The 136750-nt window shown below is 48.4% G+C and overlaps 4 protein-coding genes and 1 long non-coding RNA gene across 12 annotated transcripts; 2 read left to right on the plus strand and 3 right to left on the minus strand.

The window, feature by feature from the left end:
- Positions 1 to 4774: 4774 nt before the first annotated feature.
- NOVA2 (NOVA alternative splicing regulator 2) lies at positions 4775 to 39497 on the minus strand. The gene is made up of 4 exons (XM_016936249.4): positions 38743 to 39497; positions 26447 to 26590; positions 19100 to 19266; positions 4775 to 6210 (listed from the first exon to the last, which is right to left on the minus strand). Exons 1-4 carry the CDS (start codon positions 39017 to 39019, stop codon positions 5128 to 5130), a joined length of 1671 nt encoding a protein of 556 aa, XP_016791738.2. The 5' UTR covers positions 39020 to 39497; the 3' UTR covers positions 4775 to 5127.
- A 21402-nt stretch (positions 39498 to 60899) lies between these two features.
- Positions 60900 to 84075, plus strand: CCDC61 (coiled-coil domain containing 61). Of its 7 annotated transcripts, XM_016936256.4 has the most exons (15): positions 60900 to 60949; positions 61690 to 61846; positions 68457 to 68615; positions 68868 to 68950; positions 71994 to 72151; positions 73571 to 73732; positions 80485 to 80695; positions 80782 to 80864; positions 81486 to 81661; positions 81756 to 81831; positions 82132 to 82271; positions 82453 to 82531; positions 82709 to 82766; positions 83540 to 83612; positions 83752 to 84075. In XM_016936256.4, exons 3-15 carry the CDS (start codon positions 68468 to 68470, stop codon positions 83847 to 83849), a joined length of 1545 nt encoding a protein of 514 aa, XP_016791745.1. In that variant the 5' UTR covers positions 60900 to 60949; positions 61690 to 61846; positions 68457 to 68467; the 3' UTR covers positions 83850 to 84075. The 7 variants fall into 7 exon arrangements, with proteins under 7 accessions (XP_016791745.1, XP_016791740.1, XP_016791743.1 ...); XM_016936251.4 differs by lacking the exon at positions 61690 to 61846 and having other exon boundaries at positions 60907 to 60949; positions 68432 to 68615; XM_016936254.3 differs by lacking the exon at positions 61690 to 61846 and having other exon boundaries at positions 60911 to 60949.
- A 532-nt stretch (positions 84076 to 84607) lies between these two features.
- Positions 84608 to 88578, minus strand: PGLYRP1 (peptidoglycan recognition protein 1). Its single transcript, XM_003316477.4, has 3 exons — positions 88194 to 88578; positions 84985 to 85106; positions 84608 to 84878 (listed from the first exon to the last, which is right to left on the minus strand). Exons 1-3 carry the CDS (start codon positions 88478 to 88480, stop codon positions 84697 to 84699), a joined length of 591 nt encoding a protein of 196 aa, XP_003316525.2. The 5' UTR covers positions 88481 to 88578; the 3' UTR covers positions 84608 to 84696.
- Positions 88579 to 88856: 278 nt separating this feature from the next.
- Positions 88857 to 121009, plus strand: LOC134809115 (uncharacterized). 2 transcript variants are annotated; one of them, XR_010153899.1, is made up of 3 exons: positions 88857 to 93521; positions 93625 to 93736; positions 119198 to 121009. It is a non-coding gene; the product is annotated as an uncharacterized LOC134809115 (long non-coding RNA). The 2 variants fall into 2 exon arrangements; XR_010153900.1 differs by lacking the exon at positions 119198 to 121009 and adding an exon at positions 94826 to 95578.
- On the minus strand, positions 101955 to 105267 carry IGFL4 (IGF like family member 4). The gene is made up of 5 exons (XM_063801104.1): positions 105239 to 105267; positions 104956 to 105014; positions 104422 to 104652; positions 104061 to 104320; positions 101955 to 103840 (listed from the first exon to the last, which is right to left on the minus strand). The coding sequence occupies exons 1-5, from the start codon at positions 105265 to 105267 to the stop codon at positions 103796 to 103798; spliced, it is 624 nt and encodes a 207-aa protein (XP_063657174.1). The 3' UTR covers positions 101955 to 103795.
- Positions 121010 to 136750: the final 15741 nt, after the last annotated feature.

The following is a 136750-nucleotide window of genomic DNA, read 5'->3' on the forward strand; positions in this document are numbered from 1 at the left end:
TGAGGGAGGCCACGCCCCTGGACCCGCCTTTTAAAGGGACAAAGCCAAATAGCATAGATATTTATAGAGGATGTCAATCCCCAGGGTGGGGCAGACCCTAGGGGTGAGGGATGGGGGTGGGGCATGGGATGGGGTGCGGGTGGGGAGGCATGGGTGGTGGGAGGAGATGGAGGAAAGGTAGCAACTGCCCCTAGCCTCCCCCCTCCCCCCTGCCGGACACACAGTTTTCCGTGGGATGAACACAGAAAGGGTTAATCAAAAAGAGTTCGATGAGCGAGTCTGACGGTCGAGTGGGGCGGGCTGGAGCAATGAGGCCGCAGGTCCCGGTGGCCGGTGGTGATGGAGTCACTTAGAAGATGAGAGGTTGGTGGTTTTGGGGGGAGAGGTGGGGTAGGGAAAGGGGTGGGGTAGGGGGGGTTAGGCAGTCCCCCCCAGTTATCTCTGGGAGACAAGTGTCCTGGACTGGTTGAGAAGGGATTAAAAACCAGCAGCCTTCACCACCATGACCCCACAGATTCTCTTCCCATTTCCCTCCCTGCCACCCAGCAATCTCCAATGCAACTTGCAGGGGACACTAAGACGGACCATACACACCAGCAGCGGCGCCCGGAGACAAGCCCTCTCCAACCACGGCGTGGAGACAGCTGACCACAGTGCAAACGGATCGCGATAGCAGGGCTGGGTGTTGTCACCCCAGTAAACCAGTGTCCCTGGCTCGTCTGTGCCCCAGCTTGGGAATCGCGATCCCGTTCTCCCCATCGTGACATCCAGTCCAGGCTTTCAGGACAGCGAGCCCGGTTTCCAGGCAGGTGCTTGTCGAAGGCCTGGCTGGCTGTACCGACAGGCGGGCACTCAGTCAGCAGCCTGGACGCCCCAACTGCCATCCTCAACGCCACTCTTGTTAATACTTTTGCCACTGCACAGTCTATCACAGCCTCTAATCCCGGTCCTGAAACAGCAATCATCCGTTCAGGGGGACTCCTCTCATTTTCCAAACAATTGGCCACCAATCAAAACAAAGTAAGAAGGAGGATGTGGGATGGAGGAACAGGGAGGAGAAACAGAACGACGGGATATTGAAGGATTTGGTGGTCCAGAGGGGAGAGGAAATACACCTCGGAGATAAGCGGCACCCTGGTGTTCCAAGTAGAGGTCCCCAACCATCTATAGGTCGGCTTTTATCAACATCCACTTGGGATACCCATAATTCCCACCTACAAGTCCAGGGTAGGCGTTAGGGCAGATAGAAACGGCAAAATCATTGTCTTCTGATCACCACCCCTACTAATTATTGCAGTGAAGCCTCCTTGCCCATGTAGAGATGGCTGGGACAGGGCAGAAGAAGGTGGCTGGGCAGGTTGGCTCAGAGCCCCCTGAGATGGGGGATGAAGGAGGTTAATTTGGCACATCGAACCCCCTCTTCTCATAGGAGCTTTGAGGTCCTTCTCTTGAATCCAGTTGGTACCGCCCCTTGGGCTAGCAGAGGAGGAGTTGAGCTTGTCTCCTCCTCCCCAGTTTCCATAGATTTGCCAGGAAGTTGGCAAGTGGGATTCTCCTTGGCTGGTGGAATTTGGGGGTACCCAAAAGGATAGGGGTAAGTTGAAAAGGAGAGCTTTTTTCTGTCTTTTTTTTTTTCTTACAAAGATTCTAAGAAAAACTCAGGGTGGGAGGGCTGTGGAAGGGGGACCCAATTTAGCTCCCTGTCCACACTTTTTCAATGCCTCTTAGGGACCTCCTCAAAGAGAAATGGTCCCATTTCCTCCCCTCTATCCAAGGTCCTCTCCCCCCAGAGCGGCTCAGTTCCAAGGAAGTTTGGCACTTTTTTTTTTTTTTAAATGGGGAAATTGGGGAGAGAGAGTTGAGACATTTGAGGAGAGGAGGAAGACAGACAAAGACTAAGATAGAGACAGGACAGAAAACAATGGGAACCACACGGAGGAAAAAAAAAAAAGAAAGTCATAGGGAGCCAGACAAAGAAAGGGAGGAAGACACTTGGAGAAGGTATGGGAAGCTAGAGGGCAAATGAGAAGGAATGGGGAGATAATTCAATGCAGCAAACACTTATTAAGCACCTACTGGGTGCTGAAGAGAAGGGTGCAAGGAGGCCACTCAGAGACTCTGAGATCAGATTGGCTAATAGGGAGACGGGGAAAAAAAAAAAGAGGTGATGGGTTTTTCAATAATCCTCATCCCTGACCCCACATCTGTGTCCCCTCTGGACAAACTGCAGCACAAAAGATTGAGGTCAGATTGCAGAAGGGACTTTCAAGAGATGGCAAAGATGGTGGAGTGAGTTTCCCAGGGTAAAATGGGGAAAGGTGTGTGGCTCTCTGCTCACCAACATGGTGAGTGAACTAGCTCACTGAGCTAGCAAAGTATACCTTTCGGATCACCCTGGCTGGCTGGGTAGGGGGTCCCCAAGAAATATGAATAGGGAGGGGTTGTTACACAGACACCCCAAGCAAACACTTTTCAGGAGGCCCAGCCTCCGGAGATGTGTCTGTGTGAGAGGAGTCCTGGACCCGGCTGATTGGGACCCAGACTCCAGTGAATGGGTTTGTAGAAAGCGGCTGCCAAGCAGAGGATGCAAATGATATGCAAATGAGCTCATTCAGATCCCACCTCCCCAGTCCCAGACCTTACTTCACCTCTCCCTGGCTCCTTCCCTTCCTCATAGGGTCCTGGGGGGTTGTAGGGGATATTCCAGCTAGATACTGTAATACTCGCGTGCGGGTAGAGATACTGTGAAATACTGTAAGGTCTTTTGAGAGGTGGAGGGGAGCAATGGCCCACAGAGCCGCCCCCACCTCTAACCCCAAGAGCCCCCAACGGTAGTAGAAGATATGTACAAAGTTACATCAAGAATTGTTTTGGCACTCAGATCTCCATCTGGGTTCAGTCTGGAGATTAGGGGTGGGGCAACAACAATGGGAAGTGGGGGAGAGGGGAGGGGAAGTGGGGCCTGCCTCCCACCCTGGAGATGACAAGGGCATGGAAAAAGTCACCCCAGTGCCCAAGTTACAGCCTCCCATCGGGTGGAAGGGCCGGGGTGGGAAATTCAGTGCAAGGTACCTCGAAGGCTATTGCTTTCTAGGGATTTTCACATTTTGATTTGGGGGTGGCTCTCTAGCAAGGGAGAGGGATCTCCTAGGCTTTAGGGGCAGGAATTGTCTCTGTGGCTTTTTTTCCCTCCTTTTTTAGGAGAGAGACAAGGAGGCTGGATTTCCCCCAAAGTCATAGAGAAGAAAAGGGTCTGGAAGACCTAGGAGGCGGACAAATGGGGGAGAGGGTGGGCATGGGGCGCCCCTCCCCCCGAGATGCTGATGATGGAACCAGGGCACTGGGCGCCCTGCTTTGGGTTGGAGAAAGTGGAGGTGGTCTCCAAGGAAGAGAGGGAGATGGGTGGGGGTAGAGGGAGGTCTCAGCTATCCTAGTCTACATGGTTGTCAGGCCCTGAAATCTCAGTCTGCCAACAGGTCCTTAGAGCTGACCACAGCCACAGCACTCAGGGAGCCACTCCTAAACCAACTCTCAAGGCCGCCTGGCTTGTCAGACTCCATCAGAACATTCTAGTTCTCCAGAGCCCCTGGTGAGCACACCAAAACATTCTGATCCATCAGACATCACCAAAGTATGCCAGCTTGCTGGAAGCCACCAAACCAATCTAACCTATCAGACCACACGAAGCATTCTGGCCCAAGGGACCCTACTATGGCTCACTGAATTCTACACCTGGCCATACTGGCCTGACAGAGCCACCACACACTTGGCTCACCCGATTCAATGAAACAAAGCCACGCAGACACAGGCATGCACACAAAAGGCAGGGGTGGGAAGGGAGGTCTTTAACAGTAGTTTGCACTAGGTCCATCTCCCACCCCTCCCTCCAGGGCGAGTTCGCAGACTTGACGTGTTTGAATGGAGATGACCCTGACAATATTGGTTTTTTTTCCGTTAAGAGTCCTCCAGATTGGATTCAAGTCCCGTGCCTTATTCTCTTCCTAGGAAGACCCCCAGGCCAACACCCACCAAAGAAGGGTGTGGAGGGAGAAGGCAGGTCAGAGACTGGTCACTGTCCAATACAGGAAGTACATGCTTCAGCCTAATGACATCACAGGACGTGACCTCTAGGCACCACCGGAAGTACATCTTCCCATGATATCACCAAAGTGACCTTCAAGGAAGAACTCATTGAGACATCACAGGAAGTACCTGCTCTCTTATGTTCACAGGAAGTAACCTCTGAGGAACTGCTTCCTGTGACATCATAAGGGGTGCCCAGAAGCACCCCAGAAAGTACTCAGTGACATCACAACAGAGACCCTCATTGCCATTACTCTAAGCCATCAGAGATATCACACCAAGTTGATCCAGCCTCTTGCAAGTCTTGCCCACAGGACTGGCCCAATCCCAGAGCTGGCATCCTTCCCAGCAGCACTGTCCCTGCCCCCCCATACAACCTGACAACAAAAGAGTGAACATTCCCACCTAGGAGGGACAGCTCCAGTGGGAGGAGAGTAGCTGAGAAGATCTGGGAACTCTGGGGTCCTTGCTCCAAATGCCCCATTTCAGCTCAGACGCCTCTGCTACCTCTACTCCCATGGCTTCCCTCAGATCTAGAACTGAAAGCAGAGAGGTGGGGTGTTGTGTTTTGGGAAGGCCCCTCATTCTGGGTGACCCAGAGGCTCCCTCCCCTCCTCCCATATGGAAACAAAAACTTATAAAGGGGGAAAAAATCCTTACCAAAAAAAAGAAAAAAAAAAAAGGAGGGAAAGAAAGAGAAAATAACGCTTTGTTTTCTATTAAAATCAACAAAATGCAATATATACAGATATCACACAGACCTGGGCCCTGGGACAGGAAGGGTCAGGCCCAGCCAAGCACAGGGAGGGAGGAAGGAGGGGTCAGTTCCGGGCTGGGGAGGGGGCTTCTGAGCCCCCTTCCCAACCGTCACTCAATCCTGCCTATGACTACCAGAAGGGGAGGGTGCAGTCAGGCCTACCCCAGCCCCATCCCAAGAGGAGCAGGACTACACCAAGCTGAGGTCAGGAGTTGGGGGGGGGGAGGAGGAGAGGGAAGAGGAGGAGATGGGAGGAGAGAAAAGGGTGGGAGCACACACCACAGGCCTCATCCCACTTTCTGGGGGTTTGAGGCCCTCACTCCCTGCTCGTAGGTGACCCGCTGACTGATGAGGTATTGAGCGGCTTGCGTGGCCGCGGGGCTGCCCGTGATGGTGACCCGCCGGTTCCGCGTGCCTGGCAGGAACTCGCCCTTCTTGGAGATCTGGATGCGAGCGCCCGTCAGCTCCTGGTACTCCACCAACGTCTTGCCCCCCTTCCCCAGGATGGCTCCCACCAGGTTCTCAGGCACCGCAATCTCCACCAGCTCCTTGGCACTCTCAGCCGCCAGCTTCTCCGCTGTCAGGAAGCCCCCGGCCGCCCCGGCCGCGGCTGCAGCGGCCACCAGCGGGCCGCCCCCTCCGCCCGCCCCGCCGCCCGCCCCGGCCCCGAGGTAGCCGTTGGCGGCTGCGGCCAACGCAAAGGACCCCAGGGCTCCGGGAGGCGGGGGCGGCGGCGGGGCGGCCCCTCCGGCTGGCCCGGCCCCGGCCTCGCCCGCGTAGGATGCCAAGAGGTTGGCGGCGGCGGCGGCTGCTGGGTTGGCCCCGGCGGCCACGGCGGCCAGGACGCCGGAGGCTGCGGCCGAGTTGAGGCCCAGGCCCAGGGAGTTGGTGTTGTAGCCGTAACTGGCCAGCGTGTTAAGCGCCGTGCTGATGGCCAGCAGGTCGGTGCCTGAGAAGGCGGGCAGCGCGGCGGGAAAGGCCCCCACGCCAGCCAGCCCGGCGGGGCCCAGCAGGCCAGAGGCGGCGGCGGCCGACGCTGCGGCCGCGGCTGGCAGCACATCCGCGGGGCTGGCGTACGGAGAGCCGGTGGGGTTGGAGTTGGCCACGGGGCCTGCCACGTTGGCGTAGCTGATGTTGAGGCAGCTGCTGCTCTGGGGGTCTTCTTGTACCTTCTGCACGATGGCGCTCACGGCCTTGTGCACCTGCTCGGGCTCGCCGCTGACCGTCACCACGCGCTCCTGCAGGTTGATGCCCTCCGGCTTCTGGGACAGCTGCACCCATGCTCCTGACTGTTCCATCACGGCTTTCACCGTGGCGCCCCCCTTGCCGATGATCAGGCCCGCCGTGCTGTTGGGGACGATCAGCTTGGCCTGCGTGGGGAGCAAAAGGGAGGGTCTTTAATTTTATTTTTTTTTTAAATTAAATTAAATTAGGCTGGGCACGGTGGCTGTCGCCTGTAATCCCAGCACTTTGGGGGGCTAAGGCAGGCAGATTACTTGAGGTCAGGAGTTCCAGACTAGCCTGGCCAACATGGTGAAACTCCCTCTCTAGTAAAAATCCAAAAATTAGCCAGCTGTGTGTTGGCACATGCCTGTAATCCCAGCTACTCAGGAGGCTGAGGCAGGAGAATCGCTTGAACCCAGGAGGTGGAGGATGTAGTGAGCTGAGCTCGTGCCAAATTGCACTCCAGCCTGAGTGACAGAGGGAGACCCTGTCTCAAAATAAAATAAAATTATATATATATATATATATATATATATATATATATATATATATATAATTTTGTCTATCTATATTAGTAGAGATGGGGCCTTGCGATGTTGCCCAGGCTGGTCTTGAACTCTTGGCCTCAAGGGATCTCCTGCCTTAGCCTCCTAAAGTGTTGGAATTACAGATTTGAGCCACCAAACTGGCGAAGGGAGGGTCTTTACGGTGGCTGGAGACTGAGACGCCCCAGGTCATTCCCTACCCCTCCTCTCCAGCATCCAAAATCAGGCCCAGCATGGCCTTTTGATATGCACCAGTATGGTCCAACTGGTTGTTAAAAATATTGAAATATTTCAGGTCAGGTGCAATGGCTCAGGCCTGTAATCCCAGCACTTTGACAGGCTGAGGTGGGAGGATAACTTGAGCCCAGGAGTTTGAGACCAGCCTGGGCAACATAGCGAGATCTTCCCTCTAACATTAAATTTTTTTTTTAAAAAATTGAAATATATCCACAATGGTTGGTTAATGAATAGCCAGTATTTGAGGTCCCCTCAGTAGCCCCTCAACCACCCTGTCCCATGTACCTGGGACTCTTAGTACTTCCTCTGCGTCCAGCATCTAAAAGCTTAATGGCTGATCCAATGGGGCCCTCCAGGATCTCACTCCAAGCTTGCACGATGGCCCACCCATGCCTTCTAGTGTTACATACTCTGACTTCCAGCCCTGGAAGAGCCTTCATTAAGCCTTACTTTACAGATGAGCCTCTTGAGGCCCAAGAGGTGAAAGGACTTGTCCTAAGGTTCCCCAGTTAGTGACGGAGCTGAAATCTAGGCTCTTGGGTTCCTGGTCCATTGTGCTCCCCTAGACATGGTCTTCTCGTTGAACTCTCTGTTGTTATGGGCTGAAATTGTGTCCCCTTCAAATTCATATGTTGAAGGCGTAACTCCCAGTACTTTAGAATTTGACTATATTTGGAGAGAGGGTCTTTAAAGAGATAATTAAGGTAAAATGGGGTCATTAGGGCGGGCCCTAATTTACTGACTGGTGTCCTTATAAGCAGAGGAGATTAGGACACAGATGCACACAGAGGGAAGACTGTGTGAAGACACACGGAGAGGAAGGTCAAGGAGAGAGGCCTCAGAAGAAACCAACCCTGCTGACACCTTGATCTTGGACTTCTGGCCTCCAGAATCATGAGATATAAATACCCGTTGTTTAGACCACCCGGTCTCTGGCACTTTGTTATGGCAGCCCTAGCAGACTAATCTAGTTGTCCTGTCTGTAAAATGAAGATAACATGAAGGCTTTTGTCTGAGAAGGCAGACGTAAGTGGATGTCTTGGATGTCACACAATGGATCAGGAACCCAAGAATCTAGATTTCAATCTCCTTCTAACTCCTGGGACGGGAACTCCCCAGGATGAAGAAGTTGGTCATTTGAATATGGTGACCTCTCCTTTCTCAGTTGCAGAGCAGCCATCCTTCAACCACCCATTTGTCCAAGCATCTGCAAGTCTGATCAATCTTAATTCCTGTGGAGACATTTCAAAACCAGTCATCTCCTTTTGCACCTCCGAGAGCATTTCTACACGTAAATTCCTCCCTCTCAAAAATCCTTCCCATGTCCCCTTAAACCCTGGGGGTGTCTGAGAAATTTGTGGGGGTGGTGGTTTTGGTTGTTGCAAGGACTGGGAGAAGATGTGGACTGTCAGTGGGGAGGACCATAGGTGTCTGTACCCCACAATGGAGAGTCAGTCCCTCACAAGAAAGAGCTGTCCCAGGCCCTATATGTCTACTTTTTTTTTTTTTTTTTTGAGACGGAGTCTCACTGTGTCACCCAGGCTGGTACGCAGTGGTGCGATCTCGGCTGACTGCAATCTCCACCTCCTGGGTTCAAGGGATTCTGCCACCTCAGCCTCCCTAGTAGCTGGGATTACAGGCGCCCACCACCATGCCCAGCTAATTTTTTTGTATTTTTAGTAGAGACAGGGTTTCACCATGTTGGCCAGGCCAGTCTCGAACTTCTGGCCTCAAGTGATCCAGCCACCTCAGCCTCCCAAAGTGCTGGGATTATAGGTGTGAACCACTGCACCCAGCCACTATATGACTACTTTTGAATGTCCTGTTGGACATTCATGCTGATGAAGAGCCTGTTTTTAAATCTCTGAGCCCACGTCTGTGCACAGTGGCTCACACCTGTAATCCCAGCACCTCGGGAGGCCAAGGTGGGAGGATCACTTGAGCCCAGGAGTTGTAGACCTGCCTGGGTAACATGACATGACCCCATCTCTACAAAAAAAAAAAAAAAAAATTAAAAACATTAGCTGGCCTGGTGGCACATGCCTGTAGTCCCAGCTACTCAGGAGGCTGAGGTGGGAGGATCACTTGAGCCTGGGAGGTATAGGCTACAGTGAGCTGTAATTGTGCCACTGCACTTCAACCTGGGCAACACAGTGAAACTCTGACTCAAAAAAAAAAAAAAAAGTCTCTGAGCCCAGAACCCAACTGACACAGTGAGACCCTATCCCCCAAAAAATAAATAAATAAATAAAAATAACAAAATAAAAAAAAATCTCTGAGCTCAGAGCCCAACCCCATGACACATGTAAGTACCAAGTATTGTTTGCATGGTTTTAAGAGCTACTGAAATTTCCAGGAACGCAACTACCAGTAAATCAAGAGCAGATTGTGCTTTGTTTTGCTCTGCACTTCACTAAAAGTTTTCATCATTTTAGAAAACCTGGCATCAGTAGCAACAGCATTTGTATTATTTAAGTCTCCAGTATTATACTCTGGATCACTTTACATATGTAGTTGTCTCACTTAGCTATGCTTAGGTGTGAGCAGCTGCCTAATTCATTATTCCTTCTATTGTGGTCCTGACTATTTATTTACATATTAAAATTCACCTTGGCTGGGTGCAGTGACTCATACCTGTAATCCCGGCACTTTGGGAGGCTGAGGCAGGGTGAATCACTTGAGCCCAGGAGTTCAAGACCAGCCTGGGCATCATGATGAAACCCTGTCTCTAGTAAAAATACAAAAAATAGCCAGGTGTGGTGGCATCTGCCTGTGGTCCCAGCTACTTGGGAGGCTGAGGTGGGAGGGTCACTTGAGCCCAGGAGGTTGAGGCTGCAGTGAGCTGTGATTGTGCCACTGTACTCCAGCCTGGGCAACAGAGCAGACCCTGTTTCAAAAACAAAACAGAACAAAAAACAAAAACAACAACAAAGAAGCAAAAAATAAAATTCATCTTGTTTTATAACAAATCACCTTCCTTTTATTTCTTCTTTATTTAAAAAAGTCTCGTGGGATAAATAAAACATGGTATATCCATACAATGGAATATTACTTGGCAATAAGTTGAATGAACAAAGTACTGATACATGCTATAGCGTGGATGAATCTAGAAAAAATTATACTAAGTGAAAGAAGCCAGTTACAAAAGACCACAGCTGAGTTCATTTACATAAATGTCCAGAATATGCAGATCCACAGAGCCAAAAAGGTAGATTAGTGGTTGCCAGGGAATGGGAGGAAGGGGATTGGGGGTAACTGCCTACAGGTATAGGATTTCTTTTGGGTAATAGATACATTCTGGAATTAGAAAGTGTTGATGGTTGACCATATACTGTGTGATTCCTTTTACAGAAATGTCCAGAATAGGCAAATCTATAGACACAGAAAGTAGATTTGTGGTGGCTTGGGGATAGGGAGAGGGTGAGCTGAGGTGGGAGATCGAGGGGTCATAGCTAAGACGATCAAGATTTCTTTTGGAGGTCAGGCTCGGTGGCTTATGCCTGTAATCCAGCACTTTGGGAGGCAGAGGCCAGAGGACTGCTTGAGCCCAGGAATTAGAGATCAACCTGGGCAAGATGGTGAAACCTCATCTCTACAAAAAATAAAAATAAATTAGCTGGATGCAGTGGTGTGCACCTGTCGTCTCAGCCACTCAGGAGTCTAAGGGATCACTTGAGCCCAGGAGTTTGAGGCTGCAGTGAGCTATAACAGGTGCCACTACACTCCAGCCTGGGTGACAGTGCAAGACCCTGCCTCTAAAAAAAGAAAGAAAGAAAAAAAAGGATTTATTTTGAAGGCAGTGCAAATGTTTGAAAATGGATTGTGGCAATAGGTGTACAACTATGTGACTATAATAAAAGCCAATGAACTGTACACTTTATTTATCATGTATTTTATGTTTCTTTTTTTTTAAATAGGGTCTTGCTCTGATACCCAGGCTGGAGTGCAGTGGTGCGATCAGAGCTCACTGCAGCCTTGTACTTCTGGGCTCAAGTGATCCTCCTGCCTCGGCCTCCTAAAGTGCTGGGATTACAGGCATGAGCCCCCATACTGGGCCTAGAGCTGTGTACCTTAAAAGGGTGAGTTGTATGTGAATTATATCTCAATAAAGCTGTCAAAAAGTCTCACGAGTGTAGATATGTCTATATGTGTATATATGAATATGAATAGTATTTCAGAGAGTCAAGTGAACATGACAAAATATTTGTAGGAGAAAGGGGGTGTTGCTGTGACAGAGCTCCCCATGCTCTGTTCCCTGTTGGTCTCCCTGACTTTATTATTATTATTATTATTATTATTATTATTTTTGAGACACAGTCTTGCTCTGTCACCCAGGCTATGGTGCAGTGGCATCATCTCAGCTCACTGCAACCTCCACCTCCCAGGTTCAAGCGATTCTCAAGTGAGCCGAGATCATGCCACTGCCCTCCAGCCTGAATGACAGAGTGAGACTCCATCTAAAAAAAAAAAAAAAAAAAGGCCAGGCATGGTGGCTCATGCCTGTAATCCCAGCACTTTGGGACGCTGAGGTGGGCAGATCGCTTGAGCTCACAAGTTGTACAGTCTGGACAACATGGCAAAACCTCATTTCTACAAAAAGTACAAAAATTAACTGAGTGTGGTGGTGCATGCCTGTAGTCCCAGCTACTTGGGAGTCTGAGAAGGGAGGATGGCTTGATCCCAAGAGGTGGAGGTTGCAGTGAGCCAAAATGGCATCACTACACTCCAGTCTGGGTGATAGAGCCAGACCTTGTGAACAAGAAAAAGGAATCTTCATTTATTCTAGAGTAAAAGAGACTAATGAGGTGTAACAATCAAATGCAAAGCACGAATGTTGACTGAATCTCAGATTGAAAAATCCTCTATAGCTATAAAAGATATTTTAGGGCAATTTGAATATGGACTTTCCAATGAGACAATAGTATAGAATTAGCATTTTTGTTTGTTTGTTTTTGTTTTTAGGTGTGTTGACAGTAATACAATAATGTAGGAGATTGTCCTTGGAAGATACATGTTAAAGTACTTAGGAGTAAAGAGTCATGAGGTCAGCCAGGCACGGTGGCTCTCGCCTGTAATCCCAGCGCTTTGGGAGGCCAAGGTGGGAGGATCACGAGGTCAGGAGATCGAGACCATCCTGGCTAACATGGTGAAACCCAATTTGTACGAAAAATACAAAAATTAGCCAGGCGTGGTGGCGCACGCCTGTAGTTCCAGCTACTCGGGAGGCTGAGACAGGAGAATTGCTTGAACCTGGGAGGCGGAGGTTGCAGCGAGCTGAGATCATCGCACCACTGCACTCCAGCCTGGTGACTGAGCAAGACTCCGTCTCAAAAAAAAAAAAAAATCACGACAAAAATTGTGTGTGCGCACGCATGTACACACATGCATGCACATGTGTTCATGCATGCACAAATGTTAACAACTGGTGAATCTAAGTGCAGTGTATGGGGACTATTCCTTAAACATTTTCAAAATAAAAAGGAAAAAAATCTATGCCCTAACATTCCCTTTTCCTCTTCTCTGCTTTATTTTTCTTCATAGTATTTTTCACTCTCTAACATCCTCTATATTTTACTTATCTCCTTGTTTATTTTGTGTTTCTCTGTAAAAGCATTTCAAATCCATGAGGTTAGAGATTTTTGCCTGTATTATTACTGCTGGGTTCTCAGCGCCTAGAAAAGTGCCTGGAACACAGTAGATACTCAGCAAAGGGTGAGCGAATAAATAGACGGATGAAGACTGAAGGATGACACGCCCACAGGCCCAAGCAGGAAGGTGAATGGGTGGAGGCAGCAGGTGTATCTTACCTGGTGGGGGTGGGGAGTGGTAGAGTACTATGCAATTGGGCAGCCAAACTAAGCCTGATGGACATTTTCCAGATGAGTTGGAAATGCTGATTTGTAAAATGTGAAGCATCCTGGTTTTTTTTTTCTTTTTTTTGAGACGGAGTTTCGCTCTTTTGCCCAGGCTAGAGTGCAGTGGTGCAATCTCAGCTCACTGCAACCTCCGTTTTCCAGTTTCAAGCAATTCTCCTGCCTCAGCCTCCCAAGTAGCTGGGATTACAGGCACCCACCACCACGCCCGGCTAATTTTTGTATTTTTAGTAGAGATGGGGTTTTAACATGTTAGCCAGGCTCGTTCTGAACTCCTGACCTCGTGATCCGCCTGCCTCAGCCTCCCAAAGTACTGGGATTACAGGCCTGAGCCACCACACCTGGCCAGCATCCTAGTTTTTAAATGTTGGCAATCTCTTAAAAATGTCTAAGATTTGTGTAGTAGAAACAATGCAATGTACTAGCCAGGCTACCCATTTGCAGTCCGTGCATACAAATCCCTGAAAAGCTGCCTTGGACTCTGGAGTCACCTGCTTGGGTTTAAATCCTGGCTCCCTGTCTGATGCTGGGCAAGGGACCTAACCTCTTTGAGACTCAGTTTTCTCATCTGTAAAACAAGGATATTCAGACCTCCTCATAGGACTGTGATGAAGCTTAATTGAGCTTATGCATGTAATGGTGAGCTTGAAATCCAAGCATGACCACAAGTAGCTGGAACTGAGAGTGAGTGCCCTTCAGGTGACTCACAACTGCTACCATTGGCAGATTACACCTCAGTCCCTATGTTTCTGCTTGGCCCTGTGGGTGAAGTCATCACCTATTCATTCAAATAAGTGACATGTGCTGAGCACCTACTATGTGCCAAGCATAGGGCATCATGTATGTGTGCAATTAATATAAGCCATAGAAGCACTCAAGAAATGATTATTGTCAGCCAGGCGTGGGGGCTCATGCCTGTAATCCCAGCACTTTGGGAGGCCAAGGTGGGCGGATCACGGGGTCAGGAGATCAAGACCATTCTGGCTAACACGGTGAAACCCCGTCTCTACTAAAAATACAAAAAAATTAGCCAGGTGTGGTGGCAGGCGCCTGTAGTCCCAGCTACTCGGGAGGCTGAGGCAGGAGAATGGCGTGAACCCGGGAGGCGGAGCTTGCAGTGAGCCGAGATTGCGCCATTACACTCCAGCCTGGGCGACGGAGCGAGACTCTGTCTCAAAAAAAAAAAAAAAAAAAAAAAAAATAAGAAAAGAAAAAGAAAATGATTATTGTCATTGTTATCCCCATGGATGGAACTGGATTTAAATCCCACATCTGCGGTACAGCTATTATGGAAACCAGTCTGGCAGTTCTTCAAAAAGTTGAACATAGATTTATCATATGTCCCAACAATTCCACCCTAGGTATCTACCCGAGAGCTGGAAATATATATCTACAAAAAGACTTGTACATGAATGTTCAGAAGCATTATTCATCATAGCTAAAAAGGAGAAACAACCCAAATGTCTATCAACTGATGAACAGACAAGCAAAATGTGGTCTATGCATACAATGAAACATTATTTGTCTATAAAAAGGAGTAAAGTTTTGACACATGCTAAACTATAGATAAACCTCGAAAGTATTACATCAAGTGAAAAAAGCCAGACACAAAACACCATATATTATATGATTCTGTTTATATAAAAGATCCAGAATAGGCAAGTCCACAGAGACCAAAAGTAGATTAGTGGCTGGAAGAGGTTGAGATTGAGATCTGGGGGAATGGTGAGTGACTGCTCATGGGCACAAGGTTTCTTTCTGGCATGATGAAAATGTTCTGGAATTAGATGGTAACTGATGTACGACTCTGTGAACATACAACAAAATTACTAAACTGTACACTTCTAAACAGTAAAGCTTATAGTATGTGAATTATAGCTCAACAGAGCTGTTATTTCAAAAAAAAAAAACACCAGGAAAAACAAACAGCCTGACAAATCAAGAAGATGGAACAGCATGTTCACAACCACAACCAGGAGTGGTATTTAGTCTGTGATGCAGTATTTTAGAGCAGTGAAGGAAGGATAGATTGGCCAAGAAAAGGTTTGAGGACAAGGGGTTAATCATGTGGGAAAAATAAAGTTAGGTTTTAAGAAAATTTCTACCTCTTCCACCTCCTAGCTGGTGGCCTATGAAAGTCCCTTTACTTCTCAGAGCCTCTTTTTCCACATCTGTAAAATGGGCATACTATTCCCGATCCATACGATTTGTGCAAATATCCAGTGGGACACTGGCAGCCTGCTCTCTGGAGTCACTCAGTCAGCAGGGTTGCTGTTTCTACAACACAGCAAGGTCCAAATCGTAGGTTGTTTTTGTTATTATTATTTTTTTTTTTGAGACAAAGTCTTGCTCTGTCAGCCAGGCTGGAGTGCAGTGGTGCGATCTTGCCTCACTGCAACCTCTGCCTCTCAGGTTCAAGTGATTCTCCTGCCTCAGCCTCTGGGGTAGCTGGGATTACAGGTGCCTGCCACCACGTCCGGCTGATTTTTGTATTTTTAGTAGAGATGGGGTTTCACCATGTTGGCCAGGCTGGTCTTGAACTCCTGGCCTCAAGTAATCCGCCCACCTCGGCTTCCCAAGGTGCTGAGATTACAGGCATGAGCCACTACGTCCAGCCTCCTAGTTTATTCTTTAGTAACTGTGTGACCTTAGGCAAATGCCTTCACCTCTCTGTGCCTTACCTTTCTCATCTCCAGTATTAGCATAACCACACCTACCCTATATTATTACTGGAAACATTCTTTTTTTTTTTTTTTACAGTCTTGCTCTGTCACCCAGGTTGGAGTGCAGCGGCGCGATCTTGGCTCACTGCAGCCTCCGCCTCCCAGGTTCAAGCGATTCTTCTGCCTCAGCCTCCTGAATAGCTGAGACTACAGGTGTGCACCACCATGCCCGGCTAATTTTTTTGTATTTTTAGTAGAGACGGGGTTTTGCCATGTTGGCCACGCTGGTCTCGAACTCCTGACCTCAGGTGATCCACCCACCTCGGCCTTTCAAAGTGTTGGAATTACAGGCATGAGCCACTGCTCCCAGCCTGTTATGGGAAACATTCAATGACTAAAGTGATGCCCAGTGCCTGGCACATGGGAAGCGCTAAGCCAATGGCAGCTGCCTTTATGATAGACCCTGAATTGTAGAACCACAGCATCTTAGAAAGATCTGCAGATGCAGACTCATAGAATCTTGGAATCCCAGGACATTAGAACAGTAGAATCTTAGATAATACATGCTTAGAATCTTGGAATCACAGATCCATAGAACTGTTGAAGTTTTAGAGCCAGAAGGACCAGAGACCATCTGCCCCAGTGATTTGCAAGCCCATGGAAATTTGCAAATACTGCTACTACCACCACCAACAATAACAACAAAAGCAGCATCAACAGCTAACAGTTTAATAGAGTAACTTATCTAGGTTCCACCACAACCCTAAGATAGGTGTTATTATTACCCCATTTTCTAGATTGGGAAATGGAGGCACAAAGAAAGAACTTGCACAAGTTCTTTCACAGGTAATGAGCAGTAGAGTCAGGATCTGATCCCGGGCCAGAGTTTATGCTCAGATTCCTAAGCCTTACCAGAAATATTGATTCAGTGGTTCTGGACAGGACCCATGAATCTGCATTTTAAGCTACCCAGACAACTCAGATATCAGCTAGGGGTGAGAGCCACTGGTATAACCCAGAAGTGGCAATCTGGTGATCCTCAGGCCCCAGTCAGCCTACAGCCATATATGTTTTTTTGACCTTCATAGTGTTTTAAAAGCAGAGTTGGCCTGGCGCAATGGCTCACGCCTGTAATCCCAGCACTTTGGGAAGCTGAGGCAGGTGGATTGCTTGAGTCCAGGAGTTTGAGAACAGCCCGCAACATGGTGAAACCCTGTCTCTAGAAAAATACAAAAATTAGCCAGGGGCCGGGCGCAGTGTCTCATGCCTGTAATCCCAGCACTTTGGGAGGCCAAGGAAGGCAGATCACCTGAGGTCAGGAATTCGAGACTGGCCTGGCCAACATGGTGAAACCCCATCTCTACTAAAAATACAAAAAATTAGCCAGGCATGGTAACAGGTGCCTGTAATCCCAGCTACTTGGGAGGCCAAGGCAGGAGAATCACTTGAACCCGGAAGTTGTAGGTTGCAGTGAGCTGAGACCAGGCCATTGCACTCCATCCTGGGCAAGAAGAGCAAAACTCCGTTTCAAAAAAAAAAAAAACGTGGTCGTGTTCACCTGTAGTCCCAGCTATTCAGTGGGCTGAGACCAGGCGTGGTCGTGTTCACCTGTAGTCCCAGCTATTCAGTGGGCTGAGGTGGGAGGATCGCTTGAGCCTGGGATGTCGAGGCTCCAGTGAGCCTAGATCATACCACTGCACTCCAGCCTGGGTGACAGAGTGTGACTCTGCCTCAGACAAATATATATTAAATAATAATAATAATAAAGCATTTCAAAGTCAGTTGATCTAAAAAATTTATGGCTTCTTTTGAAAAATTTGGAAGATGTGGTAGCACTATGTTCATGTTCCCAAAGTGCAATAATTCGGTGGAGTTGAGTGGCAGCTTCTCCCTTTAAAGATGGCATACCCTCTCTAGAGAGCAACAACCCTCAAGGCTTTTATTACCTTTTTCAATACTTTAGTTATTTAATTTATAATCCCTGGTTTGGCCCAGCTGCTGCACTGTAATAAAAGAGAAACTGAGGTCTACAGAAGGAAAGGGGCTCTGAGTAACACTGCAAGTCCAAGGCAGAAAAGAAGTAGACCTGTTTCCTGACTCAAAAATCCCATAATAACAACAGAGAACATTTTTGGGGCTAACTTTCTATGCATTATACACATAAGCTGTGTGCTTTTCAAACATCAACGAACACTAACCATCACCCTTAAGGAGGCATCATAATGAATCTCATTTTACAGGTGAGAAAAATGAGGATTGGAGAAATCAAAGTCACTTGCTCAAGGTCACATAGGACGTTAAGTACTGTACGGAGGAGGATTCAACTAAACAACAGAGCCCAGAGCCTGAGTTTTCAGCTATGATCTCCCTCAGTCTTTGGAACACTTGAGTAATAAGGCAGGGAATAAATCCTGGTTCTATAACCTTTCGACTCCACTGTCTCAGAGCTCCTGTGGATTAGGGGGAGGCGGTAGAAGGCTCAGGCACAGATGGTGCTGACCCCATTTTCCTTGCAACATTCACAAACTCCTGATGAACCCTGAGTCCCTTGTGGCCACGACCAAGGCGGAGGGAAGAGGCAATGCCCTCGCCTCCCTGTAAACTGTGAATAACATGTGCGCTGCTGGTGGGAAGGGATTCGGGAGAAACCTGGCGGGGAGCGAGGAGCTTCAGCACCAAGGACAGCGTCCGCGCTACACGCCCCAAGCCCTGCTGTCTTTTTTGGGAGCGCTCCACCCTGCAGCTCTCCTCCAGGCTCCTCCGCCCACCATTTCCCCATGAGCTTAGGGGAACTCAGGCCTGTGCTCTGCCCCACCTCAGGGCAACGACAGGACCCAAGAATTCCAGATTTTACGGACTCCCTCTCTCCTGTCTTTGCCTCTAGGTAGACGTTAACGAGCCCTCGCAAGGGGCCCTCCCGTCAGCCCAGGGGTTCTCGCCGCATTGCACGGAGTACGCATGCATAGGGGAGTGGGGACGGGAGAGAAAACGGGAGCCAGCCCCACGTTTCCGTTCCCTTACGCACTTCCGGGTCCGGACAGCGCTGCCTGCAGCTTTGAGGGGAGCCCACCTGCCCCGTGAGCGCCGTCGTCATGGCAACCGGACAGGCCCGGGAAGCGATTGGCCACTCCCTGCCACGCCCCTACGCCACTGCTTCCCCGTAACTGAGACAACGGAGGGCCGCTGCCTTCCCCCTTCCATTCCTTCCTGGAGAGGGCTGTGTAGGAGAGGGACCCACCTCTTCTCTCGCTAATGAAACACCACCTCTACCCCCATACGTTAATTATGGAGGGAAGGAGGATGAGAGGCCATTTGTAAACTCTTCTGGATGTGGCTGAACTGTCACTGAGGTCACTTCCGGTGATAGCAGGAAGTGGGAGGCAGGTCGTTCAGAGAGACAATGGGATGAGGTGGAAGAGAGAAGAGGAACTAGAGAATCCTAGGAAGAAGGGATCGAACAATAGGGAATCGTGCCACATTCTCCCAGACCTTCACTCCCTCTCTGAATCAAGCCCACTCTAAATGTTCTGGAGTCCTTTCTATTCTATTACAGCTGACTCCCTAAAAATAATACTAACCACTACCATGTGGTCTTTGACTGATGAAATTTTTATCAGCTTTGTCCCATTGAACCTCACAGTAAGCAGTGATGTGGGAGGAATGTTTCTTTGTGAATGTCAACAGCTTTACAGCAACCCAGTCTCTGCCCCAGCTGACCTGCTTGGCTCTGTCGGGGTTCATCGTGGTTTGGGGTTGAAGGATGTTGACCACCTCAGGCTTGGTCATCGCTTGTGGGATTTCTCGGACCTTCTCGGCAATAAAGCTGTGCACAGCATTCAAGGCCTCTGCCGTGCCCTGTACTAGGCATACCCGCTCTGTGGTTCCTGTTGAGCAAGGGAGAGAGAGGGCACACTCATGAGACAGGAATGGGAACATTCCTGAGAGACAGGCCCCATTTAATGGAAGAGGCAAGCTGAGGTCCAGAGAGTGGACCTGACTGATCACACGGTGAGCCTGGGGGAGCGGGCATGGGCTGGCAGGCCATGATGGGCAGCTGGGAGAATGAGTGCCATCCTGTTTTATAATCTGCACTTCATCTCCCTCCCCTAAAACAACCTCTAGGGATGGAAGAATGATGCTTAAATGTTTTGCGATGCCCACAGCAGCCCTGGGCAGGGGAGACAGGGCTCAGCTGCCTCTTCTCAGTTCTTGCGGTTCCCCGGTTGCTTTGGCAACCATTCACTCACTCCGCCCCCCTCCCCTTCTGGAAGCAGAGAGCTCAGGCCTGCAACGGTTGCCACAGTAACTGGAACCCCCTTATCGGTCTGGCTGGCCGGGTCCTCAGCCCACCCCCAGGGGGACGAGGGACGAGGCCCTGTTGTCATGGCAACCCCTGAAAGCCTGCAGCGTTGGCCTCTGGGCTTTTTGGAGAGGATGGGGGAAGAGCTGGGGGATGGGGGAGGCAGAGGAGAGGCCTGAGTGCCTGTCTGAACCCACCAGATGGAGGGCTGAAGGGTGGGGGAGGGCAGGGGTGTGGACAGGGGAGAGCAGGGTGGGTCAAAGACTACTCATGGAGGAGTGGGGACCAAGGAACTGGGGAGGGAGGTGGGTGGGTGTCTTTCCTGGAGATTCTCCAGATACTGGCTGTGGCTCTGTCCTGGGCATCCTTCTCATTTCTGCATGAGAGTGTTAGGGAGTGGGGGCACAGGGGAGAGAGAAACTGGGGGGTATTGGGATATGTGTGTGAAAGAGATTCTGGGTGACACTGTGACCAGTGTGTGTGTCTGCGAGGCTGTTTGGTGAGTGGTGTGTGTGTGTGTGTGTGTGTGTGTGTGTGTACTTGAGCAGGACTAGCTAGATGATCCTAATCTGTGTTTGTAGAAGATAAAGTGCAGAGACTGCCTTATGAACAGACTATGTGACACAGTGATTCCGGTGAAGATGTTCGTGCGTGCCCTTGTGTGTTGGACAGACTTTGGTGTCGCTTTGATGAAGAAGGTTATGTAGACTCTTTGTGAGACAGAGCTGAGTGTATGTGAGAGTTTGAGAGAAAGAAACAAAAGAATCTCACAAAGTGGGATCGAGGCTGTACAATGAATATATACCACTTTGAGACTGGATGGCAGTGTATGTGTCTGCATTTGTGTGTGTATGTGTGTTTGTGAAAGTGAAAGAGAGACACACTTCTGCATGTTTCTGAGACTATTTGGATGACCAGTGTGTATATACACATATGTATAGGAGACAGGAAAGACCCTATGACTTGTGTGTGTGAACCTGAGAAGGAGAGAGAGACAGACAGGTAGACTCAGGTGTCAGATTGTAGGACTTTTTGGATGACTGGTGTGTTTGTGTATGTGTGTGTGTCTGAACATGTGAATTACAGTGAGACAAAGAAAACTTGACTGGTGTGAGAATGTGCGTGCCTGGGTGAGCCGGGATGTGTGTGATGTGTGGAGTGTGAGTGTGTCTCTCTCTCCTTGAAGGGGATTCTGCCCCTGAGAATGTAAAAGGTCTTGAGTGTGGCCGGGTGCGGTGGCTCACACTTGTAACCCCAGCATTTTGGGAGGCCGAGGTGGGCAGATCATGAGGTCAAGAGATCTAGACCATCCTGGGCAACATGGTGAAACCCTGTTTCTACCAAAAATACAAGAATTAGCTGGGCGTGGTGGCATGCACCTGTAGTCCCAGCTACATGGGAGGCTGAGGCAGGAGAATCGCTTGAACCTGGGAGGCGGAGGTTGCAGTGAGCCGAGATCATGCTACTGCACTCCAGCCTGGCGGCAGAGCGAGACTCCGTCTCAAAACAAAAAAAACAAAAAAAAAAAAGAAAAAAAACAAAAAGTGTCTTGAGTGTGCACCAGGCACCGTGTGGCTGTGTACCTGTGTGTCTGGGATACCTGGGGTGTGTGTCAGTGTCCAGCAAGCACTTCAGTGCAGCACGCTGGTGACACGACCCTGACTCCTCAATTGCCATTTCCCAGTCTGGCAGGCCAGCCTCGCCATGTGTCTGGGCGTCACTGTCTGTGGGTCACTTGTGTAGCTGACATCCCCCACCCGCTTTGGGCCATGTTCCTCACTCTTACTACCCCCCCCCCCCCGCTCCCCACCCCAGAACAATGGCTTGGTCTGAGCCAAGGGTGAGTCAGCCTGCAGTCTGCCTCCGTCTGGTGTAAATAGGAAAGGGTGTGGGTTGGGGTGGGAACTGGGGGGCGGGGTAGGGGGAGGTGGATGCCCCAGGAAGAGCTGGCCGAGGGTTTGCCTCTCTGTGAAGCTTCCTTCCAACTCAGGAAGTCTTTGACCTTCCATCCCCTTGTAGTTTTTACAAGGGGGCCCACAAGGGCTTTTGGGGAGGTTGGTTAAGCCCCACAAGAGTGTCTAATAATAGCTGACCCTTATACAACCCAAGCGTCAGGCACCATTCTAAGCACTTTTTTTTTTTTCTCTGAGACAAGAGTCTCATTCTGTCGCCCAGGCTGGAGTGCAGCGGTGCGATCTCAGATCACCGCAACCTCTGCCTCCCAGTTCAAGTGATTCTCATGCCTAAGCCTCCTGAGTAGCTGGGATTACAGGCGTGTGCCACCACGCCCGTCTAAGTTTTGCATTTTTTGTAGAGATGGGATTTCACCATGCTGGCCAGGCTGGCCTCAAGTGATCCACCCGCCTCGGTCTCCCAAAGTGCTGGGATTACAGATGTGAGCCGTCGCACCTGACCAAAGCACTTTATACATACGTGTTCACTTAATATATGAAGTAGGCAATATTATTATTGTCCCTGATTCCCTGCTAAGGACGCCGAGGCACAGACAGGGCTCAAGATTTGTTCAAGTTCTCTTAGATGGTAGTGGATGTTCAGAGATTTGAACCCAGGTGTCTGGCTTCAGAGTCTGTGCATTCTGCTAAATTTGGGGTGCATGGAGTGATCAGCTCTATGTGTGTATCTTGGAGGGAGGCATAAAATGATGACAGTTTTATTTTTGTATTTTTGATATTAAAAAGAATATGAATGTATTAAGTAGTCATTCAAGAGTATGCACGTTGATAGAGGTATGTTATAAAACTATAAAAATGTTTTTTGAAGTGTGTGCGGTGGGGCACAGTGGCTCATGCCTGTAATCCCATCACTTTAGGAGGCCAAGGTGGATGGAGGGCTTGAGCTCAGGAGTTCAGCCTGGGCAATATAGCAAGACCCCATCTCTACAAAAAAAATATACAGGCCAGGTGCAGTGGCTCACGCCTGTAATCCCAGCACTTTGGGAGGCCGAGGCGGGTGGATCACCTGAGGTCTGGAGTCCGAGACAAGACTGCTAACATGGTGAAACCCTGCCTCTACTAAAAATACAAAAAATTAGCTGGGCATGGTAATGGACGCCTGTGATCCCAGCTACTCGGGAGGCTGAGACAGGAGAATCGCTTGAACCTGGGAGGCGGAGGTTGCAGTGAGCCGAGATCGCGCCACTGCACTCCAGCCTGGGCAACAATAGCGAATCTCTGTCTAAAAAAAAAAAAAAGTAGCTGGGCCTGGTGGTGCACACCTGTAGTTCCAGTTAGGAGGCTGAGGTGGGAGAATCACCTGAGCCCAGGAGGTTGAGGTTGCAGCGAGCCACGATCGTGCCACTGCACTCTAGCCTGGATAACAGAGGAAGACCCTGCCTCAATATAAATAAATAAATACAAAATAAAAAGTGTGTGTGTGTCTGTGCTTTTCTTCAGCAGTTAGGGTATAAAGCTTCAAGCAGATGTTCAACATCAGACGGTGTTTTAGAATCCCTAGGATGGCCGGTCGCGGTGGCTCAAGCCTAGCACTTTGGGAGGCCGAGGCGGGTGGATCGCGAGGTCAGGAGATCAAGACCATCCTGGCCAATATGGCGAAACCCTGTCTCTACTAAAATACAAAAAAATAAAAATAAAAAAAATTAGTCGGGCATAGTGGCACATGCCTGTAGTCCCAGCTACTCGGGAGGCTGAGGCAGGGGACTCGCTTGGACCCAGGAGGCAGGGGTTGCAGTGAGCCGAGATCACGCCACTGCACTCCAGCCTGGTGACAGAGCAAGACTCCGTCTCAAAAAAAAAAAAAAAAAATAGAATCCCCAGGGTGGATCTGGGCTGACGCAAGGGAGTCTGTGTGGCCCTTGCGCAGGTGCTTGCCTTTTTCTGCATTTCAGTTGCTCCATGTATGACCTGGATGGATTGAATCTAGGGCTTTGGGATCCACCACAAAGGAGGGGAGGTTATTTGTGTGTTCTGCCCTTCTCTCGGAGTTAAGTGCCAGGTAGGTTTTTATTTCATGTAGTAGACACCCAAGTGCTGGGGGTGTGTGTGTGTGTGTGAGAGAGTGTGTGTGAGTGTGTGGGACCATGTGTGTGAGTGGGGTGTGTGTGAGTGTGAATGAGTGTGAGAGCACGTGTGACAATGTGTGTGTAAGCGTGTGTGCGAGTGGGATGTGTGTGAATGAGTGTGAGTGTGTGTAAGCATGTGTGACAATGTGAGTGTGGGTGAGCGTGTGTGTGGCTGTGTGTGACCATGTGTGACAGTGTGTGTAAGTGTGTGAGAGACTGTGTGTAAGCGTGTGTGTGGGTGTGAGTGTGTGAGTGTGAATGAGTGTGTGAGCATGACAGTGTGCGTGTCAGCGTGTGTGTGAGTGTGAGCCTGTGAGACTGTGTGTGAGTGTGCATGTGAGAGTGTGAGTGTGTGAGTGTGTGTGCATGCTAACCTACTAGGCCCAGAGTGCCCTTTCAGTTTCTCCACTGTCATTTCTCACATGTTCTGTCTGCTTTGGCTACATTGACCAAACTGCTCAGCAGCCTCCGAGTATGCCATTTTGTCTTCCTGGGCACACTTCCCTGCACTTTACCTCGCTCATCCTTCCCTACTGCTCTGGTCGTCTCTTCCAGGAAGCTCTTCCTGACCTCCCTGGGCTGGGTCCTTTGTGCCACTTGGGCTCCAACTACCAACCTCTGGACTTCCTGTCCCAGCCCTGACCACTCTGGGTCATCACTGGTGTGACGTCTGCTTCCCTGACTGGGATGTGAGAACCAAGGAAGCAAGGCTGGGACATTTCAGCCACTGCTATTGTCCCCATTTCTGTCCAGCACCGGGCTGGCATAGAGGAAGTGCTCAGAAAATGTGTGTTGAATGAATGAGTGAATGAATGAATGACAGGGTGTCACGCCAGGAGTGGAGGGAAGTGTTTTTTGTCTCCTGCAGTAGCTTTTCCATCTTCCTACATTCCTGTGGGATGTAGGACTAGGATGTAGGGGGCTGTGTCCTGCTTCTCTGAGTCAGCAGCCGGCTCATGCTGTATGATCTGGAAGTTGCACGCCAGGAGTGGGGATGGGGGCTGACCACATGTCCAGGGGCTGAGGAGAGACGCTGGCTCCTGTTGCTTGTCTGAATACTGTTTGACCTGGTAGGACCAATGTCTGTCCCGCCTTCTGGGTTTCCCAGCTGCCTGGCCTGTGGGGTGTGTCAATGGGCTGGGAGGGGACGACATGTCTCGTGGCACAGAATGTGATCCAGGAGCAAGGAACCAAGTGTCCTCGGAGGAACATTCCGAACAGAGGTCTTATCCATATCTTGTGGGCTACAGGGGAGTGGGGAAAACTGGGCCAGGGTGGAAGAGAAAAGGAGGAGGTGTGCCTGGTTCACTCGATTTTTCTCTAAACCTCTTGCCAAAGCTGCTTAGTGAGATGGGAGGCTGGGGGCGGGGTGGATGGTGGAGAGAGAGAGAGAGAGAAGAGGAGAGAAGAGAGAGAGAGCAGAGAGAGAATGAGAGAGAAAGAGGGAGGAGAGAGGGAAAGATAGGAGAGAGGAGAGACAGGGGGTGGGGAGAGAGAGAGAGACAGAGAGAGAGAGAGAAAGAGAGAGAGAGAGAAAGAGAGAGAGAGAGAGAGAGAGAAAATGAGCGCGTACTGACCCTGGGCTCCAGCTCTGGTGTTTGACCTAAAAAATCCAAGGGGATTAAGGATGAACTAGAACCAGCACTGGACCAAAGATGCAATTCAGGAGGCCTTCCCTGGAGTCCTAGATGTCGATGCTTGTCGGGCATTGGTCTTGGGAGGGAGATAGGGAGAGGTGAGAGACTTTGGAGGGAATAGAGAGAGTGGAGGGGCCTTGGAAAATGTATGGTTGGGGGAGAAGGATGGAGCAAGGGGAGAGGCAGAAAAGGGACTGGGTTTGGAGGAAGGGAAGAAAAAACCAGGAGGGAGCTGAGACTTAGGAAAAAAGAGACACAGGAAGGGAGAGACAGACAAGCAGAGGCAGAAAGAAATGTGTGACGCCTGCAGAGGAGGACCTCAGTGAGAGGGGGCTAGTAGATACTGGTTGAATGGATGATTGAACAGAGTTCAGAGAGAGAGAGGAGGAAAGGAAAAACGTGAGACTATGAGAGGTGGAGGGAAGGAAAGGATGGGGCGAGAGACAGGAAGACAAAAGGAGAAGGAAAGATGAGGGGAGGGACAGGGAAAGCAGAGGACAGATGAAGAGGACAAGAGATGGGGGGTATCCAAACAGAACCAGAGAGATGGACAGACAGGCAGACAGAGGGGCAAGAGACAGAGGGAGGCAGAGGGGAGCAAGAGACGAGAAGTCAGAAACAGAATGAGAGGGAGACACATAAAGAATGACACCGAGACAGAGAAAACCAGTGAGACTGGGCAAGAGGGGGTGACAGAATTCCAAAGGGGGGAGCAAGTGTGTGGAACATGGCTGGCTGGCCCCCAAGCCCGGAGGGACGCCCTGACACCTGCCTCCCTCCCTACCCTCGCTCCTCCAACTGACCAGAGGGGGCAGGTGTGTGGGAAAAGACACATCTGCCAGCGCATCATGCAAATGAGCTCATGAATATGCAGCAGGCCCATTGTCTTGCCCTGCCCCCACCCCCATCTGCTCGGCCAGGCCCCTCGGGCTGGGGGCAGCTCTCTCCCCTTAGGGGGAGGGGAGGCCCCCTCCCCACCACTGTCACTGTCCTTAGGGCAGACCTTCCCCCTCATCTAGGGCCCAGGTGGGAGGGAGAAAGGGAGGAAGGGTGGGGGGCCTAGGGCAGAGACCTGGGCCGGGGCTCACCGGGGTAGAAGTCTTTGGACTTGGAGAGCTTGATGGTGGCTCCGGTCTCCTTCTGCAGCTGCACGATGGTCTGCCCGCCCTTGCCAATGATGGAGCCCGCCGCGTAGCTGGGGATCAGCACCTTCAGGAAGTATTCGCCTTCCTCTGCGGGGGCACACAGGGTGGAGGGGAGTCAGCGGGGGAGGGGTCTTCACCTTTGGAGGGGGTGAGCAGAGGAAACCCCAGGGGTCACAGTAGCAGTATGGAGAATAATACAAATAATGATCTTCATTCACTCATTCATTCAACAAATAGTTATTGAGCACCTGCTACGTGCCTGGCACTGGTCTAGGGAAACAGCCAAGAAGAAAATAGACAAAGCTCCCCGATTTGTGGGCAAATGAGGCAAATAAGGCCGAAAGAGTTTTAGTGATTCAGCCAAGAGCTCGCACAGCTAGCTACATTCTTCTAGGTGGGGAAGACAGACAGTATATTTCATGTCAGATGGTGGGACTCCTGATGACACAAAAAAGGCAGGAAAACGGGGTCAGGGAGGGTGGGAGGCTGCAGTGTCAGAGAGGGAGGCCAGGGAAGCTCTTCCTAAGAATGTGGCATGCTTTATTCATCATCACACACTTTTGCAGCACCTGATAGGTGCTATACTGTTCTAAGTACTTTCCAAATACCAGTCCTTTGAATTTTCACACTTATCCTATGAAGGAACCCATCATACAGATGAGGAAACAAAGGTGAAGAAATCACCCAAGGACACTTGTAGGTGGCAGAGCTGAGATTTGGAGTCCATGCTCTGAACTATTATGATCATCAGGATATGGAGGAAGGAACGGAAACACATGGCTATGTGAAGGACGAGTGAGTGCAGAGGCCCTGGAGTGGGACTGTGCCTGTGCTCTTCCAGAGGGACTGAGGAGGCCCTGTGCCTGGGGCTGAATGAGAGAGGGGAAGAGTGGGAGGAGATGAGGACAGAGAGGGGTGCTGGTGGTGAGGGGTGATGGGGCTCGCAGGCCACAGTGAGGTCCTTAACTTTTACCCCAAGTGAGATGGAGCCATGGGAGGGATGTGGCCTGACTTAGGTTTTAGGAGGATTCCTCTGATGCCCATGAGGGGAGCAGACCGTGAGAAGCAACGGTGGGAGAGGTGGGGGCCCAGTGAGGTGGCGAGTGCAATGGTCCAGGCAGGAGGTGACGGCGGTCTGACAGGTGGAAGCGGTGAGCGGGGAGGCAGAGGAAGGCCGGACGCTGGGGATGCTCCGAACACTCACTTTTGATCAGGCGCTGTGCTGAGTGCTTTGTGAGCTTGATCTCGTCCGTTCCTCACAACCTCCCGGTGAGGCGGGTGGAATGAGCTCCATTTTTACACAAGAGGAAACTGAGGCACAGAGGGGCACAGAGAAGTGAAGGCACCAGCCCACGGTCATCACCAGCCCAAGGACACGAACACAGCTACTGGGCTCAGATTCAAATCCAATTCTGATTCAGTCTCCTCCCATCATTGCTTAACACCCTCCACTCCTGGGGGGACCAACACGATGAAGGACAGCCTCGAAGACCTAGATGCAGTGCCAGCGGCAGCTTGTGGAGTTTTGGCCATTCTTTGTTATAGGCCAATTTTTCTTTTCCTTTTCTTTCTTTCTTTTTCTTTTTTTGTTTTTCCTGAGATACGGCCTTGCTCTATTGCCCAGGCTGGAGGGCAGTGGTGCAGTCTCGGTTCACTGCAACCTCCACCTGCCGGGTGTAAGGGGTTCCCCTGCCTCAGACTTCCGAGTAGCTGGGACTACAGGCGCCCGCCACCACACGTGGCTAATTTTTGTATTTTTCGTAGAGACGGGGTTTCGCCATGTTGGTCAGGCTGGTCTCAAACTCCTGATTTCAAGTGATCCGCCCACCTCGGTCTCCCAAAGTGCTGGGATTACAGGCGTGAGCCACCGCACCTTGCTTATTATAAACCAGTTTTCTTGACCATGTGAAAAGCATTTTGTTAATGTAGTCCCAAGGCAAGTATCTAGCCTCCCCTGCCCGTTGCCCCTACGTGCCTCCAGGATGGAAATTCTGGACACTTCTCAGTATAAGAAGACCCTTTGCGGCCGGGCGTGGTAGCTCACGCCTGTAATCCCAGCACTGTGGGAGGCGGAGGCGGAGGCGGGCAGATCACGAGGTCAAGAGACGGATACCATTCCTGGCCAACATAGTGAAACCCCGTCTCTACTAAAAGTACAAAAATTCGCCGGGTGTGGTGGCGCGTGCCTGTAGTCCCAGCTACTCGGGAGGCTGAGGCAGGAGAATCGCTTGAACCCAGGAGGCAGAACTTGCAGTGAGCCGAGATCGTGCCACTGCACTCCACTCCAGCCTGGCGACCCTTTGTGACTTGGCCCCACCCACCTTTCCAGCTTCACTTCCTCATCTTCTTCCGTGGGCCTCAGGCTCAGTGCACATTTTGTTCCTTAAACGTGCCCTGCTCCTTCCCACCTTAGGGCTTTTGTGCATGCTCTTTGCCTGGCAGCTTCTCTTCCTCTCAGTCAGTTTTTTTTTTTTTCTTTTGAGACAGAGTCTCTCTCTGTCGCCCAGGCTGGAGTGCAGTGGCGCGATCTCGGCTCACTGCAGGCTCCGCCTCTCCGATTCACGCCATTCTCCTGCCTCAGCCTCCCGAGTAGCTGGGACTACAGGTGCCCACCACCACGCCCAGCTAATTTTTGTATTTTTAGTAGAGACGGGGTTTCACCATTTTGGCCAGGATGGTCTCGGTCTCCTGGCCTCGTGATCTGCCCTCCTCGGCCTCCCAAAGTGCTGGGATTACAAGCGTGAGCCACCGCGCCCGGCCCCCCTCAGTCAATATCTTTTGTCCTTTAGGTTCTCACTCAAATGTTGTTTCTTCTTGGAAGCTTTCCTTGAACCCCAAAGATAGGATGAATCCCCCTGTTTCATGCCTTCAGAGTAACTGATCACAGAGGTCCACTGTGGATCACATCCATAGAGCTCACCCATGTCCTAGGGACTTGAACAGTGTCCCCAAAACTTGAACAGCACATACTAGGTTTGCAATAAGCACTGGGAAAAGAAAGGGAGGAGTCAGGCCATCCTGCTTCCAAATTTTAAGGTCTTAAACCATCCCCCAATGGTTTTTCAACTTTTTCTTTTAAGCAAAGGAAGCCTATTTTCTTTTTTTCTTTTTCTTTCTTTCTTTCTTTCTTTCTTTCTTTCTTTCTTTCTTTCTTTCTTTCTTTTTTTTTTGAGACAATCTCGCTCTTGTCACCCAGGCTGCAGTGCAATGGCGCGATCTCGGCTCACTGCAACCTCCGCCTCCAGGGTTCAAGCGATTCTTCTGCCTCAGCCTGCGGAGTAGCTGGGATTACAGGTGCCCACAACCATGCCCGGCTAATTTGTGTGTGTGTGTGTGTGTGTGTGTGTGTGTATTTTTAGTAGAGATGGGGTTTCACCATGTTAGCCAGGCTAACATGTGCTGAGATTACAGGGGTGAGCCGCAGAGCCCAGCCAGGAAGCCTATTTTCAATGTCTCATGTAAAACCTCAACATATAGAACAGATAAAAGAGAAACTGCTCTAACACTCTCTGATCTCTCTCTCTCTCTCTCTCTCTTTCTCTTTCTCTGTTGCCCAGGCTGGAATACAGTGGTGCCATCACAGCTCACTGCTGCCTCGACCTCCTGGGCTCAAGTGATCCTCCTCCCTCAGCCTCCCAAGTAGCTGGGACTACAGGCACATGCCACCACTCCTAGGTAATTTTAATTTTTTTTGTAGAGATGGAGTTTTGCCATGTTGCTCAGGCTGGTCTCGAACTCCTGAGCTCAAGGGATCCAACTGCCTGGGCCTCCAAAAGTGTTGGGATTACAGGCGTGAGTCACCATGCCTGGCCTCTGCCTGGCCTCTTAAGATGAAAGTTCTGTGTTCCCTTATGTGTGTAAGATGGGGGTGTGGTAAGAGGGGCTAGATGTGGCTTTGCAGGCATGGGGAAGGGTCCAGAATTAAGGAGTTTCCTGACACCAAGGCAATCCTCTTAAACTTGCTTAATCAGACCATTAAGCCTATTAGGTAATTAACCCCTCTCCGGTGCCTTCCTACCAATCATCCTGACCCCTACTGAATTCATTCTCTTCCATGGACTCACGGATATGTCCTCTTCCCCACCCTCACCCTAAACTTGTCATAGATATGGGGTCCTTTATCTCCGGAAGGCTCAGAAAGATGGGGAGGGAATTCTCACTAATCCCTAGGACTCCATCCTCTCTCTGCTTCTTCAATTTCACTCCCCATCTTCTCTCCCAGCCAGAGCATCTTCCCTGCTTCCCTCTGAGGGTGGAAGGTATTCATCTTCTCTGAAGAAAACTGGGGTCACCCTCTTCCCCATCTTCTGCCCCCTCTCTCTTGTACTTCTTTAAACTGTCCCTGAGAATTTTTGTATGAAACAGCAGAAGCAACTCTAGACTAAGAGTGATGTTTGTGGTCAAGCGCAGTGGCTCACGCCTGTAATCCTAGTGTTTTGGGAGGCCAAGGCAGGTGGCTCACTTAAGGTCATGAGTTCGAGACCAGCCTGGCCAACATGGTGAAACTCCCGTCTCCACTAAAACTACAAAAATTAGTCAGGCCTAGTGGCACATTCCTGTACTCCCAGCTACTCGGGAGGCTGGGGCAGGAGAGTCGTTTGAACCCAGGAGGCAGAGGTTGCAGTGAGCCGAGATCGCGTCACTGCACTCCAGCCTGGGTGACAGAGTGAGACTGTGTCTCAAAAAAAAAAAAAAAAGTGCATTTTGCCACCGATGGGCTCTATGCCCTTGGGCAAGTCTCCTCACCTCTTTGGGCCTCAGCTTGCCTCATCTATACAATGGGAATCATGATAGTGCTACTTCATGGGGTTACTGTGATTAATGAAATGAGGAAATGTAAGGAAAGGTACTTCGGATGGTCCCAGGCACATAGAAGATTTGAGAAATGTTAGATATCATCATTATCAGTATTGCCTACACCATGAACACAAGTTCAGTGCTTATCACAGCATCAGACACAGAGCAAGCACCCTATACGTGGGGTTTGGGGGTTGGGTTGAGAGGTAGGAGAAGGAGGGGTGATCTTACTTTGTTGATCACCCATTTCCCTAGGGGGCTGTCCCAAACTTTTCCCTCCTTCTTGGAGGAGGAATGTCCTCTCACTGATACAAGCCAGACCTTGTCTCCATTCTCTGCACTCAGCCTCTCTCTAATTCCTGTCTTTCTCATGCCACCTTCTAGAATTTTGCCCCTTTTATGTCCTTCTGTACTGGAATTGTTCTTTCTTCTCTTTTTCTCTCCTTCTTCCTTCCCTTCCTCCAGCAAATCCTTCCTGAGCACCCATGACCTTCCAGTCCTTGGTTCAGGTGCTGGGGATGCAGCAGGGAACAGACAAGGTCCCTTTCCTTTAAATTCCTTTTAAATTTTAAATGCACTTATTTACTTATTTATTTATTGTATTTTTAGTAGAGAGGGGGTTTCACCATGTTGCCCAGGCTGGTCTTGAACTCCTGGGCTCAAGGGATCTGCTCACCTTAGCCTTCCAAAGTTCTGGGATTACAGGCATGAGCCACCGCGCCTGGCCTAAATGCATCCATTTAAAGAAGAAATTAGGCCGGGTGTGGTGGCTCACACCTGTAATTCTAGCACTTTGGGAGGCCAAAGCAGATGGATCGCCTGAGGTCAGAAGTTCAAGACCAGCCTGACCAACATGGTAAAACCCCGTCTCTACTAAATACAAAAAATTAGCCAGACGTGGAGGCACATGCCTGTAATCCCAGCTACTTGGGAGGCTGAAGCAGAAGAATTGCTTGAACCCAGGAGGCGGAGGTTGCAGTGAGCTGAGATCGTGCCACTGCACTCCAGCCTGGGCAACAAGAGCGAAACTCCGTCTCAAATAAAAAAAAATTAAGAAGAAATTTAAAAATCGTTGCTAACAATTGGAGCTTGAAGGGCTGGTTGTTTTTGTTCTCCCTAACATACATTAATATAAACATACAATGTTCAAAAATGAAAAAAAAGTTTGTCCATGGACCACCTTAAATCATCTTGTGGATGGCTTGATGGTCCCTGTATCAGACTAGTGCAAATCTGACGCCTGGAGCCCCCTCTTCAAGTGAGTCTCCTATGAACAGTGATTGGCTAAGACCTCCCACCTGTAGAGACTCAGCACTTGAATTCCCAGGAGTCCCCGTTGTGAGCATCAGTCTGTGCTGGTCCTTCCCAGAATTTTATGCACATCTTTTCTGTTTGGGGATGTTTCCCACCATGTGAGTCCTACCTCCCCAGAAAGAAACCAGGTCTCTACTGAACAGCCTTCCTCACAGCAAGGGCAGACACGTGACCTCAGCTGAACTCGGAGCCCTCAGCCATTACGCACGCCCACCCTGTTTGAACAACCAAGGCACTGCTTGTGAGAAAGTTCTCCCTTGTAGTGAGGCAGAATCTACATGCCAGAACTCCGCACCCACCCATTCCCATCCCACTCTTCACTCTTCCCTTGAGTCCAGGCAGCTCCCTCTACCCGATGTCAGAGTCTGAAGAACTGAAGATAGCAAGTTCAGGTCTCCTGACTAATTTCCTGCTGCAATTTCAAACATTTCCACCTTGGAAAGGTGCCGTCTTTCCCCTTCTAGTCACTGAGTCTCTGCTCTTGCTCCTTTTGTATCCACCCCCTCAGGGATGCTTCTGACGGCTTTCAAAAATCCCAGCACTTTGGGAGGCCGAGGTGGGCAGGTCACCTGAGGTTAGGAGTTTGAGACCAGCCTGGCCGACAAGGTGAAACCCTGTCTCTACTGAAAATACAAAAGTTAGCCGGGCATGGTTGTGGCACGCCTTTAATCTCAGCTACTTGGGAGGCTGAGGCAGGAGAATCACTTGAACCTGGGAGGCGGAGGTTGCAATGAGCCGAGATTGCGCCACTGCACTCCAGCCGGGGTCACACAGCAGGGCTCCATCTCAAAAAAGAAAAAAAAAATCAGCCAATACTCCCTTCCCCCTTCCATAAATAACAATTGCCTACCCAAGAGATTTGGGGTGTTGTAGTAAGAGTGGCCTATTTTAGTGTCAAAGAGTTCACCCTCTAAGGTGGCTTTGATCTTGGGGGTCATGAATGACAAAGGTAAAGCTGAAGGGGTGTGGGTTGTTGAGGTGTTGTTTTTGGTGTTAGTGTGTCCAGATGCAACATCAATGTTGGGTGTTGTCCTCATGGCACCTCATTGTTTTGTTTGGGGTCTGGGGAAGGGAGAGCTGGCATGTTCTATGAGGGTACGAGGAGGCTGGGGTTTGACATCGGTATTGCCATCGGGAGCCTGTGGGGATGCTGCTGGCAGAGAGGGTGTGGGGTGGGAGCAGTACTGCCGAGGAGGGGTGGGACTTCAGGCATGTGATGTGTTTCTGTGAATGGCGGTGTTGCCTATTTGGTGTGAAATGCAATACAACTAGAGTGTGCTTATGTAGGGATGAGATGCTGAAAGGTGTGATGCTGCCTTGAGTTGTGACGGTCTCTAAGTGAAAGAAAGGCAGATGGGCCACGGTTTTCTTGGAGTGAATCACCATTGGATGGTGGATGGTGAAAAGGGAAAATGACATACACTTACATAATAATAATGATGATGATGATGATGATAGCGACTGTTTACTGAGCACTTACCATCTACCAGCCTTACGCTATGTGCTTCACATAACGCAATCTCATCTAATGCACAAAACCCAGAGAGGTAGATCTTCCTGCCTCCATGTTTCAGACAAGCAGGCTGAGGCTCAGAGTAGTGAAATAACTCGCCTGAGGATTCCACACCAAGCACATGACGGTGGCAAGATATGAATCCTGAAAGAGCTCATTCTAGGAGGGGCTCTTAACCTGGTGATGTTGACTTCGTGATAAAGAATGTGGCCGGGCGTGCTGGCTCACGCCTGTAATCCCAGCACTTTAGGAGGCCTAGGTGGGTAGATCACCTGAGGTCAGGGGTTCGAGATCAGGCTGGTCAACATGATGAAACCCCATCTCTACTAAAAATACAGAAGTTAGCCAGGCGTGGTGGCACATGCCTGTAATCCCAGCTACTCGGGAGGCTGAGGTACGAGAATTGCTTGAACTCAGGAGGTGGAGGTTGCAGTGAGCTGAGATGGCACCACTGCACTCCAGCCTGGGCGATACAGCGAGACTCTGTCTCAGAAAAACAGAACAAAACAAAACAAAATAAACAACAACAACAAAAAACAAAGAATGAGGGATGTGGCTGGGAATGGTGGCTCACACCTGTAATCCCAGCACCTTGAGAGGATGAAGTGGGTGGATCACCTGAGATCAAGAATTTGAGACCAGCCTGGGCAACATAGCAAGACCCTGTCTCTACAAAAAAATTCAAAGAATTAGTCAGGCTTGGTGGTGCACACCTGTAGTTCCAGCTACTGGGGAAACTGAGATGGGAGCATCACCTGATCCTGAGAGGTCAAGGTTGCAGTGAGCCATGACTGCACCACTACACTCCAAGCCTGGGTGACAGAGTGAGACCCTGTCTCAGGAAAAAAAAAAAAAAAAAAGAGGGATGTTAGGAGCAAGATCTGGCTGGTGTAAGCTATGTTGAGGGTGTGAGATATGTATGTATGTCTGTATATGGGTTTTTATTTTGGGGTGGTTGACAGAGGTGGGAATATAGTCAGGAGTACAGGGGTCATTATTGTTGCAGCTTAAGAGTTACGATCTGTATCAAGGGGGCCACTGTTTGTTATTGTCCTGCCAGACTGGGGTCATTTATTTCTGCAAAGAGTCCCTGACTAGAGTTTCCGTCCAACCTCTTCACCCAAGTCTTCCTGCCCTTAGTGCCTTGTTTTCCTCCCAGCGGCATCTGCCAGCCACTCACAGTGCCCAGAAGCAAGTGTGAACTGCCACCATCTCCTCCACTTCTCCCATCTGCTCCCAGAAGCGGGCAGGAGGGGGGCAAGAATCTCATCTGTCCAGTAGGCCACTGCTTGCTGGGACACCCAGGAAAAGCCCTCTGAGCCTCAGTTTCCCCATCTAAAAATAGGGTCCATTCTAGTGTCTCCCCACACAATGGAGCCAGCCGCCTAAGTTCACATCATGGTTCTGCTGCTTATCAGCTGAGTGACGTTGGGCAAGTGACTTAACCTCTCTGTGCCTCAGTTTTTCATCTGTAACATGGGTTAACATGATAGAATTGTTGTAAGGATTAAGGAATTGATCCATGTCAAGCACTTCCCATGATAGTTCCTGGCATACTGCAGTATCGTAAGTCTAGCCATTATTATAACTGATTATTATTATTCCATCATAGCGTGTTGGGAGAATGATATGAAATTGCACGTAAGACATTAAACAATAATATAGGTAGCTATTGTTAGTATTATCCTTGTGTTTTTTGTTTTTGTTTTTTTTTGAGATGGCGTTTCGCTCTGTTGCCCAGGCTGGAGTGTGGTGGTGCGATCTCGGCTCACTAAAACCTCCACCTCCTGGATTCAAGCGATTCTCCTGCCTCAACCTCCTGAGTAGCTCAGACTATAGGCGCCCACCACCATGCCCCGATAATTTGTGTATTTTTAGTAGAGATGGGGTCTCACCATGTTGGCCAAGCTGTTCTTGAACTCCTGACCTCAAATGATCCACCCGCCTCAGCCTATCAAAGTGCTGGGATTACAGGCATGAGCTACTGTGCCCAGCCCCTTATGGTCATTTTTATGTGCCCACATGGCAGATGAGGACACTGAGGCTCAGAAAAGGGGATGGGTTGGCCCAGCATCCCCCAGCTATGAATGTATATTATTGAAAGAAGCCCTCAATTTTGGGATCAAAGTCCTGGACCCTTGCCCAGCCCTGCCCCTGAGTGTGTTCCTGTCAATGGAGGCCTGTCCCTCTGCATCTCCCAGCCTCAGTTTCCCCATGAGTAAACAGAAGCGGGGTGGGAGACAGTCTGGAGGAGATGGTCCCTAAAGGCTCATCCTAGTTTCCCCGCTGTGGAGGGAGGCAGGATAGCACAGAGGTTACGTCCAGGAGCTCCGGAACCAGGCAGCCTAGGGTTGGGTAAATTCTAGCTCCATCACTTAGAAACCGTGTGACCTTGGGCAAGCGGTTTCATTTTGCTGAGCCTCAGTTTTCCTCATCTGTAAAAAGATGCTCAAATCATGTCTCCCAGGGGTTGTACTGAGATATTAACCCATATCTCAGAGTAGTAGGTGCCAAGTAGGCAGATGTGACTGTCATTAGCAGCAGTGGCATCAGTGTTAAGTTGTGCTGAGAAGTGATCAGATTCTAAGCATCTCAGTCCCTGTAGAGAAAGGTGGGAACCCCCTACCCTCTGGAGGACGGTGGTGGAGGGCTAGACAGTCTGGCTGGGCTCAGGGACCTCCTGGGTCCCTGACCTCTCCAGGACTGGGAACAGCAGTGGGGCAGGAAGGAGGGAAGGAAGTCGGGGACATATTCATGTGTGTGCTGGGGGTGGGGGAGCAGGAAGAAGGACAGGAAACTCCCTCCCATCCCCTCCCCCAACTTCCCTTTCCTCCAATTTCTGCTGGACACCCTCACAGGCATCCAGGGGGTCCCTGATTCCTGTCCCACCTGGATGGAGGTGGGGGAGGGCTAGGATGGGAGGAAGAAAGTCGGCTTGTATTCATCTGTAGGGAGGAGGTAGGAGGCCCCCACCCCACCCACTGCCAGGCCTGGCGGAGAGGAAAGGGTGCACTCTGCCTGAAGCCATCCCTCTCCCATCCGGAGCAAAAGGCCAGAGGAAGTGGAGATTTTGGCAAGGTGACCGCGGGGAGGGGCTTGTCCGCTGCGGGGTCTCCCTCCTACCAGGGAGCTAGAGGACAGGGCTCTGAGGACCCCAAAAAACCCCACCTCTTCCCTGAGCCCCCCACGGCAGGGCATGCACCTAGAGTTCCCAGCTGGGCTTTTCTTCTCTGGTACACACACCTCCTTGGGTCACACACCCAGGGAGAGCCCCTCTCTTCCCTCACACTGCCTTCCGTGGTGTCAAACATTCGGCAATCTCCAATACACTCGGACACACACACAGCCTCCCTTGTCAAACACATGCAGAATCATCCCCATATCTCTGGTGTCACACACTCAGCCATTTCACACACACACCTCTCCTTGTTACACCCATACACACAGCTGGGTGTCATATGCACACGTGCCCTGTCACATGGGGACCCATCCTTCCTTCTCCTTTTTACACACCCTCGTGCGTTTCACCCACAAGCCCCAGCCTCTCCCTCGTCATACACCCACCTTCCCTGTTGCACACACCCCCTCTGATGTCACTGTTGCACACCTCCATGTGTCACACCCAGCCACAGCCTCTCTGGAGTCACACCCACACCCTTTTCTTGTCACATCCCCTCACCAGCTTCTCTGAGTCCCACCCCACCTCAGCCACGCCTGTGTCACACACACTGGACCCCTTTCCTCTGATCTACACGGCCTCTTCTGGCTGACACCCAGAGCCAGCCCATTCGGTGTCCCCCACACACCCCCTTGCATGTCACACACACCCTCTCATGTGTCACCCTCTGCCACAGCCCCCTTGGGGGTGACAAGCACACACCTTTCCTTGTCACACGTACCCACTGGAGGGTCTCAAACATGGAGCCCAGCCCCTGTCCCCTGTCTTTCTCATACACCCCCTCTATGCTGTCATATTCCTGATCCCTAATGTCACACATCCAGGCCGTAGAGGGCACACATACACACACACGCACACACATACACACCTGTCCTAGCCTCACATTCTCCCACCTAGCTTTACACACCCACCATTTCCTCCATTTCACCCCACACACCTACCCAGCCTGTCCCCACGCACGATCCGGCCAGGGCCACACAAGCCTCCATCTGGGACAACCCTTGTTCAGGACATCCCCAGGGAGGGAGGCTGGGAAGCTCCCGGTCCACAGGCCTCTACTCCTTCCCCTCCCCCAGCCAGGACACGCGAGCTCGGGGAACACCCCTGCTCCGAAAGGGTCACATCACACACCCCTCAAGGACACACAGACACCTGCCCTGAGGCTCCCACGCCCCCCATCTTCTGCGCCCCCCAAGGACACTTATCACCCCCTCCCCCCCACCCCTCTCCTCGCAGACAAAGCTCCCAGCCCCGGGCCTCAGCGAGAGGAGGAGGGGGTCCAGCCCCCTCCTCAACTCCCCGCTCTGTCCCCCCCTCGGGGAGGGGTGTCTCTCCCCTCCCCAGAGCCCTTGCACCTGCCACGGGAGGGGGGGAAAGGATGGAGAAAGGCGAGGCCCCCTGCCCGCTCCCCCGCCCCGAGCCGCAGCCCTTTCTCACCTCCCGTGTTGCTGCGCTTGGTGCAGACCACCTCGGGGGGCGTTTCGAGGGGCCTCTTGCGGGAATCCGGGGCCTCGGGCTCCATGGGGGGGGCCTGGGGCGGCGGCTGCTGCTGCTGCGGCGGCTGCGGCGGCGGCGGCGGCGGCTGCTGTGGCGGCGGCGACGGCTGCTGGGGAGGCTGGGGTTGCGGCGGCGGCGGCGGCGGGGGCGGCGGCGGCTGCGGGGCCGCGGAGGCCGTGAAGAGGCCGTGCACCGCGCCGGCGGCCATCATCCTCATGGTGGGGGGGGGGGCGGGGGGCGGGGGAGGGGGAGGGGAGGGGACGTGGGAGGGGGAGGGGGCCGGTGGAGGGGTGGGGGAGGGGGAGCCCCGGAGAGGGAAGGCGGGGGTAGGGGGAAGCCGGTTCTCGGGGGGCTGACAGAGCCTGGAGAGCGGCCGTGAGCAGGATGGCAGGGCCGAGGGGGGTCTCCGATAGGGCCGGGAAAGAACTGAGAGGTGGGGTCTCTCCTGGGACCACAGAAGCTGGGGACTGGACGCGCCACTGGGGGGACGGGACTCCCCGCTTCTTCTTGGCTCCCTGGGGCAAGAGGGCCGAGCCCCCCAGACCCTGCTCGGGGTGGGGGGCCGGAGGAGCGTGGCCGGAGTGGGAGGCGGAGGCGGCCGCTAGTGGGGGCCCGGGGGGCGGCGGGCGCGGGCGGCGGCGGCGACGGGGCTGGCGGTGGCTGCTGGCCCGAGCATCTTCTTCCCGGAGGCTCCCACAGCGCCTGGCCCCTCCCACCCAACGAGGTCACGCCCATGCCGGGTAGGGCCACGCCCTTCGGCGCCCCCATTGGTCCAGCCTTGAAGCCTGGACCACGTCCCTCTGGGTTGGCCACGCCCCTCCCGGCGGCAGAGAGCTGGACCCGACTCCCCCAGGCTGCTGGGAGGACCCCGGGCTCCTCCAAGCCGTCCCCACTCCTCACCTTGAATGAACGTTTATTGAGCACTTACTGTGTGCCAGGTCCGGTTCCAAGCAAGCACGTCACAGACGTTATCGCATTTACTCCCCAGAGCGACCAGCTCTGTGAGTTACACTTATTATCCCTATTTTACAGATGAGGAAACAGCCTTAGGAGCTTACTTTGACTTCACTTGGTCAAGACAAGAAATTTCGACTAGGCGCGGTGGTTCATGCCTGTCATCCCAGCACTTTGGGAGGCCGAGGCGGAAGAATCACTTGAGCCCAGGAGTTTGAGACGAGCTGGGCAACAATATTGTGAGACCCAATCTCTACAAAAAAAAATTTTTTTTTTAATTAGCCAGGCGTGGTAGCACATGCTTGTAGCCCCAGGTACTCTGGAGTCTGAGGTGGGAGGATCTCTTGAGCACAGGAGTTTGAGGCTGCAGTCAGCCATGATCAAGCAACTAGATTCGAGCCTGGGAGACAGAGCAAAACCTTGTCTCAAAAAAAAAAAAAAAAAAGAAAGAAAGAAAGAAAGAAAGAGAAAGAAATTTCACTTCACTCTTTTTCAATCCTTTCAGCTGGGAAATTCCCCTTCAAATCTTTCATCCATCCTTTGAAGAATCAACACCGTGATGCTGAAAGGGCTCAGAGGATTGAATTCACTGAGCTGGAGTTGCAGCCTGCAGCACCCGCCCTGGGGCACAACTGGCTCTCCATTCAAACAACAGTACTCAGGGCCTACCTACTAAGTGCCAGGCACTGTCCCTGATGCTGCGATACAATAGAGAACAAAACAGCCTTGGCCCTTGTACAGTATTACTACTCATGTCATTAAGAAAAATTTGTTTTCAGATGACAAAGTGGAGGCCTGGGAACATTGAGGGTGGCTGCTTCAAGGGCACACAGCTTGAGAGAGAGAAACCGGGATGAGAACGCAGGACAAGTCCAATTTCAGAGCCCAAAGTCATTGGAACTAGGGTGCCTTTCTTTGGAATGGATCATTGCTATTATTCTGTGTTCCTTGATGCAAGAATTTCCTTCTCCCTGGGTTCTTAACCTCCAGGGAATCTTTCCTTCCTGGGTTGGTCAGAGGCAAGATTAGGCTCAGAAGGGGTCTGGATGCAGGTAATTGTGGCCACTGTGTGATCTGCGGCAGGGGGATTGGCTCCAACCCGCCCCCTGCTCCTCCCTTGCCATGCTCTCAGGTCCCCAGGATGGGGGAGGGTAGCAGATGGCCTGGGGTGGATGGGGTGGCTACCCATCTGTCCCCTCCCCCCCATTGTCCCCAGAGCCAAGGGGGATGGGAGGGGGCTGTGGTCCACTGCAGTCTGGATCCTCCCCCTCCATCTTCCTGGAGGGAGCTGAGGAGCTGGTTGCCATGGAGATGGGGAAGAGGCAAGAGGGATATAGGGAGATACGGGGGTCAGGCTGAGTACCACACCTTAGACCCTTTGAGTCAAATAGCCTCACACCACACAGGTACATATCCCAACATCCATGAAATTAGCTGTGAAGTTTCCCCCTCTGTGTGACACACACAGAGTCACACTGGCCCTGCTGCAGGTGCACGGTCTCAACAGAGTCACACAGACACACTTATAGGGGATAGGCACACGTACACACACATACACACTCATCTGTAATGCACATTCAGTCATGCAGACGCAAAGCCACAACACAGGCTCTCATACACAAATAGACAGACACACATCTAATATGCAGGTATGTCCCAGGTACACACATTCAGAGCCACGACAGCTCCACACTTGGCCCCACACACTCGGAAAAGTTACAAATCCATGATCAAAGCCACAGGACATCCATGGCCTATGTTACATAAGACATATCAGCGACATGTGATGTATAGACTGACGAACAGACTCAGTCTTTCCTTGCACACAAATCGGGTAAACACACACATTTAGATACACGGCCCACATAGGCTAACGCACACAATAACTGGACTTCACGGGCCACTCAGTGACACGCACAACACACATGGAAAGCTGTCTGCCGCTCAGCCCCCACCCCCGAGGCATGCCTGCAGCCCCAACCCTGCGCTCCCCCCATCGAGCCCTCCCGTTTGGACACACACAACAGCACGGTCGGTCACGCACTCACACTCACACACAAACACAAACCTCCTGCTAGATATTTTTAAACCCAGGCTAGTTCTGCTGCCATGGCAACCGCCCCAAACCCATCACCATAGCAACCCAACGTCAGCTTTCCAAGCACCAAATCCTGGGGGACTGCAGGGCCCCAATCAGAGGCTGGCGGAGCGGGCTGCTGCACCCTTTGCCATCATCCATGCCACCCTTGTGCCCCCATCCCAGAGCTTTCAGGGGAGCAGTCACCCTAGTCTGGGCAGGGGCCAGAGTCAGGGACATCAGAGACCCCCACCAAGCTGGGGCAGGGGATCCCCGAACCTGCCTTTTCCTTCCATCCTGGCAGAGCTGTATGGAGGGGCGCGTTGGAGTGAAGTCAGCCTACAGAAGCCTGGGTTTGAGTTCTGGCCCTGCCATTTACATGCTGTGTGACTTGCGCATGCCCTTACCCTTTCTGAGTCTCTCATTCTTTAATTTGGAAAATGTTGCTGCTGCTGTTAATACCCCCTTTATTTTTATTTTATTTTTTATTTTTTAATTTTTTGGTATTTTTAGTAGAGACAAGGTTTCACCACATTGACCAGGTGGGTCTTGAACTCTTGACCTCAGGCGATCTGCCCGCCTCGACCTCCCAAAGTGTTAGGATTACAGGCGTGAGCCACCGTGTCTGGCCAATATCCCCTTTAAATGACTGTTATGATTTGGTGGTTAAAAGCCCAGACAGATCTACATCCAGATTCTGGCTTTCCCACTTCTTAGCCATGTGAACTCAGGCAAGGGCCTTCTCCTCTCTATGACAAGTCTCAGGGGTAAATAGTCCAACTACATAGGGCTGCTAGGAAGATTCCCTAGCAAAGGGGTATGGCAACTGTCCTAAGAACTTTGCATGTACTCTAACTTATCAGTCTTAAACATGGTCTTATGGGTGGATTACTATTCTTATACCCATCTTGCGGAAAAGGAAACTGAGATCCAGAGAGCTTGCCTGGTGTCACATAGCTACAAAGTTTAGAAGGATGGGATTTGGGCCGGGTGCAGTGCCTCACGTCTGTAATCCCAGCACTTTGGGAGGGCGAGATGGGAAGATCACTTGAGTCCAGGAGTTCAGGACCAGCCTGGACAACATGGTGAAACCCCATCTCTACTAAAAAATACAAAAATTAGCCACGGGTCGTTGTGCACACCTGTATTTCCAGCTACTTGGGAGGTTGAGGCACAGGAATCGCATGAACCCAGGAGGCAGAGGTTGCAGTGAGCTGAGATCGTGCCACTGCACTCCAGCCTAGGTGACAGAGAGAGACTCTGTCTCAAAAAAAAAAAAAAAAAAAAAAAAGAAGGAGAAGAATGAATGGGATGGGATTTGAGCCTGGGCAGTCAAAGACACATCTTTAGCCATTTCTCTCTCCTGCCTCTCAAAGAGGGCAGTTTGGAGAAGGGTGACAGAATGGTGCATCCTTGGAAAGGCTTTCTAGCTTTGTTTTCTGGGATGAAATGAAAGGCCTCAGTCTTCCAGCCTACAGAATGGAGGTTGAAATGATACTGCTGGCTGGAGTGTCAGGAGGATCGATAAGGCAGTTTGTACCTGTTGGGCTTTGAGGACAGGCTGGCACCCCTGAGTGCTCTTGTAGGTGTGGAGCAGATCAGGAGAGGCTGGGCGAGTGGGCAAATGGGCAAGGATTACCTGTGCAGGCTCAGGAGGGAAGCTCACTGGGGCTCAAGCCTCAGCTTTCCCAGCCTGGTGATCTTAGGCATGGGATGTCTCCAGCCTAAGCCTCAGTCTTACCATCTGTCAAATGGGAATCGTGACCATACTCGGGGTGTGACAAGGAGTCCATGAGCCAAAGCAGGCAAAACCACTTGGCATGGATCTCAACAAAGAGATAAATCTGAGCTGCTATTAATATCATCCGTCTACTCAGTGCACAGGATTTAGGAGAGGCAGGACTGCAAACTTTTTTTGCAGGGTTTTTGCAAACTTTGTTGACTCACAGTGAGAAACACACATCATGATGCAATGCATATATTAGGTTGGTGCAAAATTCATTGCGATTTTTATCATCAAAAGCAATGGCAAAAACCGCAGTTACGTTTGCACCAACCTAATACAACTGAAATGAAAGTTTCATGAAACCACGCTTCATCTCCACCTTAGTCTACATTATGTTGACACTATGTGCGTAGACTCTGATCTATTCTTTTTTTTTTTTTTTTGAGACGGAGTCTTGCTCAGTTACCCAGGCTGGAGTGCAATGGTGCAATCTTGGCTCACTGCAACCTCCACCTCCTGGGTTCAAGTGATCCTCCCACATCAGCCTCCCGAGTAGCTGGGATTACAAGGAGCCGCCATCATGCCCAGATAATTTTTGTAGAGATGGGGTTTCACCATGTTGGTCAGGCTGGTCTGGAACTCCTGACCTGAGGTGAGCCGTCTGCCTTAGCTTCCCAAAGTGCTGGGATTACAGGTGTGAGCCACTATGCCCGGCTGACTCTGATTTATTCTATGCTATTGAAAAAACTACTGGTTGATTTTACAGCCTGCTAAGCAGTTGTGACCGACAGTACAGAACACCCTGGTGTGGAGATTACAATGTGGAATCCTTGAGTCCCTGGAGGATTTTAAGCAGGGAAGTGACATGGGCATCATAGGGACGATGAAGGGGAGGGGGCTAGATGGGGGCTGGGATGAAGCCAGAATGGACTCTAAGAATGAGGGATCCTTTGCCTTTACCCCCTGGCAGAAGCAGGGGAGATGGAGATCGTTTGAGCTTGGGAATTCAAGGCTGCAGTGAGCTGTGAGATGGAGAGGTGTGGTCATATACCAACACCAGAAAGCAGCTATCTCAGTGCTTTGCATAAAAAGGTATAGTGGGGAGGAGCATGAACCCCAGACACTCATCTGCTTGGCAAATATTTACTGAGCACCTACTATGTGTTGGGCACTGTTCTAGGTGCTGGGAATACAGCAGTGAACAAAACAGATACAAATTCCTGACCTCATGAGCTCACGTTCCGGGGAGACAGATAATCAAGTAAAAAAGTAATACATAGAGTGTGACAGATGAGGGCAACTACCGTGGGGAAAATGCAGCAGTGGGGGAGGAAGAGGCATAGGGTATGGGGGCAGGGGGGATGGCTGCAATTTTATTTATTTATATATTTGTTTGTTTATTTATTTATTTATTTACTTACTTACTTACTTACTGATGGAGTCTCACTCTGTCGCCCAGGCTGGAGTGCGGGGGTGGGAACTCAGCTCACTGCAACCTCTGCCTCCCGGGTTCAAGCGATTCTCCTGCCTCAGCCTCCCAAGTAGCTGGGATTACAGGCCCGTGCCATCATGCCCGGTTAATTTTTGTATTTTCAGTAGAGATAGGGTTTCACCATGTTGGCCAGGCTGGTCATGAACTCCTGACCTTAAGTGATCCACCCACCTCGGCCTCCCAAAGTGCTGAAATTATAGGCATGAGCCACCACACCTGGCCTGCAATTTTAAATAGGGTCGACATAGAGAGAGAAGGCCTCGCTGAGGAGTGACATTTGAGCAGAGACCTGAAGAAGGTGAGGGAGTGGGCCGCATGGGTCTGTAGGGGGAGCAGCAGGTGCAAAGGCCCTGAAGCAGGAGCATGTCTAGTATGTTGGAGGAAGAGCAAGGAGCCTAGGGAAGCTGGACGACAGTAGGGGAGGGGAATAGTGGGAGGAATAAGGCTAAAGAGCCAGTCAGGGAGCCAACTGTGCAGGGGGCCTTGAGGACCACCATAAAGACTTCAATTTGTATGCCTGTAATCCCAACACGTTGGGAGGCCAAGGCAGAAGGATCGTTTGAGGCCAGGAGTTCGAGATTAGCCTGGGCAACATAGTGAGACTCTGTCTCTACAAGAAATTAAAATAAATTAGCCAGATGTGGTGGCATATACCCGTAGTTCCAGCTACTCTGGAAGCTGAGGATCGCTTGAGCCCAGGAGGTCAAGGCTGCAGTGAGCCAAGATCACGCCATTGCAACAGCCTTGGTGACACAGCGAGACACTGACTCTAAATCAATTTTTTGTTAAAAGACTTAGATTTGACTCTGATTTAAGTGGGAGCCATGGGGGGGTGGGGGGGTGGTTTTGAACAGAGGAAGAACTTGAGCAGACTTAAATTTTATCACACGATCCTTCTGGGTTGGATGCAGTGGCTCATGCCTGTAATCCCAACACTTTGGGAGGCCAGGGTGGGAGGGTTGCCTGAAGCCAGGAGGTTGAGGCTGCAGTGAGCTGAGATCGCACCACTGCACTCCAGTCTGGGTGAAAGAGTGAGACCCTGTCTCAAAAAAAAAAAAAAAAGTTGGGGAGGCCAGGCACGCTGGGTCATGCCTGTAATCCCAGCAGTTTGGGAGGCCGAAGCAGGCAGATCATCTGAGGTCAGGAGTTTGAGACCAGTCTGGCCAACATGGCAAAACCTCATCTCTACTAAAAATGTAAATATTAGCAAGGTGTGGTGGTGGGCGCCTGTAATCCCAGCTACTCGGGAAGCTGAGGCAGGAGAATCACTTGAACCCGGAAGGTGGAGGTTGCAGTGAGCCAAGATTGCGCCACTGCACTCCAGTCTGGGCGACAGAGTAAGATTCTGTCTCAAAAAAAAAAAAAAAAAAAAAAGACTTGGGGGAATCCTTCTGGCTGTGTATGAAGAACATGGCATCAGGGATGGGGCAGAAGTAAGGAGCCCAATAGGAGGTGACTTGGATCAACCTGGTGAGAGGTGCTGGTGGTTGGACCAGGATGTGAGACAGCAGTGCTGGTGGGGAGAGGTCTTGGAATCCCAGTTCTCCCCTGTGACTTTGGGCAAGTCATTTCAGAGTCTGTTCCCGATTTACAGATGAGGATGATAATAAAGCTCCCACCTCACAGGGCTCCTGCGTAGTCTTCATTTCACTGAGCGTGAATAGCCCCTGGCACAAGTGCCGCCTGCCATTGTCACTAATTTTATCCTCGAGGCTCCTGGATCAGGGCACTTCGGTACCCTGCCCAGTGGTGCACAGGTGGGCTTTGGGGAGGAGGACAAGGAGAAGAGATTTAATCTTGTGTGCTGATTGTGTGTTTATCTGATCCTGGGGATATCTGAGTCAGGGCTTTCTCTTCCTAACAGCCTCTCTGTAGTAGGGAGTATTGAAGTCCAGCGAGGGGTGTTAGCTTGCCCAGAAGCCCACAGTGAGTTGGGGGCTGAGCCAGGGCTAGAAATCTATCCCTGCCTCCTGTTTTCTCAGGCCTGTGTTCCCGGTCCTGGCTGCCACCTTGGTGATTTTGGCAACTGACTGAGTCCCCTCCCCCGCTCCAGCCTCAACATCTTCCTATGAGTCCCTGCTGCCTCTGGGAGAAATTCCAAACTCTCCCAGTTGCTCAGGCCAAAACCTTGCAGTTGCCCTTGACATCCCTTTCTTCCTCACACCCATATCCACTCCATCAGCAAACCCTTTCTGCTCTACCTTGAGTTCCAAATCTCACCCCATCTCCCTACCTCCAGCGGCACCACCGAATGGGGGTCCATTAGCTCCCACCTGGACTCTCCCAGGAGCCTCCTCCCTCAGACCCCACTTCCACACCGGCCCACCCTTTCCCACCAGCAACCAGAGTCATCTTTTTTTTTTTGGACCGAGTCTCGCTCTCTCGCCAAGGCCAGAGTGCTGTGGCTCAATCTCAGCTCACTGCAGCCTCCACCTCCTGGATTCAAGCTATTCTCCTGCCTCAGCCTCCCGAGAAGCTGGGATTACGGGCACGTGCCACCACACCTGGCTAATTTTTGTATGTTTAGTAGAGACGGGGTTTCACTATGTTGGCCAGGCTGGTCTCAAACTCCTGACCTCAAATGATCTACCCGCCTTGGCCTCCCAAAGTGCTGGGATTACAGGCGTGAGCCACCGTGCCCGGCCCAGAGTCATCCTTTTCAAAGGTGAGTCAGATCATGCACTGCGCTTTATCTAAAAGAAATAAAAATGGGGTTTCTGGCCAGGCACAGTGGCTCATGCCTGTAATCCCAGCACTTTGGGAGGCCAAGGCAGGAGGATTGTGTGAGGTCAGGAGTTCAAGACCAGCCTGGGCAACACAGTGAAAGCCCATCTCTAAAAAAAAAAATTCAGCCACGCACAGTATCTTCCACCTGTAGTCCCAGCTACTTGGCAGGCTGAGATGGGAGGATCATTTGAACCCAGGAATTCAAGGCTGCAGTGAGCCTTGATGGCACCACTCGCACTGCAGCCTGGGTGACAGAACAAGAGCCTGTCTCAAAAAAAAGTGTGCGTGTGGGTGATTTCTGTGAGAACCTTGAGGAACAATCTGTATTGCTCTATTTCTTGGCTTAGGTTGTGGAAGACGAAGGCACTTTCTGTGTGTCTCTTATGACTACAAATAGTATGAATGGGTTGGCTGTGGTGGCTCACGCCTGTAATCCCAGCACTTTGGGAGGCCAAGGCGGGTGGATCACAAGGTCAGGAGTTCGAGGCCAGCCTGGCCAACATGGTGAAACCGCGTTTCTACTAAAAAATACAAAAATTATCTGGGCATGGTGGCACGTGCCTGTAGTCCCAGCTACTCAGGAGAATGAGGCAGGAGAATCGCTTGAACCCAGGAGGTGGATGTTGCAGTGAGTCGAGATCGTGCCACTGCACTCCAGCCTAGGCGACAGAGCGAGACTCCATCTTAAAAAAGAAAAGAAAACAAAACAAACAAACAAACAAAAAAAAAACCCCAGTGGAACTGTGAGAGAGCTGGGCTTTGAACCCTGGCAGCCTGGCTACAGGGGCCGTTCTTTTAACTGCTTCACCAGCTGCCTCCCTTTCTCACGTGTCCCCCTCCCTCAGCTGCAACGCCTCCCCACCCGCAACGCCTCCCCACCCCATGGTCCTCTCCCTCCCTGGGGATCTCGATGCTTCCCTGATTTAGAACTGCAAGTGCGTAGACTTATGCTGATTCTATGCAATCATCTTCAGTTACATTTAATTTTAGTAATTTCTCCCCTTCATCTGTCCCCCCACAGGCACCCACTCTTATGTGCTTAATTTTTGGCCTTCCAATCTTTCTATTCTTTTATCAAGATCCCTGTGTATCCTTGCAGTTAGTTTTGCTGTATGTGGGTGTGTGTGGTGTTTTTTTTTTTTTTTTTTGAGATGGAGTCTCGCTCTGTCGCCCAGGCTGGAGTGCAGTGGCGCGATCTTGGCTCACTGCACGCTCCACCTCCTGGGTTCATGCCATCCTCCCGCCTCAGGCTCCCGAGTAGCTGGGACGACAGGCGCCCGCCACCATGCCCGGCTAATTTTTTGTATTTTTAGTAGAGATGGGGTTTCACCATTCACAGGATGGTCTCGATCTTCTGACCTCGTGATCCACCCTCCTCGGCCACCCAAAGTGCTGGGATTACAGGCGTGAGCCACCGTGCCCGGCGCTGTATGTGTGTTTTAAATTTGTAGAGTCGTTGTTAAGCTACAAACCTCATTCTCTTTCTTTCTTTGTTCTTTTTGAGAGCTCTCTGGGTGGCTATGCTTATTTCTAGCTGGAGATGAGTGCCAGAGTCTGCCCCAGTTCAAGTTCCATCCTCACTGCTTATTGGATGAATGACCTTGGGCAAGTTACTTAACCTCTCTGGGCTTCAGTTTCTCCATTTGTAAGATGAAAGTTGTTAAATAATGGTCACTTTCTCATAGGATTGTTGCAAGCTGGTTTTTTGTTTGTTTTTTAGAGATGGAATATTGCTCTGTCACCCAGATTGGAATGCAGTGGTGCCATCATAGCTCACTGCAGCTTCAAATTCTGGTACTTATTTGGTCTTGAAACCCACTGGGAAACAGTAGAACAGTGAGTTTTGCAAAGGCAGGAACAAGGAATTTAGTAGAGGGTAACTCCTTATGCTGGAAGGTCCTGGGCTCCAGCGATCCTCCTGGCTTGACTTGCTAAAGTGCAAGCTGATATCCTTTTTTTTTTTTTTTTTCTGAGATGGAGCCTTGCTCTGTCGCCCAGGCTGGAGTGCAGTGGCACGATCTCGGCTGACTGCAACCTCTGCTTCCTGGGTTCAAGCAATTATCCTGCCTCAGCCTTCCAAGGAGCTGCGATTACAGGCACGCGCCACCACGCCCCACTAATTTTTGTATTTTTAGTAGAGACGGGGGTTTCACCATGTTGGCCAGGCTGGTCTTGAACTCCTGACCTCGTGATCCACCCATCTCGGTCTCCCAAAGTGCTGGGATTACAGGCATCAGTCACCACTCCCAGCCCAAGCTGATATCTTAAAGCATTCAGCATTGGGCATTTACTGAGCAATACACTGATGTTAGTTTCTCCCTCTTTTACATTGCTGTGTAGTATTCCACTGTGTATTCCATATTCTACTTCTCCAACCCTAATGATGGACATCTACTTCTCTCCAACTCCTTGCTGCCTAAATTGCACTCCAATGGACATCCTCATACAAATCTCATTTAAGGGCCTGTTGGACAGTGTGATAATTGGGTCATCAGGCATCCTCACATTTAATTTCTTAAAGTATTGCTGGATTGTTCGCCAGAAGAGATGCACCTCTTTGGCCTCCTACTATCCATGGCAAATGATCCATTCTTGCATATATTCCTCCAGAACTTGATGTTCTTAGACTGTCTAATTTTTGCCAATCTGTTGGATGTCAGAGAATGAATGTATTGATTTGATACATTTTTTTTCCTTTTTTTTTTTTTTTTGAGACGGAGTCTCACTCTGTTGCCCAGGCTGGAGTGCAGTGGCGGGATCTTGGCTCACTGCAAACTCCGCCTCCCGGTTTCACGCCATTCTCCTGCCTCAGCCTCCCGAGTAGCTGGGACTACAGGCGCCCGCCACCGTGCCCGGCTAATTTTTTGTAGTTTTAGTAGAGATGGGGTTTCACCATGTTAGCCAGGATGATCTCGATCTCCTGACCTCATGATCCGCCCGCCTTGGCCTCCCAAAGTGCTGGGATTACAGGCATGAGCCACCGTGCCCAGCCCTTTCTTTTTTTTAAGATGGAGTCTCGCTGTGTCACCCTGGCTGTAGTGCAGTGGTGTGCTCTCAGCTCACTGCAATCTCTGCTTCCTGGGTTCATGTGATTCTCCTACCTCAGCCTCCCAGGTAGCTGGGATAACCACGCCTAGCTAATGTTTTTGTATTTTTAGTAGAGATGGGGCTTCACCAGGTTGGCCAGGCTGATCTCGATCTCCTGACCTCAAGTGATCCATGCGCCTCGGCCTCCTGAAGTGCCGGGATTACAGGCCTGAGCCACAGCGCCTGGCCTTGATACTTTCTTATGTAGATCAGCTTAGCTTCTTCAGGTTTCCTCGGTCTTCATCTCTACCCAGAGTTACCACAAACTAACGTGTGTGTGTATATAAGGCTTTCAATATGAACCATTCAATATTATATATGTACATTATATATATATACACACACACTATATATACACATACACACACACACACATATATATGTATATACACACACACATATATATATATATAATAGTTTGGAGACAGGGTCTCGCTCTGTTGCCGAGGCTGGAGTGCAGTGGTGCAATCTCAGCTCACGGCAGCCTCAACCTCCTTGGCTCAAGCAATCCTCTCAACTCAGCCTCCCGAGTAGCTGGGACCACAGGCATGGGCCACCACACTTGTCTAATTTTTGTATTTTTTGTAGAGTCGGGGTTTTGTCATGTTGCCCAGGCTGGTCTCAAACTCCTGAGCTCATGCAATGCACCTACCTTGGCCTCCCAAAGTGCTGGGATTATAGGCCTGAGCCACCATGCCTGGGCCAAACACTTTAATATTTTAATTGCTGTCACAGTAGAAAAGGAATCATAATAGTACATCCCTTCTAAACTATTATGACGATTCAGTGAATGATAATAGCCACTGTTTATTATGTGTTTACTACACGGCAGGTGCTGTGCTAAACTCTGTATACATTTACTCACTTATTTCCTCTAAAAGCTCTGGGAGGTCCCTGCTGCTGCTATCGCCCCCATTTTATAGATGAGAAAACTGACACATGAAGAAGTTGACTGCAAGAAGCAGAGCTAGAATTGAAACCCAGGCAGACAGGCTAACTGACCATCTCACTGCCTCTCAATGAGCCTATGCAGGAAAAACACACAGAGCTTCACAAATATTCTGTATCATCCCACCTGTGATACTCAGGCAGGGCAGTCCAGAAGGGCTTGGGGAATGTTTGCTGATTGCCTCTGCAAATTTCTTTTTTCGAGACGAGGTCTCGCTCTGTTGCCCAGGCTGGAGTGCAGTGGCACGCATAATCATAGCTCACTGCAGCCTCAACCTCCCCAGTTCAAAACATCCTCTTGCAGCAGCCTCCTGAGTAGCTGGGACTACAGGCACACACCACCACACCCAGCTAATTTTTTTTATTTTTAGTGAGATAGGGTCTCACTATGTTGCCCAGGCTGGTCTTGAACTCCTGGGCTCAAGCGATCTGACTGCCTCAGCCTCTCAAAGTGCTGGAATTACAGGCATGAACCACTGCACCTCCTCCACAAATTTCATAATGGGTTGAGCTATTGGGACATTTTCCGAGCGTAATAATAATTGCATGTTGCATTTGGGAGAAAAACATCATTTTAGAGTGTATAAAACCTGAAAGGGACCTCAGTGGGTTGTTGCCCCATCTGTAAAAGGTTCGGGTAAGACTCATGGTCCCTCTCCTTTCCAGAGCCCCTCTGTTTACCACATCAAAGCATTTATAACCATAACCATCACAGCCAGATTCTTTTATTTATTTATTTATTTATTTATTTATTTAGAGACAGCGTTTTGCTCTGTCGCCCAGGCTATAGTACAGTGGTGCAATCTTGGCTCGCTGCAACCTCTGCCTCCAGGGTTCCAGCGATGCTCCTGTTTCAGCCTCCCAAGTAGCTGGGACTACAGGTGTGCACCACCATGTCCATCCAATTTTTGTACTTTCAGTAGAGACAGGGTTTTGCAATATTGGCCAGGCTGGACTCAAACTCCTGACCTCAAGTGGTCCTCCCAAGGTGTTGGGATTAAAGGCATGAGCCACCACGCCTGGCCAACAGGAGGTTTTTATGAGAATCCCCAAGAGCAGCACTTCTGCAGGGTACACGGCTGTCACCCAGCTCTTTCCTACTCTGCACCTGCACCTGCTGAACGTGGCTGGAGAAAAACACATAATACAGTGGTGAGACTGAGCTCACCACAATTTCACGATTACTCACCTGGGGGCTTGGGACTGCCTGCCAACCTCAGTCCTGTCTATTCACTCTCTCACCCTCCTGGGAATCTATTTCCTCCCTGTGGTTCCCTCCTCCAACCTTACCAACCTCCTCTCCATCCTCACCCTCACCCTTGACCCTGTTCTTAGTTCCTGGAGAGAAGAGAAGCCATCAGGAAACTTCCTCAGATTTTCTTGTTTTTGTTTTGTTTTGTTTTTTGTTTTTTTTTTTTTAAATGGAGTCTTGCTCTATTGCCCAGGCTGGAGTGCAGTGGTACAATCTCGGCTTACTGCAACCTCTGCCTCCCGGCTTCAAGTGATTCTCCTGCCTTGGCCTCCTAAGTAGCTGGGACTACAAGTGCACGCCACCACATCCAGCTAATTCTTGTTTTTTTTTTTTTTTTTTTTAGTAGAGATGGGGTTTTACCATGTTGGCCAGGATGGTCTTGATCTCCTGACCTTTGATCCACCAACCTCGGCCTCCCAAAGTGCTGGGATTACAGGCATGAGCACCGCACCCGGCCCTTACGCAGGTTTTCAACACATCTACCCACCTACCTGTGACTATTGTTTTCCTCTCTCCTGTTAACTGCAGAAACACTCTCAGCCAAGGCCGACTTCTACATGTGTACACTTGGTCCCCTTCTCTCTCGCCTACTCAGGGACATCAGTCAAGCAAGCCTCTGCTTTCTCTCCTGCACCATCAATTCTCTGGTATCTCCTCGAGCATTCTCATTGGCATCAAAGCACATTCTAATACAAACCTGCTTTTTCTTTTCTTTCTTTCTTTCTTTCTTTTTTTCTTTGAGATGGAATCTTGTACTGTTGCCTGGGCTGGAATGCAGTGGCGCGATCTCAGCTTACTGAAACCTCCACCTCCTGGGTTCATGCGATTCTCCTGCCTCAGCCTCCCGAGTAGCTAGGATTACAGACACACACCGCCATGCCTGGCTAATTTTATTATTATTATTAGTAGTAGTAGTAGTAGTAGTATTTCTATTTGTATTTTTAGTAGAGACGGGGTTTCACTATGTTGGCCAGGCTGGTCTCGAACTCCTGACTTTGTGATCTGCCTGCCTCGGCCTCCCAAAGTGCTAGGATTACAGGCGCGAGCCACCACGCCAGGCCTCTGCTTTTTAAACTCCGTGTCTGGCTCTAGCTTCAATGTTCTGCTGCTCTTTATAATACAATCCTCAGAGACTGGGCATGGTGGCTCATGCCTGTAATTTCAGCACTTTGGGAAGCCAAGACAGGTACATCAATTGAGGCCAGGAGTTCAAGACCAGCCTGGCCAACATGGGCAAAACCCCGTCTCTACTAAAAATACAAAGATTAGCTGGGCGTGGTGGCCGGCACCTGTAATCCCAACTACTCAGGAGGCTGAGGCAGGAGGATTGCTTGAACCCGGGTGGTGGAGGTTGCAGTGAACCGAGATCGTGCCACTGCACTCCAGCCTGGGCAACCAAGTGAGACTGTCTCAAAAAATAACATAATAAAATAAAATAAAACAACACAATCCTCAGAGGTATTTGTACTCATCTTGTGTCTCTGATTCCTTTTCCTCCCAAATCTGTGACTTTGCCAAATCAGCTGTTTTTTTTTTTTTCTCAGGCTGGTCCTGAACTCCTGGGGCCAACTGATCCTCCTGCCTCAGCCTCGTGAGTAGCCGAGACTACAGGCATGTGCTACCATGTCTGGCTATTTTTAAAATGTTTTGTAGAGACAGAGTCTCCCTATGTTTCCCAGGCTGGTCTCGAACTCCTAGGCTCAAGTGATCCTCCCTCCTCAGCCTCCCAAATAGCTGGAATGGCAGGTGCAAGCCACTGTGCCCAGCTCCAAATCAGCTCTTGGTGATGTTACCAATGACCCCTATGTGGCTCAGTCCCGTCGTCCAGTGGCCTGTCCTCATATTACTTGAGCTCCCTCCTTGTTGACAGTCATGCCTTCCTCCTTGGTTTATTTTCTCCCTCAGCTTCCAGGACACTCCACTCTCAAGACTTCCCTTCTGGCCCAGTGGCTTCTCCTCTGCAGTGTTCCCCGTCCTTGGAGTCTTTAAACATTGGAGGGCTGTAGGGCTCAGTTCTTGATTCTCTTCTCCTTTCTCTCTTCACTCACTCTTTTGGTGATGGACTCCCACATCAATCAGTCTAGGTTGGATCTTATCCCTGAACTCAGACTCATATTCACCTGTCCTCTCAACATTTCCACTGGGAAGTCTACTGGGTACCTCAACACTTCCAAAACCAAATTTCTGATTCACATTCTCCTCCTGTCTCCCTATACCTGCAATTCACCTAATCTCAATACATGGAAACCTCATCTTGGCATCTTTTCAGATCAAAAACCTTAGAGTTGGCCGGGCGCAGTGGCTCACGCCTATAATTCCAGCACTTTGGGAGGCTGAGGCGGGTGGAACACCTATGGTCAGGAGTTCAAGACCAACCTGGCCAACATGGTGAAACCCTATTTCTACTAAAAATGCAAAAAATTAGCCAGGCGTGGTGGCGGGTACCTGTAATCCCAGCTACTCGGGAGGCAGAGGCAGGAGAATGGCTTGAACCCGGGAGGCGGAGGTTGCAGTGAGCCGAGGTCGCGCCACTGCACTCCAGGACCCTTGGAATCATTTTTGACTCCTCTCTTTCTCTTCCTCCCAACACTCAATCCATCAGCAGATTCTGTCAGCTCTACCTTCAGAATAGATTCTAACCACTTCTCACCACCTCCGCCGTCACCACCCTCATGGAAGCCACCATCACCTCTCATTCTAATGATTTTTTTAATCTGTTGCTTAAATTCTTTTTTTATTGAGGTGAAATTCACATTAACAGAAAATTAACCATTTTAAAGTGAGCAATTCAGTGGCATTTAGTACGTTCGTAATGTTGTGCAATCATCACCTCCAACTAGTTCCAAAACATTTCATCACCCCCAAAGGAGACCTCACACCCATTAAACAGCGATTACCCATTTGCTCCTTCTCCCAGCCCCTGGCACCACAACACTATTTTCTGTCTCTGTGGACTTGCCTCTTCTGGACACTTCATATAAATGGAATCATACGCTATGTGACCTTTTGTGTTTGTCTTCTTTCACTTAGCATCATGTTTTCAAGGTTTATTATCCATGTTGTAGCATCTATCAGCACTTCATTTCTTTTCTCTTTTTCTTTTGTTTTTGAGATGGAGTCTTGCTCTGTCGCCCAGGCTCGAGTGCAGTAGCGTGATATTGGCTTGCCGCAACCTCTGCCTCCCGGGTTCAAGCAATTCTCCTGCCTCAGCCTCCTGAGTAGCTGGGATTACAGGCATGCGCCTCCATGCCTGGCTAATTTTGTATTTTTAGTAGAGACTAATATGGTTTTGCCATGTTGGCCATGCTGGTCTCGAACGTCTGACCTCAGGTGATCTGCCTGCCCCGGCCTCCCAAAGTGCTGAGATTACAGGCATGCCACTGCACCTGGCCTTATCTGCTCATAGATTTATGGACATTTGGGTTGTTTCCACCTTTTAGCTATTGTGAATAATGCTGTTATGAACATCCATGTACAAGTATTTGAATACCAGTTTTTAATTCCCAGGTATACACCTAGGAGTGTAATTGCTGGGTCATGTGTTAATTCTGTTTAACTTTCTGAGAAACTGGCTGTTTTCCATGTCCAAATTATTTTAACAGCCTAAGTTTTTTAATTTAAATTTTTATTTTTAGAGATCGGTTCACACAGGCTGGAGTGCAGTGTCGAACTCCTGTCCTCAAACAATCCACCTGCCTCAACCTCCCGAGTAGCTAACAGCCTATTCTTAATGCAGCCACCATAATGATCATTGAAGACATGAGTAGGCCAGGCGGTGGGGCTCACCCCTGTAATCCTAGTACTTTGGGAGGCTGAGGCGGGTGGATTGCCTGAACTCAGGCGTTCCAGACCAGCCTGGGTAACATGGCGAAACCTCGTCTCTACTAACAATACAAAAGTTAGCCAGGTGTGGTGGTGCATGCCTGTAATCCTGCTACTCGGGGGGTTGAGGCAGGAGGATTGCTTGAAACAGGGAGGCTGAGGTTTCAGTAAGCCGAGATGGAGCCACTGCACTCCAGCCTGGGTGACAAAGTGAGACCCTGTCTCAAAAAAAAAAAAAAAGACATGAGTAAAATTATGTCCTCTCTGCCTAATACCTTCGATGGCTCCCACCTCACTCAGAGTAAAACAAAAGGCCTCACAAGGGCCGACAAGGCCTTATATAACCTGGTCTCAGGCATCCTCCCAGACATCATCTTCTATCACACCCCACACACTCAATATTGATGTCTTTGCTGTTTCTTAGAAACACCAGGCATGTTCCCACTACAGGGCCTTTGCACTCACTGTCTCATCTTCTTGCAATGGTCCACCTTGGTACCCTCAAGGCTGGCTTGGCCAGGAGCGGTGGCTCACGCCTGTAATCCCATCACTTTGGGAGCCCGAGGCGGGTGGATCACATGAGCTCAGGAGTTCGAGAGCAGCCTGGCCAACACGGTGAAACCCCGTCTCTACTGAAAATACAAAAATTAGCCAGGCATGGTGGCATGTGCCTGTAATCCCAGCTACTTGGGAGGCTGAGGCAGGAGAATTGCTTGAACCCAGGAGGTGGAGGTTGCAGTAAGCTGAGATCACGCCACTGCACCTCCAGTCTGGGCCACAGAGCGAGACTCCATCTCAAAAATAAATAAATAAATAAATAAAAATAAAAATAAATAAAAAAATAAATAGGCTGGGTGTGGTGGCTCACACCTGTAATTCTAGCACTTTGGGAGGCCGAGGTAGGTGGATCACTTGAGGTCAGGAGTTCAAGACCAGCCTGGCCAACATGGTGAAACCCCATCTCTACTAAAAATACAAAAAAATTAGCCAGGCCTGGTGGCGGGCACCTGTAATCCCAGCTACTCAGGAGGCTGAGGCAGGAGAATTGCTTGACTTTGGGAGGTGGAGGGTGCAGTGAGCCAGGCGCCACTGCACTCCAGCCTGGGCGACAGAGTGAGGCTCTCTCTCCAAAATAAATAAATGAATAAATAAATTCCTGGCTCAGTCACTTGCTTCAGGTCTCTGCTCTAAGTCAGCTTTTCTGAGACATCTTCCCGCCCCTCTAACCCCCAGTTCCATCCACTTCACTCTGCTTTATTTTCTCTGTAGCACTTATCACCCCGGACCTGGACATTTCTTTCTTTCTTTTTTTTTTTCTTTTTTTTGAGATGGAATCTCGCTCTGTGGCCCAGTCTGGAGTGTAGTGGCCCGATCTCAGCTCACTGCAACCTCTGCCTTCCGGGTTCAAGCGATTCTCCTGCCTCAGCCTCCCAAGCAGCTGGGATTATGGGCATGCACCGCCATGCCCAACTAAGTTTTGTAGTTTTAGTAGAGACAGAATTTTGCCATGTTGGCCAGGCTGGTCTTGAACTCCTGACCTCAGGTGATCCGCCTGCCTTGGCCTCCCAAAGTGCTGGGATTACAGGCGTGAGCCACCGCGCCCGGCCTATTTCTTTACTATATGTTATTATTTGCCTTCCTTTCACTAGGGTATGAGCTTTTCCTGTTTGTTACCAGATGTTTCTACCTCCAGCACCCAGAAAAGTGCCTGGAACATAGCAGGTGCTCAATAAATGGCCTGACAAGTGAGTGAAGAAATAAGTGAAGCAATGTATTGAACTCCACTTACAGATGAAGAAAGTGAAGTTCCCAGAAGAGGCATAACTTGTGGGAGGTCTCACAGCTGGTAAGGGAAAGCCTTCAGATTCTAATCCATGTTTCCTTTTTTTTTTAAATTGTTATTTATTTATTAATTATTTTCTTAGAGACAGAGTCTTGCTCTGTCACTCAAGCTGGAGTGCAGGCATTTATGGGATTTAGCTGAGGGGAAGGTGAAGTGAGAATACATTTAGATTGGGTTTACAGGGATATTTTTATGTGGTTCATAGATACTTCTCGGATACTTAAACCACCTAATTAGTTGTCATGGCGTAGAAATGGCTTCCCGGAATGCTTCTATTGTGTAAGTTACTAACTCACTAGATGCGAGGCCACAGCCTACTAAATGGCATGAATGTATCTTTTAGCGGCTCATTCCAGAAGCATCTGTGTAACAGAAATGTCAGGAATTGAAAGGAAGCCTGCGTGGTGGCTCACACCTGTAATCCCAGCATTTTGGGAGGCTGAGGTGGGAGGACTGCTTGAACTCAGGAGTTCGAGACCAGCCTGGGCAACATAGTGAAACCCCGTCTGTACTAAAAATAAATTAAAAAAAAAAATTAGCCAGATGTGATGGCGTGTGCCTGTAGTACCAGCTACCTGGGAGGGTAAGGCAGGAGGATCACTTCAGCTCAGGAGTTCAAGGCTGCAGTGAGCCATGAACATGCCACTGCACTCCAGCCCAGCGATGAAGCGAGACCCTGTCTCAGCAAACAAACAAACCAACAAACAAAAAATTGAAAGTATTGAGCCAGAAGTTAGTCTGTGGAAACATTTTCCAAAACAGTTAACATATGAATGAAACTTTATGAAAGTTTTTCTTTTTCTTTTCTTTTCTTTTTCTTTTTTTTTTTTTTGGAGATGGCATCTCACTCTGTTGCCCAGGCTGGCGTGCAGTGGCACGATCTTGGCTCACTGCAACCTCCGCCTCCCGAGTTCAAGTGATTCTCCTGCCTCAGCCTCCTGAGTAGCTGGGATTACAGGCGTCCGCTACTGCGCCCAGCTAATTTTTTATATTTTTAGTAGAGATAGGGTTTCACCAGGTTGTTCAGGCTGGTCTCGAACTCCTGACCTCGTGATTCACCTGCCTCGGCCTCCCAAAGTGCTGGGATTACAGGTGTGAGCCACCGCGCCTGGCCAGAAGTTTTTCTAGATTTCCAAAAGACTTCAATAACATCACCAATACTGATTTGTGAAGCTGAAACTTGTTCTAAATTATAATGAATTTTTAAAAAGTTCCATCAACCACGCTACAGGAAAGATAACTTACTTTTCTCTTTGTAGACAAGGATATTGTGAAACATGCAGCTGAAAAAGTAGGAAACATCACAGAGGTGTGTCAGGCAGAAAATTAATAAAAACATTACGTTATCCTTTGGGATTTTGCAATGTTTGTGGTATTTGGCTCTTTTAAATATGTAATTTGTTATTATTTCATATTCTAAGTAAACTTTCATGTCATACAGTGTTTTTTGTTTTCTTTAAACTTTATCTTCCTTTCTTAAAGAGGTCCCTCCTCCCCCATCCCCGCGCTCAATTCCTTTAGCTGGATCCTTCCAGTTCATGACTGATCGGTTTAAAATATGGGTCGTTCAAAAGCCGTGTGAACCCGGGCTGGTGGCTATACCTCTCTGAGACTGTTTTCTTAGTGGTAAAATGGAAATCATAATAACTTTGCAGGGCTGTTATAAAGTTTAAATAAGCCAAGTCCTGCAAAATGCTTAGTGCAGGTTTGGAATGCACCAAGCGATGACAAATTTCAACCTGTCTTTATGCTGAGACCACTCCCCAGTTTCCGGAGCCGCGGCCACTATCTCCCCATGCGCATGCACACCCGGCTCTCCCTTCCAGGCCCTCCCCACCACGTGGGCGCGGCCTACCCTCCCGCAGGGGGTAATAGGTGGAGTCAAGGGGCTACTTCCGGGATTCTTTCCCTTCCACTCTGGGGAACAACCTTTTTGTATGACTGGCAGCATTATTAGCCAGTAGTGATTAGAGAAGAGCCCGACGTTAGGTGCCTCCCCCAACCCATTTGGGACAGCCTCTTCCGAGTTAGCCAATTGGAAGTTTTGGAGGGCGGGTTCTCCTCTGGGGGAGGGACAGAGTGATGGGCGTCTCTTTTGGCTAATGGAAACTCGGCTGCTGGTAAGCTGTGACCAATCAGAAGCGAGAACGCCGGATCCTGGGGCGGGGCTGGAGCTTCGTCAGTTGAACCGCTCGCGAGGAGGGTTGCTAGTGGAGAAGGTGAGAGGCCGCGGGAGTGGCGGTTGCGCGGGCCGTGGTGGAGGTCTTAGGTGGAGGGGAAGGGGCTTCTCTCGGGGGAGAGTGGGCTGCGGTGGGCAGCTGACCTGGCCTTGTAGGAATCGGGAGGGAGGGTGCCCTTTAACAAGGGTAGGCGCTTGATTGAGGGGTTGTGAGGCTGAGCGCAGCATGTGAGTTGGGGGTGATCTGTATATCGCAGGAGGGTCTTCAATGGGGAAAGTTGTAAAGCAGGAGACAGCAGATGGTAAAATATAGAGATGTCCTTGGAATGCAGCGTGGCGATTTAGTAGGAGGTTTTAAGGCAGAGGGTTATTACAGCGCAGTATGCTTTACAAGCTTTGATTTGGGTGAAAGTCGTGGGAAGAAGCAATATTGAGGAAGGGAGGGAAGGAGACCTCCAGGGATGAGCATGTACTTTAAAGAGATGTGAAGCCCTATTATGCCTGTGGCGTTTGCTATGTGCTGTGCACCTGCCAAGTGTTTTAGGTGAATTAACTCTTAAACTTACTCTACTGATGGTTAAGAATGTGGGCTCTGGCGTCGGGTTGAATCCCGAATTTGAATCCTGGCTCTGCCACTGATCATTACTGTGGCTTTGGGCGAGTTGTTTAACCCTTCTGTGCCTCAGCTTCATCATCAGTAGAATGACATCATCTCTGTCTATACCATTGGCTAGCTTCACCCTCTTTATCTAATGAGAACTCCCACGTGTGTATTTCCAGCCTGGATCTCTGCCCTGAACTCCAGACTCATATCGTGGCCGACTCTTCTCTCTTTGGAAGTTCATCTGACATTCAGACATAAACTTGTCCCAAACCAATCTTGCGATTTCTTCCTTTCAACCTCCAAACCCAGTTGATGGGACATTCATCCTGCCAGGTACTAAGATCAAGAAGCTTGGAGTGTTCTTTTTTTTTTTTTTTTTTTGAGACAGAGTTTCGCTCTTGTAGCCCAGGCTGGGGTGCAATGGCGCGATCTCGGCTCACTGAAACCTCTGCTTCCCAGATTCAAGGGAATTACAGGCGCCCGCCACCACACCCAGCTAATTGTTTGTATTTTTAGTAGAGAAGGTGTTTCACTATGTTGGCCAGGTTGGTCTTGAACTCGTGACCTCAGGTGATCCACCCGCCTCAGCCTCCCAAAGTGTTGGGATTACAGGCGTGAGCCACCGTGCCCGGCTAGCTTGGAGTCTTCTTCACTTCTCCCTTTTGTCTTACTTATATATGGTCTAGCAGATCGCATTAGCTCTGTCTTCAAAACACATCCAGAATCCAACCACGCCTCACCAGCTCCTTTGCTACCACTCTGGCCTCAGTTTGTCTCCTGCTCTTACCTGGTTTGTTGCAGTGGGCTTCCAGGTGGGCTCTCTGCCTCTCACTGTTAGGGGGATACTAGTAGAACAGAAGTCAGGTCAGGTTGCTCCTCCTTTTAAACCCTCTCCTGGCTCCCACGTTACACTGCAAAAGTCTTCACCATATCCACGAGGCCCCAACCTATTGGGTTCCTCCTCCTCCCTCCCCTCAACTCCCATCACTTCTCTCAGTCCCCTGGCTCACTCTGCTGCAGCCACCCTGGCCTCCTCGCTGTCCTTTGAACATAGCGAACACATTGCCATCTCAGGGCCTTAGTACTCGCTGTCCCTGAACGCACTGCCACCTCAGGGCCTTTGTACTCGCTGTCCTGTCCTTCTGGATCAGGTCTTTTCAGGTGTCTGTGTGGCTTCTTCCACACCTCTTTCAGGTCTCCACTCAGATGTCAGTTTCACAACCAGGCACTTGCTAAAATACTACTCAAGCTAAAATAACTCCTGTCACTGTGTGGCCCCTCACTTGGCTTTATTTTTCTTCATAACACCACTACCTGATATAGATTATTATTATTTTTTTTTTTGAGATGGACTCTTGCGGGTCACCCAGGCTGGAGTGCAGTGGCGCAATCTCGGCTCACGGTAGCCTCCACCTCCTGAGTTCAAGTGATTCTCCTGCCTCAGCCTCCCAACTAGCTGGGATTACAGGTGTATGCCAGCATGCCCAGCTAATTTTTACATTTTTAGTAGAGACGGGGTTTTGCCGTGTTGGCCAGGGTGGTCTCAAACTCCTGACCTCAAGTGATCCACCCACCTCAGCCTCCCAAAGTGCTGGGATTACAGGCGTGAGCCACTGCGCTGGGCCTATTATTATTTTTTGAGATAGAGTCTCGCTCTGTCACCCAGGCTGGAGTGCAGTGGCATCATTTCTGCTCACTACAACCTACGCCTCCCAAGTTCAAGTGATTCTCCTGTTTCAGCCTCCCAAGTAGCTGGAACTACAGGCATATGCCACCACGCCTGGCTAATATTTGTAATTTTAGTAGAGATGGGGTTTCACCATCTTGGCCAGGCTGGTTTCGAACTCCTGACCTCAAGTGATCTGCCCACCTCAGCCTCCCAAAGTGCTGGGATTACAGGCGTGAGTCACTGTGCCCGGTCCTCACATCAATTATTGTTGGTTTATATCCACTGGGCTTCTTGGACCTCCCCACTAGAGTGTTTGACTCCATGTGAATATGGAACCCAGCACCTAGAAGAGCACATGGTGTTTAAAAAGTGTTGCTTCTCCTATACTGTCCTCACCACCCTTTGGGGTCTCCCTGTGGTATGGGGCAGGGTTGCTGAACTAGGAGGGTCATGTGTGGGGTGGTAGGGTCAGAGGTGGGGGAATAAACTGGGCAGATTGTGGCGCCCAAGGGCAGAAGGAACCTTTAGTGTCTGAAGGAACTTGGAGGAAATGCAGATTTCTGGGCCCACCCCCAGAGTTTCTGCTTGTGTATAGTTGGGACCCGACCTAGGAAGCTGCATTTTCATAAGCACTTGTGGTAAGGATTATGTTCCTTGGCCATCACTGTGAGAAACACTGTTAGGCTGGTTCAGAGTTTGCTGGGGCCACTGTGGTGATTGAGACAGCTCCTGACCCAGCCTGGGAGTCAGGGAGGGCTTCCTGCAGGAGAGGGGATTGGAGCTGAGACCTGGAGGATGACAGGGAATGAGCCAAGGGGAGAAAACCTTGGCTGTATCCCCAGTGTCTAGAACCCCATTCCCTGGCATCTCCCGTTAAATTCACAAGCAGTCCCTGAAGATACAAGATTGATTAAAATGGCTCTGCCCTCACGGGCTCCTGGTCTGTCAAATAATCAACAGATCACACAGATGGTAACAGGGAGTGCCAGCCACTGTTTGAAGCACCTTATATACATTAAATAATTTAGTTCAACAACAACCCTATAAGGTAGGAGCTCTTATTATCCCGCTTTACTGATGGGGGAAGGCCCAGAGAGGGCAAGTACTTTGCCCAAGGACACACCAAGGAGAAAGGCAGCTGGAATCTGAACCCAGAAGTACCCAGCCTGCAGCATGTGCCATGCTTAAGGTGTGAGGCCGCATTTGGGTTAGTTCTGGGAGGAAACAGGAGGTGGTCAGGGAAGGTCAGCTGGGTAAGGGGAAGGAAGACGAATGTTTCTGTCTTTCATGGTGGGATCCTAGACAAGCCTCAGTTTCATCCTCTGTATAATGGGGATGGTTATAATACCCACCAGAGAGCAGAATTTAGGGTGAGTCATTCATTGGGTTAATAAGTGCGCATGTTCCTTATCTAAGGCAAAAGTTTGCCTTTGAGAGACAGTGGGAGAGGGAGTCGATGCCCCAGGGGGAACTGGGGTGCCGCAGTGTGCACTGTAGAGATTTCATTGCTTGGTTTCCCAGAGGGCTTCTCTGTCTCTACAGTCTGTGGGGACAATGTGGAAGGCTTTGGTCTGTATTCTGGGGCAGTGAAGTGGGGGTTCTATCCAGCCTCAATTCACCCACGTGGTGGGGAGGTGAGGTCAGAATGGGGTCGGGAAGGGGGTCATCCAGGCCAGGCCACGCGTGTGAATGTGGGGCGGAGGGCTGCTGCAGGAGAGAGCCCAGCTAGGGTATGGCTGGGCTGGAATATGTGTTGGCGGTGGTGGGGAGCTGCAGAGTGTGGGGAAACAGCCATCAGGTGCGGGCTGCCAAGGGCAGTGATTTGCCCGTGTCTGGTATGGGAGGTAGTGATGTAGATTTGTCTTTGGTGAGCCCAGCGTGGAGAGTTTTCAGCTCCGGCCCCGGGGTAAGAGCTGTGAAATCTGTGAGCTATCTGGGGAGAGCCATTTGGAAGGTGGAGCCAGGGGTGGTGACGTAACGCTGGAAAGGAAAGGGGTCATCCTAGTGAATGATGAGAGGGAGAGAGCTGGGGGCTGAAACACTGGGTGTAAGTGTGCCAGCGCCATGATGTCATGAGGCCCGAGAACTGGGTCAGGTGTGTGGGCCAGGACGGGGCCTGGAGGGCAGCCGCACAGTGCTCGCAGGGATGGGGTGGTGACGTCATGGGTTGGTGAAGGCGGGGCCTCGAAGGCACCGCTGGGATGCGTGAGGTCAGGAAGGAGGCAGAGGCTGAGAAGAGGAACTGGGAGAGGCTCAGGACTGGAATGAAGTCAGCCACCAGGATGAGCCACTGGTCATTCCGAAGCAAGGATGGAGGATGCAGGTAGAGGGACAGGGTCAGCGGCGGGAGGGGAGAGGGGGCTCAGGGTCCGGGGAATCCTAGAAGTGGCGGTGGTGGTGGGGTCAGTGGGGAGGAGGGGTTGTTCAGAGAGGGCTCTCTAAAGGGAAGAGAGGTGGAAAATATGTGTGCGGGTGGAGTGGGGGTTGGGGGTGGGGTTACAAGCAATTTGGGAGGGAACAGAATCCAGGTGAAATATGGGAGTGATGGAATACAGGCTGAAAGTGGGATGTGTGGAGCAGAACCTTGAGCAAATATGCGGGAAGAATGCAGGTGGAAAAACGGGGTGCATTGAAGTTGAATATGCGGGAGCCCTAGGAGACCGTGGGTGGCTGGTGTAGGGAGGAGAGTGCGGCTGCCTCCCTGCCCCCAAATCTGGGAGAGCAGGATGGAATGAAGGGGCTTTGGACGGGAGAGAGGGGGCTGGTTTCCGGGGAATGTAGCATGAGGGTTGGGCTGGAATATGTGGAGTGGGAGGTTCTGCAGAGAGGAGGGGAAGGGGAGTCCAGAATTCCGTGGCCATCTGGGGGACAAGTGACGGGCAGCTGGGGTCAGGGAGGCCGTGTGGAGCTGGCACGGGTGTGGGATTTATTCCATCAGCAGTTACTGAGCACTTAGGACATGCCTAGAGGAGGGGAAGGGGCCGGGCAGCGGGTGAAGTTTGTGGAGGTGAGAGAGGTGTAAGTGTGCAAGGGGAATTGAGTTTAGGCAGAGTATTCGGTGGCTCAGTGTCTGGGATCAGGGCGGGGTGGGGGCTAAGGACAAGGCAATGGGATGCCGAAAGGGGCCGCTCTTCGCGGGGTGGGTATGGGTGGTTTCTGCCGAGCAGTGGGGAAAGGGGAGTTGGCGGCGGGGATGCGGTGTGGCGGGCCCCCTTCCTCTGTGCGGTCTCCTCCCGGGAGTTGGGGACCACGAGTGGGGGCGGTGATGCTGTGCGGCTCCTCAGGTGTTCAGTTCCGTGGGTGCCTCCTACGCCTTGGTAACCCCGACGGTGTCGCCGCTGATAGGTTCTGGGAGCCGGAGGGGGTGGGGTTGATGGGCGGGGTTTAGAACACCCAGTGGGGCGGGGCCAGTGCTGCCACGCACTGCATTGGGGTCAGGGGATGTGGGATATGCGGCAATTTGTTTGCAGCGAGATCGAGATTATTATTTTTTATTTATTTGTTTTTTCTGAGACAAAATCTTGCTCTGTTACCCAGGCTGGAGTGCAATGGCATGATCTTGGCTCACAGCAACCTCTGCCTCCCGGGTTCAAGCGATTCTCCTGTCTCAGCCTCCCGAGTAGCTGGGATTACAGGCACCTGCCACCACGCCCAGCTAATTTTTGTATTTTTAGTAGAGACGAGGTTTCACCATGTTGGCGAGGCCGGTCTCGAGCTGACCTCAAATGATCCACCCTCCTCGGCCTCCCAAAGTGCCGGGATTACAGGCCTGAGCCAACGCACACGGCCGAGATCGAGATTATTAACCTGGACTTATGAACCATCAGAGAATGAAAGCACAATTGCCAGAGTGTGAATTTTCCAGGGGAAGGGGGTCCCCGAATTCATCAGCCCTTCCAAAGCACTCTTCTCCCAAATGAAGTTAAGAGCTGTGATCTAGAGAGAGGTGTCTGTCAGGATGTCTAGGGCCTATGCCATTGCCCTTGGGCCTCTGAGAAAAGAGATCTGTGGATGGGCCTGGGGGGTGGTAATTTGGGAGCCCCTGAAATGAACTTGCAAAAGGTTGTGGGACTATTCATTTATCTGCAGAAGGCTCAGAAATTTCATTAGATTCTCAAAGGCTCAAGGACTCTAAAAAGGTTAAAAATCCCTTACCTGGAGTTTCAAGGATCATCTTTTTTGCCTCACAATATTGTATTTTCTGATACTAGATTTTATTTTATTTTTTGAGATGGAGTCTCCCCCTGTCGCCAGGCTGGAGTGCAGTGGCACCATCTCGGCTCACTGCAACCTCTGCCTCCTGGCTTCAAGTGATTCTCCTGCCTCAGCCTCCAGAGTAGCTGGGATTACAGGCACGGGGCACCACACCTGGCTAATTTTTTTGTATTTTTAGTAGAGATGGGGTTTCACCATTGTTGGCCAGGCTGGTCTGGGACTCCTGACCTCATGATCCACCTGCCTCGCCTCCCAAAGTGCTGGGATTACAGGCATGAGCCACCGCACCTGGCCTGCTCTGACCCCCTTTTAAAAGCTCGGCTCATCCTACTCCAATACCCCCGTCCCTCTTTCCAGCTTGACTTTTCTCCACAAATGTTTGCTGAATGAATGAATGAATAATAATAAATACATAATGAGTATAAGACTTAATAAATTAATACTAATATTAATCATGATTCTTTTTTTGGCCATCATGTATTTCTTTTCTTTCTTTTTTTTTTAACTGAGTCAGGGTCTCACTCTGTCACCCAGACTGGAGTGCAGTGGCAAGATCACAGCTCACTGCAAGCTCTGCCTCCAGCCTCCCGAGTAGCTGGGACCACAGGCATGCACCACCACACCTGGCAATTTTTTTGTATTTTTAGTAGAGGTGGGGTTTCACCACATTGCCCAGGCTGGTCTTGAACTCTTGAGCTCAAGCGATCCTCCTGCCTCAGCCTCCCAAAGTGCTGGGATAACAGTTGTCAGCCACCGCGCCCGGCTTGGCAATCATGAGTTTCTAGTATCCAGCACATATTGGACACAGCAGCCTCCAGGTCACAGTACCAAGTACTTTTATACATATTGCCCAATGTAATCCTCACAACAAGTCCACGAGGTTGGTGCCATTATTATACCCATTTTCCAGGTGAGGAAACTAAGGCACAGAGAGGTGAATTCGCTTTCCCAGGATGCCACAGCTGGTAAATGATGGAGCCAGGATATGAGGCCTGGCCTTCCAACTCATGAGCCTGGGCTCTGAGCTTCTCTAGGTTTCTCTCTCATCTCCTTCTCCAGCAACCTTGGCCATGGACCAGCCGGCTGGCCTGCAGGTGGACTACGTCTTCCGGGGTGTGGAGCATGCCGTGCGGGTGATGGTTTCTGGGCAGGTGCTGGAGCTGGAGGTGGAGGACCGGATGACGGCTGACCAGTGGCGGGGCGAGTTCGATGCTGGCTGTGAGTGTGCCTGCCTGGGGTGGGCTCACCTTTCCTCTCCTGGGATCAGCTTCTCCCAGAATATCAGGCCACCCTGAATCCTGCCCACCTGCCTCTTCTTTGTCACCAGAAACTCTCCAGTGTGGGGAGGGGTGTAGGTCTTGTTGCTCAAGCCAGAGACACTGGAGTCGGGTAGAATTGCAGAGCTTAGGTGCATTGCCCTGGGGCTGGGCAAGCGGTCAGACCTCAGGAGAGACTTTTCTCCCCACCCAGTCATTGAAGATTTGACTCACAAGACAGGGAACTTCAAACAGTTCAACATCTTCTGTCATATGCTGGAGTCAGCCCTCACTCAGGTAGGGCCCGGGTTGGCGGGTCGGGGTGGGAGGGGGGTTCTGTCTTCCAGGTGCCAGGGGGGTTGATGCCCATCTGATGTATGTAAGACCCTCTACCTTCTCTTTCATTGTGGGAAGAGGGCGATCATTTTCTTCTTTTGCCAAGTGTAAATGCTTCATTTTGAACTTAATGATAGTTATTCTCATGTAGAAAATTTAGGTCACAGAGAAATATAAAGAAGAAAGTAAAAATCACTCCAGCCCTAATACTCGCTTCTGTTAATATTTTGGTGAAAATCACTCCAGTCCTTTCTCCATGTCTCTGTTTGTTTCCAAATACGTGTGTGTGTGTGTGTGTGTGTATGTGTGTGTATGCATTTGCAGATCTGTAATAATATATAGTTTATATAATTTCCAAGGTATTCTGCAACCTGCTTTTTTTGGTTTGTTTGTTTATTTTTTTTTTGAGATGGAGTCTCGCTCTGTTGCCCAGGCTGGAGTGCAGTGGCGCCATCTCAGCTCACTGCAACCTCCGCCTCCCAGGTTCAAGTGATTCTCCTGCCTCAGCCTCCTGAGTAGCTGGGATTACAGGCGCATGCCACCATGCCCGGCTAATTTTTTGTATTTTTAGTAGAGACGGGGTTTCATCATGTTGACTAGGCTGGTGTGGAGCTCCGGACATCAGGTGATCCACCCGCCTCTGCCTCCCAGAGTGCTGGGATTACAGGCGTGAACCACTGCACCCAGCCTGCAACTTGCTTTTAAAGGATTCAGCAATATCTCATAAAAATGTAGTCACATCAGTGAATATAGCCATTCATTCATTTCATTTGCTGAGCATTGACAGTGTGTCAGTCATTGTGGGGGACACGGGGGATACAGCAGTGAACAACAGACAAAACCCCTGTCCTCATGAGGCTGACATTTTGGAGAGACAGACAAATGAAAAAATACATAATGTCAGGTATTTAAAAGTTTTTGTTTGTTTGTTTGAGATGGAATCTCACTCTGTCTCCCAGGCTGGAGTGCAGTGGCGTGATCTCAACTCACTGCAATCTCTGCCTCCTGGGTTCAAGCAATTCTCCTGCCTCAGCCTCCCGAGTAGCTGGGACTACAGGCGTGTGCCGCCACACCCGGCTAATTTTTGTATTTTTAGTAGAGATGGGGTTTCACTGTATTGGCCAGGCTGGTCTTGAATACCTGATCTCAAGTAATCCTCCTGCCTTGGCTTCCCAAAGTGTTGCAATTACAAGCGTGAGCCACCGTGCCCAGCCTAAAAGTAATAATCAGCGGGAAGAAGCAGGTTAGAACTTAGAGTGACAGGGATGGGTGGTATTTAGATATCTTTTTTTTTTTTTTTTTTTTTGAGACAAGAGTTTTGCTCGGTTGCCCAGGCTTAGTGGCACAGTCTCAGCTCACTGCAACCTCTGCGTCTCAGGTTCAAGTGATTCTCATGCCTCAGCCTCCCAAGTAGCTGGGACTACAGGCCTGCCCACCATGCCCAGCTAATTTTTGTATTTATTTATTTATTTTTTTTGAGACACTATCTGTGTAGCCCAGGCTGGAGTGCAGTGGCATGATATTGGCTCACTGCAACCTCTGCCTCCCGATTTCAAGCAATTCTCCTATTTCAGCCTCCTGAGTAGCTGGAATTACAGGCATGCGCCATCATGCCCGGCTAATTTTGTATTTTTAGTGGAGACGGGGTTTTGCCATCTTGGCCAGGCTGGTCTTGAATTCCTGGCCTCAAGTGATCCACCTGCCTCGGCCTCCCAAAGTGCTGGGATTACAGGTGTGAGCCACCGCGCCTGGCCTGGACAAGCGATAGTTTCTTAAAGGTTAGTTGCAATGTGGAATCTGCATCCTCATCAGTGAACTTTTTGTATTGTTACATTAAATTCCACTGACTTATCTTGCATTTTGTATGGATATTTTTTTACCTGTGGATGATCTTGTAACATCATGCATTGGTCATTTGGAAAATATTGGTTCACTAAGTTGTGCAGATTTTCCAAATGTTGACACATTTCCTTATATAATATCCAGAAGTCACATTTGTTAATATCCTCACCGATTTCCCCAGGAAAGTCTGTGAACACCGAGAAGCTATCAGACACCCAGTGGAAGATACAAGTTTTCCAAAATTCTAATTTCAAGTGCAAAGCTTGAATTTTGTTATTGGCAAGACATCCTGTTAGCTGTTTTTCTTGAAGTGACAGGCTCACTTTGTTCGTTTTTGAGAAAATGTCTGCCAGATAGCCCGAGTCTAAATAACCATAGTTTTGTCTGTCAGTCGTTTTTTTTTTTTCAAGTAAAAATAGTGTTCCATGAAAAGTGGCTAATTTAGCTCAAAACTCAGATACAGAAGTGCTTTTTCCCGAGACCATCGTCATACTTTGGCGTGCACAGAAGTACTTGATGTGTACTTCCCATTTTCTTGCTCAACATAATAAAGAGATGTGTGCTCTAGGGGCTGAATTCAATAAAATTAATAATTTTTACTGCTTCGTCAAGAACATTCCGATGTTTCATTTCCTGTGTTTTATGGTTGATTTGCTTATTTACTTGTTTGTTTATTTCTCTTCCCCAGCCCCCCACTGAGACTGGGGAGATACAATAACCTCCAGTACCATTCGGTGCCAGGGGCTTGATTTCTCCTAAGGCACCAGCAGTTTTTCCCACCATTGCTTTTGTACCATTCGCGCACATGTCAACACAGTGAAAAAGACAAATGACGTCTTTGTGTTATTATGAAAGTAGCTTTGACCTCAGTGGCGATCCCTGAAAGGGTCTCGGGGACCCCCCAGGGATCTGGAGACAGCACTCGGAGAGTCACAGGTCTAAGCTGTTCTCTCTGGTTGAGCACTTAGGTTCTTTCTGGTTTCTTCCTTCGATGAAGTCCTTGTGTCTGCCCTAGGACAGGGCCATGTTGATCGCCAGCCTTCGCGTAGGAAAGCCTAGCCCGCCTAGAGAACGGGAAGGGCTGTGGCCCAGGTGTGTGCTAGGTGCCCTCCGTGTGGCAGTGGCGGGTGCTGTGGCAGCTCCTCCTCTCCTCTCCTGACAGAGTAGTGAGTCAGTCACCCTGGACCTGCTGACCTACACAGACCTGGAGTCCCTGAGGAACCACAAGATGGGGGGCCGCCCAGGCTCCTTGGCCCCCAGGTCGGCCCAGCTCAACTCCAAGCGCTACCTGATCCTCATCTACTCCGTGGAGTTTGACAGGTGGGGAGAAGGGTCTGGCTCCAGGGCCAGGCTGGTGGGCGGGGTGGGAGAGGATGTGGGTAGGCCTTAGGAACCCCTGGCACCCAGGCAAGGTGACATTGGTTAAGCCTTGCCTTGGGAATCTTCCCTGTTGGGGTTTGTATCATTTAGTATTGTGTTTGGCTACAAGTAGCAGAATAACCATCACCAGTGCCCTAAACAAACAATACATCAAACAAATAATACGTCACGTAACAAGATGTCTAGGTAGGTGTCTGCCACCTGTTTAACAGTTCCACTAGGGACTCAAGCTCTTTCTTTTTTATTTTTTTCCCTTTACTGTCGTTAATGTGTTGGCTTTTTTTTTTTGAGATGGAGTCTCACTGTCTCATCCAGGCTGGAGTGCAGTGGTGTGATCTTGGCTCACCACAACCTCTCCCTCCCAGGTTCAAGCAATTCTTGTGCCTCAGCCTCCAGAGTAGCTGGGACTACAGGCACCCACGACCACGCCTGGCTAATTTTTGTATTTTTAGTAGAGACGGGGTTTTGTCATGTTGCCCAGGCTGGTCTTGAACTCCTGGCCTCAAGTGATCCTCCTGCCTCAGCCTCAAAAGTGCTGGGATTACAGGCATGAGCCACCACGCCCGGCTTGGCCTTTTGACTTCATCTTTATCTCTTCATGGCCACAAAATAGCTGCTGGATCCTCCAGACATTGCATCTATATCAAGGCAGGAAGAAGAGGGACAGGGCTGAGTTTGTTAATTGCCTTTGCTGTTTTTATCGGGGAAAAAAAAGTGTTCCCAGAAGACTCCCAACAGATTTCCTGTAATATGTGGCCAGAGGTGGTCACATGCAAGGGATGCTGGGAAAATGAATATCTGGCTTTCTAGCCTTTATAGGGGGAGGCAGCAAGAGAGTTGGGAATGGCAGTTGTGTAGCTAGGTGACCGTGTCTGTCCCATGTGTTAGTAGCCACTGGATTTCTTAGTGGGAAGTTACCAATCCTCTGTGAATAGCATCTCATGGGGCCGTTAATCACAATGGCTCACCTTTCCCCAGCCAAGCCAGGGTCACCCAGGCCAGGCCAACCAGAATCCCCCGCTGTGGCATCTGAATTAGGATTGTGTTTGGCTGCAAGTAACATGATACCAGCATTCCCTTCATCAGCAGTGTGTGACAAGGAAGTTCCCCCAGACTACACCAGGGCTGCCAATCCCAGTGGTCTCCAAATTGTTATATAAGAGGCTTTCACAGGTGGTGACTGGAACAAGGGGTCCGGGGACAGGGAGTGTGTGCTTGAGGGTGTGCTCATAAGCCTCTAGGACAGTGCAGTTTTTGGAATCGTGTGTTTTCGTACTCTGTGGCTCCCAGAGGCTGGTGTTTACCCTCAGGTGCATTCTTGGCCTCTGAGATGCCACAGTTTTAATCCTCCCTCCTCAGGATTCACTACCCGCTGCCCCTCCCGTACCAGGGCAAGCCAGACCCCGTGGTTCTGCAGGGCATCATCCGGTCACTGAAGGAGGAACTGGGCCGCCTGCAAGGGCTGGATGGCCAGAACACTCGGGACACCCGGGAGAATGAGATCTGGCACCTGCGGGAGCAGTGAGTCTTGGAGGGGTGGGCAGCTGGGGTGGGTGGGGGCCCTCCCATCATGCACTGCGGGGCCCATGCTCGGTCCTGTGGGGAGGATGACTGTCCTTCGCCCACCACGTATTTATTCTTTTTTTTTTGAGACAGAGTCTCACTCTGTTGCCCAGGCTGGAGTGTAGTGGCGCGATCTTGGCTCACTGCAGCTTCCTCCTCCCGGGTTCAAGCGATTCTCCTGTCTCAGCCTCCCAAGTACCTGGGATTACAGGCACGCGCCACCATGTCCGGCTAATTTTTGTATTTTTAGTAGAGAAGGGGTTTTGCCATGTTGGCCAGGCTGATCTCAAACTCCTGGCCTCAAGTGATCTGCCCGCGTTGGCCTCCCAAAGTGCTGGGATTACAGGCATGAGCCACTGCGCCCAGCCTCTGAGCCCCTCTTCTGTACCTTTGTGCTGGGTGGTGCTGGGGACATAGTGGTGACCAAGACTATCTTGGCACTGCCCTCCTGGGACTCTGAGTCCAGGGAGGGAAGCAGATGTGTTTGCAGACAGTGAAGGCTCTGGGTGGGGTACCTGACCCTGCCTGGTATGGGAGGGGTGTTCTTGGCAAAGGGAGAAGCATGTGCAAAGGTTGGGGGGAGGTCGAGCTCTATGTAGGTGAATCCACCTTCATGGGGTGCACCTTTTGTGCTAGCCCCTCCCTGCCACTCACGTAGTGCCCAGCCCTGGGGGAGATGGGTGCTAGGTATATAAGCGCCTGGGTATATCATTACAGATGGAGATGAGTGGGGCAGGAAAGGGAGCCTGTGCTGTGGGAGGCTGTCACAGGACTCCACTAGGGTGTGGGGTGGGTCAGGCCCAGGGGCTGGGGAAGTGTTGTAGGCAGAGGGAACAGCCTGGGCAAAGTCCTTGTGTTAGGTGGGAATGCGGTGAGAACAAGGGAATGAATGAAGTGAAAGAAGCAAAGGCCTTTGGCGTATATATTCATGCCTGCCTTGTGCTTGGTTCTGTTGGGGAGACGAATCTGGGGCTTGATCGCTACCGGGAAGAGGCCTGGCTCACTGGGGAGGACTAATAATATTTTTAGTAATAATATTACCAGTAACTAATGTTTATCGAACATTTAACTGTATGCCAGGGCTGCTCTGTGCTTTATGATTAAATTCATTTTATCCTCACAGCCACCCTACAAGGTAGGCACTGCTATTATCACCGTTTGACAGAGGCACAGAGAAGTTAGGGAACTTGGCGCAGGTCACACAGTGGGTAATATGGCTAGGCTGGACCTTAGATCCAGGCAGCCAGCGCCGAGCCTCTGTTGTTTCCCCAGCTGTTTGCACTGTTGGTGGCTGCAAGCCCAGGACAGAGCGCTAAGTGCTGACCCGGAGGACCCGTCCTTATGGGAGCTCACGGGGCTGGGGAACCCCGCCGGTCTTCGGAGGAGCTCGCCTGTGTACGGCTGGGCCGAGGAAGGCCGCAGTGGGGAGGCCAAAATTTATCCTCAGGATCTGCTCTCAGGCTGTGTGTGTGTGTGTGTGTGTGTGTGTGTGTGTGTGTGTGCGCGCGCGCGCGCGCGCGCTTGCTCTGTCTCAGGCTGTGTGTGTGTGTGTTTCTAGGTTTGTGTTTCTGGGTGCGTGTTTCCCAAGATGGCCACAAGGTGGCGCCCTCCACCCTTTGGAACCAACCACAGGAGCCTTGAGATCCCACCGCTGCTCAGTGGCTTCTTATCTTCCTCTTCCCAGCCAGGAATTAGGGAGTTTGGGAAGGTTCTGAGATTTATTCATTCATTGAGCCAACATTTATGGAGTTCATACTGTGCCAGGCACACTGCCTGACGCTAGTTAATGTTTATTATGCTAGACATGGTCTAAGCACTGTGGATAGATAGATTCTTACAGCCTAACAGGCGGGCATTCTTATTATCGTCCCTCTTCACAGATGAGAAAAGATGGCCTGAGGCTCAGAGATGTGAAGTGAAACTGCCCAGGGCCACCCAGCTTGTTAACAAGTGGAATAGAGTTGAATGCAGGGCACCCGGCCATGCAGCCTGGGGTCCTGTGCAGTGAACCAGACAGGTGGAGGCTCTGCCCCCAGAAAGGTGGGATCCACATGGGAAACGGACACTCCTCTACATGCCAGGTCTGCCGGGGTTGGTGCTAGGAAGCAAAGGTATAGAGGGCTGGGAGAGCGGAGAACGTCAGGGGCAGGTAGGCTTCCCGGATGAGTGGAGTCGTTCTTGCCAGGAGAAGAAGGAGAGAAGGTTCTGGGAGGTGAGAACTGCATCTGGCTGGAGCCTGTGGGAGAGGGAGGCAGGAGGAGAGGAGGGGAGAAGTCAGATGGGCAGGGGCTGAATAGAAAGGAAAGCTCTTTGTTAGAGAGTGTGGGGAACCACGGATTTTAAGAAGGATTTATTAGGAAAAATTCCAGCACCACAAAAGTAAACAGTAGTATAATTTGCACGTACTTGTCCCCCAGCTTCAACAGTTACCCACGTTTGCCCATCTTGTTTGATGTACTGCCACCCCCTGCCCTGTAGCAAATCCCAGTCTTCGTGTCTCCTCTGTAAAAGCATCAGTGTGTATCTTTAACATATAAGGATATAAGTGCTGCCATCACATCCAACAAAATTCACAAAAATTCCATGATGTCATCTGAAACCCACTGCGTATGCATTCACACTTACACTTCTCTGATCACCTCTCAAGTGTCTTTTTTGCAAGTGGTTTGAATTCGTCCTGTATCTAAATACGGCTGCACATTGCAGTTTGTCGAGGTCTTTCTTTTCTTTTTTTTTTTCAGTCTTGCTCTGTTGCCCAGGCTGGAGTGTGGTGGTACGATCTTGGCTCGCTGTGTCCTTGACCTCCTGGGCTCAAGCGATTCTCCCACCTCAGCTTCCTGAGTAGCTGGGACTACAGGCACATGCCATCATGCCCAGCTAATTTTCATATTTTTTTATAGAGACAGGGTTTGCCTGTGTTGCCCAGGCTGGTCTTGAACTTCTGAATTCAAGCCATCCACCTGCCTTGGCCCCCCAAAGTGCTGAGATTACAGGCACGAGCCACTGAGCTTGGCTGATGTATTTCTTAAATCTCTTTTAATTTATATCCCCCTCTCCACTTTTCATGCTACTTATTTGTGGAAGAAATCAGGTTATTTGTCCTGTAGAGTTTTGCAGTCTAGATTTTGCTGAATTTTTCCCTAGCAAGCATACTCAGATGGAAAAATGAAAAATAGATTTTGCTGATTATATCGCCATGGTGTGTTTAATGTCCTTCTCTGTCCCCTGTACTTGCAGTGAAGTGGTGGCTAACCCTATATAGGTTTAATCACATGTGGGGTAGGTTTTGGCAAGATGCCTCCTTTGGTGGTGTTGAGACTGATGATTTCAGCTGTTGAGAGCTGGCTCCCTCTTTTATAAAGTTCTCCTCGGCCTTTCAACCAATACAGTGGTTCACTCTGGATATGCACTCAAATTGCCCGGGAGTTTTGAAAAATCTCAGTGCCCTGGCTGCCCTGTACATTCACCATTTCTTTTTCTTTTTTTGAGACCGAGTCTCGCACTGTCACCCAGGCTGGAGTGCAATGGTGTGATCTCTGCTCACTGCAACCTCTGCCTCCTGGGTTCAAGCGATTCTCCTGCCTCAGCCTCCTGAGCAGCTGGGATTACAGGTGTGTGCCACCACACCCGGCTGATTTTTGCATTTTTAGTAGAGACGGGGTTTCACCGTGTTGGCCAGGCTGATCTCGAACTCTCGACCTGTCTCAAGTGATCCACCTGTCTCAGACTCCCAGAGTGTTGGAATTACAGGTGTAAGCCACCGTGCCTGGCCTATTTTTCTTTTTTTAAAAATTTTGTGAGCAGTGAGGAGTTCCAGGGCAGGCTGTGACTCCTCCAGACACACCACTTACACCTGAATCTCTGGGATGGGACCCGTCCCTCCTGCCCAAGAGTCCCACTGCTTCCACTACTTAACTTTCTTGTTGTGAAAAATAATATACTCCAAAGAGTATAAAATATAAATGTACGGTTTCACAAATTATCATAAAGCCAGCGTACATGTAACAACTACCCAGGTTAAGAAATTGAGGCCGGGCTCAGTGGCTCATGCCTGTAATCCCAGCACTTTGGGAGGCCGAGGCGGGTGGAACACCTGAGGTCAGGAGTTCAAGACCAGCCTGGCCAACATGATGAAACCCTGTCTCTACTAAAAATACAAAAATTTAGCTGGGCAGGGTGGCGCATGCCTGTAGCCCCAGCTACTCGGGAGGCTGAGACAGGAGAATCACTTGAACCCAGGAGGCGGAGGTTGCAGTGAGCCGAGATCACGCCACTGCACTCCAGCCTGGGTGACAGAGGGAGACTCTATGTGGAAAAAAAAAAAAGGAGAAAAAAATCAAAAGTAGTCATTTCCCCATAGCCTCCGTATGTCTTTTTCCGGGAGAGACCCTCCTGCCCCAACCATGCTCCCAAATGCACCAGATCTCACTCACTTGATTTGCTTATGGTTTTGCCAGCTGAACTATGCATCCCTAAACAATATAGTTTAGTTGTATCTCTTTTTGCACTTAATTTAATTTTTTTTTTTTTTAAGAGACAGAGTCTTGCCCTGTCACCCAGGCTAGAGTGCAGTAGTGCAGTCATGGCTCACTGTCAACTCAGACTCCTGGGTTCAAACAACCTTCCTGCCTCAGCCTTCCCAGTAGCTGGGACTACAGGCACATGGCACCATGCCAAGCTATTTTTTTTTTTTTTGAGACAAAGTCTTGTTCTGTCCCCCAAGCTGGAGTGCAGTGGTGCAATGTCAGCTCACTGCAATCTCTGCCTTCTGCCTCCTGGGCTCAAGCGATTCTCCTGCCTCAGCCTCCTGAGTAGCTGGGATTACAGGTGCCCCCCACCAGACCTGGCTAATTTTTTTTTTGAATTTTTAGTAGAGAGGGGGTTTCACCATATTGGCCAGGCTGGTCTTGAACTCATGACCTCAGGTGATCTGCCTGCCTTGGCCTCCCAAAGTGCTGGGATGACAGGCATGAGCCACTGTACCTGGCTGCAAGCTAATTTTTGTAGAGATGGGGATTTACCTTGTTGCCCAGGCATGTCTCAAACTCTTGGGCTCAAGGTATCTGTCCGCCTTGGCCTCCCAAAGTGCTGGGATTACAAGTGTGAGCCACCACACTTGACCTACTTATATGTCTTTTCTTGTGATGAAAATCGTAGTTTCTAGGGATAATAACATATTTATTTGCTTTATCTTAAACAATACCAGTGTAATTACTAATAATTGAATTTTGAATGAAGTTTAACATTTCCAGGGCCGGGTGCGGTGGCTCACACCTGTAATCCCAGCACATTGGGAGGCTGAGGCGGGCAGATCATGAGGTCAGGAGTTTGAGACCATCTTGGCCAACATGGTGAAACCCCGTCTCTACTAAACATACAAAAATTAGCCAGGGGTGGTGGTGGGCGCCTGTAATCCTAGCTACTTGGGGGCTGAGGCAGGAGAATCGCTTCAACCCGGGAGGCAGAGGTTGCAGTGAGCCAAGATCGTGCCACTGCACTCCAGCCTGGGTGACAGAGCAAGACTCCGTCTCAGAAAAAAAAAAAAAGATTTCTTTGTAGTTCTTTTTGGCCTTAGGCTATATCCCGCTTGCTCAAATGACGTGTTTTAGTCACCTCCTATAATTCTCCAATGTGCCACCAACTTTGATATAGAGTTAGGTCTGTTTGGGCCAGTTTCTTTTAAAATTTTTGTGATGGCATTTGTTAAAATTTAATTAATTAATTTGTATAAAATATTTTTATAGTTCCAAAACTGAAAAAGAGGGTACATTCAGAGAGGTCCAATTTCTTACATTTTTAAAAAAATTATTTTTACTTCTGGTTTTCTTATTTTTTTGAGATGTGATCCACCTGCCTCGGCCTCCCAAACTGCTGAGATTACAGGCATGAGCCACTTTGTCCAGCCAGAGAAGTCCAATTTCTGTTCATTTTCCCCTTCCCCATAAATAATCCTTTTTTTCCCCATAGATTTTGGTTTATTCTGTAATTTTGAAAATATAAACATATAATTTATAATTCTCATTTCTTTTATGAAAAGGGACATTCTGAACATACTGTCTGCACCGCACTGTGTCACAGCAGTCACTCGGTGACAGGACACAGAGATACTCTACTTTCCTCTTTATAGTTTTGTGGGACTCAATTGAGTAGATGTATTAGAAATTCAATTAGTTCTCTTTTAACATACATTTTGGTTATTTCCACTCTTTTGCTATTACAGATTGTGCTGCAATGAATAGCCTTGTGTATACATTTTCTCAAGGAAGGGTTTTGAGCATGGTAGTTACCTGATCAAATTTGTATTGTAGAGGATTTCGTGACTGGGAGACTGGCCTGGCGAGGTGGGAGGAGGAGGGAGGCAGTGCTAGGCTTTCAGGGTGTGTACAGATTGATGAAATCGTTTAGAATTGGAACTCACATGGCTGTGTTCCCACTCCTTCACCCGCACCAGGGGGAGGAGTGTGTGTGTGTGTCCTGTGCGTGGTGGGGTCATGTCCTCTTCGTGAGGTGGATGGGGGTGATGTGACCACATCCCTCCTCACACGTCGCAGGGGATATGATAGGACCCTGCCCCTCCCCATGGGGTCAGTTGAGACTGATGAGCCGTGTACCCCCTTCCGGGGAGGTGAAATGATGAGGCGTCCCACCCCCATGGAGTAGTGGGAATGGGGCCATGCCTCTCTCCAGCGCTCTCTCCCCGTCTTCCCCAGGGTGTCGCGCCTGGCGTCCGAGAAGCGGGAGCTGGAGGCGCAGCTGGGCCGATCGCGCGAGGAGGCGCTGGCCGGGCGCGCGGCGCGCCAGGAGGCCGAGGCGCTGCGCGGGCTGGTGCGCGGGCTGGAGCTGGAGCTGCGGCAGGAGCGCGGCCTCGGGCACAGGGTGGCCGGCCGTCGCGGCCAGGACTGCCGCCGTCTGGCCAAGGAGGTGAGCAGCGGGGGCCCGGGGCGGCCAGCGAGGCGCGGACCTCGGCCTCAGCCTGGACCTCCGCGCCCCTCTCCCCTACCCGGCAGCTCGAGGAGGCGAAGGCATCGGAGCGGAGCCTGCGCGCCCGGCTGAAGACGCTGACCAGCGAGCTGGCATTGTACAAGAGGGGGTGAGAGCGAGACCTGCCAGGCGCCTGGGCGGATGGGCGGGCCCTGAGGGTGTGGAGCCTGATGAGGCGGAGCCTAAGGGAGGCGGGGCGGGGCCAGGTAGGGTGGAGGGGGCGGGGCTGAAGGGGAGGCGGGGCTTAGCGGACCCCGTCTGGAGTCCAGACAGGATTTGGGTGCAGTGTTTAGGAGGTGGACCCGGGCTGTGCGGAGATGCGCAGGCTTGGGGCGGCGTTCAGGAGGGACTGGGAAAGGGATCGTGCCCTAGGGTCTCCTGGTGCGAAAGGGTGCGGCGCAGCAGGTGGGATCAGGGTGAGGTCCGCTGGCATTTATGGGGTGGGTGGTGGAAAATTGGAAAGTTTCCGGGGAGTTGTGGAAGACTCCGGAAAGGAGGGTCTGTTGAAGCGGGTGTGTTGAAAGGATGTAGGGGAATGACAGAGGGGTGTTTTAGGGGTTTGGGTGAGGTCTGGGGGGGAAGATATCGAGAGGGTCGTGGGCCCAGGAGTGCACGTCTAGGAGTTGATGGGGTAGGCCTGAGGGTTCGGAGAAGGTGCGGTCGGGGAGGAGTCTTGCGATTGAGTTTGTCGGGGCGGGCGGGAAGCTGACAGCTGCCCCTGTGGTCTCAGGAGGCGGACTCCGCCGGTGCAGCCGCCCCCGACGCGGGAGGACCGGGCCTCATCGTCCCGGGAGCGCTCCACGTCGCGAGGCCGCGGCGCCGCGCGCTCCTCATCCCGGGAGAGCGGCCGCGGGAGCCGGGGTCGGGGTCGGGGCCGCCCTGCGCGCCCCTCGCCCTCGCCCACAGGTCTGTGCCCCTGCCCTGCGGTAGGGAGGGGACGCACTGGCGCTGCCAAGGCCCGTCTCCGGACCTAGCCGCCTCCTCTCCCACGCCGTCCTAGGTGGTCGCGCGCTCCGCTTCGACCCCACGGCCTTTGTGAAAGCCAAGGAAAGGAAGCAGAGAGAGATCCAGATGAAGTCAGTGCCCCTTCCTCCCTCACCTGCCCCTGTCCCTGGCCCGTGCCCGCTCCCGGGCGCTCATCTCTCCACGCCACCATCAGTCTCCATCCCCTGCCACCTGCTCGCTTCTCGCCGGATACCCCGCCTGCTGTGCCTTCCGTCCGTCCTACCTCCTCGTCTGTGTTTCTGCATGCTTTCCGCTCGTAGGCCTGTCACCTCAGGCTTTCGCTGGCGTGGCTGTGACCTTTAGGGGCGCAGTGACCCCCTTGCCTGCAGGAGTTGGGCGTACAGACCGGCGTCTCCTTTCTTTTTCCCCAGGCAGCAGCAGCGGAACCGCTTAGGCAGTGGGGGAAGCGGGGACGGTCCGTCCGTCTCCTGGTCTCGCCAGACCCGGCCCCCTGCTGCCTTGACTGGCCGAGGGGACGCCCCTAACCGCTCCCGAAACCGCAGCTCCTCAGGTAACTGGCCTGGAGCTCGGGGCTGCCGGGCTAGGCGGGACTGGGCGGGGCTGGGCGGGCTGGGAGGCACGGGGCTGGGCGGGCTGGGAGGCACTGGGCAGGGCCGGCGGGCTGGGAGGGCCTGGGAAGCACTGGGCGGGGCCAGCGAGGGCCAGCGCTCACGCCCTCCGTCTCCCTCTAGTGGACAGTTTCCGCAGCCGCTGCTCGTCTGCCAGCTCCTGCAGCGATTTGGAGGATTTCTCTGAGTCGCTCTCCAGAGGGTAAAACTTGAACTTGGGAAAAGGATCACCTCCAAAGGGTTTCTGGGGAGACTAGAAACAGTCTTTTGCAGGGAAATTGGGTGATGGAGGCTGGGGGCCTTGAAACCACAAAGGTCGGGGAGGTGGGAAGTACCAGAGCCTCCCCACCACTGGTCCTTGGTTACTCCTTTTTCTCAGGGGTCACCGCCGCCGTGGGAAGCCTCCCAGCCCAACGCCCTGGAGTGGGTCCAATATGGTGAGTAGAAGGGGCAACATAAACCACTGGAACACAGCTGCCCCCATTTCCTGTGATTCCTTCCTGGGGATCAGGTGCAGAGGCGACTCTGAATGCCTTTGGCAATAGGGCTTTTTTAAGAGTGCGCCTCGCTCTTTCAGGCTGGGGTGCAGCGCGGCAATTGTAGCTCACGGCAGCTTTCAACTCCTGGACTCAAGAGACCCTCCCACCTCGGCCGATGGAGTAGCTGGGACTAGGCTTTTTTTGGGGGGCAGGGTGGGGTTGAGACAGGATAAGGGGGTGGTATTGTCTCTTTATGTTGCCCAGGCTGGTCTGGAACTCCCGGCCTCAAGCCATCCTCAGCCTCCTACAGCGCTGGAGTTACAGGCTGGGCCAGCGCACCTGGCCTGGGAACAGCACGTTTTGAGAGCATTAGATTGGAGAAGGAATAATGAGGGGCACGTGATGCTCTTTAGGGCTTTGGCTTCTGACTGTCAGGTCTTAAAACCTGTCTCCTCCTCTTCCCAGCTGTATGGTTCAAGGCAGTTCTTTAGCCTCTCTGTACCTTAGTTTTTGTTTATCAGTTAACCAGGGTTGGTAATGGCATCACCTCACATGTGAGGTGAGGGCTCTGTGAGGACATTAGGAGGTTATTTTGCATATAATGAATGGCCAGTAGGTGTCAGGCCTTATTTTTCCCCAAGGTCCTTATGCTCAGGATTTCCAGTGGGATTTAGGGGGACAGGAATAGAGGGACGGTGGGTGACCCCCTTTCCTACCTTCCCCATCACCAGAAGTCTGCCCCCGTGGAACGCAGCCACCATCAGAAATCTCTGGCCAACTCCGGGGGCTGGGTCCCCATCAAAGGTGAGCCTGGGACTCCACATCCCCTCTCCCAGCCCCCGGACCCGTTGGAATGGTAGTGGGGGCAGTGGTATATTGGGCCCAGGAACTCCCTGGGGCTTCAGGCCCCTCACAGCCCCCATACCCACACCTGCTCTCACAGAGTACAGCTCGGACCACCAGGTGGCTGACATGGCCGAAATAGACGCACGCCTGAAGGCCTTGCAGGAGTACATGAACCGACTGGACATGCGGTCATAACGTGGAGAAGGGGTACTGCCCCTCCATCCCCCACCCACTTGCTGGGTACGGTGTGGGGGGTGGGGCCAGGGTGGCCTCCAGCCCTCAGTCCCTGCCCTGGCCCCATCCCTCCTGCTGCCCCTGGGGTCTCAGGTGTGTGAGGCCCTGACCCTGCCCTCTCCCCAGGCAGTGCATGCTGGGAGGGAGGATGTGTGCATTTTGTAAATAAACGTATTTGCCCTGGGGACCCCTCAGCTTATGACTAAAGGGTGAGGGTGGAGTGGGGAGAAATGTGGAGGAAGAGAAATTGGGGGGTATAATTGGGACCTGTGTGTCTGTGCCTCGGAGGCAGATTGGGACTCAGGCCTAGGAAAAGCTTGTACACTCTCTAAACAGTGCAAGGGCAGACCTGGGAGGAGTAGTGAGCAGCCCGTCCCTAAAGGAGTCCAAGCAAAGTTTCTGCGCAGGATGCCTTTGGCTGTGTGGTGGGAAGGAGGTGTCTTGCAGCGTGGTTCACTGCCCAGGAGGACCCCCAGGACCCACTGTTGGTGACATCCAGGCCGCCTTGGTGCTGATTCCTGGGCTCTGACCTGAGACCTCTGGGTTCTGAGCTGTGATGTTGCTCTCGAGCTGGGATCTCCGGGGTCTTGGTTCAGGGCCGGGGCCTCTGGGTTCCAAGCACCAGTGAGGAGAGTGCTGGGAGGGGAAGGGGTGGGAGGGCTTTGGTCTTGTGGGAGGGAGAGAAGGAGGGGAGGTGTGTGGTGGGACCTGCTGAGGAACACATTTTGAGCTACATCTTTATTGGAGAAGGAGGCAGTGGGGTTTTTGGCCATGGGAGGAGAGGAATGGGGTGCGGATCAGCAGGGCCTCAGGGGGAGCGGTAGTGTGGCCAATTCTGGATGAGGTTGTAGAGCTCGTCGCCTGGAGAGAGTGTACGCTGCACATCCCGGTGTCCTTTGAGCACATAGTTGGACCTCAGGGCTCCCTGAGCCACACCGCAGGCCAGTAGACCCTGGGCTGCCCGGATGGCCTGGGGTGTGGGCACCCGATCTGGAGGAGGCAGAGGTAGGAGTCAGGCAGGGGCTTCCCCGAAGGGGAAGTGATAGTGTAGGGCCCCGTGTCAGCCCCCATCCCGACTGGCTGGACAGTCACTCACCCATGTAGTTGCCCATGAAGCTGATGCCAATGGACATGGGGTTCCATAAGTGACCTGAGTGGGCACCCGTGAAGTTCCAGCCACGGCCCTCGTATACAAGCCCGTCTTCTCCAATCAGGAAGCTGCATGGGGAGGTGGGGGGGCTTGATGAGTGAGGGAGGGTTTCCCGAGGAGGACTCCTCTTCCTTCCTCCACTCACCCTGCCTCCGTTACTGCCGTGGTGCACACAACTTCCCCAGCATCCTTCTCACCCATTAATTTCCCACGATAGTAACAATGACTGTGGTCATTTATTGGGCCCCTGCCATGTGCCAAGCACAGCTCTGCATACACCTTTTTCCATCCTCACAGCAACCCTGTGAGTCACTACCACCCCCGTTTTATATAGACAGAATCAGAGCGGTAGAATCACCTGCCTCGGGGTCACACAGCCTGTCTGGGGCACAGCTGGGGTTTTTAACCAGGCCTCCATGGTCCCCACCCATGTGATCTTGTGCCTTGCTCTCTCCTGCCTCACTAGAGGATTTGTGGAAGTCCTGTTTTACTGAATCCTTGCAGGACAGCCCTCTGAGGCAGAGACTTTTTTTTTTTTTTTTTTTTTTTTGAGACGGAGTTTCACTCTTGTTGCTCAGGCTGGAGTGCAGTGGCGTGATCTCAGCTCACCGCAACCTCTGCCTCCTGGGTTCAAGTGATTCTTGTGCCTCAGCCTCCTGAGTACCTGGGATTACAAGCATGTGCCATCACACCCGGCTAATTTTTGTATTATTAGTAGAGATGGGGTTTCACCATGTTGGCCAGGCTGGTCTCGAACTCCTGACCTCAGGTGATCTGCCCGCCTTTGGCCTCCCAAAGTGCTGGGATTACAGGCATGAGTCACCGTGCCCAGCCAAGGCAGGGACTCTTATCATCCTCATCTTAAGCAGAGAGAGCAGAGACTCAGAAAGCGACATAATTTGTACAAGCTACTCAGAGCCCCCTGCCTCTCAGAACTCTGCCCTTGCCCCAGCTTGCTTCCTGCTCTCGGGGTCCACTGGGGGACAGGATCAGAGACTCAAAGTTGGGGTCGTAACCAGATACCGACCCTGGAGCCCCAGCACCTGCCTCTTTGAGGTTTCCAAACCTGGCAGCAGATCCTTAAGGCTGATTCATTCAGCACATCTGATTGAGAGTGTCTGACTTGGCAAATGGGAATGAACTAGATCAGTGCCTTGGAGCTGCAGTATGTGCCAACTCAGCCCCCGCGCTCACAGTGTCATTAATGACGCACAGAATGTCGGAACTTCCGAATCTCGAGTCCCGAATCTGCTGCTTAGGAAGCCAGCTCCCAGAATCTGGCCCCAGTGATGCTGGCTGCTGGGACTGGCTGGTTATGGCCCTGCTGGTGATGCTGGCTGCTGGGACTGGCTGGTTATGGCCCTGCCATATTCCCGGAGCCTGGCATGATGGTGCTGGGGTCGGGGGTGGTTGGTTCTCCCTGGTCATTTGTTGCATGAATGCATCTCATTGAAACCTCAGCCACCGTCGCCAAGCGGGTACAGTCAGAAGCCCAGTTTACAGGTGAAGAAACGAGGCTCAGAGAGAGAAGGTGACGTGACATGGAAAGGGGATTCAGAACGTTAGAACCAGATTCAGAATCCTAAAAGCTGAGGGCCAGACAGTGGCTGCTTCTGTATGTGGTGATGTGGACCCGAGGCTCGGGCCTTCGTGACCTCATGGGAACACTTAGGATCAGAGCGCCTGAGTCTTGGAAACAAAACGTTGAAGTTGGAGTCTTTGATAAAATCTTGAACTGGAAGGGCTGGGAATACCTTTGGACACTTCTAGACTTCTCTGGGTGGGTTGTGTGTGTGTGTGTGTGTGTGTGTGTGTGTGTGTGAGACACAGCCTTAGGAGGTCCTGTGAACATGTGTCCCCTGGGTGGGGTCTATTGAAGTGGTCTCTGGGGACCTGCGTGTTCCTCCAATAAGCTCTGCAGGAGATTCTGATGCTTACCTGGGTCTGAGAGCCTGCAGGATTGAAAGTTCCCTCCCTGTGGAAACCGTCAGGCTGGACTGCAGCCCATTCTAAGGAGGAGGTAGCTGGTAGGCGTGGCCCCGGACCTGCTTCAGCCGGCACCCCTTACAGTCTGTTCTCCCCACGGCAGCCAGAGGGAGTCTCTTGTACCTACACTAGCCCTGGTCCCTGCTTTGCGGGGGGATGCCTCCCATGGCTCCCATCTCGGAGTAAAAGCTACAGTCCTCACTGTGGTCCACAAAGCCCTGCCTGGTCCGGCCCTTTCCTCATTTCATTCCGCTTGCGCGGCTGTGTTCAGCCACCCTGTCCTTCCCACGGGACCCGCCCACTCAACCCCGTTGGCTTTGCCCCCAGCACCCCCTGCCACCTGCAGGCCTCTGTCTGCTCCCCCATCCCACAGCCAAGGCAGCCACTCTCAGGGAGGCCTTCCCTTGCCCCACCCTTCCAAGGAGCCTGTGTGGGTCTGGTCCCAGCCTGAGGTCACCCTCCCTCACCTCTTTCCTTTTATCCATCGCCTCTATCACCGTCTGAATTCACCTGTGGCCTTGGCTTGTTTCTCCCTGCTGGTCTTTCAACCCCAGGAGGCTAGAGTGGCACCGTTCTCCATGCCACATCTGGCACACTGCCTGGCACATAGTAGGTGCCTAATGGTAATAGCCCGTGGCTTTGCGGGCCCCCGTGTGCCAGGCAGTTCCTAGGTGCTTTGCCTGTATTGGCTCATCTAAGGAGCAGATGGGCCGCGATTCCATTGACTTTGCCGAGGAGGAAGCTGAACCGGGAGGACCCGCCCCAGGCCTCAGCCAGCAATAAGATGAGCTGACCCTGGAACCCAGCTCCGCACTGAGTCAGCCTGGTTTTCCGCCTCCTAACAAAGGCACCAGGCATCAGGAAGGGGCGCCTTCATAAGGCGTCGCGGACACCTTGGTGTGTGTTAGGCAAAGCCTGCCCCTTCTTCCCGCGAGCGGGGCTTGGATTTCAGCCCATCCCCCCTTCTCACGCATCTTTGTGCTGTGAGCACCTGCCCCGGCCCACGTGGTGACCCGAGGAAGAAATGAGCTTGTGAGGTTCAGTAAGCTGCTCAGGGTGTCAGCCAGGTGGCCTCAGCACCGGGCCTAGAACTGGTCCCGCTGGCGGGCACTTGCACACCTTTGCCTCTGGGATCCGCAGTCCAGCCCGTGCCTCCCCGCCACACTCACTTGTAGCCCACGTCACACCAGCCCAGTGTCTTCATGTGGTAGTGCTGCACATTCCGGGCCTGCTGCTGGCACGAGGCGGGGGTGTTGCAGCTGCTGCCCGCCGTGTGCGATACCACCACATAGCGTAAGGGCAGGCTCAGGCGCTGGGCGCACTCTGATGCCAGGGCCTTCCACTCGTTCCGGGGCACTATGGGGCTGCAGCAGGCCGGGTCTTCTGTCTCCTGAGCCGCTCCGAGTCGAAGGAGGCCGAGGAGAGCCCAGGCAAGCAGCGCGCAGCGGCGGGACATAGTGGCAGGGCGGCAGGGGCCGGGAGACCGCTAGGAGCGCCCGGTGGAGGGGCCGCCTTTATCTGCTGGGGGATTCCGGGAGTGGCCCGGAAAGTCTTGCTTCACACCCTGCTGGGACTTCCTGCTGGCCCAGCAGACCCCAGACTCAGCTTCCTTCTCTGGCTGGGCCAGGGCGGGATGCACTGTGGTTGGGGTCTGGGTCACGCCCACGGCAATGACAGGCCCCCTCGCTCAGCAGGGAGGGACGCACAGGCCCCTGGGCGCTTCGCCCCGCCGTTTCTGGAAGACCCGGGGCCGGGATCCCGGTCCTGCTTGTCTCTCCTCTCAGTGGAACATTGAACAACTCAACAGGAACTTACATCGCAGAGGCCCGGGGCATTGGCACATCTTCTCCCCGCAAGGGCTGAGGTAAAAAAGCTACCCATTTTAAAAACACTTCCTTCCCCCAGGTCCAAGCCTGATGCCATTTACGCTTGCAGCAAACTCAAGAGGTGAGTATCTGGAAGTCCATTTCACAGTGGAGTAAACTGAGGTTGGGAGCAGGGAAGTCACGGGCTGAGACACCGGAGGCACTGGAGCCCCCCGTCTAGAGCCAGGCTGCCTGCGTGTGAATCCTGGATATGCAGTGTGTGAGAGCCTGCAAGTGGTTTTTAAAAATGTGTATTTAAAATTTTTTTTAAAATTTTCTATTTTATAAATAATATTTTCCTTTTTTTTTTTTTTTTGAGATGGAGTTTTGCTCTTGTCACCCAGGCTGGAGTGCAATGGTGCGATCTTGGGCCACTGCAACCTCCGCCTCCTGGCTTCAAGCGATTCTCCTGCCTCAGCCTCCTGAGTAGCTGGGATTACAAGTTCACACCACCATGCCCAGCTAATTTTTATATTTTTGGTAGAGATGGGGTTTTGCCATGTTGGCCTGGCTGGTGTCGAACTCCTGACCTCAGGTGAGCCACCTGCCAGTGTTCCAGAGTGCTGGGATTACTATAGGCATGAGCCACCGTGCCTGACCTGTGTGGTGTGTTTTCATCTTCTGTGTTCTGCATTCTCACATACATTGTACTCATGCTGTTACTGAATTGTGCACCAGGCATCTGTAGCACTTTTCAGAAATTATCATATACTCAACGACAAGCTTGCCAGATCCATGTTATTATTAACCCCTCTTACAGTTGACGGAACTGAGGCCCGGGGGGATGATCACATACAGGAGGTGGTGAAGCCAGGGTTTGGCTACAGGCTTTCTGCCTGCAGAGTTATAAACCGTATTCTCCTCCCTACAAACTTATATAAGGACATTAAAAAAAAAATCAAAACCATGTGCATCAATTTACCTTTTGTCACCTAATATTTCATGGGCATCTCGCCAGGGCAGTACATCTAATTCTAATTTATTCTTTGTAATAGTTGCACAATATGCTATAGTATCAGTTCAGCATTGTGGATCTTTTAGTTTTTGAAGGTGTTCCAGTATTTTCCCCACACTACGCAAAATATTTTCAGACATAGATCCCTATGCACTGGTGCATTTATAAGTAAATTATAAACACAGAGTTATTAGGTCAATGAGTATACATATTTAATTAATGTTACCAGATCATTTTCCCCAAAAAGCCATTAATAATTCATATTTTTCACCAGTAATGTTTTGGAGCCTCCTCACCCCGACCCCAGAAGTGGGTGTTATCACTTCTTTTTTTTTTTTTTTTTTTGAGTCAGAGTCTCGCTCTGTCACTCAGGCTGGAATGCAGTGGCACGATCTTGTCTCACTGTAAACCTCCACCTCCTGGGTTCAAGCCATTCTCCTGCCTCAGCCTCCCAGGTAGCTGGGATTACAGGCATGTGCCACCACACCCGGCTAATTTTTGTATTTGTAGTAGAGATGGGGTTTCGCCATGTTGGCCAAGCTGATCTCAAACTCCTGAGCTCAGGTGATCCACCCACCTCAGCCTCCCAAAGTGCTGGGATTACAGGCATGAGCCACCTTGCCTGGCCAGTGTTATCACTTCCTAAATTTATAAGTATAAAGTGACAGCTCCTTTGGCATTTTTATACCCACTCAGGAGACTGGGTATTTTTCTGTATTTGCTGTCTATATTTGGGCTTGCTCTTTTGTCAATTACCTATTCATATCCATTGCCCATTAAAAAAAATTGGGTTGTTTGCCTTTCTGTTATTATTTGCAAAATGAACAAAAGAATTCCATAATTGGGATTTTTGACTTCTTGGGTGTGTACATTTTGTGTATTTCAGTTTTTTTAGAAGCATTAAAGAATAATGTAATATAAAAAGTGTGTAAACACATTTTTTATAGAGTTGATAGACTTAATAGAGTAGTGAGCTTATGAATTTTCATGAAGTGAATCCACCTGTGTATCCAGTGCCTGGATTAAGAAGTAGAGCTACACTTAAAATTTTAATAGGAATTGGTAAATACAATACCAAAAAGATTTTAGTATTTATTTTTCCCACAATGTGATCAGTTTTTAAATGTTTTACTAATCCAAAGAACAAGATCTCATTATTGCTTTATTTGCATTTCCTTGAACATTAGAGAGGTGATTATCTTTTTACATATTTACGGCTATCAGCATCCATCTTCAAACTGTGTGTTCATCTCTTCTGATCATTTTCTTGTTGAGTTGTATATGGGGGATTTAACCCTATGTCTTATCAAATGTGCTATAAACCTTTTCCTGTAATCTGTTAAAAAATATCTAGGTTTTTCTTTTATGGTTTCTGTGTTTCCTGTCTTGCCTTAAGAGGGACTTTTCACACTAAGATTGTAAAACTTTTTCTATTTAAAAAAGATTATTTTGTGTTTTACTTTTAGATCTTTATCTCGGCTAAAATGTATACTTGCATGTGGTGTGAGGTAGGGGTCTGATCTTGTTTCCAGATGCCTAGCCGTTTGCCCAGGTTCTGTTTATTATATAGGTAGACCTGGTTTTAAATTTCCATTCTGCCCCTTATTAGCTACATGATCTTGGGAAATTGGATAGCAATTGACACAGTCGACCACTTCCTCCTTCTCAAAATACTTATTTCCCTTAGCTTTTGTGATGTAAGACTGCCTTGATTTTCCTTCTGCTTCTCTGGCTGGTCTTTTTTTTCTCTCTCTCTCTTTTTCAGAGTAATTCTTCCCTCCTGGACCCTCAAACCATATATTTTGTGCTGAGTGATCTTATCCACATAATGGCTTCAGCCACAGTCAAAATGCAGAGGATTCCTGTATTTCAATGTCTACTCTGGAGCTCTCAGTTGCGTTCTGGATCTGTGTATCCACCTGGCCACTTGACGCCTCCACTTGGATGTCCCACAGGCATCTCCAATGCAAAATGACTCATGACCTTCTCCTCCCCATCAGCACTCTCACAGGAGTTCCTGTCTAAGGAAATGGTATCACCATCTTCCCATTACAAAAGCCATACATTTGAGCACCATCCTTGACTAATTCCTGTTCCTTCCTCTGTTGTACCCAGTACCCAAAAGAATGCCCAGCACATGGTAGGTGCTCACTAAATAGCTACTTGATTGAATGGATATGCAACCCACCACCAAGGAATGCCACTGTGATGAATTAGAACTCTTCTATCTAATTCCATTCTCTGCACCCTGGTCCAGACACCACCTCCTTTCACCTGGATTTTGCCCTGCCTCTTCAGTGACCTCCCAGGATGCACTCTGGCCTCTGTGAAGCCAAAGCTCTGCTCAGATCTTTTCTAAAGTCACCCTCAAAAATGAGTCACATTTTTCAGTGGCATCTCGTGATTCCTATAATGAGGCCCAAGCTCCTCCCCATGGCCAACAGCATGGGCTGCCTACAGTATGGGCTGCCCCCATCCCAGCCTCACCTTGCTTACTCCCAAAAGCCTCTTTCTGACTCCTGCAGCCACTGTCTCCTTCTTGCTGCCCTTGAACATGCTTTGACTACCCTGTTCCCTTGGGGACTTCAGACACACCGGGTATAAGTTTTAAATAGAGGAACCTGGAACGAATTCAGGAACTTTGTACCTTAGCTTTAAGACAACAAAACACCAAGCCAGCCTTTTGTAAAAAGACAGGACTATTTACACATCACATTCCTTTTTTTAATTTTTATTTTCTTTTTTCCCTTTCTTTTGCCTGTTCTTTCGTTTGAGGCACAGATCCCTTAAAGACACTAAGAATATAAACATTAGCCAGCTGGAGTGAAGCCTTCCATTGTGAGAGTTTTATTTAGTCTGTATCTTTAAAAAAATGTATTTACTTATTTATTTTTTGAGACAGTTTCACTCTGTTGCCCAGGCTGGAGTGCAGTGGCACAATCTTGGCTCACTGCAACCTCCGCCTCTTGGGTTCAAGCAATTCTTTTGCCTCAGCTTCCCGAGTAGCTGGGATGACAGGTGCCCACCACCATGCTCAGTTAGTTTTTGTATTTTTTTTTTTTTTTTTTTAGTAGAGATGGGGGGGGGGGGTTTCACTATGTTGGCCAGGCTGGTCTCGAACTCCTGACCTCAGGTGATCTGCCTGCCTCGGCCTCCCAAAATGCTGGGATTACAGGTGTGAGCCATATTTACTTACTTATTTTTACATACAGGTGTGAGCCATATTTACTTATTTTTACATACAGGTGTGAGCCATATTATTTTTACATACAGGTGTGAGCCGTATTTACTTACTTATTTTTACATACAGGTGTGAGCCATATTTACTTATTTTTACATACAGGTGTGAGCCATATTTATTTTTACATACAGGTGTGAGCCATATTTACTTATTTTTACATACAATACAAACACTTTAAATAAAGTTGAAGATTATTTCCATGGACCAGGTGGTCAAGCCGAACACCCAGGATCCAGCTGTCAAGTTCAGGGTAGCCCCTGAGCTTCTCACTCTGACTCCAACAGGGTGAGCTTGCTATCCTTGTGGCACAGGGCCTTTTGCATTGTGGATGATGGAGCGGCTCGTATAGTCCCTAAGTTTTGTGCGTAGCTGTGTACCCTGTCCCTGTGAGCTGGTTCTGCCCGGCACCTCGGTGACCTCGAGGAAAGAAGCTGAGGTAAGACCTGGCCTGCCTGGCTCCTCGACTTCCTTCCTCAGCCCTCAAATTCTGGCTCCCACCTCACTCTCTAAATTTATTTTTATTTTAAATTTCATTTTAGAGACAGAGTCTTGCTTTGTCACCCAGGCTGGAGGACAGTGGCACCATCATAGCTCACTGCGGACTCGAATTCCTGGGCTCAAGGGATCCTCCTGCCTCGGCCTCCAAAAATGGTGAGATTATGGACATGAGACACTGCACTGGGCCTATTGTGTATCTTGTTGGCCTAAAATTGAAACATGCCTTGTGAGTGTTTACTGCAACTTCAGTGAGTGATTATTATGTTGCCTTTAATCCTGAGAGACTGTATTACTTGTGCACTTTTTTTTTGGATAGGGGGAAATTAGATTTATTCCCTATATGTTTTAGAAAATTGAAGTTTTAAATATCAGACTCACTAGCTGCCCTGATTTAATCTGTTACAATTAAGTCAGTTAAAAAACTCCTCCTTGGCCGGGCATGGTGGCTCACACCTGTAATCCCAGCACTTTGGAAGGCCGAGGTGGGCAAATCACTTGAGATCAGCCTGGCCAACATGATGAAACCCTGTCTCCACTAAAAATACAAAAATTAGCCAGGCATGGTGGCGGGCGCCTGTAATCCCAGCTACTTGGGAGGCTGAGGCAGGAGAATCGCTTGAGCCCGGGAGGCAGAGGTTGTAGTGAGCTGAGATTGCGCTACTGCACTCCAGCCTGGGCAACAGAGCCAGACCCTGTCTAAAACAAAACAAAACAACAACAACAACAAAACCCCCAGGACTTCCTGTACCCACATTCTAGTGGGGAAGACAGGAAGCAAATTAACAAACATCTAATAACTATTTTTAAAAGCCAGATATACGATATTTCACGTGGATGACCCGATTGGCCTGCTGCGGGTCAGGGAAACAGGCTCCCAGGTCGCATCCTCAGCTTGTTCTTGGCGCTGGAGAAAAGATGCTACGCGGTTCCCTCCTTCAGCCACCAGAGGGCGCGCCCTCCCCGTTTGTCCTCTTTCGCGCACTTTTTCTCCCGCACCTGTCAGTCACAGGGCAGCCCTTTAGCGGAACAGGGATCCTGTTCTGTGATTTTCCTGAGGGCCTGCCTCTCCCAGGGAGTAGCGGGCTCCTACGAACAGTAATAGCAACCATAATGTAGAGACCAAGAGCAGAGTTACTGAGTTTTATGCTGATGTCCAAAGTCATAGGGCATTTCATTTTTCTTCTTTTTTCCTTTCCTTTAAAAAAATGGGCTGGGCATGGTGGCTCACGCCTACAATCCCAGCTCTTTGGAAGGCCGAGGCGGGCGGATCACCCGAGGTCAGGAGTTCGAGACCAGCATGGCCAACATGATGAAACCCTGTCTCTACTAAAAGTACAAAAAATTAGCTGGCTGTGGTGGTGGGCGCCCGTAATCCCAGCTACTCGGGAGGCTGAGGCAGGAGAATCACTTGAACCCGGGAGTTGGAGGTTGCGATGAGCCGAGATTGAACCATTGCACTCCAGCCTGGGCAACAAGAGCAAAACTGTGCCTCAAAAAAAAAAAAAAAAAAAAAAAAAGTGATTGGGTCGTGAGAGTTCTGTTTTCATAAATGAATTAATACATTCATGAATTAATGAGTTAATAGGTGAATGGGTTATCATGGTAGTAGGACTGGTGGCTTTATAAGAAGAGGAAGAGAGACTTTAGCTAGCATCCTCAGCCCCCTCGCCATGGGATGCCCCATGCTGCATCAACACCCTGTAGAGTCCCCACTAGCCAGAAGGCTGTCATCAGAAGGACCCCACAGCTTCAGCCTCAGAACTGTAAGAAATAAATTTTGTTTCTTTATAAATTACCCAGTTTCAGGTATTCTGTTATAAGCAACAAAAAATGGACTAAGACAGGAATATTACTGGGTTAAGAAATAAAAGAAAAAAAGAACTACTATGGATACATGCAATAATCTGGATAAATCTCAAGGGCATTATGCTAAGTGAAAAAAAGTCAATCTCAAAAGATTTCATACTGTACAATTCCAATTATATAACTTTTTTTTTTTTAGACGGAGTCTTGCTGTGTCACCCAGGCTGGAGTGCAGTGGTACAATCTTGGCTCACTCTCACTGCAACCTCTGCCTCCCAGATTCAAGCAGTTCTCCTTTGCCTCAGCCTCCCAAGTAGCTGGGATTACAGGAGTGCACTACCACGCCTGGCTAATTTTTGTGTTTTTAGTAGAGATGGGGTTTCACCATGTTGGCCAACCTGGTCTTGAACTCCTGACCTCAGGTGATCCACCCGCCTTGGCCTCCCAAAGTGCTGTGATTACATGTATGAGCCACAGCGCCCAGCCTATATAACATTCTTACAATAAGAACACAACAGAGATGGAGAACAGATTGGTATTTGCAAAGGGACAGATACAGTGTGTTTGTGTATGTGCATGTATATGTGTGTGTGCCTGCCACTATAGTGGTAACACAAGGGGATTCCTTTGTGGGTCTCCATCTTGATTGTGGTGGTAGGTATACAAATATTTACATGGATCAGATTGCATAGAAACACACATGCACATGCGTGCACACACACACAGGAATGCATGTAAAACTGGTGAATACTGAATAAGGTCCTCTGTAATCTAGTTAACAGTAATGTACCCATGTCACTTTCCTGGTTTTGATATTATACTATGGTTATATAAGATGTTCCCACTGTGGGAATACTGGATGAATGTTACGTGGGACTGTATGTACCATGCAATTTCCTGTGAGTCTGTAAGAGTTCAACACAAAAAGTAATTACAAAAGAAGAAAAGAAAAGGCGCTGGTGATGACAAGGTTGTTGGCAAAAGGGCTTGTGCGGTGCCTGCATAAACTGGCCGTAAAAAATATGGGACAATAAGTTGTGGAAAGCCACAGGAGGCCTCTGATGAGGAAAGCCTTCTAATTGCCATCACGTTCCCATGGCCAGAGCGTGACCTGCTCTCTTATTTACAAGCGCTGTGCTCAAGGAGAAAGACACTCCTTTGAAGCATTGGAATGTGGCCAGATATGCCGGCTCCTAGTTACGCCCACTCCCCACAGCTGCTCTCCAGTGAGTTAAAGAATAAATCAGTAGTTAAGTTTATGCTGTTTCAGCACAAAGACAATTTACCTAAACCGCCATTGCTATAGATTAGGTGTATGACACACCGCCCCCCTTTCACCGTTTCACCCCTGAATGTCTGCTTCTCAGATCTAAGTGATTGTACTCAATAGTGTGGAGACCAGAGTTTGGCACCTTTTGCAGCCTCCAAAAGTGCAGTTGGCCCCCTGGCACCCCACCCTTTATGCACTCTTAACCTGTCTCTTCTCATTCCTTCATCGCCACCGGACTTTCGGTACCCTACGGGTGGTGTTGAGGCTGGTCCCCAACACAAGGTGACAGCAGCCATCCCACTCCATTAGCAACTGTGGTGATAAGCACTGGTTTAAAATGGGCTGAATTGAAAGCTGTTACTCTTGCCTTAGTCCAGGGATTGGCAAACTTTTTCTATAAGCCCCAGGTAGTAAATATTTTAGGCTTTATGGACCACATATAATCTCTGTTGCATATTCGTTTCTCTCTCTGTGTGTCTGTGTGTCTATGTGTGCTTTAAAATGTTTTATAAATGTAAAAACCATTATTAACTCATTGGCTGTTTAAAATAGGCCACGTATAGTGTGTGTGTGTGTGCGCACATAGGTGGGATTTGGTCTGTGGGTTATAGTTTACCAACCCCTGCTTTATACAATATTTCTAAAGGCTGGACATGTTACGTCTTCTGACTCTGGAGTTGTTGACAATGTCTTAGCCACCTGTTCTGCCACTTGGAAGACTATAGACCAGCAGACTAAAGATATCTCTTTATAAGGCTGTGAACTCTGGAAATTCAATCACAGCTGCTAATGGAAACTTCTAAGTCCATTAGCAGCTGTGATTCATTATTCATGTAGATGCTCATAGTAATGATGGCAGCAGTGGGCCGTCTGGAGCTGCCACTGCCATCACGTGGGCTGCAGTGGGGGGCAGGTGGCACAGTTGGGGCTGCACACTCCACTAGACGGTTGGAGCTGGGGACAAGTGGGAGCCCTGCCCCTTCCAAGTTGGTGGGGCAGGAGCTCCCCGGGTGCAGCTGCAGCCATCCAAGTCATGGCTATGGACCCAGGCCTTCCACTCCATGGAGCAGGCAGAAACCCCACCCTCCCAGATGCAGCTGCGGCTGCCCAAGTTGTGGCTTCCCTGTGCTCTTGGAGGTGCTGGGAGCAGGCAGGAGCCCCACCTTCCTGGGCACAGCTGTAGCTGCCCAAGTCATGGCTGCAGACCTGGGGCTCCCACTGCATGGAGGAGGCCAGAGCCCCACCCCCCCAGGCATAGCTGCAGCTGCCCAAGCCATGGCTGCAGACCCAGGCATCTCTGCACTCTTAGGGGCCTGGGAAGGCACTCCCTGCTCTCACAGGCTTAGAAGTGCCTCCTCCTGCTGCCTGGCTTCTCCCTGCTGTCAGCACCCACTGCAATCTTAGAGCAAAGTTGGGGCCGAGCCTAGGCACTGTCACAGCCTGGCTGGGTGTGCACATACCTGGGGCAGTGCTGACACACCAGCCCCCTGCCACAGCCCCCTCCAGACTTTGGGCACCGATGAGCATAGGAGGAAAGTTGAGGGGGTGCTGAGGGCAGCTTGGTACTGGCCTGCAGGTGCCCTTTGGCATAAGCAGCCTGGGCACCATGGATGGCAGCAGGAGGCAGACAGCCTCCTGGGCAGAAGGGGGCAGGTCCTGGTGAGGCCCCACCTTGAGGTCAGGGAGGGCCTGAAGGCTGGGGGCTGCGCTGCCAGTCCCGGGACCAGAGGATGAACCTGTGGTGCCTTTTTGGGGCCTATTCATGGCCATCTGTGGAGCAATCAGCATGCACTTCCTCCCCTCTGTGGCCCATAAAAGCCCCAGGCTCAACCAGCATAGGGCAGATGATGGGACAACCAGCTGCAGAGCAGAGCTATACTTTCTGCTGAGAGCTGGAGCAGACACTTGTTGGGATGATCTGCATGCAGAAAGGAGCTGCCTGCTGCAGGAGACTGAGCTGGTCTATTGCTCAGTAAAGCTCCTCTTCATCTTGCTCACCCTTCGCTTGTCTATGTACCTCATTCTTCCTGGTCGCAGGACAAGAACTTGGGACCCACTAAATGGCGGGGCTAAAAGAGCTGTAACACAAACAGGGCTGAAACATGCCCCTTGCTCACCACGCTGCAGGCAAAGAGAAGGAGACAAGAGCTGTGGCCCTTCAGGGAGCCCAGACTTGGGAGCTCCCTGAGCCAGGGCTATGACTCCCTCTTGGGGCCCTGCAGCTCCTGGTGTCTCCAAGCATCTGGATGCTACCACACTCCCCAGCTCCAGCCAGGGAAGCTGAAGTGAGGCACCGGGTCCGGCTGCAGCCTCGCAGAGAGCCGGCACCATGCTGGCACCGGGAGCTGCCCGCCCCGTGGCAGCAACTGGCACGTCTGACTGCGCAGTGGCTGGACCCCATGCTTGCTCACACACCCCTCGCAGTCTCCCTTGGAGGCATGGGATCAAGGCCAGTAGTATAAGCTGAGTGCAGCCTGCCAGGCCAAGTGGGCACAACGAGCCCAGAGGGTCCAAGCAAAACTCGGGCAAAGGTGCCACCAGCCATGGGTTTCTGGCCAGAAAAGCAGCACTCCAAAGATCCTGTAACAGTAAGGACCCATTCTCTGATGAGACTGACTGGAATCAAACTACTGATCAAATTTGTACAACCTTCACTGCTGTCATTGCCATCCGGATCCATCATTGTAACACGCTGACCTTATGGCCATGCGAGGAGAGCAACCCTAGCATCTGGGGAGAGAATGCCACATGCTCACGAGGCACGGGGAAGGAAGAACAGTGCTGTGTTCGCCCCCCAGATTCAGCACTGCAGCCCGAATCAAGCAACAGCTGCTGCTGGGTTTGCCACCCCCTACCTACATGCTATGAAAACAGAGAAACTCATGTTTTTCTTTTACTTTTCCTTTCTTTTTTTTTTTTTTTTTTTTTTTGAGATGGAGTCTCACTCTGTCATCCACACTGGAGTGCAATGGCGCAATCTCGGCTCACTGCAACCTCCACCTTCCAGATTTAAGCGATTCTCCTGTCTCAGCCAACAGACTAGCTGGGATTACAGGCGCCTGCCACCACACCCGGCTAATTTTTGTATTTTTAGTAGAGACGGGGTTTCACCATGTTGGTCAGGCTGGTCTGGAACTCCTGACCTTGTGATCCACCCGCCTCAGCCAAAGTGCTGGGATCACAGGTGTGAGACACTGTGCCCGGCTGAAATATGTTTTTCTGACATGGCTGGTCCTGAACCACTCTGTTCTGCCTTATACCATCAATAGCACCTTCCAAACATGGATCTTCCTCATATGTGCACAAACACATAGACTGATAGACATCTTGCTTTAATCGGACATAGAAATTTATGGCTGGGCACAGTGGCTCACACCTGTAATCCCAGCACTTTGGGAAGCTGATGTGGGTGGATCACTTGAGCCTGGGAGCTCAAGAACAGCCTGGGCAACATGGTAAAACCATGCATCTTCTTTACAAAAAATATATATATATATATATATAAATTAGTGGGGCATGGTAGTGCATGCCTGTAGTCCCAGCTACTTGGGAGGCTGAGGTGGGAGAATTGCTTGGGCCCAGGAGGTGTGTTGAGATGAGCCAGCATCGCATCACTGCATTCTAGCCTGGGTGATAGAGCAAGACCCTGTCTCCAAAAAAAAAAAAAAAAAAAAAAAAAGCTGGACATGTTGTATTTTAGGTTATGAGACTCTGGAAATAATTTAAATCTTGTTTTAGTTGGCTCTGTTTGACACCACTATAGCAGGGAAAGGAAGTTGAGGTGCTGTCTCCACTGCCAGGTCGGGGTAGAAGTCCGGGTTCTTGACAGCCTTCATTGATACCTGGTGGGGAGAGGGTGAAGAGTGCCTTGATACTGATGGGTTTTGAAATTCAGGTTCCCCTTGTCGTCCCCACTGATACTGTGACTCTATTCTTGGCACTCTCTAACCTTAACCTGGTGGGATAATTAGGATTCCTTACAGCCCACAAAGAGACTGAAAAAAACAAAGGTAGAATATCCAAGGATGCTGGGACAACTATAAAACCAGTAACAGGCTGGGCATGATGGCTCATGTCTGTAATCCCAGCATTTTGGGAGGCCGAGGAGGGTGGATCACTTGAGGTCAGGAGTTTGAGACAGGCCGGCCAACATGGTGAAAGCCCGTCTCTACTGAAAATACAAAAGTTAGCTGAGCGTGGTGGCACCTGCCTGCAGTTCCAGATACTCAGGAGGCTGAGGCAGGAGAATTGCTTGAACCTGGGAGGCAGAGGTTGCAGTGAGCCGAGATTGCACCACTGCACTCCAGCCTGGGCGACAGAGCAAGACTCCGTCTCAAAAAACAAAAACAAAAACAAACAAAACCTGTAACATACACTTAATGGTAATATTGATGACAGCAGTGGGCTGTCTGGTGTGACCGCTGCCATCACGCTGGCCACTGCAGGGAGGGTGCAGGAAGGAGGTGGACAGCACCTCCACAGCTGCAGTCTTGGGGGCCGGCACCATGGGATTGGGCTGGGTCGCCTGTAGCGGGGGAGCAGCGCAGTGGGAGAGCAGTGCCTTCAGGCACATCACAAAGCATTTTCACAGATAGCTTGTTTCTAGTTTTTATGGCGGGATAAAGGGGCCTGATGCAGATCTGGGGCCATGATTTGGGGGCCCGGGCTGGGAAGTGGGAGTGGTGCTCTCTTCAGGGTCCCAGCCACTGGCAAAGCCACTGTGCCGACCTTGCTGAGGGTGCTAGGTTCCTGGGGCTCAGGAGGAGGATCTGCACTGCGCCGCTGGGGTCTCCTCCCTGGTGTCCACCTGGGCATTGGAGTGATTGCCAAACCTGTCACTCCAAATGGCCTGGCCCAGGGCCCATGATCCACTCTGTCCCAGGCCACCCCTGAGTGCTGGGGTAATGAGGCAGCTTGTGGCAATGTCGCCCCTACCCCAGATGCCAGCCCAGGCCCAGCGAGGATCAGGAGTCCCCTCCCCAGGCTGTGAGGGGGCACAGCCAGGGCTACATGGTCCACAGGGCAGCCAGGAGCCCTGCCCAAGTTGTGGCTGCAGATCTGAGCCTCTCTGTGCTCTTGGGGGGCCAGGAGCAGGCAGGAGCCCTGCCTTCCCGGGTGCCGCTGCACCTGCCCAAAGCGTGGCTGCAGACCCAGGCCTCCTGCTCCATGGAGCAGGCAGGAGCCTCCTCCTGCCCCGGCAGCTGCAGCTGCCCAAATCAGCAGCTGCAGCCTCAGGCATTCCTGCACTCTTGGGAGCCTGAGAAGTGCCCCCCTGCCTTTGCAGGCTTGGAAGTGCCTGCTTCCGCTGCCTGGCTTCTCCCTGTTGTTGTCGCCTACCATAATCTTGGAGCAAAGCTAGGGCTGAGCCCAGGGGGCCATGAACAGCAGCAGGAGGCAAACAGATTCCTGGGTGGAAAAGGCCACGTCCCTGGTAAGGCCTCACCTTCAGGCCTGGGAGGGCCTCATGGCTGGGGGCTGGGCTGCTAGACTTACAGGCCAGGAGCCGGGACTTGTGGTTCCTTTTCTGGGTGCCCGTGGTCACCCATGGACCAATTGGTATGCACTTCCTCCCTTCTGAGGTCCATAAAAATGATGGGCTCAGCCAGAGGAGGGCAGAGGATGGAGAGATGACTGAATGACCAGCTGAGAAGAGGAGCCACCCTCTCTGCTGAGAGCTGGGAAGATGACAGGATGAACAGCTGCCGATAGGAGCTCTCCTCTCCAGGGCCTCCTCTCTGCTGAGGGCTGAACACTTGACAGGATGACCTGCCTACAGAGAGGAGCTACCCACTGTGGGTCTCTTCTGAGCTATTCTATCACTTAACAAAGCTCCTCTTTGTCTTGCTCACCCTCCGTTTGTCTGTGTACCTTTCTTCCTGGATGCAGGATAAGAACTCAGGCAAAAGTGCCAGCAGCCACAGAGGTTTCCAGCCAGAAAGAGCAACACCCCAAAGATTCCATAACAATACCAGAAGGAAAAAAAAAAAAGAAATGAATGGAAGAAATGTTTGAAACAATAATGACTGAGAATTTCCCCAAATTAATGTCAGACACCAAACCACAAATCCAGGAAGCTCAGAGAACACCAAGCAAGATAAATGCCAACAAAGCAAGACCTCATCTCCTGAAGGGTGCTCACTTTCTGGGAGACACAGATCCCCTCCTGGAAGAGGCCCATGACCACACGGCAGGAGTTCCTTTCCGAGACTGCCAAGCACCTGTAGCAGTGCAGACCCTGAGCTCTCTTCATGCACAGCAGGGCCACCAGCAGGACCAGGGCAAAGGTCTTCATGGCATAGGAACTGCTCATTCTTCCTCTCTTGCCAGTCATTTAGTTTCAATAAACTAAAATTTGTTCTTAGTTTTGTAGCTTAAAAAAAACTACAAATAAGCCAGTGCAATTTCCACAAACATGTTGTCTTGTACATTTTCTGATGCTATAACAGAAGTGGATTGGATAATTTAAAAAGAACAGAGATTTATTTCTTATGGTTCTGGAGGCTGGGAAGTCCAAGGTCCAGGGGTCCGCATCTGGCAAGGGTCTTCTTGCTGTGTCACCCCATGGCAGAATGCAGAAAGACAAGAGAGCCCAGGCACACGAGAGGGGAAAGGGGTCTGAACTCATCCTTTATAAGGATGTCACTCTGGTGATAAGGAACCCACTCCTGCAATAACAACATTAATCCATGTATGAGGGCAGAGGCCTCATGACATAATCACTTTTTAAGGGTCTCACCTCCCAACACTGTTGGATTGGAAATTAAGTTTCTACTACATGAACTTTTGGGGATACATTCAAACCATAGCACATGTGTTTTCTGCTTTCAGTTTATGGGAAGTTTAATAAGTAATATTTATAGTTAAAAACATCAAACAGTGAAATCCCGTTTCTACTAAAAATACAAAAATTAGCCAGGTGTGGTGATGCATGCCTGTAATCCCAGCTACTCAGGAGGCTGAGGCAGGAGAATTGCTTGAACCCGGAGGCAGAGGTTGCAGTGAGCTGAGATCACGCCACTGCACTCCAGCCTGGGGGACAGAGTGAAACTCTGTCACAACAACAACAACAAAATCAATGCAGTATAATTACCAAGTATTAGATTCTAGAGTGATCTGTGACTCTGCTACCCCAGAACAGTCTAGATGAGGTCAGATCTTGACACAGGGCTTTTTGCGTGGTATTCCTGCAGAAGGAGAGAAGCGGGAGAGGGGAATAAGAGGGAGGGTGGTAGCAGCAGCGGTGGGGAAGGAACAGAGACATGGAGAAAGACAGAGTTGCATGGTTACTGAGAGATGGGAAGGTATGGAACCCAGCAGAGACTGCACATCTGGGTGGGACATGGACAACCAAACTCCATTCCCTACTCCCCCCTCCCACAGCCTGGACTGGAATCAGATCCTTACCTGGGCACAGATCCTGGTGATAGGGGAGGACTTGCAATCTGGCTTCATGCCTGGGATCTTGAACCTCACAACTGTCTGGTTCTGAGAGCCCAAAGACTCCAGGCAGCAGTGCTGGAAGCAGGGCCAGAAGGTGCAGCTGGAGCCGCAGAGCCGGGTCTGGTTCAAGTCTAGGATGACACTGTCATCACAGCACTGCTCCAAGGGGTTGTAGGTCCACTCCCCGCACCTGGGCGCTGGCTGGCATAGCCACAGTCTAGGATCTGGAAGAGTCGGGGCTGGATGGGCTGCAAGGACCAGCCTAGGACCACCTCCCCACCAACCTTAATGCTGTTCTCTCCTCCCTCACTGCATCTGTTCTCACCTGTGACTCCTTCTGAGTTTGAACCTAGAAGTTCAAAAATGAAGATGGCAGCTGAGAAGCAGAAGGAGAGCGAGAATGATTCTGAGGTCACTGGGTCTTGACCACGGGGCACAGGATGATGTCTCTGAGCTTCTCTGGTTGCTGTTAACAGCTCAGAGTGGATTTTGGGACTGGCTGTGGGTGCAGGTCCTGGGGACTGGGCTTGGCAGGTGAGGAAAGGTAGGGAGGGCTCTGGGAAAAGTTAAGCTTCTGGAATTTGCAGTTCAGGAGACAGATTACAATGCAGTCACAGATGACATAGCAGTGATTATGAGGTGGGACACCAATAATTAAATAGGGAAGAGAGAATTAACTTTGAAGTTCAGAAATAATTAGGGATGTGATATCATTAGGGATTAGCTTAGCCTAGGGCTGGGGTCTCCTTACCAAAAATTCTGGGCACCATGGGTTAGGCTTCAGAGCAGCGGACGAGAGAGCAGCAGTGGAAATGGGTCAGTGACTTTACATAGGGGCTTATATAGGATATGAACTTACCGACATTTAGGGAGGTGTGCAGAAGGAGTGGTTTCTTGGGAAGAGTCAGGCAAAAAGAACTGCAGGGAACATAAAGAATTCATCAAAAGCTTAATGAGATGCTTCTGGACCTGTTCCAAGTGGTTGCTGCCTCCTCAGACCCTTCAGATCCTCAGGGTAAAGGCTACCCAGGAACCTATCTAAGCTTTGACTCTGCTGAGTGTCTTTCTTTGAACACCGCCCAAGGGAAAACCACTTGGAAGATATTCCTTAACTCTTGCTTATCTAAGATCAAATTACTCACCAAACACCGGCTGTCTCTAGGCTCCCCATATTCCTCCACCCTGAAGTTTCAAGGAGTCCCTCTACTCCCCGTCTCAGTTCACCTGCAGACCTGCACTGTCTATAATTTTTCAGAGTCACGTAGGAGAATTTGTGAGGTTGCAGCATAATCTAGAAGAACAGCAGGGGCTGCAAAACTGTGCCAGGGAGAACAACAACAACAAAAATAGGCGGTGGTAGGATGGATCTCTGGGATTCATAGAACAGACAGGAAAGCAGCACCTTTTTTTTTTTTTTTTTTTGGTTTGTGGAGTGCCTTGTCCAAGAAAATGCTCCTGTGTGTCTCACTGTGTGATGGGATTACATGTGGGGTATTATTAGAGCATGCCCCTCCATTTTCTACTGGTTTCTTCCATGTGTCACAGTGAGAAGGGTGGGAAGGTGAAAGAAGGATAAGGCACAGGTATTAGAGCTTTGTAAAAGTGCATTGTTAGTATAGAGTCTCTAGAGTCTCTTCCTCCTCCCTCCTCTCTCTCTCTCTCTTTTTTTTTTTTTTTTTTTTTTGAGACACCGTATCTCTCTGTCTCCCAGGCTGGAGGGCAGTGGTGCTATCTTGGCTCACTGTAACCTTTGCTCCCCAGGTTGAAGCCATCCTCCCACCTCAGCCTCTTGAGTAGCTGGGACCACAGGAAGGCACCTCCTGGCCTGGCTAGTTTTTTTGTATTTTTCATAGAGTCATGGTCCTACAATGTTCTGGTCTTGGAATCCTGAGCTCAAGCAATCCACCTGCCCCAGCCTCCCAAAGTGCTGGGATTACAACTGTGAACCATCGTTTCTGGCCTCTCCTCTCTTAACTGGATGTCCAATTCTTCGGTATTGATTTCATGCAGTAAACTAGCTCTCCTCGCCTATTTCTGCAGTTGGGTATTTGCATAGATATGTCTGTTTGTCTACTTATCAATATGCCTTCTCCTTTCCCACACATCCAAACAGAAATCCCACCTGTAAAGACACATTCTCTCACCTACACAGAACAGCTGCTGAGGAAACAGACCTATAAGAACTACATTCCTGTTTATCAAGTTAAGTAGTGTGAATACCGCATTATAACTCCGAGCCAGCAACCAAGAAATTTATGACCACTTGAAAGGGAAAGCTGCAATGAAGAGTACAAGTGACTAAGGAGGGAAATCCCAAAGCTGATTACTAGAATTGATCTCTGTATAATTGGACTATCTATGTAGAAAATCCCACAGAACCCACTGTCAAGCAAGAGGTGAGTCTGATAGATTCTGCTAGTGACAAAAACAAGCTCTTTTTAGATTCAGACATTTTATTACTTACACAGACAGGGAAAGAAAGAGCCACAGGTGCCAGCACCATGTCCCTTATACAGGATGACACTGAAACAAAAGGGCCAGATGACTGAACAAGAATAATAGGATGCCTGTTGCTGAGTAGAGAATCCAGCTTGTGGCTCCATGATATAGGGAGGTAGAAAGCCTCATCCCTCCCTAGAAGCCAGAGGCAGTGAGAAGCTGTGTCATGGCGGCCTCCCTTATCCATAGGGAAGTGAGTGACAAGTGATGCTGTAGCAGCTTCCCACAAGCCTCCCATGACCTCACGTTCTGGGAAGACCAGAGAGTGTTCTGCCATGACATACATCAGCTACAGTTAATTTCACCAACGTGGCCCACGTGGAGATGTTTGAGGTCACCGGGGCAGTAGGGCAGAGCCATTACCGTAAACCTACCCCAAAAGCTCCGGGAACTAATAAGTAAATTTAGATGGTTGTAGAATAAAAAGTCAACACACAAAAATCAATTGTATTTCTCGCTCCTGGAATAAGTGGAAACAAAAATTTAGAGGGGAACAATGCCATTTATAATGCCCCCCTACTCAAATTGAATACTTAGGTATACTGTAAATCTAGGAGAACATGTAGAGGATATATATGCTTAAAACTATAAACTAGTGATTAAAGTAATCAAGGAAAACCTAAATATAGAGTGGTATATCATGTCATAGTTTAGAATATGGGGCTTTTTAGCTAAGATGTCAATTCTCTCCAAATTGTCTACAGATATAACACAATTCCAATGAAAACCCAAGCAGGATTTGTCTCAGATAGAAGCAAAATAATTCTAGAATTTATCTGGAAAGGCAGTGGAAACAAGAATGGCCCAAACAATTTTGGTTGATGAAAAATGTTAGAGGACTCACACTACCCAATTTCACAATTACTCAAGCTACACTAATGAAGACAGTATACTATTGGCAAGTGGAGAGATGCATAGATCAATGGAGCAGAACAGATTTCAGAAATAAACCCAAACAAATATGGCAAATTGACTTTTGACAAAGATGCAAAAGCAATTCAATGTGGGAAAAGATAGTCATTTCAACAAATGGTGTGGGACAATGGGTATGCATATGAAAAAAAAATCTTCTACCAAAGCTTACACTTCCTACAAAATTTAACTCCAAAATGATCTAGATATAAAAAGTTAAACTATACATTTTCTAGAAGAAACATTAAAAAAAATCCTTATGACTTAGGGAAAAGATACAAAAAACATTGTCCATTTAAAAAATGGATAGATCAGGAGGGGGGCAAGATGGCTGACTAGAAGCAGCTGTGGTCCACCACACTCACAGAGAGGAATGAAAGGAGTATGTGAATTCAGCATCTTCAACTGAAATATACAGGTTGTCACTCTCAACCCATGGAGAACGAAGAAATGCAGGGTAGGGTGATGGTCCACCCAGGAGCAGTGTGGAGGTATGGGGACCCCTGCCCCCAGCCAAGTGAAGCAGTGAGTGATTGTGCAACCCTGCCTGGGAAACCATGCTTCTCCCATGGATATTTGCAACCTTAGGATCAAGAGATCCCCACATAAGCCCACGCCCAGGGATTTGGGTCCAATACACAGAGCTGTGTGGAGTCTTGGCAGAGCGGCCACAGGGGCACTCACAGAGACCCAGGAGTTTTACATACTCTGGCCCTGGGATCTGCAGCAAGGGAGGACATCCCTCCACACATATTTCTATGAAGGGGGCTGAATCCAGAGAACCAAGCAGTGTCATTCTGTGGACCCCACTTCCACAGCACCTCACAAGTTAAGACCCAGTGGCTTGGAATTCCAGCCAGCCAACAGCAACAGGCCGGAGTCTGCCTGGGTCAGGACCAAGTTCCTGGGGTGGGGGTGTCGTGGGGGCAGTCACCATCTCTGTGGTTCAGTAGACTCAGCCATTCTAGCCTGCTGGCTTTGGAGAATACAAATGGTCCAGATGAGGAAGGGTTCCCCACAACACAGCACATCTGCCTTGCCAGATTGTAGCTAGACTGCTTCTTTAAGTGGTTCCCTGATCCCATTCCTCCTGACTGGGTGAGACCTCCTAACAAGGGTCTCCAGCCACCTCCTACAGGGACGTTTGGGTCAACAACTGGTCAGAGGAAGGAGCAGGCTGCCATCTTTGCTGTTTTGCAGCCTTCACTGGTGACACCTTCAGGTACGGGAAAAACGGAGGCAACCAGGGTCTTGAACAAACCCCCAGCACACCACAGCAGCCCTGTGGAATAGTGGCCTGACTGTTAAAAGAAAAACAAACAGAAAACACCAACAACATCAGCAAAAAAGACCCCACAGAAACCTCATTCAAAGGTCAGCAACTTCAAAAATCAAAGGTAAACCCACACAGATGAGAAAGAATCAATGCAAAAATGCTGAAAACTCAAAAAGCCAGAGTGCTTCTTCTCCTCCAAATGACCACAGTACCTCTCCAGCAAGGGCACAGAACTGGGCTGAGACCAAGATGGCTGAATTAACAGAAGTAGTTTTAAGAAGGTGGGTAATAGGCCAGGCGCAGTGGCTCATACCTTTAATCCCAGCACTTTGGGAGGCCGAGGCAGGTGGATCACGAGGTCAGGAGTTAGAGACCAGCCTGACCAACATGGTGAAACCCCCTCTCTACTAAAAATACAAAAGTTAGCTGGGCATGGTGGCACATGCCTATAATCCCAGATACTGAGGAGGCTGAGGCAGGAGAATCGCTTGAACCCGGGAGGCAGAGGTTACAGTGAGCTGAGATCGCGCCACTGCACTCCAGCCTGGGTGACAAGAGTGAAACTCTGTCTCAAAAAAAAAAAAAAAAAAAAAGATGGGTAATAATGAACTTCACTGAGCTAAAGGAGGATGTTGTATCCCATTGCAAATAAGCTAAGAATCATGATAAATTATACAGGAGCTGACAGAATAGCCGGTTTAGAGAGGAACATAACTGACCCAATGGAACTGGAAAACACAAGAACTTCACAATGCAATCATAAGTATCGGTTACAGAATAGTTCAAGCAGAGGAAAGAATTTCAGAGCTTAAAGACCATCCTTCTGAAATTATACAGGCAGACAAGAATAGAGAAAAAAAAGAACAGAAAGAACTGAACAAAACCTCTGAGAAATATGTGATTATGTAAAGAGACAGAATCTATGACTGATTGGGGTACCTGAAAGAGACAGGGAAATTGGAACCAAGTTGGAAAACATACTCCAGGATATCATCCAGGAGAACTTCCCCAAACTTGCAAGACAGGCCAACATTCAAATTCAGTAAATACAGAGAACCCCAGTGAGATACTCCATAAGAAGATTTACCCCAAGACATATAATCAGCAGATTCTTCATTGTCGAAATGAAAGAAAAAATGTTAAGGGCAGCCAGAGAGAAAGGCCAGGTAACCTGCAAAGAAAAGCCCATCAGACTACCAGCGGACCTCTCAGTGGAAATCCTACAAGCCAGAAGAGATTGGGGGCCAATATTCAACATTCTTAAAAGAATCTCCAACCCAGAATTTCATCTCCAGCCAAACTAAGCTTCATAAGTGGAGAAATAAGGTCCTTTTCAGACAAGCAAATGCTGTGGGAATTCGTCACCGCCAAGCCTGCCTTGCAAGAGCTCCTGAAGGAAGCAATAAATATGGAAAGGGAAAACCTTTACCAGCCACTACAAAAACACACTGAAATACACAGACAAGTAACACTATGAAGCAACCAACAAAACAAGTCTGTAAAATAACCAGCTAGCATCATGATGACAGGAACAAATTCACACATAACAATACTAACCTTAAATGTAAGTGGGCTAAATTCCTGAATTAAAAGACACAGAATGGCAAGTTGGATAAAGAGCCAAGACCCATTGATATACTGTCTTTGAGAGACCCATCTCACATGTGGGACACACATAGGCTCAAAATAAAGGGATGGAGGAGAAATTTATCAAGGAAATGGAAAACAGAAAAAAGCATGGGTTGCAACCCTAGTTTCTGACCAAACAGACTTTAAACCAACAAAAATCCAGAAAGACAAAGAAGGGTGTTACATAATGGTAAAGGGATCAATTGGACAAGAAGAGCTAAGTATCCTAAATATATATGCATCCAATACAGGAGAACCCAGATTCATAAAGCAAGTTCTTACAGATCTACAAGAGACTTAAGACTCCCACACAACAATAGTGGAATACTTTAACACCCACTGTCAATATTAGATCATCGAGACAGAAAATTAACAAAGATATTCAGGACCTGAACTCAGCTCTGGATCAAGTGGACCTGATAGATATCTACAGAACTCTCTACCCCAAACAACAGAATATACATTCTTCTCATTGCCACATGGCACTCACTCTAAAATTGATCACAAAATCAGAAGTAAAACACTCCTCGCAAAAGCAAAAGAACTGAAGTCATAACACAGTCTCTCAGACCACAGCACAACAAATTAGAAATCAAGATTTAAAAATTCACTCAAAACACACAACTACATGGAAACTGAACAATCTGCTCCTGAATAACTCTTGGGTAAATAATGAAATCAAGGCAGAAAGCAAGAAATTCTTGAAACTAATGAGAACTAAGAGACAATGTACCAGATTCTCTGGGACACAGCTCAAGTGGTGTTAAGAGGGAAATTTATAGCAATAAATAACCCACATCAGAAAGCTAGAAAGATCTCAAGTTAACAACCTAACATCTCAACTAAAAGAACTAGAGAACCAAGAGCAAACCAACCCCAAAGCTAGCAGAAAACAAGAAATAACCAAGATAAGTTATTGGTTAACAGAAATAAGCAATAACTGAAGGAGATAGAAACACAAAAAGCCCTTCAAAAAATTAATGAATCCAGGAGCTGTTTTTTTGAAAAAATTTATAAAATAGATAGACTGCTAGCCAGACTAATGAAGAAGAAAAGAGAGAATAATCAAATAAACATAATCAGAAATGACAAGGGAGATATTACCACTGACCCCACAGAAATATAAACAAACATCACAGAATACTATAAACACCTTTATGCACATAAACTAGAAAATCTAGAAGAAATGGATACATCCCTAGACACATACACCCTCCCAAGACTGAACCAAGAAGAAACTGAATCCCTGAATAGACCAATTATGATTTCCGAAATTGGGGAGTAATAAATAGCCTACCAACCAAAAAAAGCCCAAAGTTGGAAGGATTCACAGCTGAATTCTACCAGAAGTACAAAGATCTGGTACAATTTCTACGGAAACTATTCCAAAAAATTGAAAGTGAGGGATTCCTCCCTAATTCATCCTATGAGCCCAGCATCATCCTGATACCAAAACCTGGCAGAGATACAACAAAATAAGAAAACTTCAGGCCAATATCCTTGATGAACATCAATGCGAAAAACCTCAGTAAAATACTGGCAAACCAAATCCAGCAGCACAGCAAAAAGCTTATCCACCATGACCACATTGGCTTCATCCCTGGGATGCAAGGTTGGTTCAACATACGCAAAGCAATAAATGTGATTCATCGTATAAACAGAACTAAAAACAAAACACACATGATTATCTCAATAGATGCAGAAAAGGCCTTTGATAAAATTTAAACATCCCTTTATGTTAAAAACTCTCAATAAACTAAGTATTGAAGGACCGTACCTCAAAATAATAGAAGCCATATATGACAAACTCACAGCCAATATCATACTGAATGGGTAAAAGCTTGAAGCATTCCCCTTGAAAACTGGCACAAGACAAAAATGCCCTCTCTCACCACTCCTATTCAACATAGTATTGGAAGTTCTGGCCAGGGCAATTAGGCTAGAGAAAGAAATAAAGCGTATTCAAATAGGAAGAGAGGAAGTCAAATTATCTTGTTTGCAGATACATAATCCTATATCTAGAAAAACCTCATCATCTCAGCCCAAAAGCTTCTTAAGGTGATAAGCAACTTCAGCAGTCTCAGGATACCAAATCAATGAGCAAAAATTGCTAGCATTCCTATACACCAACAACAGGCAAGCAGAGAGCCAAATCACGAATGAACTCTCATTCACAATTGCTACAAAAAGAATGAAATACCTAAGAATACAGCTAACAAGGAAAGTGAAGGACCTCTTCAAGGAGAACTACAAATCACTGCTCAAAAAAAATCAGATAGGACACAAATAAATGGAAAAACACTCTATGCTCATGGATATGAAGAATGAATACTGTGAAAATGGCCATACTGCTCAAAGTAACTTATAGATTCAATGCTATTCCCATTAAACTACTATCGACATTCTTCACATAATTAGAAAAAACTATTTTAAAATTCATATGGAACCAAAAAAGAGCCCAAATAGCCAAGACAATCCTAAGCAAAAAAGAACAAAGCCGGAGGCATCACATTACCTCACTTCAAACTATACTACAAGGCTACAGTAACCAAAACAGCATGGTACTGGTACAAGAACAGACACATAGGTTGATCAATGCCTCCTGGTCTCTGATGGCCATGGCTGGGAATCTCTCTGTACAAAAAGATGACAGATAGGAGGCAGGACTAACTTGCAGCTCCCACTTGGAGGGACAGAGAAGCATGTGGAGACCCACATCATGAAATTTTTCTCCAAGAACAACCACAGGAACATACCAGGAAAGCTGAGAGAATCCAGAGACCCTTTAAAGGAGGTGGATTGCTGCTGCAGATTATGTGGGACAATCAAGAAACTGTGAGTTTGCTTGCTTTCTCAGCTGGGAGGCTTGTAGCCTGGGGCAAGTTCTCAGTCCTGCTCACTGGCTGCCTGGAAATAAACTTGGTGCTGTTAGGGGGGCATAGTGGGAGTGAGACTGGCCTTTTGGGTTGTGGGCTGCATGGGAGCTGGGTGAGGTCTGTGATTGCTGGTTTTCCCTCACTTCCCTGGTGACCTATGTGATGCAGCAGAGATAGCCATAATTCCCCTGGGAACATAACTCCATTGTCCTGGGAACCACACCCCCATCCCCTATAGCAGCCACAGCAAGTCCCTGCCAAGGAGATTCTGAGCTCAGACATGCCTAATGCTGCCCCCACCTGATTTTCTCTATCGGCCCTGGGAGCAGAAGACAAAGGACACAGTCTCTTGGGAGCTCTATAGCCCTGCCCATCACCTGAGAAACCTGAATACTCATTCAAAGGTGACCCTAGGGCAAGTTTGTATCCTCCCCACACAACCACAGCTGACGCGCTCTTAAAAGCGCCACCTCCTGGCTGGAGGCCAACCAACACAAACCAGTGCACTTAACACACATACAGCCAAGGACCCTCACAGAGTCCACTTCACTCCCCTGCTACCTCCACCAGGGTAGGTGCTGGTATCCACGGTTGAGAGACCTAAAGACGGATCACATCATGGGACTCTTCGCAGACACTCCCCAGTACCAGCCTGGAGTCCTGTAGCTCCACTGAGTGGCTGGATCCAGAAGAGAAATAACAATCACTGCAGTTCAGCTCTCAGGAAGCCCCATCCCTAGGGGAAAGGGGAGAGGACCACATCAAGGAAGCACCCCTCTGGGACAAAATAATCTGAACATCAGCCCTTGAGCCTCAGATCTTCCCTCTGACATAGTCTGCCCAAATGAGAAAGGAACAGAAAAATAATTCTGGTAAATATGATAAAACAAGCTTCTTTAACACCCCCAAAAGATTACACTAGCTCACCAGCAATGGATCCAAACCAAGATGAAATCTCTGAATTGCCAGAAAAAGAATTCAGAAGATCGATTATGAAGCCAACCAAGGAGGCACCAGAGAAAGGTGAAGTCCAACTTAAAGAAATAAAAAAAGATACAGGATATGAATGGAAAAATCTCCAGTGAAATAGATATCATAAATAAAAAACAATCACAGCTTCTTGAAATCCAGGACAAACTTAGAGAAATGCAAAATGCACTGGAAAGTCTCAGCGATAGAATCAAACAAGTAGAAGAAAGAACCTCAGAGCTTGAAGACAAGGCTTTCAAATTAACCCAATCCAACAGAGACAAAGAAAAAAGAATTTTAAAAAATGAACAAAGTCTCCTAGAAGTTTGGGATTATATTAAACGTCCCAACCTAAGAATAGTTGGTGGTCCGGAGGAAGAAGAGAAATCTAAAAGTTTTGAAAACATATTTGAGGGAATAATTGAGAAAAAATTCCCTGGCCTTGCTAGAGATTTAGACGTTCAAATACAAGAAGCTCAACGGACACCTGGGAAACTCATCACAAAAAGATCATCACCTAGGCACATAGTCACCAGGTTATCTAAAGAAAAGATGAAGGAAAGAATCTTAAGTCCTGTGAGGCAAAAGCATCGGTAACCTATAAAGGAAAACCTGTCAGATTAATAGCAGATTTCTCAGCAGAAACCCTACAAATTAGAAGGGATTGAGGTCCTATCTTTAGTCTCCTTAAACAACACAATTATCAGCCAAGAATTTTTCATTCAGTGAAGCTAAGCCTCACAAATGAAGGAAAGATACAGTCTTTTTCAGGCAAACAAATGCTGAGAAAATTCACTACTACCAAGCCAGCACTACAAGAACTGCTAAAAGGAGGTCTAAATCTTGAAACAAATCCTCAAAATACACCAAAATAGAATCTCCTTAAAGCATAAAGCTTACAGGACCTATAAAACAATAACACAATGAGCTGGGCACAGCGGCTCACACCTGTAATCCCAGCACTTTGGGAGGCCAAGGCGGGTGGATCACCTGAGGTCAGGAGTTTGAGACCAGCTTGGCCAACGTGGTGAAACCCTGTCTCTACTAAAATACAAAAATCAGCTCGGCGTGGTGGCAGGCACCTGTAAATCCCAGCTACTCAGGAGGCTGAGACAGGAGAATCACTTGCACCCAGGAGGCAGAGGTTGCAGTGAGCCGAGATCGTGCTGCTGCACTCCAACCTGGGTGATGGAGTGAGACTTTGTCTCAAAAAACAAAACGAAACAAAACAAAACCAAAAAATAATAACAGATGATGAACATGTAGTATTGAGATGTGAGAATAGTACCTCACATCTCAATACTAATGTTAAATGTCAGTGGCCTAAATGCTCCGCTTAAAAGACACAGAATGGCAGAATGCATAAGAGCTCACCAACCAAGTGCGTGGCTGTCTTTAAGTGACTCACCTGACACACAAGGACTCACATAAACTTAAGGTAAATGGGTGGAAAAAGATATCCCATGCAAATGGACACCAAAAGGGAGCAGGAGTAGCTATTCTTATATTAGACAAAACAAACTTCAAAGCCACAGCAGTTAAAAAAGACAAAAAGGGATATTATATAATGATAAAAGAACTAGTCTAACAAAAAAATCACAGTTCTAAATATACATGCACCTAACACTGGAGCTCCCAAATTTATAAAACAATTAGTACTAGATGTAAATACTGAGATAGACAGCAACACAATAATAGTGCAGGACTTCAATAATCCATTGATAGCACTAGACAGGTCATCAAGGCAGAAAGTCAACAAAGAAACAATGGACTTAAGCTATACCCTAGAACAAATGGACTTAACAGATATTTACACAACATTCTATGCAACGACTGCAGGGTATACATTCTATTCAGCACAGGGAACGTTCAGAATTAGCTTAGACCATAAGATAGGCCACAAAACAGGTATACTAGATCTCAATAAATTTAAAAAAATCAAAATCATATCAAATACTCTCTCAGACCACAGTGGAATAAAATTGGAAATCAACTCCAAAAGGAACCTTCAAAACCATGCAAATACATGGAAATTAAATAACCTGCTCCTGAGTGATCATTGGGACAACAATTAAAGATAGAAATTAAAAAATTCTTTGACCTGAATGATAATTGTGACACAACCTGTCAAAACCTCTGGGATACAACAAAAGCAGTGTAGCATTAAATACCTACATCAAAAAAGTCTGAGCCTGGCCAACATGGTGAAACCCCATCTCTACTAAAAATACAAAAATTAGCTGGGTGTGGTGGCATGTGCCTGTAATCCCAGCTACTCGGGAGACTGAGGCAGGAGAATCACTTGAACCCAGGAGGCGGAGTTGCAGAGAGCCGAGATTGCGCCATTGCACTCCAGCCTGGGCGACAACAGTGAAACTCCGTCAAAAAAAAAAGTATATTAATCCCAACCTAAAAAGGCAGAAATATCAATTGCTTTGCAGACATGAAAACTATTAACACATACTTAAAATGTACATTACATGTTTTATTCCCTAGAATTCTACAGGTATTTATATGTTATCTCTTGTTTTTTTTTTTTTTTTGGAAATGCTTGCTACTCTGTATCAGCAAACATCCCAGGGCTCGAAGTAGTGGGAATTGAAAAGCTTTGGGAGAAATCGGACAAGAAAAAAAAAAAAAAAAAGCAGGAGGAACCCTCGGTGGAAAGTATGCATAGACAGTAAACATGCCAACGGAGGCCCATCTGTTTCTGTACGCTTTATGCAACATGTCTGTATAATTGGGGATAGGCAAGTTGTATAATTGGGGTTGGCTAATAATAACAATTATTTGAAGTGGGGAATATTAGTCACTTACACTGCAATATAGCCAGGGTATTTGTGTTACTTCACTTGGTTCTGATTTAAATGATCTGTTTTGTTTTGTTTTGTTTGAGACGTTGTCTCACTGTGTCACCCAGGCTGAAGTGCAGTGGCGTGATCTCAGCTCACTGCAACCTCCACCTCCCAGGTTCGAGTGATTCTCCTGCCTCATTCTCCTGAGTAGCTGGGATTACAGGCACTCACCACCACGCCTGGCTAACTTTTGTATTTTTAGTAGAGCCGGGGTTTTACCATGTTGGCCAGGGTGGTCTGGAACTCCTGGCCTCGAGTGATCCCATCTACCTCAGCCCCACAAAGTGCTGGGATTATATACCATATTTTCTTTATTCATTCGTCTGCTGTTGGACACCTAGGTTGATTCCATATCTTGGTTATTGTGAATAGTACTGCAATAAACATGGAGGTGCAGATGTCTCTTAGATATACTGATTTCCTTTTTTGTGTGTGATAAATGCCCAGTAGTAGGATTGCTGGATGATATAGTGGTTGTTTTTATAGTTTTTAAAGAACCTCCATACTGTTCTACATAGTGGTGGTATTAATTTACATTCTAATCAACAATGTATAAGAGTTCCCTTTTCTCTGCATCCTTGCCAGCATTATTTTTTATCTTTTTGATAATCGCTAACCTAACTCAGGTGAGATGATACCTCATTATGGTTTTAATTTGCATTTCCCTGATGATTAGTGATGTTGAGTAGTTTTTTCATATATCTGTTGCCCACTTTTATGTCTTCTTTTGAGAAATGTCTGTTCAGATCATTTGCCCATTTTAAAATCACTTTGTTTTTGCTATTGAGATGTTTGAGTTTCTTGTATATTCTGGATATTAATCCCTAGTCAGATGAATAGTTTTCAAATATTCTTCCATTCTATAAGTCATGTTTTCACTCTGTTGATTGTTTTCTTTGTTGTGCAGAGCTTTTTATTTTGATATAATCCCATTTATTTATTTTTGCTTTCATTGCCTGTGCTTTTGAGGTTTTATTCATAAGATATTTTCTCAGACCAATATACTGAAGCATTTTCCCTGTTTTCTACTATAAGTTTTGTAGTTTCAGGTTTTACATGTAAATCTTTGAATCATTTTGAGTTTATTTTTGTATAGGGTGATCCATGGGAGTCTAGTTTCATTGTTCTACATATGGATATTCAGTCTCCCCAGCAGTATGTATTAAAGAGACTGTCCTTTCCCCAATGAGTGTTCTTGGCACCTTTGTCAAAATCAGTTGGCTATAGATACTTGGATTAATTTTCAGGTTTTCTGTTCTGTTCCATTGATCTCTGTGTCTGTTTTTATGCCAGTGCCATGCTATTTTGGTTACGACAGCTTTGTAGTATATTTTGAGGTCTGGTAGTGTGATGCTTCCAGCTTTGTTGTTTTTACTCAAGATTGCTTTGGCTTTTTGAGGTCTTTTGTGGTGTACTTTCATATCTCTACTTTCTCAATAATACCTCAAAAGCCATTTTTTTCATATGATGCCCACACCAAAGAATAAAGACATAAATACCTCAAGGACCTAATACCTAAAAAATTGAGCCTCTGTAATCTCAAAGAGAAAGTAAGAACCTGAGGGTTCCAAGGGAAGATGAATGTGAGGAAAACAGTGAGTAGCCTAGAGATAAAGGAATAGAAGATCTATAGTCTTCAAAGTTGGAAGATAAAGGAAGATGGCCTTCTGTCTTCAAGAACAAAATTTGAAATGGAGGGAATCAGCCCTGGAGCTATTGCTGATGTGTTTGCCAAATCAATACATCCCCTTATCATCCTTCAGTATGGGTATTTATAGGGCCACCTGAAGAGAGACTATAGCCAACTTGGACATCTTTGGTGTCTTGGTGACTAAGGAGGGAAACCCAGTTTCTCTCAAAAGGGAAATGAAGAGAACTGCTGTATATGTCCCCTGTGAACCATGGGAGCAGTAAGTAAAAACTTGGTAAAGGTCATCAAATTAGTTCTGCCAGGCTCTCACCTGTGACTGTGAAGGCACCTCATGTAAAGTAACATGCCTTCCTTGGAATGGCATTTGATAACAGCAGATTTGTTCTCAGTAATATGTTTTCTTTTCATTTCATTTCTTTTCTGTTCTTTTCCAGATAGGGTCTCACTGTGTTGCCCAGGCCGGCCTCTAACTTCAGGAGTTCAACAGTTTCTCCTGCTTCAGCTTCCCGGGTAGCCAGGACAGGTGTGTGCCACCAGGCTAATCTTCAGTTACGTGTTTTCTTTGATCTATCATTGCATGTTTTGCTAGCCTCCCATGGCTGGATTGAATCTTGAATACCTCCCATGATCTTATCACACCCATCTTAACTAGAATATTTCCATTCAACATTGTGGCCACAAATTTTCCAATCTTTTGAAATGAGGTCAAAGCTCTTCATTTGAATTTGCTTATTAGTGTTTACCTATATTGAAAAAAACTACATCATTAATTGCATCCTTATAAGTGGAAAGAGAGCTTTAGAGATACTTGGAAAGATCAGAATGTAGAATCATAGATATTTACACTTTGTTCTCAGTATTTTACAGCTGAATGGTAAAAATTTAATTTGACAGCAAAAAGTTTTGTGAGAGCTCAGTTTAGTTTTTTTTTTTTTTTTGACGAAGTCTTACTCATTCTGTTGCCCAGGCTGGAGTGCAGTGGCATGATCTTGGCTCACTGCAGGCTACACCTGCTGGGTTTAAGTGATTCTCCCGCCTCAGCCTCCCGAGTAGCTAGGATTACAGGTGCCCGCCACCACGCCCGGCTAATTTTTGTATTTTTAGTAGAGACAGGGTTTCACCATGTTGGCCAGGCTGATCTCAAACTCCTGACCTCAAGTGATTGGCCTGCCTCAGCCTTCCAAAGCACTGGCATTACAGGCGTGAGCCACCATACCCAGCCCAATTTAGTTTTTATATAAAGGTGGCATAAATGGTAACACCATCTTTCAACCTTGAACTTTCCAAACGCAATCAATAGGACTTGCAGAAGTAACAGGGAATATTAACTAAACTAAGGCTGTGCTACACCATGTGGTTTAACTTTAGATTAATTGAAATTAAATAACATGAAAAATTCAGTTCCTCAGCTGCACTGTTCACATCTCATGTGCTCAATTGCCATATTGTCTAGTGGTTACAACATTAGACATCTCAGATACAGAACATTCTGATCATTGCAGAAAGTTCCATTGGACAGCTAATTAGAGTCCCTTATATGAAGTTCACCTCAGGAGGCTCATACTGGAATTAAGAGGCATTTCAATTATTCTCCAATTCCATCTTGTACTGCATCAATGTGCCTTGGCAAGGATCTCCTCCACTCGCTCCCTATGTATCCAGGGATCCCCTGGAGTTTTAGTGTCTGCTGTGACATTCTGGAGATGCCTCCTGATGAATTGGAAAAATACTGACATGGGTGAGGTCTGGTGGTCAAGAATTGTTGGATGCTTGCCAGCCCATGAATACACAATGGATACAGAGAGAGACGAGGAGGAGTCAGGAATCAAAGGCAATGAAATATTTCCACTTAGGGCTGCAAGCCCGTCCAGGCAAGTCCTCCCTTTGAGCTGGAATTCTTTTTACATCTACACAGCCACAGAAGACAGAAATGGAGCCCATTACGTCATTTCTCAACTTGCTATTCCTCCAGCATATTCCTTGCATAAGACTCCCTGTAGGATCTCACCGAAGGAGGACACAAATTCCTGAAACCTTTGACCTGACCCTCTTCTCTCCCCATACACCCCAGTCACTCACTTTTGGTCATGTGCACACTCTTTGTCTTAGGCTTCAGAGTCCCAAAGGCTGTTATTTTCTTCCTTTCTGGACAATAAGGTAGAAAAATTTGAATATATGTGAAGATCTCCAAGGATTTGATCCAAATGACCAAAAGTACATCTGAATATGAGAACTTTGACTTTTCTTTCAACTTATGTAGTAATAAGTATCCATTAAAAATGTTAAAGAATCAGTCTCAACATATTAAAAACCTTGAGACTTAAATATAGAAAATAAGAAATACTTCTTCTATTATTTTCTTATGTTTTTTTCTTGTGGGGCAGGGAGGTAGTGGACTCTTAAGCTTAGGAGTCTAGAGAGGGCAAGAGAGGCTCATTTTTAGAGTAAAAATATTAACCACATTTTTCCTCAGGGCTGAGGAAAGAATACACCAAAATATAGCTGTGGTTTATAACTGGATTTGAGTTGGCTGTGAAGGGGAATTTGAAACTTTTTGTATCCAGAAACATCAATGGATATGATTTTAGTTCCCCATAAATCAGCCGTGCTAACATTCATGTATAATAATAATAATTATTTTTTAAAGTGAAAGCAAGTTTATTAAGAAAGTGAAGGAATAAAAGAATGGCTACTCCATAGGCAGAGCAGCCCCAAGGGCTGCTGGTTGCCCATTTTTATGGTTATTTCTTGATTATAAGATAAACAAGGTATACTAGTCTGCTCTCATGCTGCCAATAAAGACACACTCAAGACTGGGTAATTGATAGAGGAAAGAGGTTTAATTGACTCACAGTTTCACCTGGTTGAGGAGGCCTCACAATCATGGCAGAAGGCAAGGAGGAGCAAAGCCACATCTTACATAGTGGCAGGCAAAGAGAGAGCTTGTGCAAGGGAACTCTCATTTATAAAACCATCAGAACTCTTGAGATTTATTCACTACCATGAGAACAGCATGGGAAAGACCTGTCCCCATGATTTAATTACCTCCCACTGCATCCCTCCCATGACAGGCGGGAATTATGGGAGCTACAATTCAAGATGAGATTTGGGTAGGGACAGAGCCAAACCATATCATTCTGCCCCCAACCCCTCCCAAATTTCATGTTCTCACATTTTAAAACCAATCATACCTTCCCCACAGTCCCCCAAATTCTTAACTCATTTCAGCATTAACTTAAAAGTCCATAGTCCAAAGTCTCATTTAAGACAAGGTGAGTTCCTTCCACCTAGGAGCCTGTAAAATCGAAAGCAACTTAGTTACTTCCCAGATACAATGGGGGTACAGGTATCGGGTAAATACACCCATTCCAAATGTGACAGACTGGCCAATATGGAGGGGCTACAGGCCCCATGCAAGTTAGAAATCCAGCAGGGCAGCCAAATCTTAAAGCTCTGAAATTATCTCCGTGGACACCATTTCTCACATCCAAGTTATGCTGCAAGAGGTGGGTTCCCATGGTCTTGGGCAGCTCTGCCTCTGTGTCTTTGTGGCTGCTTTCACTCCTGGTGTTGAGTGTCTATGGCTCTTCCAGGTGCACAGTGTAAGCTGTTGGTGGATCTACCATTCTGGGGTCTGGAGGACGCTGGCCCTCTCCTCACAGCCCCACTAGGCGGTGCCTCAGTGGGGACTCTGTGTGGGGTTTCAAGCCCACATTTCCCTTCTTCATTGCCCTAGCAAAGGTTCTCCATGAGGGCGCTGTTCCTGAAGCAAACTTCTGACTGGACATCCAGGCATTTCTCTACATCCTCTGAAATCTAGGCGGAGGTTCCCAAACCTCAATTCTTGACCTCTGTGCACCCGCAGGCTCAACACCATGTGGATGCTGCCTAGGCTTGGAGCTTGCACCCTTTCAAGCCATGGCCCCAGCTGTACCTTGGCCCCTTTTATCCATGGCTAGAGCAACTGGGATGCAGGATATCGAGTCCCTAGGCTACACACAGCCAAATCATATCACAAGGGGTGGATTATTCATGAATTTTCCAGGAAGAGTGGGCAATTCCCAGAACTGGGGGTTCCTCCCCTTTTTAGACTATATAGGGTAATTTTCTGATGTTGCTATGGAATTTGTAAACTGTTTTGGTGTGGGTGGGAGTGTCTTTTAGCATGCTAATGCACTGTAATTAGCATATAATGAGCAGTGAGGACAATTAGAAGTCACTTTTGTTGCTATCTTGGTTTTGGCTGGCTTTTCTTACTACAACCTGTTTTATTGGCAAGGTCTTTATAAGCTGTATCTTGTTCTGACCTCCTACCTCATCCGGTGAGTTAGAATGCCTTAACCATCTGGGAATGCAACCCAGCAGTTCTCAGCCTTGTTTTACCCAGACCCTATTCAAGGTGGAGTTGTTCTGATTCAAATGTCTCTGACATTTCCCCCCTCCCTTTTACAAGGCAACTCTTAATCCTAAGGGTTGTGGAAGGATGAAGATCCATATTCTGTAACTTCTTCAGGCTGAATAGGGGCAATGATATTCCTGCCTAACTGTTAGGGTCTCTTGTATTCAGGGTAGAGAGGAGCTCAGAAAGCATAGTTATGGTGAGGGTCATTTGTAACTCCAAGTTCTGACAAAAGGTAGTATCTGTCTTTCTTGTTTATTCTGAACTGCAACCAGAGATCACTAGTTGGCTCACAGGAATAAGCAGTCAGTCTAAATTGCAGAAGAAAACCCTCAAAAACAACTGATGAGATTAGAATCTAATAACAGGTGTACCATAGTTCTTGAAACATAATTTTTCTCTCTCCAGTCTCCCATTTTTTACTAAAGACAAATCATGGCAAAACCAATTTGCTTTATTATACTTGGCCTAATTATTTGTATAAAGTGCAGCAATAATAATTATTTTTCACAGAGGCTTTTAAAATTGACTTTGATGGAACTGTGTTTCATAAAATGAATCTCAGATAAGACTTTTTAAAAGCTGAGCCCAGCCGTGAGTTTGCACCCTCAAATACCTGAGTTGGGTAAATTCCTCTCCTCTTGAGGTCCCAAGATAACCTGGGGCTCCTGGGCCAATCAGAAAGTGACATTCTTTACTTACCACAGGTCGGGAACCCTGTACAAGGACTGTGTAGACAAGGCATGAGGCCAGGTTTCCCAAGGGGCTTTTATTGGCTTTATAAGTCAAATTTGATTCCTTAAAGGAAAACATACCATTCCAATCAAAGCTTTGGTAAAATCACCAGTTTCTCCAATTGTGTCTGCTTGCAAAAGAAAACAGATCCTTGTTGTACTTATGCAAATAACTATATTGCTATAAGTTAAGAATACTCACAAATAGTTTCCAAATTTTGGAGAAATCAGGCAGAGAGAAACAAATATGCTCCAAATTTTGTTCACAGGAGTTAAGCTGTCAATAGCTCAAGAGAAAAGTTTCCTTGACTCTGAAAAACAAAACAAAGGATCCGCAACATTTTAAGCAAAAAGCCGAAAAAGATTACTTCAGTCCTCTATTAGTTCAGTCCATACAGATAACTTCTGTTCTGTTTGATATTCATGAACATTTCAGCTCTCCATGAGAGTCCTGAAAGTTTTTTCCTGTATTCTAATGTCACAATCTACAAAGTTATCAGAAAACCTGCATTTAAGAATATCTGCTAGAGTCCTATAGCTGATTACAAACCACCTTTTGAAGAGGATTAAAACAAGAAAGCAATGATCTGTGGATGACATAAAGTCTTAGGACAGCCATAGTCAAAGATACGATTGACAAAGATATTTGGTTACCTTGTGGCACACAATAATTTAACGTAACAATTATAATTATTACTGATAAGGTACACTAAGTTATATTAGAATAATAAGAGTTTCTCATGATTTGGGAACACATACCAATACATATTTACACAAATACAGCCCAAAGAAAGCCAAACATCATTTCATATTTGACAGTGTTTCTTGTATGATTTTTGTATCAAATAAGCCAAATGCCACCTTTGCATTAGTGTACTATTAATGTTAAACCTAATTCTTAATAAAATTTTATAGACAAATCTATTTAACCTTAATCAGTTTGACCATAAGGTAAGATTCTCGTAAACTTTTTATTAACCCTTAACAGATTTTCTTTAAAGAGCAGATCAGTGCTCTAAGATAAACCTTTTGTACTTTTATTCCAATGTTCAATTCATGGAAAAAACTGAGTAATACCCCTTTAACTTTAGCCAACATGTTCATACACAGAATTTCTTTCACAAGATCAATTTTTCACAAACCTTTCATAACTTGCTTAAACCTTCAGCTTTATTCTATCTTAAAACTTAAAACAATCCTTCAACCCTTTAATCTAGGCAAAAACAATCCACATTCCCATGCCTTCTTGTAATCTTTTACCAAAAACACATTTCACTTTTTTTACACACCTTGCATGTAAAACTTTTTTTCCTGAAGATTACATAAGTCACATGAACTAAAAGGCATTATAGTTTTTGTTTTTCTGAGAAAATATTTGATTTAAGCTATTATTTTTAAACCAATTAATTAAAGCTCTTTTATATAAACATTACACACAACACATGTAAATACACAGACAGACAGAAGAAGATCCAGTAGTTGTAAGATTGTTCATTTGCCAGTTTGTTAATTGGATTACTGGCAGGGTGGAGCCTTTGGAGGAACAGGGCCAGGAAAGCATGCAGTTTCTACAGCCTAACAAGCAGGCACAGCTGGAAGGCAAAAACAGATCCCCAAAAATTAAGGGCCTCATTTTTACACCAGGTCCTGGATCCCCAAAAGAAATGCTATAGAACAAGACAATACAATAATTTTACCATGCATTTAATTGCTAGGCAACCCAAAGTCAATCAGCCCATTCTGTGATTAACCCATCCCCCATAGGAGTCTTATGTCTGGGTGGGGGGAAAGGGCATTTCCATACTTTTTAGGTGGTCAAGAGCATGCTTTTCTGTTCCAAGAAAAAGCAAAGAGCCATATATTCCCAAACCACTGCCATTAGTTATTTACCAAAGTATATTTCCTATCTAGTTATTACACACCAAAGTTCTCTCATAATGCAAAGTAATTTCTGATATTCCCCCAAATCAAAACCATCACATAACACAGTGCGAAACAGAACAGAGTCTTCGATTTTGAGAGGAATCTATCCACTTTTAATTCCTAGGGTTTCATGAGGAAAACAGGTTTTTCCCAAAACGTGGTCTGTAGCACTTCCTGTTTTTCCCAAGGAGTTCCATGATGCTAGAACTTGAAAAAGCTGACTTTTAACCATAGTGCTCTTAAAAAATCCTTTAAAATTTCTTATTACCCAACTTTAGCCAGGCCAAACTGCCAATATTTCTGGCTTTTGAACTTTACCAAAGGAAAACCTTCCAAATGCTCAGAGAAAGGAAAATTCAAGATGGTTGGTGGAGGGGAAAAGAATCAACAAATGGTAAAGGTCACACAGATATAAACCAGAAAGCACTGATTCCCTAAGCCAGGATTGAACCCAGGCCACCATTGGAGAATGGCACAGCCTTACCTACTGAGCTACAGCACTGAGCAGTTTCTGCTGCTTTTCCCAGAAGGAGCCTAGAGCAGCCAATTTTGAGCTTGCACAGGCTTTTAAGTGCTCAAGATAGTTTTTAGAGTTAACTGTGATATGAACCCCTAAATTCATGTTCCCTGGAAGGTAGAGCCAGGAGAAAGTACTGCCACATCATTACAAGGTTAAGCTCCCAAGGACATCTTTCAACATGTGGTCTCTGGGCAAGATGAAGGAGCAGACAGTTGTCCTGAGTAACAGAAAAGAGAGAAAAGAGAAAGGAGAGAAAGGGAGAAAAGCATTGCCTGTGGCAGGGTAGGGAAGGCAAAGAACTCAGGGAGGCCAGAGAAAGACTCACCCATTGCAGCCACACTGAATCAAAAGTTTAGGCCGCCCCTTCTTGGTTGCGAAGGAATCTTTTCCAGCAGTCCCATCAGCTCTCAAGTTTCCCCCTTTGGGGAGAAGAAAAGTTCCCCATGTCCTATTGTCCCATGATCCTGTACATGCCTAATCCTGTCACCCACAGCCATCAGCAAAGACTGCAAGGCAGATTAATCCAAAGAGAATAGCACTTAACATCCTGTAGTGCCAAACCTGTTCTTAGCACATAGAGAGGGACTTTACTAAGAGGGGCCTCCATCCTCTTAAGTCTTAGGAAGGATTCTAATCTGCCTAAGATGGGCCTTGAACCCAAGTTCGGTCAAGCGTCCTTGCCTTTAATTAAGAACGACCTTTACTCATGTATGATTATTTTTATTGTGGTAGAAAGAGCTTGGAGTTAGTAGTTCAGCAAAGTGAATATAAACCCTGAATTGGCACGGAGTGATGGGGCACTTACTCTATTATTTAAATTCATTGCAATCATTACAGATGCCCTCCAGAGCTATCACCAAAGCCTCCCTTTTCTCTATTCAAAAGAACATTTAGAACACACATGCACGCACACACACACACACACACACACACACGATCCCTCTGTCCTCTTTTATGTCATCACTAACTCAGTTCAAAGAGCACTTCCTCAGAAGCATTCACTCACTCACTCCCCAGATTTTGTCAAGGTTCCCTTTTATCAACTCCCATTTGAAACCTTTACTTTCCCTACATGCACTTTAAAAGAGATGGTATTTCAATAATTATCCTTTTAATGTCCATTTCATGTCCTGCACTATAATAGAAATGTCTTGCCATACACTCTGCATCTAGCACAGAGCCCTGTACAGAGGAGATGCTCCATATTTATTGACTTCAACATCAATAGCCAAATTGAGGCACTAAGTGGAAGTAAACCAAATTCAATTAAATAAGATGGGTCAGGAAAGACCCATACTTGGGAATAAATCTAATAAAAGTGTACAAGATCTTAACACAGTTACAAAACATTGCTGCAATAAATTCAAGAATTTTGAAATAAACAGAGCTATTCCATGCTCATGGATTGGATTTCTTAATATCTTTAATAAGTAATTCTCCTTAAATGAGGTATAGATTTGGTGCAATCAAAATCAAAATCCGTAGGCAGGCATAGTGGCACGTGCTTGTAATCCCAGCTACTTGGGAGGCTGAGACAGGAGAATCGCTTGAACCCGGGAGGCGGAAGTTGCAGTGAGCCAAGATAGCACCACTGTACTCCAGCCTGGGTGACAGAACGAGACTCCACCTGAAAAAAAAAAAAAATTCCAACAGCTTTTTTCTTCCTGGAAGTTTACATGCTGATTCTTGTTACAGGACCTAGAAAAGCCAAAATATTTATTCTTATTTTTAATTTTAATATTTGTGGGTACATAGTAGGTGTATATATTTATGGGATACATGAGATGTTTTAATACAAGCATGCAATGCATAATAATCATGTAAGTGGGGTTTCCATCTCCTCAAGCATTTATCCTTTGTGTTACAAATAATCCAATTACACTCTTGGTTATTTAAAAATGTAGAATTAAATTATTATTGACTATAGTCACTCTGCTGTGCTATCAAATACTAGATATTATTCATTTATTATATTTTTGTATCCATTAACCATCCCTCCTACCCTCAATACACTTTCCCATTAACCACGCCCCCTACCCATACCCTTTCCAGCCTCCAGTAACCATCCTTCTAATCTCTATCTCCATGAGTTCAATTGTTTTGATTTTTAGATCCCACAAATAAGTGAGAACAGGTGATGTTTGTCTTTCTGTGTCTGGCTTATTTCACTTGGTATGACCGCCAGTTCTATCCATGTTGTTGCAAATGACAGGATCTCTTTCCTTTTTATGACTAAATAGTACTCCATTGTGTGTAAGTACCCCATAGATACTTAGGTTGTTTCCAAATTTTGGCTATTATGAACAGTGCTACAACAAATATGGAAGTGCAGGTATCTCTTCAATATATTAACTTCCTTTCTTTTGGGTATATATCCAGCAGTAGGATCATATGGTAACTCTATTTTTAGTTTTTTGAGGAATCTTCAAACAGTTTTCCACAGAGGTTGTATTAATTTACATTCCTACCAACAGTGTATGAGGGTTCCCTTTTCTCCGCATCCCTGCCAGCACTTGTTATTGCCTGTCTTAAGGATATAAACCATTTTAACTGGGGTGAGATGATATCTCATTGCAGTTTTGATTAGCATTTCTCTGAAGATCAATGATATTGAACACCTTTTCATATGCCTGTTTGCCATTTGTATGTCTTCTTTTGATATATGTCTATTCAGATCTTTCACCGATTCTTTTGATCAGATTATTATATTTTTTTCCTATAGAGTTGTTTGAGCTCCTTAGGTATTGTGGTTACTAATTTTTCTTTTCTTTTCTTTTTTTACTAATTTTTCATCATATGGGTAGTTTGCAAATATTTTTCTTATTCTGTGTGTTGTCTCTTCACTTCATTGATTGTTTCCTTTGCTGTGCAGAAGCTTTTCTTTTCTTTTCTTTTCTTTTTTTTTGAGAGGGAGTCTCGCTCTGTCGCCCAGGCTGGAGTGCAGTGGCGCGATCTCGGCTCACTGCAAGCTCCGCCTCCCGGGTTCACGCCATTCTCCTGCCTCAGCCTCCCGAGTAGCTGGGACTACAGGCCCCGCCACCACGCCCAGCTGATTTTTTCTATTTTTAGTAGAGACAGGGTTTCACTGTGTTAGCCAGGATGGTCTCGATCTCCTGACCTTGTGATCCACCCACCTTGGCGTCCCAAAGTGCTGGGATTACAGGTGTGAGCCACTGTGCCCAGCCTGCAGAAGCTTTTTTAACTTGATGTGATCCATTTGTCCATTTTTGTTCTGGTTTCTTGTGTTTGTGAGGTATTACTCAAGAAATCTTTGCTCAGACCAACGTCCTGGAGAGTTTCCCTGATGTTTTCTTGTACTAGTTTTATAGTTTCAGGTCTTAGATTTAAGTATTTAATCCATTTTGATTTGATTTTTGTATATGATGAGAGATAGGGGTCTAGTTTTACTCTTCTGCCTATGGATATCCAGTTTCCCCAGCACCATTTATTGAAGAGATCAGTGAGACTTTCCCCCAGTGTATGTACTTGGCATCTTTGTTGAAAATCAGTTAACTGTAGGTGTGTGGATTTGTTTCTAGGTCCTTGATTATGTTCCATTGGTCTATGTGTCTGTTTTTATGAGAGTACCATGCTGTTTTGGTTACTGTAGATACATAGCATAATTTGAAGTCAGGAGATGTGATTCCTTCCGTTTTGTTCTTTTTGTTTAGGACAGCTTTGGCTATACTGGGTCTTTTGTGGTTCCACATAAATTTTAGAATTGTTTTTTCTATTTCTGTGAAGAATGTCATTGATATTTTGATACAGATTGCATTGGATCTGTAGATTGCTTTGGGTAGTATGAACATTTTAACAATATTGATTCTTCCAATCAATGAACATGGAATATCTTTCCATTTTTTGGTGTCCTCTTCAATTTTTCATCAATGTTTTATAGTTTTGATTATGGGGATCTTTCACTTCTTTTGTTAATTCCTAGGCATTTTATTTGTGGCTATTGTAAATGGGATTACTTTTAAAATTTGTATTTTATATTGTTCACTGTTAGCATATAGAAATGCTACTAATTTTCATATGTTGATTTTGTATCCTGCAACCTTGCTCAATTTATTCATCAGTTCTAGTATTTTTTTTTTTGTGGAATAATTAGGTTTTTCCAAATATAAGATTACATCATCTGTGAACAAGGATAATTTGACTTATTTCTTTCCAATTTGGACGCCCTTTATTTCTTTTTCTGGCCTGATTTCTCTAGCTGGGACTTCCAGTACTATGTTGAATAACAATGGTGAAAGTGGGAATCCTTGTCATGTTCCAGATGTTAGAGGATAGGCTTTCAGTTTTTCCCCATTCAGTATGATACTAGCTGTGGGTCTGTCATATACGGTTTTTATTATGTTGTGGTATATTCCTTCTATACCCTGTTTTTTGGAGGGTTTTTATCATGAAGGGATGTTGAATTTTATCAAGTGCTTTTTCAGCATCAATTGAAATGATCATATGGCTTTTGTCCCTCATTCTGTTGATATGATGTATCACATCAATTGATTTTCATATACTGAACCATCCTTGCACCCCAGGGATAAATCCCACATGGTCATGATGAATAATCTTTCTAATGTATTGCTGAATTCAGTTTGCTTGTGTTTTGTTGAGGATTTTTGCATCAATGTTCATCAGAGATATTGGCCTGTAGTATTCTTTTCAAATGTGTCTTTATCAGGTTTTGTTTTAGGGTAAGACTGGCCTCAGAATGAATTTGGAAATATTCCCTCCTCCTCAATTTTTTTGTAGTAGTTGGAGAAAGATTGGTATTAGTTTTCCTTAAATATTTGTAGAATTCAGCAGTGAAGCCATCAGATCCTGGGCTTTTCTTCACTGGGAGACTTTTTTTATTACAGCCTCAATCTCATTATTTGCTATTGTTCTGTTCAGGTTTTGGGTTTCTTCATGGTTCCATCTTGGCAGGTTGTATGTGTCTGGGAATTTATCTATTTCTTCTAGATTTTCCAATTTATTGGCATATAGTTGCTCATAGTAGCCACTAATAATCCTTTGAATTTCTGCATTATCAGTCGTAATGTTTCCTTTTTCATCTTTGATTTCATTTATTTGGATCCCCTCTCTTTTTTTTCTTAGTCTGGCTAAATGTTTGTTGATTTTAACTTTTCAAACAACAAATTTTTGTTTCATTGATTTTTTTTGTGTTCTTCTCTTCATTTCAATATCATTTATTTCTGCTCTGATCTTTATTACTTCTTTTCTTTTACTAATTTTAGATTTGGCTGCTTCTTGATTTTCTAGTTCTTTAAGATGCGTCATTAGGTTATTTGAAGTTTTTCTTCTTTTTTAATAGCTATAAATTCCCTCTTAGTACTGCTTTTGCTGTTTCCCATAGATTTTGGTATGTTGTATTTCCATTGTCATTTGCTTCAATATTTTTTTCAATTTCTATCTTACTTTCCTCATTGACTCACTGGTCATTCAGTAATATTGTTTAGTTTCTGTGTATTTACATAGCAAAATTCCTCTTTTTATTAATTTCTAGTTTCATTCCATTGTGGTCAGAGAAGATGCTTCATATTATTTCAATTTTTGAATGTTTTAAGACTTGTTTTGTGATCTAACATATGGTCTATCCTTAAGAATGACCCATGTGCTGAGGAAAAGAATGTGTATTCTGCAGCTATTGGATGAAATGTTCTGTAAATATCTATTAGGTCCATTTGGTCTATAGTGCAGATTAAGTTCAATTTTTTTTGTTGATTTTCTGTCTGGAAGATCTGTCCAATGCTGGAAGTGTTGTGTTGATGTCTCCAGCTATTATCATATTGAGCCTATCTCTCTCTTTAGCCATAATAATATTTGCTTTATATATCTGGGTGCTCCAGTGTTGGTGTATATATGTAAAATTGTTATATTTGTTTGCTGAATTGATTCCTTTATAATTATATAGTGACTTTTTTGTCTCTTTTTGTAGCTTCTGTCTTGAAATCTATTTTTTTTATATAAGTATAGGCACTCCTGTTCTTTTTTTGGTTCCCATTGTCATGGAATGTCTTTTTCCATCCCTTTATATACAGGCTTTGTGTGTCTTTATGGGTAAAGTATGTTTTTTGTAGGCAACAGATCGTTGGTTCTTGATTTTGAATCCAATCAGCCACTCTATGTCTTTCAGATGGAGAGTTTAGCCCACTTACATTCAATATTATTATTGATAAGGACTTACTTCTGTTATTTTTGGGTCTTGCTCTGTTGCCTAGGCTGGAGTGCAGTGGCATGATCTCAGCTCACTGCAACCTCTGCCTCATGGGCTCAAGCAATCCCCACTTCAACCTCCTGCCTAGGCCTCCTGAGTAGCTGGGACTACAGGAATGTGCCACCATGCCAGGCTAATTTTTATACTTTTTTTTTTTTGTAGAAATGGGGTTTTGCCATGTTACCCAGGCTGGTCTTAAACTCTTGGGCTCAAGCAATTCACTCACCTTGGCCTCTCAAACTGCTGAGATTACATATGTGAACCACCACATTGGCTTAGGTATTTATTTTTTATTTTATTTTTTGAGATGGAGTCTCGCTCTGTCACCAGGCTAGAGTACAGTGGCGTGATCTCACTCACTGCAACCTCTGCATCCTGTGTTCAAGTGATTCTCCCAAGTAGCTGGAAATACAGGCGCATGGCACCATGCCCAGCTAATTTTTGTATTTTTAGTAGAGACGGGGTTTCAACATGTTGGCCAGGCTGGTCTCAATCTCTTGACCTTGTGATCTGCCTGCCTTGGCCTCCCAAAGTGCTAGGATTACAGGCCTGAGCCACCGCGCCTGGCCGGCATTTATTTATTGGGTGCTGCTACAGATCCCTCTGCAGATATTAAGCAAATGTGCTGAAAGCCTTTCCAAGAAAGAATGAGTCAGATTCCAATCCGGGCCTTAGCCCCAGGATATTGTCCACAGAAATGTGGAGCACAATGATTATGCCTCTTTCTCACTTAGGGGATTTTCTGTAGAATCTGTTTCTCTCCAGTTCTTGCCCTATATTGATATATTTCTCAGGGCTGCTCTCTAGAGGGTAAAATGTGATGTGTCAGAAGATCCATGGAAGCAGCCAGGAACCAGTTGCTAGGAGTTTGGAAAAAAATCCTGGGAGCAGGCAGAGGGTATGTGGGTTTGAATGTCAAAACGGCCATGAAGCAAAGTAAGTGAGAACCAAAGAATCCCATCAAAGTAGCCCCTGAGAGACCCTTAAGGCTGAAAGTAGAACTTAGCTCAGCATGGCCCTCTCAGCCAGGTGATTTTTTTTCTTGATTTCTGGTGAAGCGTGAGCTTGTAAAGCCACAGGGAGCCAGCACCTACCATCTTCTTGAAAGCCTGATGCCAAAGATCTTTAAACATCTTGACACCATATATCAAGGAATCCAGCTGCCAGATAAAATACAAGACTTCTAGTTAAGTTTGAATTTCAGATGAGCAACAAAGAAATATTTAGTGTAAGTATGTCCCAAGTGTTACCCAAAACATACTAAAATGTTTAAATTATCTGAATGTCAAATTTAAGTGGGCATTCTTATGTTTTTATTTGCTAAACTGGCAACCGTAACTAGGAACACCCAACTCCCAGCATCCATGAAAGCTCTCTCTACTTTCCTGCAGACTCAAAGCCAAAGAAGTACCAATACTTCTTCAGGGACCAGTGTATTAAGCCATTTTTGCATTGCTATAAGGAAATACCCAAGGCTAGGTAATTTACAGAGAAAAGACGCTTATTTGGCTCATGCTTCTTCAGGCTATATAGGAAGCATGGTGCTGGCATCTGGTTGGCTTCTGGTGAGGCCTCAGGGACCTTTTACTCATGGCAGAATGTGAAGCAGGAGCAAGCATGTCACATGGCTAGAGTGGGAATGAGACTGAGAGCAAGTGTCACACATTTTTAAATGACCAGATCTTGCAAGAACCCACTATTGTGAGGACAGCACCAAGCTATGAGGGATCTTCCCCATGACCCGAACACCTCCTGCCAGGCCCCACCTCCAATACTGGTGATTATATTTCAACATGAGATTTGGAGAGGACATTCAACCTATATCAACCATTTAAATTTAAAGTTGAGGAATGAAAACATTTAAGAGCAAGTAAACATGAATTATGTTCACCCAATTGTACTCCTAAAACCATCTCAGCTCCTCTCCTTCAGCCAAGGGCATGTCCTCATGTCCAGCCTGGTTCTCACTGGAGAGGTTTGGGAGTGGGAACTCTGCAATCTTGCTGTGGTCAATAAAAGAACCTCCCAGAGGCTCACAGGGGCTTCAAGCTTCAATCGTATTCCCCATTTCAGATCCTCTGACACTCTCCCATCCACTCTCCTTGTGCCTGCTTCAAAGCCACGGCAAACAGAAGCCAAACCTTTAGTAAGGATGATCCCAATCTCAATTCCAACCCCAGCCCCAGCATATCCACCTTTGCCTATACCTAACACTACTGTCTGGACATCCGCTTTCAGCCCAGGCCCTCGCTGTTTTCCTCATTGCCTCTGTGGCACCTCAGTCCCAGTTTGCCCTCCACTCATCCAGGAAGCTCACTCCCTTCCCTGGATTCTCATCTCAGCTCTTTTATGAGCTTCCTTGCATGCCTTCACCTTCCTGGGTTCCAGAGAGCCCAAGACCAGCTCCCAGGAATAGTGCCCCTACCCCGATGAGCCCGATCCCAAAAGAATTAGCCCCAAAGTAACGCTGAGCTTTAGCCAGAACAAAAGCTAGCCTAGAAAATTCCCCAGGCAGGAAACAGATGACTGCACATAAGCCTCATTGCTGACCCCATTCGTTTCCCACAGAGGCTTGTCTGCATCCTCATCTACGTGTGCTCAGGCTCAGAGTGAGTTTCAGGCGAGGAAAGAGTGATGAACAAGCAGAATGGAGGAGGAATTTGTGGGGTTGCAGGATGGGGCTCTGACAGGGCCCCAGGTTGGGAGCCAGGTTTATTTCTCTCTGGGACCCACATCTGATCTATCCCTCAGGAAAGAGTCAGTCAGCCAGCCCCCAGGTGTGGAAACCAGATCTGTGACATCATGGAGAACTGCTCCATGGCTAAGCCCATGAGTAAGCCCTAGTGCCATTTTCCCAGGTGTGGATTCACCTGCTCCTATGCTCCACTTCCAGCAATGATGACGAACATTCTTTGGTCCCTTGGGCCAAAAGACTTTGAGTCAAAAGGTTTCAGGTGTGAACTCTGACTGCACCTTCCCCCATAATCAAAGAAGGACCCAGGTAGGAATCCCTGCCATGCTCCAGGCTGAAGCGGGGAGAAAGCAGCAGAAAAGGAGTTTCAATAACTGGGTCCTCCCAAGAGGGGACCCTGCTCTGTTCTCCATCTCTCCACCTTTTGTCACAGATCCTCTTCAACCAATTCAGCCACCATGTGTCACTATGTGTCTCTGAACACCAATCTTAAACAATCTCTTTATCTCTCCAGATGAAGAAAGACCCACCAGGGCAGACAGAGCTGATGTTTCCTTGCAGTGGCTTACACAGTAATCTGAGGTCCTGGGATACAGGGTACATTAAGATATTAAAGACCTCGAGCTCTGAGTGTCGAATCTCATCATGATGGAATCCAACATAAAACAAGACTGAATGCAAACATGATTCTTAATTGTGTGCTGAATTGAAAAAAATAGTTCTCAATTTTTTTGCTTGCAAATTGTGGGATACGTTTACCAGATTTGAACTTTTCCCTTATTTGTCATCCTGCTTTGTTGATTCTGTAAACAGGGGCTTGGGATTCATTTTGGGGATCCCAAAGCCCTTGTTTGTTGAAGGGTTTCAAAGTCTGGTAGGAGGGTGGTGCACACACAGATAGAATTGTTCATCTCTGGGCGGCCTCTGACTCCCTCCCTGGGTAGGCCTCCAGACCCAATCCTTCCTTCTGAGGAACCGCCGGGAAAGACTTTGATCAAAACAATTAAGTGCATTGGGAGCTCAGTCTGAGGCAATTATGTGGTTTCATAGAGGAAGAGGTAGAGATGACTCAGGCATTTGTGGCCCCATGTCAGCCTCAGGGCAATCACATTCGGGATTTTGCAAAAGACACATTCACTCTGAGCACTGGAGACCTACATCTCTTTGTCCAGTTGACTTAAGTTCTCACCAAGTGAATATCTTCATGCTAAAGACAGTTTCATTTGTGATTAGGGACAGGAGAGCATGTTTCCCCTCGGTCCTCTGATTCTGACTGGAGGGGCAGTGCTGAGTTCTGGATCGGGGCTGCTGGCAGTACGTGGGAAAGCTGTCCCATCGGTACTGTATAGAACAGGTGGTCAGAGAAAATGCCTCCCTGGAAAACCTTTTCACATGGTTGACTGTCCCCAGACATGAGAGGGAGTGGAGGACTTTGTTCTAGAGCCTACCTCAGAGGCCAGGCACTGCCAATGCCATGAGCAAAATCTTCCACCTCTTTC

This window comes from Pan troglodytes, chromosome 20 (assembly GCF_028858775.2).
Source record: "Pan troglodytes isolate AG18354 chromosome 20, NHGRI_mPanTro3-v2.0_pri, whole genome shotgun sequence".
Classification (NCBI taxonomy): domain Eukaryota; kingdom Metazoa; phylum Chordata; class Mammalia; order Primates; family Hominidae; genus Pan; species Pan troglodytes.

Bases quoted from the DNA above. Each gene is read 5' to 3' on its own strand.
- NOVA2 (XM_016936249.4), bottom strand. From the start codon at position 39,019: ATGAGGATGATGGCCGCCGGCGCGGTGCACGGCCTCTTCACGGCCTCC. The intron at 26,591-38,742 runs GTGAGAAAGGGC...GTGCCCCCGCAG, and splicing joins CAAGCGCAGCAACACGGGAG to AGGAAGGCGAATACTTCCTG. The intron at 19,267-26,446 runs GTGAGCCCCGGC...CTTGCTCAACAG, and splicing joins GTCCAAAGACTTCTACCCCG to GAACCACAGAGCGGGTATGC.
- CCDC61 (XM_016936252.4), top strand. The intron at 73,733-80,484 runs GTGAGTCTTGGA...CGTCTTCCCCAG, and splicing joins ATCTGGCACCTGCGGGAGCA to GGTGTCGCGCCTGGCGTCCG. The intron at 82,532-82,708 runs GTAAAACTTGAA...CCTTTTTCTCAG, and splicing joins TCTGAGTCGCTCTCCAGAGG to GGGTCACCGCCGCCGTGGGA.
- PGLYRP1 (XM_003316477.4), bottom strand. From the start codon at position 88,480: ATGTCCCGCCGCTGCGCGCTGCTTGCCTGGGCTCTCCTCGGCCTCCTT. The intron at 85,107-88,193 runs GTGAGTGTGGCG...CTCCCCATGCAG, and splicing joins TGGTGTGACGTGGGCTACAA to CTTCCTGATTGGAGAAGACG. The intron at 84,879-84,984 runs GTGAGTGACTGT...TGCCTCCTCCAG, and splicing joins CTTCATGGGCAACTACATGG to ATCGGGTGCCCACACCCCAG.
- IGFL4 (XM_063801104.1), bottom strand. From the start codon at position 105,267: ATGGGGAGCCTAGAGACAGCCGGTGTTTG. The intron at 104,321-104,421 runs GTGAGAACAGAT...CGACTCTTCCAG, and splicing joins AAACTCAGAAGGAGTCACAG to ATCCTAGACTGTGGCTATGC. The intron at 103,841-104,060 runs GTAAGGATCTGA...CTCCTTCTGCAG, and splicing joins TCACCAGGATCTGTGCCCAG to GAATACCACGCAAAAAGCCC.